The 140,315-nt window shown below is 42.5% G+C and overlaps 2 protein-coding genes and 2 pseudogenes across 5 annotated transcripts in view; 2 read left to right on the top strand and 2 right to left on the bottom strand.

Annotated features, from left to right (window-relative positions):
* Positions 1-27,485: 27,485 nt before the first annotated feature.
* On the bottom strand, positions 27,486-33,379 carry LOC112399003 (eukaryotic translation initiation factor 4B-like; annotated as a pseudogene).
* A 2,718-nt stretch (positions 33,380-36,097) lies between these two features.
* EIF2AK3 (eukaryotic translation initiation factor 2 alpha kinase 3) lies at positions 36,098-103,228 on the top strand. 4 transcript variants are annotated; one of them, XM_024743760.1, is made up of 17 exons: positions 36,098-36,635; positions 50,894-51,023; positions 69,611-69,805; positions 71,807-71,940; positions 73,581-73,815; positions 74,399-74,561; positions 75,547-75,687; positions 76,655-76,777; positions 78,026-78,246; positions 78,627-78,739; positions 82,075-82,197; positions 84,818-84,967; positions 86,630-87,407; positions 89,665-89,832; positions 93,749-93,850; positions 100,651-100,713; positions 102,016-103,228. In XM_024743760.1, exons 1-17 carry the CDS (start codon positions 36,289-36,291, stop codon positions 102,214-102,216), a joined length of 3,387 nt encoding a protein of 1,128 aa, XP_024599528.1. In that variant the 5' UTR covers positions 36,098-36,288; the 3' UTR covers positions 102,217-103,228. The 4 variants fall into 4 exon arrangements, with proteins under 4 accessions (XP_024599528.1, XP_024599529.1, XP_024599532.1 ...); XM_024743764.1 differs by lacking the exons at positions 36,098-36,635; positions 50,894-51,023 and adding an exon at positions 57,338-57,401; XM_024743763.1 differs by lacking the exons at positions 36,098-36,635; positions 50,894-51,023 and adding an exon at positions 68,789-69,029.
* Positions 103,229-131,071: 27,843 nt separating this feature from the next.
* On the bottom strand, positions 131,072-131,323 carry LOC112398878 (40S ribosomal protein S21 pseudogene; annotated as a pseudogene).
* Positions 131,324-134,206: 2,883 nt separating this feature from the next.
* FOXI3 (forkhead box I3) overlaps positions 134,207-140,315 on the top strand; it is a 45,386-nt gene continuing 39,277 nt past the window's right edge. The window contains exon 1 of the mRNA XM_024743952.1: positions 134,207-134,227. Within this exon, the coding sequence (XP_024599720.1) occupies positions 134,207-134,227 (21 nt within the window). The remainder of the gene's footprint in view (positions 134,228-140,315) is intronic.

Below are 140,315 nucleotides of genomic sequence, written 5' to 3'. Positions count from 1 at the left end.
CTGGAGCTCCTTTAAGCAGCGCTCTGAATCCCCTCTCCTCGTGCACCAGGAAACAAAGGGGGAAGAAAAAGTCTCTTGCCTATTCGGCAGCTCCACACTTTTCCCCGGACTCCCTCCCGGCTAGCCGTGGTGCACTAACCCCTTCAGGCTGTGTTCACGCCGCCAACCCCAGTCCTCTCCCTGCGCTCCAACCGAAGCCCGAGCCTCAGCTCCCAGCCCCACCCGCCCCAGCGGGTGAGCAGACAAGCCTCTCGGGCTGGTGAGTGCCAGTCGGCACCGATCGTCTGTGCAGGAATCTCTTCGCTTTGTCCTACGCACCCCTGTGGCTGCACTCTCCTCCGCGGCTCTGGAGCTTCCCCCTCCGCCACCCGCAGTCTCTGCCTGCGAAGGGGCATCCTAGTGTGTGGAAACCTTTCCTCCTTCACAGCTCCCTCCCACTCCCTCCCGTCCCTATCCTTTTGTCTCTGTTTATTCCTTTTCCTTTTGCCCTACCCAGGTACGTGGGGAGTTTCTTGCCTTTTGGGAGGTCTGAGGTCTTTTGCCAGTGTTCAGTAGGTGTTCTGTAGATGTTCCACGTGTAAATGTAGTTCTGGTGTATCTGTGGGGAGGAAGGTGATCTCCGCGTCTTACTCTTCCGCAATCCTACCCCTAAATCTCCCAGATCCAGGTTTGATTCTTTCTTGCAAAACAACTTCTTGGGGAGTGTTATGTGCTTTCCTTAGGGGGCACATAGTCTTCTTCTCATGCTGGAATGTTATCGGTCATTGATGATCATTGCTAGAGCCCTAAAATCATGCAGGGTTGAAAAGAGGGATATCCTATCACTTTCTTCATTTGTTATCTATACCAATATATATTGCTATAAAATATACACACACACATTCTATAGAGAAATTTTCCTTCATCAACAAGTTGTTTACCCAGAAATACAGTTCATGTAGAGAAAGCAGAACAAATGCTTTGCTTTTTTCCCCAAATTTCAAAGTAACAAGTTGATTTCTTGGCATCCTCTAAGCTGACCAATGAATTTTATTTTAATATCATTATGAACTCATGCATTTAAACATACCTGATGTGTTTCAAACCATTCCAGTTGTTATCTTCATTGATGCTTAAATCGTATCAACTCTCCAGTGAGAACCAATCCACATTGACTCTTGGATCCTGTTGAGTTGTCTTTCATAGTTGCCAAGATGTTCCAGGCTCATCTTGTACATTTCCTGCCCCAGAGCTGAAATCACCCATTTCTTCAAGGAGCCTTAGTTCCTTTTAGTAGGAAATGGTATATAGAGATCACAATCCAGGCATTACTAGTTTGGTCATTATTTCTAGGTCTTTTCAGTAAACAAAGCTAGGAGATTCTGTTGTTAATTGTTTTATAGCTTTATTTAAGATAAAGTAACTTATGAGCTCATACTGACACTTCCAAGTCAAGCCCAGGATTTACTTAACTTTATCAGTCTTACACCTGTAGTTCCTACACGATGACCCCAAACCTGTGGGACACAGCAAAAGCAGTTCTAAGAGGGAAGTTTATAGCAATTCAGTCTCACCTCAAGAAACAAGAAAAATCTCAATCTAACCTTATGCCCAAAGCAACTAGAAAAAGACAACAAAGAAAACCCAGTTAGTAGAAGGAAACAGACCATAAAGATCAGAGCAGAAACAAATGAAATAGGAATGTAGCAAACCATAGCAAAGATCAATAAAACTAAAAGTTGGTGCTTTGAGAAGATTAAAAAAATTGATAAACCTTTAGCCAGACTCAGCAAGAAAAAAAGGGAGAGGACTCAAACCAATAAAATTAGAAATGAAAAAGAAGTTACAACAGACACCACAGAAATACAAAGGATCATAAGAAACTATTACAAGCAACTCTATGCCAATAAAATGGGCAACCTGGAAGAAATGGACAAACTCTTGGAAAGGTACAACTTTCCAAGACTGAACTAGGAAGAATTAGAAAACACAAACTGATCAATCACAGGTGATGAAATTGAAACTGTGATTAAAAATTTTCCAACAAACAAAAGTCCGGGACCAGATGGCAACACATGAAAAGATGCTCAACATCAGTAATCATTAGAGAAATGCAAATCAAAACTACAATGAGATATCATCTCACACCAGTCAGAATGGCCATCATCAAAAAATCTAGAAATAATAAATGCTGGAGAGGGTGTGAAGAAAAGGGACCCCTCTTGCACTGTTGATGGGACTGTGAATTGATACAGCCACTGTGAAGAAAAGTCTGGAGGTTCCTTAAAAAACGAAAAATAGAACTACCGTATGACCCAGCAATTCTACTACTGGGCATATACCCTGAGAAAACCACAATGCAAAAAGGCACATGTAACCCAATGTTCATTGTAGCACTATTTGTAAATAGCCAGGACATGGAAGCAACCTAAATGTGCATGGACAGATGAACGGATAAAGGTGTGGTACATATATACTATGGAATATTACTCAGCCATAAAAAGGAACAAAATTGGGTCACTTGTAGAGGTGTGGATGGACCTAGAGTCTGTCATACGGAGTGAAGTAAGTCAGAGAAAAACAGATACCGTATACTAACGCGTGCATGTGGAATCATAGATGAACCTATTTCCAGGGCAGGAATAGAGACACAGATGTAGAGAATGGACGTGTGGACATGTTGGCAGGGGGAAGGGGAGGATGGAATGAATTGGGAAATTAGGTTTGACATAAATACACTACCATGTGTAAAATAGCTAGCTCACGAGACCCTGCTATATACAGAGCTCAGCTCCTTGCTCTGTGTTGACGTAGATGGGTGGGATGGGGGTTGGGAGGTCCAAGAGTGAGGGGTATATGTATGCATATAGCTGATTCACTTCATTGCATAGCAGAAACTAACACAACATTGTAAAGCAATTATACTCCAATTTAAAAAAAGAAAAGAAAAAAAGGCCCCACATCTGCTACTGGTAGCAGAACTTTTGCAAACACTTGTTTCCATGTATGGAAGACATGTATGTCTTCAGTGTGGGAATGTTTAAATTGTTATAGGTATACATCCCCACATTTCTTTTTAATTCTAAAAGGCCAGGACAGAGTATTTAAACATTTAAATTCAGTTCACTTTAGTAAATATATATATTGAGAAAGTAAGTGAAAAGTTTCAAGGCTTTATTCCAATTCTAGGCATTAAGAAAATAAAGTTTTATTGTTGTGTGCTATGTTTAGTGTTGTCTAGCATTTTTATTAGTTATGAGATGTTTAATGCCTACATTAGATCAGCTAATACTCCTACATGTTCACACATTTAAAGGCATTTGAAAGATGGTTATGATTTTATCTTCAGACTAGCTCTGTAGGAAATTAAGTATATATGTGTATATATGCATATATATGTATATATCCTTTTTGTCTCTCTCTTAAAGGAAAGAAGGCATCGGTGGATTTTACAAAGGAATTGCCCCCAATTTGATTAGAGTGACTCCAGCCTGCTGTATTACCTTTGTGGTATATGAAAATATCTCACATTTTTTACTTGGCCTTAGAGAAAAGGAAAAGTAAACTAAAAGAGGATAATTCCAGTACATCTGCCCAAGGCAGCCATGTGCTCCTTTGTATTTGAGACATGAAACTCAGAAGAATACTGCACAGCAACATGGCTCATAATTGAACTCGGTCTGTAATCATTAGAAGTCACAGAACTGCTAAGCCTTCACGATGTTTTTCTGCTTTTGCTTTCCCCATACGTATGGGACTTGGCTTCCTCTACCTGAGATGGTTGCCAGCAACACAACAGTAAAACTGACACCAAATGGAGAGTTTCACAGATTTTCTCCATTTCATTGTCCAAGTAGAAGCTGATTTGCAGCATTTGCTGAATGGATTTGAAGACCGCTCCTTTTTCTGAACTCGTTTGTCTGTATTGGCTTTAAAATCAACCTCTGTGCAATAGCAAAAAAAGCGGCTTCTTAAAAGATGTCATTGCTGTTTCAAGTGTTTGCTGGGAAAGGTGTTGCCCAAATCCTGACCATTTTTGAGACGGGAAAGTTTGGTGGGGAAAAAACTCCACTGTAAATGTGCTTTTGTTTTAATTCATTTGGAATGCAGTTAGGTACTTCTCTTAATTTGAGAAGTACCTGACATCTGTTGTCATTCCATCACTAATTTTTTTTCCCAGAAGCTCTTTCATAATTTAAAATGTAATCCTGGATCACATTATTATTTTTTGGCATAGGTAGTTAGTGTCTTTTTATAAAATCTGAACGAGGATCCAGCTGTGTCAGCCCTTACTTAGCATATTTGCCTATAAATCACTTTACTGGTGTTGCTAATAGATCACCTTATACAGATACTAGAATGACTGGGGTACGTTTGTTGACAAACTGTATGGAAATGAGAAGCTTTAGCTTTCTACTTCAGATTTCAGATATGTGGGTCCAGATCCCAAATAAGTTACCAATCTACACTGGTTGCTCAAATTCAGGTTTAAATACAAATTACACTAAAGGCCATTATTGATTTTACTTTTGAGTTACGGTAATTTTTCTATAAATATAAAGGCCTGCCTCAAAAGGGTGCCAGAATGATACTAACATTTTTATTTACGTAAACTTCTATGAATGCTTTTTGCAGTACCATCTATTTGTTATAAATAAAATACTGTGGCTCTCAAAGGCATATTTAAATGGTTCTTTGAAAAGAGGTCTATTTTTTTATATTTGGAAGATGGCTTTGTTTTAAAAATAAAGTTAAGTACCTAATTGTATTTACTGTACCTCGTTACATGCAGAGGAATGCATTATAAATTAAATGTGATGTATTTTCCTCCTTCTGAATAATACTATTATTCATATGAAATCCTGATAGTAGTCCCTGTATGGAAAGACAAGTTTTACAGTTGATATTTGGAGTTTTAGAGGTAGTGCCATTATTTGAATGCCTCCTGTGTACCCCTAAATTAATAAGCCATAATTCCTGTCCTCTGAGAGCATACAGGCTTGTGGGATGAATAAGCATTAAATAACTACAGTTCTAGATTAAGAACACGCAAGAAGATTTCTACAAGCCCTGCACGAGTTCTGAGAAGAGAATTCATTCCACTCGATCAACCGTTACAGTACTCCTTCCTGCGCTGTGCCATGTATGTTACCAAGCATTGAGGATACGGCAGTAAATGAGCTACAAAACATTCCTGCCCTCAGGGAATTTTCATTTTAGTGTGAAGTGACAAAACATAAATATGCATAATATAATTTCAAATATTAAATGCTAGAAGTAAAACTAAGGAGTTGGGAATAGTGTTGCTATGCTAGGTAGGACAGCTGGGGTCAGGAAAGGTCTCTGAGGAGGTAGTATTTGAAACATTTTGACATAAGTGAGGAAGCAAGCCACTATGAGATGTTGACAAAAATCAGTCATCCTAAGGAATGGAAACTGTTATTCGAGCCAAATCTGGATATTACAACCCAGGAAGAGCATCTCAGAAAGCTCTGAGAAGTGAAGTAAAGGCACAGTTATAGAATTTTGTTGAGACAGAAGGCTATACATTTAGATGACATGTTGTTGACAGTTTACACAATCCAAGTCTAAGCATCATCTTGGCCCCTTACAAGATCAAGAAGGAATACTATCTTTTAAGGAGTTGTCTTTCTGATGCTAGGAGAATGTTGCTCTCTATGGTTGAGCAGGTATTTCTGCCAATGGGGAAGGTTTGGCCGATGCATAATGCAGACACACTATGCATAGTAGTGGGGAGAGAGGCCACCAAAGGGCAGAGAAAAGTTTAAGTTTTTCTTGTCTTGCCATAAAATACGAACTTTAATGATCAATGGGGGGAAACTGTGAAATAATCTTTCAGTAGAAAGTGTTAGGTGATCAAATATTTGGTCCCTCAAAACCAGGGTGGCTGCTTGCCTGTCCCTTGATGCTCGGTCTTAATGGTCTGATTCTCTCCTTTCGGGGGAGTTGTACTAGCAGGATGTTTGGCAAGGACTGACATTCAATTCTAAGTTGTCCAGTAAGACTTAAGCCAATTTTCCTCACATGTGTGTGGGGTATGTCCATTATTTTATATAGAACTACAGATGTGATCTATAGTTTCAAGTCATTTAGACATTATCTTAGTACGAGTAGGTGACACAGCATGAAAGGCAGGAAAGTATCAACTTATAAGTTCCACAAACTAAACTGGTAGTAGTAGCAATATCATTAGCAAAGATTTAAGCCAAAATCCTCCTGAACAAAACCATTTTCCTAGTATTTCCCCTAAACTAGGAAGAGGATTGTTCAGAGCAGAAATCTGACACTTCATGGGTCATAAGATGAGTAAACAAATATCATGGATAAATGTTCATGCCATTTGGAAAACTGATAGTAACCAGAGTACTCACATTACAGATTGACAGGGGCTGATTCCACGGCAGCCATAGGTGACCTTGAGCCCAAGGGAAACCAGTTTTTTATCTTCTTAACCAACCTGGGGAGAGCCAAGGTCATAAACTTGTTCAGTAAATCCATTGGGTCCTGTTAGGAGCTACCCAATATTCAACATCTAATAAAAAAGGAGTATTATGGCCAGGTTCAGAACATGCACCATTAATTGGCCAGGTAAGAGGGTATCACTTAGTGATATTGGTGGCAATGTTAGCTTGCATGGTGCTAGAGTTTCGTTTGAAATAAAATTTCTAAGAACCATCCAGTTAGAGCTTTGGAGAGGAGAAATCCACCAAGGCAACCTGGGACTACTGGTAATTGGCCACAAACCCAGCAATTGGATTGATTATTTTTTTGAAACTTGCATGGGATTGAGCCCAAGAAATACATTTGGTTCATTAGCAAAAGTGTGAGCGATTGTCAAAGTAATCAGTATACAGACCTGCTCTGGCATCTTGGGTCAGCTGTCTACTTCTGATGTAATATTCTCATCCTGGTCTGGTAGTGCTGGTCTTAGTCTAAGTCAGGTGTCAGAAATTGGAGTTGCAGTTCATTCAGTTGTAGAGGTCTGATAAGGTCCCTTCCGAAGTGGCCCAAAAGAGTCCTTTATCTGATGTCTTTTCCCATACGCATAACCTGGTTGCAGGTCATCATGCATCTTGATCTTCTTCCAAAGTTAGATTACTGTGATAAACTTCAGAAACAGTGTCTTTTTAATGACTAAACTTAACAAGGACTTATCTGGGAAGTGAGTCTTCGCCAGTAAATACAGACATCAGTTAACAAAACTAGAATTCTGTATTCACTGAAACAATCTTTTTCTCTCTAAAATACCCTCATTTCTACCAAATATAGCCAAATTAAGACTTATTTGTTTGCAAAATAAGTCTGGGTAATTGACCACATAGACTTTTAAATTGGCTGTGCTGGAACTTTTCATAAAGAATCTGAGATTGTACTTTAAAAACCTCAGGGCTAGGAAACCCCTACCAAAGGTATGTCATAGATTCAACCTGTGATCTCTATAGATTTGGGTGATGGATTTAGGTGAATTCCTCTCTTCTCGAGGTCCCCAAAATACAGTGAGGTTCCTGTACCTTTTAGGAGGTGGCCTTCCTTACAGGCCTGATAAAGCTACTGGGAGCCTAAGTGGTTCCAAATTCTGGAGGCATCTGGTAGAGAGAAAAGATAAGGTTTCAGTTCTACTTACAGAGGTATATTTTAAAGGTTTCCTTATATCTGGAAAACAGATTAAAACCCAGTAATATTTCAGACAAAAACCAAAAATTATAACCATAGTCTGTTCACCCACTCCTATGTGACTAGTTCTTGATCTTACTCTTCTGGTAACAGTTACACGAAGCCATCCAGTTTATCAGAATTCTAATTTCTTACCCAGTTCAGCAGTATGATGTGAAAATTATCAGAAATCTGTTCACGGCAAAAAGTACTTTCTGTGGATCTTCTTGAAGATGAAGCATTTTGCAAAAAGAGTACAATAATAACTGCCTATAAACGTCAAAAGACTTAAAAAGTCAAGGTTAAAGACCTGATTATAATGCAATTGGAAAACTTGGTTACTGCTGTGACACACAACAATTTAAGATAATTACTAAAATTATGACTGATATAATTTTTACCAGGACCTACCAGAATTTTAGGAGTTCCATATAATTTCTAGAATATGTATGTTGGTAACATTTACCCATAGGGTACAATCTAAGAAGTTTCATCACCACCTATTTGACAATGCTTCCCATGTAATTTAACATACCAAAGAAGCCTAAGTAGTCTAATATTCCTCTCTCTGAGATGGAGAGAAAACAAATATTTTGAGGTATTCTAGGGACCCTTTGGAAAACTTCAAAATTAGCTAGAGGTCAAATGAGCGTCATTTAGGATTTTATCTTTGGGAGGTTTGTCAAAAACATCAAGAAGTTTTACAACACTTGGTCAAATAGAATCACAGGTCACTGTGAAACAATACCCATTCACTTAACTAAAGTGACAACAGAAGATCTCACTGGCAAATACAGATCACTTAAACACAAAGAAACTCACAATCTATATCAAAAACAGTTCAATATTTTAAGAAAACTTTGTCTTTTCAGAGAACCAAATTCAGGTTTTGTACCACTTTACTTTTAAAATTCACTTTCTTAATTAAGTTCAATCTTATCTCATTTAGGCCAATCCTGATCATGTACAAAACTCTGTGTTCCCTTTCCACAAACATTTGACAACTTTATGCATCCATTTAGAAACAACCAGCTCTAGGACAAAATGACCTTTTTTTTAACAAAATGTATTTTCATTCCTCTTTTTTTGGCTGAAAACACACATCCTACTTTCCTTGCATACTGAAATGTTTCCCTTATAATTCTTAACCTTAGAATCTTAATCTCTAGCAAAAACCAAGAAGCAAGTAATTATAAACTGTCATACCAGCATTTCCTGATTGACAATTATGAGCGTATTTTATAACCTTTAGAAACATACACCTTCTTAAAGAATTTCTTTCTTCAATGTGATACAAGACATGTATCTAATAAACATCTTCAGTTTCTCATAAGACAAAAGTAGGTAAGCTTAAGCCTGCCCAGCAATTAATGTTCTAGTATTTTATCCTACTCGTAATGACCCAGATAGTGAAGAAATTCTCGTAGTTTAACTTAGTTTTGTTTCAGGTTACCAAAATCTGGAGATATTATCCTTAAAGTAGACATTCCCAAAACAGTTATTCCTAAAGAGTTTACCTAAAGCTCTTATCTCATTTACCTCTATTTTATTTACTTAAAACGTTTTCATACCATTATTTTTCTTGCTGACAAACTTTAACAGTAATAAGGTCTTATTTGATTTCTAGTAAAACTAGGTACAGTAAAAGTATTATATTTAATATTGATGACTCAGGCAGGAAAGGGGCAGGGCACAACCTTTAAAAGAATTGTAAGGCCAACTGGCCCGAGGCAGGGGAACGCAATCAGACTCACAGGTTGCATCAGACCGAAACTTTCCAGACCACCCAGTTCCAGAAACTGACCTGGAGACTTTCCACCCGGCCCAGCCTTCCGGCCTTTCGAGGGGCGGGACTAACGGTCCCCCACGAAGAGACCACCAAATAAGGAATACCCTGCGCTTTCTCCTTCCCAGATCTTGGTCATGGGTATTGATGGCAAACCGTCCTTCCGACTCCAGACCGGCCCCCTCTCATGTTACATCGAGAGGCTCCCTTTCACTCATTCTTTCTTAGTCATACCGTCCTGCCGGGTTCCTCTGCTAGGTCGTGATGTTCTCTTCCAATTAGGGGCCTCTCTCCAACTGGCCAGGCTTGATCCTAAGGCCCCCTCCTCTCAACACCTGCTCCCCCTCCTCGGTCTGGTAGCGGAACCCTCTCCCTCCTCCCATCTCCCCCAACCTGATAGACCCCCAGGCCTGGGATACATCAAAGCCCATAATAGCAACACACCATTCCCCCGTCCTCATCCGCCTAAAGGACCCCTCCAAGTTTCCATCAAGGCCCCAATTTCCCATCTCTGAGACTCACCTTAGGGGCCTACAACCTATTATCACCAGACTCCTAAACCAGGGACTCCTTATCCCCACTGACTCTCCCTGCAACACCCCCATCCTACCTGTCCGCAAGGCCTCTGGGGATTATCGCCTGGTCCAGGACCTGCGACTAATCAATGAGGCCATAATTCCTCTCCACCCAGTCATACCAAACCCATACACCTTGCTCTCCCATATCCCCCCATCCACAACCCACTTTATGGTTCTGGATCTCAAAGATGCCTTTTTCACTATCCCCCTCCATCCCCACTCCTATTTCCTCTTCGCCTTTACCTGGACGGATCCTGATACTCATACTTCCAGTCAGCTCACCTGGACAGTTCTTCCCCAGGGCTTCCGCGACAGTCCTCACCTCTTCAGTCAGGCGCTGGCACGGGACCTCACTTCCTGCTCCCTTACCCCCAGCACACTCCTTCAATAGGTAGATGACCTCCTCCTCTGTAGCCCATCTCTCAGCCTCTCAAGACAACATACTGCAGATCTCCTCAATTACCTTGGCTCTCGCGGTTATCAGGTCTCCCCAGCCAAGGCTCAGTTATCTGTATCTTCTGTAACCTACCTGGGGCTCCACCTTACCCCTACCACAAAAGGTCTAACAGCCGATCGCACCCGGATTATCTGTGAACTCCAGCCTCCGGAAACAGCGGAATAAATTCTCTCCTTTTTGGGCCTTATAGGATTTTTCCAACACTGGATCCCTAACTTTGCTCTCCTCACTAAACCCTTATATCTAGCCTCTAAAGAAACCCCTCAAGGACCCCTCACCTCTCCTTCCGCCATTCGACAGACCTTTCTCACCCTCCGTAAGGGATATACATCACAATCTGATACTTCTATTTGAGTTCTACAGGAACTCGGCCCCCACCTAGGTGGAGGATGGAATGATGATATTGACCTTTTCTGACCCTCATGACTTCAATCAACTAAAGTTTGGACACTGTCATCCTTTGCCCCAGTTCTGTGCTGAATTCTCTCCTGCTCAAGCCCCTTCATGAAGCTTAAAACTTCCCCGATTTTGCTGTTTGAGGAGACAGTGAAACTGAGCAGGACCCTGTGGGGCTCCTGTGCCCAGGAGTCTTTCTGTTCAGCTTCCTTGACCTTCCCTGAGTCCCAAAGGGCAGGTTCAAACAGTTGCTAATTAGGGAAGGGAGGGGATGCAGAGACAAGGGGAGGATCAGCTAAGAAACAATAGTGCAGCCTTGGAGGAGGGTCCTGGTTCCACCTCAAGGGGTACACATAGCAATATCTTTGAGCTCTTTACAGAACGAAAACCCCCAACAAATGGAAGATGGAACCGCTGGATGAAGCATTCTTCAGAGAAGATCAGGAGACCACCTGAGGCCCTGCACACACCCTGATCCATATCAGCAGCACCATCCTTGAACCATTGCTATCAAACTCCTCACCAAACTCCCCTGGGTTGGGACACTCTCGCTTTTTTTTGTTTGTTTTTTGCGGTACATAGGCCTCTCACTGTTGTGGCCCCTCCCGTTGTGGAGCACAGGCTCCGGACGCACAGGCTCAGCGGCCGTGGCTCACAGGCCCAGCCGCTCCGCAGCATGTGGGATCTTCCCGGACCGGGACACAAACCCTGCATCGGCAGGCGGACTCTCAACCACTGTGCCACCAGGGAAGCCCACCTTCTCTCGCTTTTTATCTTGATTGTGTCTTTTGGCTTGACACAGGTAACGACCATATTGAGATATCACTTCACACTTATTAAAACAGCTAAAATAAAAATGGGTGACAATACCAAATGATGGCAAGGATTTGGAGAAAGTGAATCTCTCTTACATTGCTGGTGGGAATGTAAAATGGTATACCCTCTGGAAAGCAGCTTGGCAAACTTACTTTAGTTAAAAAAACTGAACATGCAACTAAAATATGACCCAGCAATTGCACTCCTGGACATTTAGTTCAGAAAAATGGAAACCCACGATCACACAAAAACCTATGTATGACTGTGCATCAAAGCTTTATTTGTAATACTAAAAACCGGAAACTAAACTAAAATACTAAAAACTGGAAACAACTAAAACGTCCTTCAGTGGGTGACTGGTTAAACAAATGTGGCACATCGTTTCCATGGAACTTCACTCGTCAATAAAAAAGAATGAACTATTGATGCATACGACAACATGGATGGACCTCAGAGCATTACACTGAGTGAAAAAAAGCCAATCTCAAAAGGTCACATACTGTATGATTCCGATTAAATAACATTGTCAAATGACATCATAGAGATGGAGAGCAGATTAACGGTTGCCAAGGTGTAGGAGTGGTGGGAGGGAGAGTTGTGGGTGCGTGTAGTGTAAGTAACTGACAATTATACAGCTTTTTTGATTGTAAAATGTATGTGTCTGACATTAAGCTTCCGATTGCTGCGGCATCTACTTCAAAGTCATTCATCTTGAGCAAAACACACTGCTTATTACACAAGCAGTTAAGGAGCCAGGCTGCCCCAACCATGAAGTTCCCCTTTTGGAAAGCCCTGGCTGACCTCAACAACTGACCATTTGAGTGAGCGACCCCGTTTTCCCTTCCCACACTTTTAATTCCGAAAAGAGTAAACCTGAGAAACCCTAGGCAACCCATCCTCGAGCCCAGTAAAGGCAGAACCCCAGGTCCGTACTCTCTTTTTCTCTCTCTCTCTCTCTCTCTCCCTGTGACCTTGCTGTGTGGCCCCAGACATGCTGTGTACCTTCCAGGACTTGTGGGTAATAAACCTTGTTTTTACAAAGTTCCCTGATGGTTGTTGACAAGGTGTGTCTTGTAATCGTAATAAGAACCACAAGGGCCGGTCCAGCCACAACACTGGTTCCAAAAGGGGAAGCGTCTGAGGGGGCTTGTCAAGAACATTATAGCCTTGGCATTTCTAGCCCACAGCATCACTACCTGTAGGCTGAGAGGTACACAAAACGGCATGATTTTCAGGGGTATTTGTGGTGAGGGAACAGTTCTGTCTCTTGATTGCAGTAGTGCTTACGTGAATTTTTACGTGAGAAAATAAAAAGTGCACACACATGTCCTGTAGCAATATCAATTTCCTGGCTTTGCTACTGTTCCTGTAGTTAGGTAAGGTATAAAATGTTCGCAACTTCCGTGAGTCTATAAGTATCACAACATAAAATGTTAAACAGATATAATTATGTTGTATGTAAACTACACTACAATAAAGTTAATTTTTAAGTGATCTTTTAATTGTTTGGCAAAATGCAGTGTAACAGCCTGAATTCATGCTTTGGAGCCAGGAAGAATTGTGCTGTACCCATTATTTTCTTGTTTAATCTCGGAGTAATGTCTTAACCTCTCTGAGGATCCATTCCATCACGTGTAAAATACATATAATACTATCCATATTACAAGGCTGTGAGGTGAAGAAATTTATATAGAATGTTCAGTTCACGCTCAGTATTCCACAGATTTTAGTTTTCTTTATCTTTTCCTTTATCCCATTATGAGGTTTATTACGTAAAAGAATTCAAAAATCATTAAAACATCTGTCAGGTTTCTCTATTTTAGCGGTTAGAAATATAGTCATAGCATTGGGACTCGCCCAGCCCTTACCTTTCCTTCAGGAATTCTATGCCCAATAAATTCACCCAACACAGGAATTGTGGTTTACCAGGGAACAATGCTAAGAGTTACCACCAGGTGGCAGACCATCCTCTCTACTGAAAGATCAATTTGGTCACCAGAGGTGATGGTAACTCACTATATTTCCACTATGAAGTCTTGTTGTATTTACTGCTGTGAAGAATTTCTGGAACAGCCCAGTTTCTCCAGATTTTCTGGCCCTGAGATTTTGAATATGATCCAACCCTGTACTCAGTTAAACTTGGTTCAACAGTATATCAAATATTTATCAAGCTCATATGACAGATAACTGTGCGAAGGGCTGAGGGACCAGAGCCGTAGGCTGTATGGCACTGTTGCTTTTATACTATGTGTGTGTGTGTGTGTGTGTGTGTGTGTGTGTGTGTTTATTGCAAGGTGGTTTTCCATCAAATCCTCCTATATAAATCACACAAGGTATTGCAAAAAGCATTTATTCTACTTTGCACCCAAACTGCTATGGCCTGGGCCAAGCTAGAAAGAATAAGACCAAGTGGGCAAAAGTGATTCAGTTGGATTTCAAACCAACTACTGTACCTTCTCAAAATATCTGGGGTCGTAGGGTAAACAATCTGTCCCAGTTTTCCCAGGACTTTCCCAGCTTTAGATCTGAAAATCCCACATCCCGTGAAAGCCCTCAGTTCCAGGCAAAATGGAATGGGGTAGACAAGTGCGCGCAGCCTGTACCTCAGTAATGGATACGCTGCAGTGACTGTGACGGGTTTTCAAGGGAAACAAGGCTCAGGGCTCTGTGGACAATTGCCTCTGTGGCTAGTGTGTTTGATCTCGCAGGGAACCAGAGCCGGAGCAGACGGGCATCCCATGATAATGACTCATAGCACCTGAGAACGGCAGCACCTGGGGAGGGCGGGCAGCAACCATCCAGCCACCCTCAGGAGAACCTAAGTCTAGTCTGGGTGAATCGTGAGGCACTGTCACCAGCGTCATCCCCTCCTCCAACCTCAGTGGGATGCAGTCATTTCCTGTGTCATCCCCTCCTCCAACCTCAGTGGGATGCAGTCATTTCCTGTGTCATACTTAGGCTCTGATAGAACAAATACAGATGTTTATAAAGATAAGTCTTCCTTTGTCTACTCTTTGGTTAGCCTGAAGTAACGTTTGTATATGAAATGAAAGATAAATGACTGAATCTTTCTCTTTTTTTATAGGTCACTGTCACTTTCAACATGGTCCTAATTGACAATGCCCCATCCTGATACTTTTACCCTTGTATTTTGTCACCAATATATTTGCATTTCTCCCTCACTCAACTGCAAGCTTCCTGGGGGTAAGAGTGGTATCAATCATCCCCAGAGATTCTAGTTCTCTACCTGCCATATAATTGATAGCCAAGACTGTTTGTTGAATGAGTGAATGACTGTATTCTAGCCCAGGATTTTGTCTGTGTTTTTACCTTTATGCTGCTACCTCAGATACCTTCCAAGCGGGACTTCTCTCGTACTTCTCTGACCTTGAATTAGAGACAGGATGGAGCTGCCTTCTTTTTTTTTTAAAGATCCGTTTTTTTAAGCATTTTTAAAAAATTTATTTATTTTTGGCTATGTTGCTGCACGCAGGCTTTCTCTAGTTGTGGCAAGTGGGGGCTACTCTTCATTGTGGTGCGCGGGCTTCTCATTGCGGTGGCTTCTCTTGTTGCAGAGCACAGGCTCTAGGCCTGCAAGCTTCAGTAGTCGGCTCGCGGGCTCTAGAGCACAGGCTCAGTAGTTGTGGTACACGGGCTTAGTTGCTCTGTGGCATGTGGGATCTTCCTGGACCAGGGATCGAACCCATGTCCCCTGCATTGGCAGGAGGATTCCTAACCACTGCACCACCAGGGAAGCCCTGGAGCCTTCTTAATAAAACCAAAACCCAGGTTCCAAACTGGATATAGACCAAGAATCTCCATGTGAAGTGCAGGCAGCTGGGCCCTGAGGTTGCACCCTTGTTCAGACTCCTTGGTCTTTTTCCTCGCTTGCCCAGCTGTGAACAATCTCTTCCTATTAGACCTTCTGAAACAGCTGTGAGCAAACAATCCCTACTTCAAGAAGGAGTGGGCAATGATATTAATACTTAAGTATGAGGGCTCTTTTTTTTAACTTATGTAAAAAAAAAAAAGCTTGTAGATCTCTACTAGTTAGCAGTTGTTTTTTCCAGTATTTGTGAACCAAATGAAACTCACAATGAAATATCTGCTATAAATTTTTCAGTGATTTTAAGTATCTTTGAATTTTATTAAAGATGCCATTTCTACATTTATTGGATTGTCATATATGTGTGTGATACATTGTTTATTCTACCTACAGCCAAAGGCTTGGTGATTGCATGGGTTTTCAGAAGTCTGCAGTAATTCCTTGGTTCCTAAGGTTGGGATCAACATGAAGAAAGAGGAGGTAGCTTGGATCCAAGTTACAGCTTGACCCCAAACTCAAGAGACTCCCCCATTCACATAGGATCCTGGGAAAATAAGGGAGTTTCCCCTTCTTAATCTCTTAATGCTTCCTTCATTGATACCAGTTATGAGTCTCCCTGCCCTTCTAGAAAGATGTTCCTTCAGGATCCCCCAAAGAAACATTTGATACATCCAGGAGTTCTTAAGGGCTAGATGCCAGTTCAAAGGTCTTTGACTTTGAAAAACAAGCAACAAAAGGTGGGGGACTTTCACATATAGGGGAAGTCCATGTCCTTACAAGGATCCTGGAAACCATCAGGCCTGTCCATGGACGTTCTATGGCTCCACCACTCGTCTCCTTGTAAGCTACATCTGTTTTGACCCCACTTTGCCTGTGTTCCAGATGTTATCCTTGGCTCATCCAGTGTTACTGGTTTGCTATCTCTTATTATAATTTTGATACCTGGTGTTTGGGTCAAGGTGTACACTCAGAGAACAGAACTGGCTTATGCAAAAAGGATTTAATTTGGAATATTTTAAAGCCTACAGCATTGTTACAAGTCTTGAAGGCACAGGGTCTAGAAGGTTGGACTTTCAGGAACAGCTCCCAAATCCATGCTGAGGAAATGGACCACCAGAGACTCTGCCGCTTTGGTAGCCTTCCTCACCCCCCGGCTCTAGAACACTTGCTACCAACCACAGAGCAAGATGGGTGCCTCTTATCTTGTCACCTCTCCCACTTAACTCAGTCCTGAGTTCAAATGTCACCTGAGTACTTAGGATCAGAGGAATGGGAATCAGATTCAGAGCCATAGATGCAATGGGAAATGTGGTTTTTAGGTTTCTTGTCTCTACCATACAGGAAGGCACCCTAGAAGAGGCTGGAACTGTTGGGGAGGGACACAATTCACAGTACCCCCTGCACCTGGCCACACTTCATCTTGGCTTTTACCCCCATTGGAAATCTGATATCCCACCCAGATTCTCTGGGACCTTGTTTTATTTGTTTATTTATTTGGTTGTGCCGGGTCTTAGTTGCAGCAGGTGGGCTTCTTACTTGCTATTCGCTGGCTCCTTAGTTGCAGCATGCAGGCTCCTTAGTTGTGGCATGTGAACTCTTGGTTGCAGCATGCAGGTGGGATCTAGTTCCCTGACCACGGATCGAACCCAGGCCCCCTGCACTGGGAGCACAGAGTCTTATCCACTGAGCCAGCAGGGAAGTCCCTGGGACCTTGTTAATCTAATGTGAACTATGGACCAACATAATCAGCACCACCCGTGAGCTTTTAGAAATGCAGACTCTCAGGTCTCACCCCTACTTCATTAGAATCTACATGTTAACAAGGTCCGTAGGTGGTTTGTATGAATATTAGAGCTTGAGAAGGACTGGTCAGACACCGGTTCTCAAATTTGACTTCATGTTGGAATTACGGAGGGAGATTTAAAAACTACCAGTGCCTGGGGTGGGGGAGGGATTCATTGGGAATTTGGGATTAGCAGTTGCAAACTATTATATACAGAATGGATAAACAACAGGTCCTACTGTCTAGCACAGGGAACCATATTCAATATCCTGTGATAAATCATAATGGAAGAGTACAAAAAAGAATGTGTGTGTGAATATATATATATATATATATAATGTGTGTACATATGTGTATAGAATGTGTATGTGTATAGAATGTGTAAATATATACATATATAACTGCTGTACGTTACATATGAATGTTGCTAAGAGAGTAAACCCTAAATTCTCATCACAAGGAAAAGGACGTGTTTTCTACTTCTTTAATTTTGTCTCTGTATGAGATGATGGATGTTCACTAAACTTACTGCGATCATCATTTCAAAATGTATGTAAGTCAAATCATGATGCTGTATGCCTAAACTTTCACAGTGCTATCTGTGAAAAGTGGTGTTCCGGGTTACAGGGTACATACATCAATACAGTGTCTTCTCCAGAAATATTTGTACAACTGGTATTTCATTCAGAGCTGGACAGATCCCACCTGAAAAGACTTGAAGATGAGCCACATAAGTGAACAATGTTCATTTCCCAAAGTGTATCTACACCGCCCCTCCCCCACCTCTCTGGCATGAACCTCACCGTGACCTTCTTTAGCCTGTAGTGAGACCATTTTAGGTTAGATCAGATTTAAGTGGTCCCACCCTCCTTAATCCCCTGTATCTACACTGTTAGCAACCAGAATTAGAAAAGTTAACATTTCACAATGGATCTATGATGCCTGAGATGCCTGATGTGTAAAATAAACAAGCAATTATCAAAATCAGTTTGTGTGACTAGTCACCAGGCACTATTTAGTGACAGAGGCCTGGCTTCCAAAAAAGTTCTAACATTGGCATCTCTAAAGAGGAAAGACTGAAAGAAAAAAAAAATGCAAGAAAAAAAAAAGAAAGAAAAGGGGAAGATTTTAGAATGGGAAGCGAGAAGTGAAATTTAGAGAATATTTAGTAGATGAAATCATAAAATCTCACCCCCAAAAATAGTTTGAACGGGGCTTCCCTGGTGGCGCAGTGGTTGAGAGTCCGCCTTCCAATGCAGGGGACACGGGTTCGTGCCCCGGTCTGGGAAGATTCCACATGCGGTGGAGCGGCTGGGCCCGTGAGCCATGGCCGCTGGGCCGGTGCTCCGCAATGGGAGAGGCCACAACAGTGAGAGGCCCGCGTATCGCAAAAAAAAAAAGCGGGGGGGGGGGGGGGGGAGGAAACTATGACCTGGGCACTCTGCAGTTCTCTTAGGAGCAATCCCTCTGAAATGAGATTCCCTGCTGGCCAGAAAGGAGACAAATATGACCAAGAGTCATCTATAAGGTCTCGTGAATGAGGGCAGGCAGCCTGCAGAGCGGGACCATGTGAGTTGGGCGTGGGTCTGAGCATGGTCCCTCAAGCCCTTTTGTTCTCCTAAAAGAGAGGAAAAGGAGCTTAACTAGAATCACAAACTGGCCAAGCCTAGAGAGCTCTGGGACTATACCTGTAAGCATCCCAGGAATATTTGCATGGGAGAATCTCCAGAAACCCAAGATTTCTCTTAAGAGGTGCTGAGCATTGAATTTTTAAAATATTACCATCATGGAACTTTATTTTGAGGTCACTTGCTGTAGGGTTTGAACATGTGAGTTATATTTGCCTGATACCAAATTGATTGGACAATATTCTGGTACAGATATAAAAGCCACCTATAGATTCATTGCTGTGAGATGGACTCGAAAAATTGAATCAGTTTCTCATCAATATACTCCCCCTTTTTTTTCTCTCCCCCTGGATTAAGCAGAATACGATCAGTTTCTTGTGACATCTCAGAGACTTTAAAACAAATGTGCTTAATGAACCTCCAGGAGATTCCAGGGCTAGAGTGGACTGGCTTTTGGAAACTTATTTATCTTTGTGACCCTTTTTTTCAAGAAGCATTTCTTGAGATTAGTGTTTCATGGGACACATGAAATAACTGTAAAGTAATCTTCTATAAAAGACGCTTTTCCTATTAATCCCCAGTTTTCTGTTCTTTTTGCTTGCAGAACAAAGCTCTCAGTCTGACATGAGAGGCCCTTCACACTCTGTCCCCTGCTCTATAGCTGCATCTCCCACAATTTCTGTTCAGTGATGCAGCCAAATTCACCACTCCTGGAACCCATCAAGTCCATGTCCATCTTTTGTTCACGGAAGAAGGATTTATTTGGTTTGTATGACAAGAAAGGCGTATGTACAAAGTCCTATCTTCGTATGTGTGCACAAAGGGCCTTTTGCATTTAAAAAAGAAATAAGTAAGGCTACCAGTTCTGTGAGGCCCTTACAGCTCTGGGAAACATAATATGAACTAAGAACCAGTCATAAGAGCTGGGGTTTACATTCAAAGGGCTTTTCTGAAAGCTTCTGTCTTCGTGGTTTTGGTTATTTATATGCTTTGGTTTTGCAGAGGACCAATTAGAGTTTCCTCCTTTAACCATCACAGACAAGCAGAAGGAAAAAAACAAAGTCTCTGGTGTTACCACAAGCTAAGAAATGCACCCAAATGCCTGCAGAGTGATACCATACCGTAGTCAAGGCTGGACCTGAGTTGAGCGGGCACCTGTAGACGCCCTTCCATGGCAAAAGTTTGCTGTGCTTGAAAAGTTTCCCTTCGGAGAGAAGATTCGCTCTCTCACCCTGAAAGAACCTTTAGTTGGGGGTTATCTCTGCTCCCCGCTGAACTGCTCATGGCTGGCTACCTGGTACACATTCAAGTTCATGACGTGCTTGGCCTTTTGACTTAGGAAAACAATTCTGAGGAAATGTGGGAGGCCTGAGCTCTGTGTGGAAACCACCCTTCCTGCCTTCTTTTCAGAACTAAGATCAAGAACTTAGTCCCCCCCTTTCTTATGAAAGGGGGACTTCCCTTAACCTTCCCAGTGGTTAAGACTCCGTGCTTCCACTGCAGGGGGCATGGGTGAAGGTTTCGGGGAACTGAGATCCCACATGCCTCTCAGCCAAAAAAAAAAAAAAAAAAAAAAAAGGTTTTTTTATGAAAAGGCAGTTTTCCCCCAATTTAGCAAAGAGGGAGATGGTCAACGGAGAGGTGGTCAAAGGGATAAGGTGGAGGACAGCCTTCCACCTTACAGCCTCTCTCTGATCTCCACTTTTTAGCTTCTGCCAATTCTACCAAAATAAACTGGTAAAGGAAGCACAGATCTTCCGCGCCCCACCCACTGGCAGCCTGGCCACAGCCCCATCTGCCTTGGGGTTTCAGAAAAACAGATCCATATCTGAGTCACTGTTGGCCTCTCTGAGTGAAACAGGGGCTGGCCTCCAGGGTCAGGTGATTGTCACACTACTGAAAACGTAATCACCAAGCCAATAGGAGGAGTTTATTATAAGCACACATTCCCTGCTTCTGGAATTCAAGAGCTGCAAGGAAGCTGCTTTCAAATTGAAAGGAGGATTCCAGGATGCTGCAGGCTGCTGGGAAAGGACGAATATGGGAACATCTCCTTACCTCAAAGCACAGCTGCGAGAGAGGAAGCCTGAGTTTCTACAGGCTTACCAGAAGAGCAGGCGTAGCGGGCTGACAACCATCCACTTCGCTCAGCCGTGCTTGATCATTTCTCTCAGAATGTGGTAGTGAGAGGAAGGCTGTAAGGTGCAGGGTAGTATTGGCTATGACTCCTGTTCCTGGAGGGGGTCTCTGAACCCAGCACTAAGGGAAGGGTGGAGGCCCCCACGGTCTCAATTCCAGAACAAGTTCAGGAAAACACCACTCTTTCTAGTCATTCATTTAATCATTGGTCATTTCACAAATATTTATCATTTATTTATTTATTATAAATTTATTTATTATTTTTGGCCGCGTTGGGTCTTCGTTGCTGCGCACAGGCTTTCTCTGGTTGCGGCGAGCAGGGGCTACTCTTTGTTGTGGTGTGCGGGCTTCTCATCGCAGCAGCTTCTCTTGTGGAGCACGGGCTCTAGGCACGTGGGCTCAGTAGTTGTGTCACACAGGCTGAGTAGTTGTGGCGCGTGGGTTCGTTGCTCCGCGGCATGTGAGATCTTCCCTGACCGGGGCTCGAACCCATGTCCCCCGCATAGGCAGGCGGATTCTTAACCACTGCACCACCAGGGAAGCCCAGCCAAATAAATTTTTAAAAATTAAAAAAAACCTGATGAATAAAGATAACAGCCACCCATCCTTCAAATCTCAGCATCCAAGCTTTAGAATGTGAAAGCCAAGAATTACACAACATGTTAAAGAGGCATCAAAATTATAATTGAAAGACACATTCTAGTTTCTATTTTTACTTTTTGGCTCTTGAGAGAATAAAAAGCCTTAGGACTGGAGGCACCCAGAAAAGACATCTTGAAGTTGATCTTTAGCTGCAAATTTATTGTATATTTACCGATATCTAAGGAAGAAAATTTCATTGCTTCCTGGATGAATCACTCTGGCGTTGTCTCTTGAGTTTATCTAAGACGCTCTGGTTTGGTGATCAGAAGTGTTATTATTCTACATTTTCACAATTCAACATCACCGTGCAACAACCCTCAACAAGCCGTATAAGCCTCTCAAACAGGGGGATTTATGTGAGTCTGTGGGCTCAGGTGAACTGGGGGGACTGAAAACACAACCCTCGTCCACTGGGCCAATGGATGGAACCTTCTTTGTCGTGAGCAGGTAGCAGAGCTCTCGCCTTGAGCTACCATGAGTCACTGCATGTCTTCCTGCACAGGAATCTTTCGTGTTGTTTCTTCTCTGTTTTTGCTTTGAAATCTGTTTTTTAACGTCCAGGTAGTTATTTATTTATTTATTTTAATTGAAGTACAATTGATTTACAATGTTGTGTTAGTTTTGAAATGGAGCAGGACCCTGTGGTCTTTGCCCCCCATGTCCTCAGTCTGCCTTTTGTCTATGGAAAAACTTTAGCCAAAGAATAAGTTTAGTCAGAGAAGTGAGAAAATGCAGAAGCAAAGAAAAGCAGTCGAACAGGACAAAATAATACTAGGTTAGTCAGTAAGCAAAGTCAAGGCCCTTTAGTTCCTTCTTAAGGGCTATAGATAATATTCTGAGCCATATGCTCTGAGCTGTCTTACAGATACTAAAACCCCCATCAGGTGGAAGAAGTTAACTACATGATGACCAGACTGTAGCCATGACACAAGCTGCCGCAATTCTGAGAACTGGCCTCAAGGAAATGGGGATAAACCGGCCCTGGAACTGAAGAATAACCGTACTTAAAACAATCAAGAGAGGGCTTCCCTGGTGGCGCAGTGGTTGAGAGTCTGCCTGCCGATGCAGGGGACACGGGTTCGTGCCCCGGTCCGGGAAGATCCCACATGCTGCAGAGTGGCTGGGCCCGTGAGCCATGGACGCTGAGCCTGCGCATCTGGAGCCTGTGCTCCGCAACGGGAGAGGCCACAGCAGTGAGAGGCCCGCGTACCGCAAAAAAAAAATAACAAAAAAACCCCAAAAAACCATCAAGAGGATGCTGATCAGACCACCGCATGGCCAATTTCAAGATGACTGTCAGAGCCGACTGTGCTGTTTCTGCCTGTAGCCCCCTCCCTCCATCTATAAAAGCTCTTGCCCCCTGATTGTTGGGTGGGGGGAGGAGTTGGCCTTTGGACAGGAGTCCGCCCTCCCCACCCGCTTCCCATGTTGCCAGCGTCTAAAATAAAGCAAACCTTCCTTTCCACCAACCTTGCCTCTCTATTGGCTTTTGAGCAGTGAGCAGCCAGACCAAAATTTTGGTTACAGTTTCTGCTGTACAGCAAAGTAATTCAGTTACACACACACACACACACACACACACACACACACACATATATATATTCTTTTTCAGATTCTTTTCCATTATGGTGTATTATAGGATACTGAACATAGTTCCCTTTGTTATACAGTAGTACTCTGTTGTTTATTTTATATATAGCAGTAGTTTGTATCTGCTAATCCCAAGCTCCTAATTATCTCCCCGCTTCCTCTTTGGTAACCGTAAGTTTGTTTTTCATGTCTGTGAGTCTGTTTCTGCTTTGTAAGTAAGTTCATTTGTATCATATTTTAGATTCTACATATAAGAGGTATCATATGCGATTTGTCTTTCTCTTTCTGATTTACTTAACTTAGTGTGGTAACTTTTAGGTCCGTCCATGTTGCTGCAAATGGCAGTATTTAATTCTTTTTTATGACTGAGTAGTATTCCGTTTTGTGTGTGTGTGTGTGTGTGTGTGTGTGTGTGTACACCACATCTTTTTTTTATATAAATTTATTTAATTTTTGGCAGCATTCGGTCTTCGTTGCCATGCACAGGCTTTCTCTAGTTGCAGCAAGCAGGGGCTACGCTTCGTTGCGGTGCGTGGGCTTCTCACTGCAGTGGCTTCTCTTTGCTGCAGAGCACGCGCTCTAGGCACGCAGGCTGAGTAGCTGTGGCTCACGGGCTCTAGAGCACAGGCTCAGTAGTTGTGGTGCACGGGCTTAGTTGCTCCACGGCATGTGGGATCTTCCCAGACTAGGGCTCGAATCCATGTCCCCTGCGTTGGCAGGCGGATTCTTAACCACTACACCACCAGGGAAGTCCCTATACTGCATCTTTTTTAATCCATTCATCTGTACATGGAATGTCCAGGTAGTTTTAAAACCTCCATTGAACAGGAAGAGGCAGGACAGTCATGAGGCCTCTATTTCTCTAGTGCAGCTCTTGTTTCTCAGACTTCACCAATGAAGAGAAAATCCAGGGCCCAAGTCATAGCCCCAGAGACTGATCCTCTAAGGCCCACTAAGTCTTCCTGGAACTCTAGCTCCACAGTTGGCCATGCTAAGGCCCCACCCTAGAGTTCTTCCTTTCCTCAGTACTAGACATTTGTTGTTTTTGTCTGCCCAGCCTCCATCGCCTCCTTGGCTGATAGAGGAACACTGATTTCCTGTAGGATCATTCCCTTCCCCAAATTACCATATGATCTAGCAATCCCGCTTCTGGGTCCATACACAAAAGCACTGAAAGCACCCATCTTCATAGCAGCATTATTTACAATTGTTAAAATGTGGAAGCAACCCAGGTGCCCATAAATGGATGAATGGATAAGCAAAATATGTTATATACATACAATGGAATATTACTTGGCTTAAAAAGGAAGGAAATTGTGACATATGCTACAACATGGTTGAACCTTGAGGATACTATGCTAGGTGAAATAAACCAGACCCAAAAAGACAATATTGTATGAGTCCACTTATATGACTTACTTAGAATAGTCAAAATCTTGGAGACAGAAAGTAGAATGGCGGTTGCCAAGGTTATTGTTTAATGAGTATAGGGTTTCAGTTTTACAAAATGAAAAGAAGTCTGGACATGAATGGTGGTGATGGCCACACAACATTATGAATGTGTTTAATAACATTGAACTTCATCCTTAAAAATGGTTAGAACAGTAAATTTTATGTTATGTGTATTTTACCATAATAAAAAAAAATTGGAAAAAAAATCTCTTGGGAGCTTTTAACCAGTCTGATGCCCAGGCTGCATCTCTGACTCATTAATTACATTAGATTCTCTGAGGGTGGGATCCAGGCAGCTATATATATATTTATAAAGCTCCCTTGGTAACCCCAAAGCGGTTAAAGCAGTATCCTAGTACACTAAAGGTAAAGTATATGTCACTTCTCCCTTCTCAAACTTTTCTGGAACAACACTGAGTGAAATATTCATTAGGACCACCTGTACATTAATAAAATATAAAAACCTATATTATTTACAGGGTTATTTCTCTTGTATCATCTTTCTCCACCCCCTCCCACTCTTACTTCTTTCCCTCACCTTCTCTTCCTTTCTGCCAAGTATAATTTGTGTAAATTCAGTGTTTATATGATGCTCTGTTCCTCCTCTATCAATTTGGCTTCCAAAACAGAGATTCACGCTTTCACTGCCTTTCCACCTCCAGTCTGTATCTTGTCTCAAGTTCTAGGTCTAGTTCCTAACTTCCTGCCCCCCTCTCCTTTACCTTTCATTCCGGAGGAATATAGCTCTCGTCCAAATAATATGCCTGAGGACCTCCCTTGATTTCCAGTATTCCTGAGATGGCCATGCCCACCAAGTCCTTCTGGAATCCTCATTTTCTCATATTTATGGCATAGCGTCGGGTACTCAGGGCTTAGTAAAACACGTCCATATGTAGGAGGCAAGTTCCCTGGGGATATGAGGGGGAAGACCTCTACACCAGGGCCTGGATCTTTTGAGGAGTTCCCCTCCATCCTCTCATTGTTGGCAACAGAGTTTACTCAACCAGTTGACAGCAGGGAAGAAGTCTTCTTTGGGCTCTCTGTAAATGTGTGTGGGGTTAGTTGTTGCCTGTGTTGGGTGGGTGTTAAAGGCAGGACTATTAAGGGGGGTAGAAATGGGAAAGCTCCTTCTGTGCACCAGGCCCCATTAGAGGCCCTAGGGATCCAGTTTTGAAAGGCACAGTACCTGCTCTAAGGAAATCACAGTCTAAGGGGCAGGCAGGTAATTAGGTGATTAAAATACCTTATGGTAAGTGCTGTGCCTGAAGTGAGCATGGGTATTATGGAAACTAATAGGGTTTTAAGGGTACCAAACCTACCATGGGGAAATGAGGGAGTAGTCAAGGAAGGCTTCCTGTAGGAGGCACCATGAGGATGGTGTTTTATTTTTAACTTTAAAAATATAGAGGTAACATAGGTTCACTGTAGAAAATTAGAGTGAATTAAGAAAGGACACTGAAGATAAACATAAGCATCTTTTTAAAAATGTTCTAACTTGGGCAAAGTTGAAGGGAGTTATGAGACTAAACTTGAGATCACACATCCTGTCCTGGAATGCCATGCTTGGTGACAGGTGCCTGAAAATGCTGATAGAATGCTGTGCTGAAATCAGTGCTCTGCAAAGAGGCAAGTTCCCTGGGGAGACGAGAGGGGAGAGATCTGGATCCCAGGCTGTGGTCTTTTGAGGAGTCCCCCTCCATCCTCTGACAACAAAAGTTACCAACCAGTGAAGTAACTTTTGGAGGTTGACTCCTCCAACCTGAGGAGTCCTTTGGCCTGAAGTGTGCCTTATGCCTTATTTTATTTTATTTTTATTTTTTAACCAAGAAATGGAAAATTTTACTCAAGCCAGCCTGAGGATTATAATCTGGGAGACAGTCTTTCAGAAAGCTCCGAGGACTGTTCCTGGGCACCTACTTCAAAAGATACAAAAGGATACACATTTTAAATTCTCCTTCCTGGTCGCACAACTCTGTCAATATATTCAACCATTGAATGCTACACTTTAAATAGGTGAATTGTATGTTATGTGAATTACATCTCAATAAAGCTGCTAAAAGAGGCAAACAGTCTTCCTCCTATCCTCCCACCCTGGTGCCTTGGCCAACCTCTGGCCAACCTCCAGAAGCAACCTTGGGACCTGTTTTCTTCTTCCAGAGAGATACAGATATAGATAGGTATAGAAATATATATTTATTTAAATAGAAATACATTTATATATATAGAATGAATATATCTAGATAGATAGATAGATAGATATCTTTTTAATACAAAATCCTAGGGCAGAGTCCTAAAAGAATTAGGGGCCATAGCCTAGGAGAGAGATTGGGTCCGACTACCGGGACAGAGAGTAACAGTCGCTGTGGTCACAGAAAGGAGGCGCAGGCAGGCAGCAGAGCTGTAAATTGGGTTATCAGACAGTGAGTGGAGTTGGGGCCGTGTTGAAAGGTGGGAAATACAGCAAAACGGAGACTACAACGAAGCCTAGGGCTTATCTGTGACACACAGGATCCCTGGTCTCTTGCTGCCATAAAAGGGGACCAATATACCCTAGTTTGCCCAGAACTTTACCTGTTTTAAAACAGAAGATCCCAAGTCCCGGAAAATCCCTCAATCACAGAACTGTTCAATCATCCTAGCGGGTTGATCCTCCCCCGCTCCCCACCAGGAGATGGTGAGTTTTATTTTATCTTGCCAGAATAGAGGTTTGATTTGCTCTCGAATGTTCCAGGGCAGAGAGAGACTAGGAGAATGCAGAGGATGTAGAGGTCCATTCGTTGTAATCATCGCCCTCATTTTCATGTTCGCTATCAAAGGAGAGAGTAGCATGACTGCTTGCAGAACTGAACCTGAAGCCTGGATTTTCTTCAGGTTTCTTTGGCTCAGATGCAGATCAGGAGTCCTGATCCTTTTTTACCATCCTTCCCACCTTACTCCTCTGGTCGTCTTTGTTCCCTCCCTGTACTGAATTAGGGCTGGAGTTGCCACGCTGACCTCTTGGGACGTTCACCCATCTATTTTCTTTTCACCTTTCCTGCGGGTCCTTCCTCAGATGGCTGAGCCGGAACTACTGTTGTTGCTCTATGTCTGAGCTCTGAGATCAGCCTCCCCCAAGCATTCTTCTTTGGTGGAGGGGCTGGCATTTCCTTTGGAGGCTGCTCAGGTATGGGAGGTTTGGAAGTTGGAGAGCGACAATCTTCCTCCTTATTGAATGTTTCCTTTTCTAAAGACGTCTTTCTCTTTTCTTCGTGCGTTTCTGCCAGATGTGGCTGAGGTCCGTCTGTGATGACTTACTTCCTCTCCTCAACCCTTCCCTTTCCTGAGTTTCTTTACTTGGGCAGCTTTTGTGTCTCTCCCGAGGTTGAAGTTCTAGTTTGGGGGAAGGCGTCTAGCGACTGTGTCAGTTAGGCTTTGCCCCTCTACAGACAGAGGCTGCCCTTCTGGACTGCAAGGTGCTAGCAGAGGAATCATCTTCCTTGGGAGTACCCTGAGGCTTTACATTCACGTTGGGTCTGTGGGTGGGAGGACCTCTATCATCATGCCTGTTTTCATCTCGGGAGCTCCAGGACCGGTCATCTCGTCTGTCATATCTGTCTTCATGGTGGTCCCCTCTTTCTCTGTAGTTATCATCCCTATAGTGCATGACCAAATGGTCTTCCTGCCACTGCCTGTCCTGTAATCATGGCCTCTGTCATAGTCTCTACTGCCTCAGTCATCATAGCAATCTCAGCCCCCATATCAATCCATATCCCAGCGCTACTCATCCTGACACCCATCATGGTATCAGTGGGAATCACAATGATCTCAACATTTGCGTCCAAAGCTATCATCACTTCTTCTGGGCAGGTAGTCATCAAAGCTGTCTGCAGCAGAATGGGCCCTACGGTGTATACATGTTTTGTCAGAATACCGATTTCTATCTTGGCCAAAAGAACGATCCTTCCTGTATTCATCCTGTACTTGATCAGCAACGTCCATTCGAAACCCCCTGTTCCCTAGAAACACGTCACTGATGCTCAGCATACTGAGCAAGGCATCCAAGCTCAGGTCCTCAAACTCAGTATAACCAGAACCTTTCAACCTCCTTGCTGGGTTCGCGGGGTAAATGCATTGGACTTGGGGCGATAATGATGAATCAATGCAGGTTCGTTGATTGTAGCAAATGTACCACTCTGGGAGGGTGCGGATTTTGATAGAGGGGGTGGCTGTGGGTATGTGGGGAGAGGAGGTATTTGGGAACTCTGTACTTTCTGCTCACTTTTGCTGTAAACCTAGAACTGCTCTTAAAAAGTACTAAAGTCTACTTTTTAAAAAATTTAAGTCATTTTAAAAATGAGCTTTTCCAGATATAATTATGATTACATCAGCTTTCTTTTTGCTACTGTTTGCATGTACAAGTCTTGCGTGTACACCTTACAGGTAAGGTGTGTCTCTTACCGTTTATCTAGTCTGATAAGCTTTGTGCTATAGCAGGAGGACTTATTCCGTACATGTTTAATGTGGATACTGATACACTGGCATTTATAATTACCACTTACAGTTTTTTTTTCTCTACCTGTCCCACCTGTTTCTTGTCCTCTTTTTCCTATTTTCCTTCCCACTTTGGATAAATCACATATTTTTATTATTCCATTTCCTCTCTCTGTTAGTTATACAACCTTTATTATTCTTTGAGTGATAACCCTAAGATTGTAACATGCATCCTTGACCTAATACAGTATAACATAAATTAGTACTTTACTTTCCCAGACAATGCAAAGGTCTTTGACTACATCAACTGCATTTGCCTACTCCCACATTTTGTGCTATTGTTAAGTATTTTATTTTATTTATTTTTTTAAATTTATTTATTTTACTTATTTTTATTTTTGGCTGTGTTGTGTCTTCGTTGCTGTGCACGGGGCTTTCTCTAGTAGCAGCAAGCGGGGGCTGCTCTTTGTTGTGGTGCGTGGGACTCTCATTGCGGTGGCTTCTCTTGTTGCAGAGCACGGGCTCTAGGTGCACAGGCTTCGGTAGTTGTGGCATGAAGGCTCAGTAGCTGTGGCTCACGGGCTCTAGAGCACAGGCTCAGTAGTTGTGGCACACGGGCTTGGTTGCTCTGTGGCATGTGGGATCCTCCGGGACCAGAGCTCAAACCCATGTCCCCTGCATTGGCAGGCACATTCTTAACCACTGTGCCACCAGGGAAGCCCATGTATTTTAATATTATGTACATTTAAATTCTATGTAATACTTAAAGCTCCAAAAGGCATTAGCATTATTCTACAAAACAATAATTTTCATTTATATTTATCCCCAAATTTACCCTTTTCAATAATCATTAGTTCTTGTGCCCTTCATTTTCAGATTTCCATCTTGGATCATTTTCTCTCTATCTGAAAAACTCCCTTCAGTATTTATTTTACTCTAAGTTTGCTGACAGCCAGGTTCTTTTATTGTTTTTAAAGTTTTTGTATTGCTTTCATTTTTAAAAAGACGTTTTCACTGAGTACAGTATTATAAGTTGTCAGTTCATTTCTTACACCACTTTAACATTGTCATGTCTTCGTCTAAGTAATCTGTCAATCTTACTATTGTTCCTTTGAAGGCAATGTGTATTTTTTCCTTGCGGCATGTGGGATCTTCCCGGACCGGGGCACGAACCCGTGTCCCCTGTGTTGGCAGGCAGAATCTCAAACACTGCACCACCAGGGAAGCCCCCCAGTTGTTTATTTTTGTTTTTATTTCCATTATTCTGGGAGACAGATTGAAGAAGATATTGCTGAGATTTATGTCAGAGAGTGTTCTGCCTATGTTTTTTAGTGTCTGGAGTTTTTTAGTGTCTGGTCTCACATTTAGGTCTTTAATCCATTTTGAGCTTATTTTTGTGTATGGTGTTAAAGAATGATCTAATTTCACTTTTTTTCTTTTTTTTTTTGTTGGTCCAGTTTGCCCAACACCATTTGTTGAAGAGACTGTCCTTCCACCATTGTGTAGTCTTGCCTCCTTTGTCATAGATTAATTGACCACAAGTGTGTGGGTTTATCTCTGGGCTTTCTATCCTGTTCCATTGATCTATATTTCTATTTTTGTGCCAGTACCATACTGTTTTGATGACTATAGCTTTGTAGTATAGTCTGAAGTCAGGGATCCTGCTTCCTCCAGCTCTGTTTTTTCTTTCTCAAGATTGTTTTGGCTATTCAGGGTCTTTTGTGTCTCCATACAAATTTTAAGATATTTTTGTTCTAGTTCTGTGAAAAATGACATTGGTAATTTGATAGGGGTTGCATTCAACCTGTAGATTGCCTTGGGTACTATAGTCATTTTGACGATATTGATTCTCCCAATCCACGAACATGGTATATTGTTCCATATGTTTGTATCTTCTTCAATTTTTTTCATCAGCATCTTATAGTTTTTGGAGTATATGTCTTTTGTCTCCTTAGGTAGGTTTATTCCTGGGTTTTTTATTCTTTTTGATGCGGTGGTAAATGGGATTGTTTCTTGAATTTCTCCTTCTGATCTTTCATTGTTAGTGTATAGAATTGTGACAGATTTCTGTGTATTAATTTTGTAAACTGCAACTTTACCAGATTCACTGATGAGCTCTAGTAGTTTTCTGGTAGCATCTTCTATGTATAGTATCATGTCATCTGCAAACAGTGACAGTTTAACTTCTTCTTTTCCAATTTGGATTCCTTTTATTTCTTTTTCAGTACTCTGGTTCTGACTCTAGCCTGTAAGTTTCCACTCATCTTTTTTTGTGTTTCTGCCATTGCCATAAGAATAAAGTGTTTCGGCTACATGATTCAATCCTCAGGCACAGGGTGTGAAAGCATAATTTTTTTTAAAGCCACTTCATTTTTGGGATGGCTCCTTTTATTATTATTATGGCAATAGCCCACGGACACAGCATATTTCACTGTATGGCAAACTCTGCTGGGTGCCTACCTATATAAATTCTTTCGTTTATAAATGCTTTGAACAGATATTTCACAAAAGAAGATATATAAATGTCCAATAAGTACATTAAAAGATGTTCAAAATCATTAGTTATCAGGGAAATGCAAACCAAAACCACAATGAGATGCCATTGCATATCCACTAGAATAGCAGATATCAAAAGACCGACAATATCAAGTGTTGGTGAGGATTTGGAACAACTTGAACTCTCACACATGGCTAGTGGAGTGTAAAATGGTACGACCACTTTGGAAAACTATTTGGCAAATTGTCATATAGTTAAAAATACATCAATCACATGAACCAGTAAGTTTACTTCTAGGTATTTACTCAAGGGTTATAAAAACCTATGTTTCCACAAAAGAGTTGTACATGAAAGTTCATAGCAGCTTTATTTATTTATTTTTAATAATATTTATTTATCTGGCTGTGCCGGGTCTTAGTTGCGGCACACGGGATCTTCTAGTGGCAGCATGCAGGTTCTTAGTTGCACCATGTGGGATCTAGTTCCCTGACCAGGGATTGAACACGGGCCCCCTGTGTTGGGAGCGCAGAGCCTTAACCACTGGACCACCAGGGAAGTCCCAGTAGCTTTATTTGGAAATAATTGGAAATATCCCGATGTACACCACTAGGTGAATGGATAAACAAACGTGGCCTAGATACAATAGAACACTCCTTGGCAGTAAAAATGAACAAAGTATGGCTACATGCAACAACATGCATGAATTTAAAAGTAGAAGGAGTGAGAGAAGCCAGACACAAAAGAGTCTAAACTGTATGATGACATTTATTAAAAATTCTAGAAAATCCATTGTGTGTAGAAAATCCATTGTGACTGAAAACAGATCAGTGATTACCTGGGGGCTGGGGAGTGAAAGGAGGGACTAACTGCAGAGGGATGTGAGGATGCCCTTGGGGGTGATGAAATATTCTGTTATCTTGACTGTGGTGTATGCATTTGTCGAAACTTTTCCAAGCATGCGCTTTCAATAGGAAGACTTTATCGTACATGTACTATACTTCGATAAAGCAGATTACAAATTCCCTCCTCATTGTCACTAGCAGAACCCCAGTTTTGTTCAGAATGGCAGTATGCTATCCTAGCAGACTATGGGACATAGTCTTGACCTTTGAATTGTAAGTGGAAGTCCTCTACTTGGGGCTTCCAGGTAAGTTCTTTAAAAGAGGGCAAATTCAGGTGGTAAATGTCTTCTGTTGTTCCTCTTTTCCTACCCATAGTAAAGAAATGATGCTGGGCATGCCATCCTGAAATCATGAGATGACAAGCACGAGGAACAAAAGTCATACACGAAGAGTGGAAAAACAGAAGAAGCGTAAGACTAAATAAACCAATTGTGGAACGGCCGTGTCACTAAGAAAAATAAATCCCTTCCTTGTTTCAGCCATTATGTGGCCATTCTTTTTTTTAATTACAACCAGATACAATCTCAACAGATACAGACATTCTCTGTTCATGGACTGAGCTTATGATACTAAAGCTCTAACCTGTTTTCCTGACCTTCTTGACCAAGCTGTTTTAGAATCTTAATTGTTCTGGGCAGCCCTAGCTCAGGGACGGAAACACCAGCTTCTTTTCCTGGCTCAGACTCATTGATCAGCATCACGCCTGGTCCCAACTTTTCATACACTTCCCTGAGGTGCTCAGACTCACTTTCCAGAGCTCCCATGCAGTCACTGTGGCTCTGCACGCTGTTCTAAAACTCGCAGATTCTCTTTCCCCTCCCAGTTATTATTTTCCCACTCAGATGACCATGACTCAGGACTTTCTTCTTTTTCCAAAATGGAAATATTTGCATGTTTTTTTTTTTTTCTGAGTATGAAGCTTGACTCTCCTGACATTTTCCACCACTGCTCTTCTGCCTGTGCCCTTTTCATCATAGCACTTGTCTTGGTTTTAATAATATATTATTAGTGTCTGTCTCCCTAACTAGATAGGTATTAAGCTTCAGAAGGGCAAGGACCATGCCTGTTTTGTTCACATCTTTATTCCCATTACATGCAGGTGGCTACATGGTACTCCCTGAATGGTAAGTGAATACATGAATGAACAAAACTTCCACATCATTTACAGGTGGCAAGCAGATCCCTAATTCATTAGCTCAGATTATTGCTCATGACATGATCATTTTTTGAAAAAGTTACAAAACCGTGAGGACTAGGTCCACTAAAATATATATATCAATACTAGCTAATTTCAAATGAGCCATTACAAGTAGTCAACAAATCATTTTTCACCTCAGGTTAATTTTCTGACACATCCCTCTTATAACCTCTTACTTAGGAGATCTTATCTCCTGTTTTGTTGAGTAGATAGTGATCAACTAGTTTGAGCTCTCTCATCTATTTTCTCTTCATTGCAAAGTAATTTATTCTCTAGGGGTATTCTCTAATCTCCACTTTCAACATGGAAGGCATAGCAGTCTCTGTTTTCTCCAGATACTCTGGGATCTTGCTTCCTTAATTGCCCCCTTCTATCTACAGCAACTACAATCTCTTCCATTTATCCCTTTCCCTTCTGTCCTCAGATATTCATCCATTCAACAAATATTTATTAAACACTTACTAAACACTTTGTATTGTTTTTAGGCTCTTTGAATACATCAATGAGTAAATGTTCATGGAATTTATATAGGAGTGGAGAGAGACAGACAGTAAACAAGTATGTAGAGTTTTTAAGATTTAAGGAGAGAAATAAAGCAGGGGAGGAGTTTAGGAAGGGTGGTCCTGAGAGTCTTCACTCGGAAGGTAAGAGAGCCTTGAAAGAAGTGAGGGAACAAGTCTCACGAGTATCTGGGTGTTACGGGCTGAATTGTGTCCCCCCTCAAATTCATATGTTCAAGTCCTTACCCCCAGTACCTCCGAATGTAACCTTATTTGGAGAGAAGCCTTTCAAAGAGGAGATTAAGTTAAAATGGGGGTGGTAATGAGGGTTATGATTTGGCCCACGTGGAAGCAGGAAAACCAGTGAAAAGTGTTTTTATACAGCAAAGACTGATGTGCTGGGTTAACTATAGCTGATAAAATGAAGATGGAGAATTGTCTTTTGAATTTAGCAACGGTGGCCACAGCTAGAGCAGTTTGGTGGAGTTGTGTGCCCCAAAGCCCGATTGTAGTGTGTTTGACAAGGAGAGAAGAGGAATTAAAGACAAAGAGTTCAGAGTTTCGCTGTACTGAGCAACAATGAAATGTGGGAGGTGTTAGGCGAAGTGGGGGGTTTTGCTTCTTTTGCTTTTGGACACAAGAAATTAAGAGCATGTCTGTATGCCGGTATCTTAAAAAAAAAAAATCTTCAGAATTCTGATGGGGTCATAGCCTCCCAGCTATAGCTGCCCAACAAGTCTTCTAATCTTTGATGCTCTTCTTTTGAAAACACTGCTGAAGAATCCACAGCAGTTGGTTGTTCGTAAACCACAACTCTTATCACTTCACTCAAAAATCTTCACGGTGTCCTTAACTGCATGAAAAGTTCTAAAGCCTTAGCCGAACATTCAAATCTTCTCCAGTTTGGCCTTTTGCGGTTTTAACTCTTTCTTTGCTCTATAGTGAGGTACAAAGCATGGCAGACCAGGATCAGAAGGCTTGGATGAAAGTCACGGTTCTGTAAATAACTAGCTATGTGACTTTAGAAAAATGACGTAAGTGCCCCGGGCCAGGGCTCCTTGTCCTTTATAATGACGAAGGGGCGTGTCGGGTAGACTGGATCACGTAGGTCACCCGCATCTCTAACCAGTCGTAATTCTCAACACCGTCGCGGACACACGCAGGATCGTCTCCCCAACTCACGTTACCCCTTCCACTTTCAGGAACTACATGTTTTGTGCGGTCACTCATTTTTCCTGCTCTTCTTTTGCCTATCCAAAAGAACCAGGTTTTACAGCGGTAACCCCTTGAAGGTCAGCCGCCTCCCTGCCACTAGGGATAGCCTCCCACTCTTCCTTTCACTTGGGACTTTCCTCTCCACATTCAGAATCCGCCACGTATTAAGTGCCGCTTCCAACCAATCAAGAAGAAGTTATCTCAGACTTTTGAGGGGCATCCGCTTCCACCAGTGATCTTCAAGTGTTCTCTAGTGCCTCGCTTTGAGGGGCGAGGCCAACCAGCACAATGGCCAATCTGCTCTGGGGAAAGGTATTCTGGGAACTGCGGAGCTCATCAATCAGGTAAGAAGGTTGCCGGGAGGAGCGTTTCTCATTGGTAACCGCGTCCGGAAGAGGGCCGGGCCTCGGGCTAAGGAAATACAATTTGATTGGCAGGCGTGCTGTTGACAACCAGAGAAAGCCCACCTTCTCCAACAGGACTAGCCTGGGAGCCCAGAGTGGCAGAGGCCGCAGCCAATCAAAGAGCAGATGCGCGGAACGTTTGCTCAATGGGCGATGTCCGTGGGAGGCTGTCACTCAGGTGGCAGTGGCTGAGGCCGGGTTAAGACGTGGCCTGAGAAACGCGGCTGGACGTCCTGACCGTCGGGGCGGCGGCTGGGGTCCCTAGCACGTCCTCGCCCTGGTCCGGGGCTCCGAGCGGCTGGAGAGGCGGGCGCCGGCGGCTGCACCTCCATGCCCGCGCGCGGGGCGGGCCGCTGATGGAGCGCGCCGCCCGCCCGGGGTCGCTGGCACGGGCGCTGCTGCTGCTGCTGCTGCTGCTGCCGCTGCCGCTGCTGCCGCTGCTGCCACCGCTGCAGCTGGGGCTCGTGACGGGGACGGTGGCCGCGCGGCGCGCTTCCGACTTCCCCGCGTCGAAAGTGGAGGCGGCGTTCGGCCTGGGGGCCGCGGCCGCTCCAACGTCGGCCGTGCGGGTGCAGGCGGCGGGCGCCGTGACTGCGGCGGAGGTGACTGTGGAGGACGCCGAGGCGCTGCCGGCGGCCGCGGGGGAGCAGGAGCCGCGGGAGCCGGAACCGGACGACGAGGCCGATCTTCGGCCGTGCCGCAGGTGAGGGGCGCGGGCAGAGCACCCGGACCGCTGACCCCGGGAGTCTACTTGTTTATGCGCGTGCGCCGCGGAGGATCTGGTGGCCGCGGTCCCCCCTCGGCCACGGCCTCTCGCGGGCGGAGGACTGCTGCTGACCTGGGGGAGAGCGCGGGGCCGCCTTGCCAGCCCCTGGATCGGAGACTGGCCTCGCTCCGCTCCCCGGCGCCCGATTCTAGCTCCCGGGCGCAAGCAGCATCCTCCAAGGTACCTGGAGGATGCTCGGAGAATGGAGGTCGAGGTGGGAGAGAAACGTCACTTTCCGGATCTTGCATTGCTTTCGAGCTTTACTAGTACCCCAAGGGACTTACAGACCCCATTTTTTTTCTTTCGTGAATTACCTTATGTCTATGCTGGTGTGACAGCTGTTTGGGGAAAGGACTTCACAAAGAGATTTCAACGTTTCCCTTTAAACATATCCCTGTAGTGCCCACGGACCAGGGTTGAGGTCAGTATTTCTGTAATTGAGTTCTGCGGAACACCTGCATCAGAAGCACCTGGGGATGCTGGTTAACTGTACAGTTTTCTAAGTCCGACTCCAGATTTACTGAATTAGACTTTCTCAGGGTAAGAACCTGGAATCTGCAAATTTAACATGCACTCCAGACAATTCTTGAACACACTAAAGTTTAGGAGCTATGGGTGTGTTCTTGAATTTTGGTAGTTCTTCGATATTTATAGGGTTTACTGTATAAACATTTAATATAGGGCTGTCTTGGTTGAGTTGCTTCATCTCCTTAAAAACGTTATTTCAAGATACATGTTTTAAAGCACTTTTCAAAGTCTGGACACAAATGTAAGGCATTTTAATGGTAAAATATTTTGCAGATGGCTAATCTTAGCACACCCAGGGGGAAAGTGATTTAATAAATGGAATGATAACAGGAGCGTTAGATAAATTAATCCCGAATCTGGATTAGAATGTATTGTAAATTTACAATGTGGTAATTACTAGATTATGACAAATTAGGTTTAATTTTTCAGTTAAATATCAGAACCTTGATATTTTGCCTGGAGACTACCATAACTAGGATACGTACTAAAATTCTAGAAGCACCCCTTGAATGTTTATATGTGGATGTTTTTAAAGTGGCAAACGTCTGGCAAAATTTTCATAGGTTTTGCTAATGAGTTAGCTATCCAGAAAGAGTGTTTTTGTTTCTCTTAAAGGAACTTCTGAAGCACTTGCTCAAAGTAAGTTACATGAAGTAGAGAAACATGTTTCATTTTTCTTAAAATACACATCCACTGCAGCAGGTGTTTATTGGCACTTAAGAGGCCCCCAGGATGCCCTGGGGTTACAGAGGTTAGGCAGATAGCCCCTGTCCTCCAAGAGGAAGTGCAGTTCAGCAGTGAGGATTAAATAAGGGGACCCGTAATGACTGTACAGGGCAGAAGCCATGCAAATTACGTGCCATCAGTGTCCCAGGGTTTTTGTAGTGTTCAGTGGGTGGGGTACCCAGGTGAGGTAGAAGAGAAGATGAGAAAATGTTGTGGCAGAATGAGTTGTTTCCTGAAAAGTGGGTAGAACTGTGATGGGCAGAGGCTGGACTTGAGGAGACAGCAAGAGGTGCAAAAGCTGGGAAGTATGTTTAGGGAACATTATTTTGTTTGTATGCATCTCTGTGTGTGTGTGTGTGTGTGAGAGAGAGAGAGAGAGACCTGTGCGTACGAGAGAGATACAGACATATGTGTGCTGGGCAGCGAGGGATAGAAGATAAGGCTAGAAAAATAGGTTGGGGCACATTGTATGTATACAGCCATATGCTAGTAACATTGTCATCACTTGGGAACATGTTAGAGATCCAGAGTCAGGCACCGCCCAGATCCACTGAAAGAGTACCTGCGTTTTAACAAGATCAGCGTCAATTCACATACACACTACAGTTTGAGAAGTCTTGGTGTAGAGTATCTCAAATGCCAGACCTGATTGAAGTTTGTGCTTAAGGAATATTTCTCCAGCAATGCTGTGTACTGAAAACTTGAGGAAAGGATACCAAAAGGAGCGTGTTATAGCGGTGCCGATGAGAGATGTACTGTCCAGTGGATATAGAACAGAAGGGGTAGATTTGAGAGATCGGAAGCAGAACCTTGGTTCCTGGCAAATGAATTGATTCCTCCTCCCTGGGTACCGCCGTCTGAAGATGGAGAACAGGGTGGCTAAAAGGTGAGAGCACAGGTGGGAAAGTGGAAAGATTTAGGGGAGCAGGGAGGAAAAGGTAAGGGGTTTGGTGTTGGACGTGGTGACTTGGAGGTGCTGGCAGGACATCCAGAGGGAGAGATTAGGTAGGAAACAAGCGACTGCAGTTGGAGAGATGTCAGGGTAAATGGTTGAAACTGTGTGAAGAGGAGACTCATGATAAAAATCTCAGGAAATGCCTTATGTTTTAGAGAAGATGAGCCAGCAAAGGAGACAAAGATACAGCTGGCTAGGCTGGAGGCGTAGGGTGAGGACTGAGAAGATGAGAGATTTGGGATGAGCACAATTATAGGAGTTAAAGAGTCATCCTTTTGGGGAATTCCCTGGTGGTCCAGTGGTTAGGACTCTGCGCTTCCACTGCCCAGGGAACTAAGATCCTCCAAGCCACGCTCTGCAGCAGAAAAAAAAAAAAAAAAAAGATTCATCCTTTTTGGCTCCACTTCCTTAGTCCCTCACTGTTAAACCTGATGGGACCTCTGCCTCTGATCTTTATACATTCAGAGGGTGGGAGCCTATACAGACACGTTGAAAAAGAAAGGAATAGAAGAGGAGGCGAAGGTAGTTGGCAAGCAAGAGGACCACTTCTTTCTCAGAAAGAAGAGTGAAAATAGAGGAATTTTGCCTGCCAGAGAGTAAGTGATCTTTGGCAAACAGAATTGGCTGGGAAGAGATAGGCCAGGGTTTAAGGGTCTTCCGGGTAACTTAAGATAGTGTGGAAAGTTTGAGAAATCTTTTTTTTTTTTTTTGCGGTACACGGGCCTCTCACTGCTGTGGCCTCTCCCGTTGCGGAGCACAAGCTCCGGACGCGCAGGCTCAGCGGCCATGGCTCACGGGCCCAGCCGCTCCGCGGCATGTGGGATCTTCCCGGACCGGGGCACGAACCCGTGTCCCCTGCATCGGCAGGCAGACTCTTTCCCTGCACCACCAGGGAAGCCCGAGAAATCTTGAGTAAGTAGATTGGCAGAATCAACAAGAGATAAGTATGCAATGTTTGTAAAACTTTTAAGTGCTCTTCAGAAAAAAGTAAAAAAAAGAGAATATCAGTTCTATAATAATATCCTGTTTATTTAAAGAAGGAAGATTAGGGGAACAAATTTGGATTAACCAAGCCTTTATTGCAAACAGCTCTGAAAAACCATGGTCCTTGCAAAACTTTTTAAAAGAGGGAGATGGGGAATGAAGATCTTTGTTTTTGCATGTTGTCTTTTGATGCCAAGAAGCAGAATGTGTCTCGCTAGTTAATTTTTTTTTATCTTGATGAAATTTTCATTGGTTTCAGTCTAAATGCTTACTCTGCATCTCAAACATGTGAATGAGTGAGTAAACTACTTTTTTCCCCTTTAAAAAGTAGCTAAAGTAAACTTGTTTTTCTGGTAGCAGTCTTGTCAGTGCTTGTCATGTTAAATATTACATTTAGTTGAAATTTAAATGAGACGGTCAGTGCAGAAAATGGGGAAGAAAGTCAAAATCTCACCTCACTGTTTGGTTTTATGCACGCACATTGGCATAAGTTGTGAATTACCAGTTTTCCGACTTCAGCACAAATAACAAGCTGCAAAGTGTCACTTGGGGTTCTTGTGATGGGATGAGCATCTTCATATTGACATCTGACAGCCCCGGAAGTTGTAAAGCACTAGTTTTAACTATGACACTAATTTGTAAAATATGTGTTCCTTTTGCCTCTGAGTTCCCTCTAACAAAAGTATTACTAAGTTTGACATTCATCTAATGGTGCTTCTTTAATTTGTGCATCTGTAAACTGAAATTTTTGGATTTAATGAGTTGTAACCTGAAAATACTTTGCAAATGTAAGATGACTTAATTTTATTTATTTATTTATTTATTTATATATTTTGGAGGGGGTATTACTTCACTCTGTATGACAGTCTCTAGGTCTATCCACGTCTCTACAAATGACCCAGTTTTGTTCCTTTTTATGGCTGAGTAATATTCTATTGTATATATGTACCACATCTTCTTTATCCATTCGTGTGTCGATGGGCATAGAGCTTGCTTCCATGACCTGGCTATTATAAATAGTGCTGCAGCGAACATTGGGGTGCGTGTGTCTTTTTTTTTTTTTTTTTTTTGGCGGGACGCGGGCCTCTCCCTGCTGTGGTCTCTCCCGTTGCGGAGCACAGGCTCCGGACGCGCAGGCCCAGCGGCCACGGCTCACGGGCCCAGCCGCTCCGCAGCATGTGGGATCTTCCCGGACCGGGGCACAAACCCGTGTCCCCTGCATCGGCAGGCGGACTCTCAACCACTGCGCCACCAGTGAAGCGCTGCATGTGTCTTTTTGAACTATGATTTTCTCAGGGTATATGCCCAGTAGTGAGATTGCTGGGTCATATGGTAATTCTATTTTTAGTTTTTTAAGGAACCTCCATACTGTTCTCCATAGAATTCCCTTTTATTTCTTTCTCCTCTCTGTCCTTTTACAAATTGATCTGATCTGAATCAGCGGTACAGAAATCTGTGGTCTTCCTCAGATCTTCAGATTCATAATCAAGTCTTCTTTTTTAAAAACTAAAATGACTATTGAATAATAGAGTCTTAGGATACACTGTTGAAAGGGAACTCAGTTATCTGCTCACTTTTCTGACCCCAGACTTTTAAAGTTGACTACAAATCACACTGAAAAAAGAATTTGTGCATGAGTATCAAGGCAGGCTGTAAGCCAAAATAAACATGCTTTAGGTGAGTAATGGATTAGCCTTCCTGTCTATAATTGTCTTTTTTTTTTAATTTTTTTAAAGTTTTTGGCTGCGTTGGGTCTCCATTGCTGTGCATGGGCTCTTCTCTAGTTGCCGCGAGTGGGGTCTACTCTTTGTTGCGGTGCCGTGGCTTCTCTTGTGGCGGAGCACGGGCTCTAGGTGCACGGGCTTCAGTAGTTGTGGCTTGCGGGCTCTAGAATGCAGGCTCAGTAGTTGTGGCTCACGGGCTCTAGAGCGCAGGTTCAGTAGTTGTGGCACATGAGCTTAGCTGCTCCGCGGCATGTGGGCTTTTCCCGGACCAGGGATCGAACCCATGTCCCCTGCATTGGTAGGCAGATTCTTAACCACTGCGCCACCAGGGAAGCCCCTATAATTGTCTTTTTAGCTTAACTGACACCTGGACTCTGGATATGATATATGACAGGATTGAGGAAACGGTTCTGTATTCACACTCCTGGGCGCAGAAGGCGACCTGTCTTTATCAGCTGCTGTGAGCTGTGACTTCCACATGTTCCTTCATTTCCTAAATACTGCCTGGAAACTCCATCTGCTTTTTTTCCTTTTTTTGTAAGAGAGGAGCTGCCTGTACATTTTTATTACAAAACGTTTTAAAATACAGAAAGGAGAGCTGGTAGGTTTCAGAACTAAATGTGAGAGGGGAGATTAATTTTTTTCACCCTGCTCTGTCACTAATCATTTTATGTAAAAGGTTTTCTAGGATAAAGTAGAAAAAGTGCTTCGAAAAATGTTTTAATCTAACTGGAAAAGGATATCTGCCGCTCTCATGTGGTTTATAACATTGAAAACTTAGATTGTATTTCTTTAAGGTTTAGGTGATATGTCAAAGTTATATAGTTAGTAAGTTTCGGCACTATGTTTGGATTTGGGGCATGGCTAGTCTTGTGACAGGTTTAAATAAAGGAAGTTTGATTCGAAGATTTACTTAGTAGGTGAGGACTAAGAAGTAAAGTCCAATTAGTATGTTTGTTTTTCAACAAGAATATATGCTTCCTTGAGTGACAGCACGCATTTTAGGAAGAGGATTCTTGGTTAATCAAAAGAGCAGATTTAACCCAATCACATTTTTAACTTTGTGACTTCTTCTTCCCCACAACAGGAGATGTACAATTTTAAAATAAGCAGTTGTTACTGTAGAAACCATTTAATTGATACAGTCTTCTACTGTCACCTGCGTCTGTTTCACCTGGGAAATTTATACAGGCATTAAGACCCCTTCAAAGTTACTGTATGAAGGAATTCAGCATTTACTTATCAGACTCAGATAAACTTAATTGTAAATAGCCAGGTATTCTGGATGACAGAAGTCAGAGCAAACAAAATTTTTTTAAAAATTGGGTATTCATTGTGGCCTAAGGTCATTTCTGCTCGGTTAAGGGCAAAATCAAAGCAGTAACAGGATATGTGGCATCTTGATGAGACTTCTGGAAGGAATAAAAGCTGTACATTATAGCACTATAGGAGTTGCCACTTATGCAGACATATAGCTAACAGAACGATAGAGTTAAAAACCCTGAAGTTTATGCTTCAGAATTCTGTCCAAAACCTCTTCTTTTGGTGCCTTTAGGCAAGTACATCTTTTCACATCTTTCTTAGCTTCTTTTTTGTTCTTGTTTTATGTGAATAGTGGTATCTGCCCTAGCAAGAGTTATTCATTCAACCAACATTTATTGCATTTTATTAGGGGCTCTGCACTGTTAGGTGCTGAGGGTAGATAAATGGGCCCCTGGGCTGTCCTTGAGTCCCAGGTCTGAGAGGGAGGTACATGTGTTAAAGACTTAGCTGTACTAGAATGGATGAAAAGTGACATAAGAAGAGTTTGAGAGTGAAGAGAATGGAGACGTCAAGTGAGTGAGTCCTTGAAAGTGAAGTGTCAAGGACAGTCTCGGCTGCAGGGATGACGTGAGCAAGGGCTCAGAGCAGTGGTTTCTGAGCCAGGGCTCCTAGACCCCTATGCACCGGCCTGTGCGGGATCCATGAGATCATCCTTATTTTCCAAATAACCTAATGGAAATTGGACATTCACTGAGGAGAAGGCTAATTAAAAAGTCAAGTTTCTCAGTTTTGAACTGGAATTATACCAAACTTAATTAGTAATTTTAGCTACTTCTTTCCAGAAGCCTTGAATATTTTGATTGGTACTTAAATAGTTCCTCTAAAGATGGGGGGAATTCATTAGAAGTGATGTTTTAGGGGCACATGAAATCGTTGAAGACATGCGACAAAAACCAAATTAACAAGGGAACTTTGTCCAGAAGGTTAGAAACCTAGGTTACGCCAGATTATGTGCTGAACCGAGCAGTGTGGCCTTTATTCACTGGGCACAGGGAACTTCGGATGTTTATCAGATCTCTATTATAGAAACAAAACTGTTGGGAAAAAAACAAACAAACGGTCAGAAGAGCAAGGGGTACGAGACCAGGGGCAGAAAGTCTTTTTTTAAAAAAATTAATTAGTTAATTAATTTATTATTTTTGGCTGCACTGGGTCTTCATTGCTGCACGCGGGCTTTCTCTAGTTGCGGCGAGCGGGGGCTACTCTTTGTTACGTCGTGCAGGCTTCTCATTGTGGTGGCTTCTCTTTGTTGTGGAGCATGGCCTCTTGGTGCACAGGCTTCAGTAGTTGTGCACACGGGCTCAGTAGCTGTGGCTCACAGGCTCTAGAGCGCAGGCTCAGTAGTTGTGGCGCACGGGCTTAGTTGCTCTGCGGCACGTGGGATCTTCCAGGACCAGGGATCGAAACCGTGTCCCCTGCATTGGCAGGCGGATTCCCAACCACTGAGACACCAGGGAAGCCCGGCAGAAAGTCTTTCTGAAGATGTTCTAATGAGACATGTGAATTTGTTGTAGGACAAGGGCAGTGAGACTGAAGAAGAATGAAAAGATTTAAAGGAAGCTATAGAAGTAGAACCCAGAGTACGTGACTGTTGTCTAAATGTAGAGCAAGGGAGGATCTGATTTCTGATTTAGATGTTCAGTGATGGGATGCATGCAGAAAGCTGGGAGAGGGAAGGGAAGTTTTCTGAAGGCTTTGTGGTGATGCCCTGCTGAAAATGCAGAGCTAGTGTTCTTATATGTACATAAGACATACACATATTTTACTGTTGGATTTTTTCTTTGTTTTGAAAATGAAAGTTAGAAGTTTACTGTTCTTCTCTGTATATACCTCTAGCACAAGTTACGACATATTCAGAAAAAATACAGCTTTTGTATTTGGTTATAAGTAGCTGTCAGATTACACATAGAGTAAACAGCGGGCTTTGGATAAAGCTGGAACTCCTCGGCCCGCTTGTTAGAGATTGAGAGCTGTCGGGATGGCAGGTGAGGAGGGGCGAGGACTGGGCCAGAATGGGAGGCAGCCAGTGTCCCAGCTGCCACTGCAGGGATGCCTGACGAGGGGATGAACCTGGCCATCGGATGAGGTCATTGCAAACCTTTCTTGAGAGGATCTTTGAAGAACGGGGTTATGGGTGAGAGAATGGTGCTTGCTGTTGAATCATCAAAACAAATGCCTTTGTAAACCGAAGCAGTGTGTTAAGTGAGAGAAGTTTCAAAAGGGTTTGCTGACAGAGTTGATCAACAGGCCGTCTTCATCCAGGTAATGGATGATTTTTTTTTACTCCTAGGCAATAGCCCTTTGAGATAAATCGCTCTTTGCCAGACTGGCCTTATCCTGAGACTCACCTCAGGTACTTGTTAAGCTGTCGTCTCCCAACCCTGTTCTGGGGAGGGGACCTGTGAACCTTTACTGGTTGTTTTTTTTTTTTTTTTTTGCGGTACGCGGGCCTCTCACTGTTGTGGCCTCTGCCGTTGCGGAGCACAGGCTCCGGACGCGCAGGCTCAGTGGCCATGGCTCATGGGCCCAGCTGCTCCGCGGCATGTGGGATCTTCCCGGACCGGGGCACGAACCCGTGTCCCCTGCATCGGCAGGCGGACTCTCAACCACTGCGCCACCAGGGAAGCCCTACCTTTACTGGTTTTTAACAAGCACTCCAGATTATTTTGATAATCAGGCAAATTTGAGTTACGCTGAGCTGAGTGAAATAGTCCTGTTTTACCCATGAAAAAGCAATTCAAATGGAGCCGTGAGCAGAACAAGAGCAGAGCCATGGGGCTGGGCACACAGGGCTGACTTCAAAGCTCTGATTCTTTCCACAGGAAATGCTGCTTCTGCAGTTCCTTTGATCTTTAAATAAGTTAAGAGTTTTTCATCTTGCTCATAGAAACCTCCAAATAGGGTGAGTGGTGGATCGTGGGGAGATAAAGGGCCTTAGATTCTCCCTGATTTTTGGTGGGGGGCGGTGGCAGGCTCATTATTCAGCTCTCACTGATGTTTGTTCTAAATGCCATATCTTATTGCCACCTCTGACTGTCCTGCATACACCCCAAGGACTTTGTTTTTCAGCAGAGCCTGTCTCCTTGATGCTTCTCTCTCCAAGAATGTGATAAGGTCTGACAGTCTAAATCGTTACATATCTCCTTGGCCGAGTGGTGCTGCCCAGTTCCAGCCACGGCAGAGGGGGAAACTCCCTTCCAGAGACGTGCTTGGGACAGAACCCATAACTTGTAGCAGAGGAGAATGAAGAATTTTTTTTTTGATACCTGACAGGGTTTGTTACGGGAGTTTCTGTTATTCCCATTAAGAGAGGTGAAAAGAATTAAGGATGCGCCATTCAAATCAAAGAGCCAGATTATACTAAATATCAATAGCAGTTAAGAGGGTGATGTACTTAATTGTTCCTGCCCACGTGTTTGTCTTTCTTTCAGTTATTCCTAGAATTCACACATATTCTCTAAATATAGTAGCTCATTATCTGAAATTTTCTTGTTTATTTTAAAAAGCAGAATCTTTGACTCAGTTCAACGCACCTCACATTATAGGTTTTCAGTGATAGTTAGATATTAAACTCCAAATTACTTATTAAAATGTGTTTTATATATACGTAAGACATATGCATACTTTATTGTTGGGTATTTCTTTGTTTTGAAAATGAAAGTTAAAATTTTACCATTTTTCTCTGTATAAACCTCTAGCACAAATAACTACACATTCAGAAAAAGTGTAGCTTTTTCGTTGTTGTTAACAGTGGAATGCCTAGCATGATTAAATGAACAACATTGGTTCTGAATTTTAAAAAAATAGCATCTGAAGTGTTCCAATGGTCTCCTTAATTCTTCATGGGTTACACTTTGTGTATACTAAGTTTTGTCTCAATTAGAGGGTTTTTCATTCTACCATTTATTTATGGTTAATGATTATTGAACAGAAAAGTTGGATCTTTCTGCAGTAGGACTAGGAAAGAGTTGACTTGGCTCCGAACCCTTGATCTCTAACTGAATTAGAGTCTATTGCTTTTATTTGTAAATTGACACATCTAAGGTATGAGGTTTTTCTTTGGAAATTTTATTGAAGTATAGTTGATATACAATGCTATGTTAATTTCTTCTGTATACCAAAATGACTCAGATGTGTGTGTGTACATATATATATGTATATGTACACACACACACGTATATCTTCTTTTCATATTCTTTTCCATTCTGGCTTGTCAGGTATGAATTTTTTTATACCTTCATCATAACATAATTTTTTGGCTCATATTCTCCTCATCCAACTCCCAGTAGATCTCTTGAGAATGCAGGGTAATGCATGGGGAAAGCAGTTGAGTTGTTACTTTTCTTTTGTTGTGTTATGGAAAATTACTAGTTTGTAGTGTGGCAAAAGATCTTTATTTTCACGGTTGAGACTGAGTTACCATTTGAAAAATTCAAAGCGAGAATTAGTGTATAGTTGGGGAACTAAATTGACACTTCTATTCACTTTATAAGTGTATTCATTTGCTAAACAATTAAGTTCTTTGAAAGGTTCCACATTTCACATGAGTGTACTTGAACTGGTTTGTCTTAATCGACTTGTAGCTTTACTTTGAATTTGTATGTATTGTATATGAAGTAGGATAGATAAAAGTTACATTTTATACGCTGAACCAGGAACATAACTGTATGTGCTTGGAATTTGCATGGTCTTTCAGAAGCAGACCGGTATACCTAACAAATTCCTAGGACAATTAGTCAACAAACCCTTTCATTCCACAAATATTTATTGAGAGCTTGTCGTATATCTGGGGTATATGTTCCAGGATGCAAAGGAACAGTAGCTGCAAAGTCCCTGAGGAAAAATCATGCATGATGTGTTTGAGGAATTGGGGGTATCAGTCTGGGAATATTGATTTTGGATACATGCACTTTGAGGAGCCTGTAGGACAATCTGAATCTGGCAGGCAGTGGGACTTCCCTGGTGGCGCAGTGGTTAAGAATCTGCCTGTCAATGCAGGGGACTTGGGTTCGAGCCCTGGTCCGTGAAGATCCCACATGCCGTGGAGCAGCTAAGCCCATGCGCCACAACTACTGAGCCCACGTGCCACAACTACTGAAGCCCGTGTGCCTAGAGCCCGTGCTCCACAACAAGAGAAGCCACCGCAATGCACCGCAGAAGCCTGCGCACTGCAACGAAGAGTAGCCCCCGCTCGCCACCAATAGAGAAAGCCCGAGTGCAGCAACAAAGACCCAACACAGCCAAAAATAAATAAATAAAATAAATAAATTTATTAGAAAAAGAAATCTGACAGGCAGTTACATATGTATGCCCAGAGTTCGGGGAAGGGGCCTGGAACCAGAGATACAAATTTGGAAGTTGCCAGTATATAGATGATATTTTCATCTATGAGACCACCAAAGAAAAGTACGTGTAGGTAGAGAATATTTTCAGAGATAGGAGAGGTGAGGAGGGACCAGGAAATGAAACTGAGACAAGGAAGCATAGAACTAAGAACAAATAATCAGGAGAAGATGGTGCCCTGGAAGCCGCGTGAAGAGTGGTTGATAGAGGATAAACAACAAGGTCCTACCGTAGAGCACAGGGAACTATATTCAGTATCCTGTAATAAACCATATTGGAAAAGAATATGAAAAAGAACATACACAGACACACACGTATGTATAACTGAATCACTTTGGTGTACGCCAGAGACTAACACAACACCGTAAATCAACTGTACTTAAATTAAAAAAAAAAAAAAACTTAGGGGCTTCCCTGGTGGCGCAGTGGTTGAGAGTCCGCCTGCCGATGCAGGGGACGCGGGTTAGTGCCCCAATCCGGGAAGATCCCACATGCCGCGGAGCGGCTGGGCCCGTGGGCCATGGCCGCTGAGCCTGTGCGTCCAGAGCCTGTGCTCCGCAACGGGAGAGGCCACAACAGTGAGAGGCCCGCATACCCCAAAAAAAAAAAAAAAAAAAACTTAAGTGAAAAAACATCAATAAAATAGAAAAAAAAGAGTAGTTGATGGAGAGCAGGAGAAGTAGCTGATCACATGTCACTGGATGGTCAAGTGAATGGGATTTGTCAGTGTGAAGGTCAGTGGTGAGTATCACAGGAGCCTGTCGGTGAAGGGGTGGAGGGAAGAACTTGACTAGAAATAGTTCAGCACAGAAAGGGGGAGAGGATTTGGAGACCCAGACTACATAACAACTCTTTCAAGGAGTTTTGTTCCAAAGGGGGCCAAGAAATGGATTGGAAGCTGGAGCGGGGAGAATGGATCATTGTATTTAATCTGGTTTGGTTTTTAAGTTGGAGGATATAATGGCAGGTTTGAAGGCTGAGAGGAATGCTGTGGTGGAGGGGGAATAATTGATGGGAGAGCAAGAGGAGAGGTTTTTGAGGAGTGAGTCCTTAGGTATGCACAGGGAGATACCTATTGCCTAAGGGGAGTGTTGGTAGTGGATGGAGTCCTGGACAATTCACCTGCAGTGAGAGGAGGGGAGGTAGATTTCATGGGTCCAGGTGCTGTTACATGGAGAGATGGGATGGTGGGATCTCTTTTGATTATTTCTGTTTTCCTTAGTAAACACCTATCTAGGAAGCATAGTCCCTGAGATGCACGAGCTTGGAAGAGCTAGGGTAGGAAGTTTGAGGGCAAAGGCAAAATGAAATAGTTAACCTGGGACAGTGGGAGAGTGGATAGACTAGGGAAACGTGTTGATTGTGGAGCATCATTCGAGCCCTTTAGATGTTGATGGTCATGAGTAGAGTGACACCAGTCAGCATGGTTATATTTTTCTTCAACCGCACATATGCAAGATTGAGCGAAGGCAGAAAGTTTCATTGAACCAGGGTTGGAGTTCTGCTAGTTCAGTGTGAGATGTAAGAGAGCGGTTAGGGAGTTGAGGGCGTGAGCAAGGAAGTGCTTAAAATGAAGGACTATGGGAACTTCCCTGGTGGTCCAGTGGTTAACACTCCAGGTTTCCACTGCAGGGGGCACGAGTTCGATCCCTGGTCGGGGAACTAAGATCCCACATGCTGCACGGTGCAGCCAAAAAGTAAAAAAAAAAAAAGAAGGACTATGGAATTTAAACTGGATAAGAAAGAAGTGAAGGCATAATGGTAGTCAAGTTCAGGGGAACAGTGGTAGGATCAATGGCTGATAGGGTTCTGGTGGGGTCAGAGGTTTTTTGGAGTCAAGGAAGTAGAGGAGGTGAGCTGGAAAAGAGGGGTTGGTGACTGGGGTTGGAATGCTTGAAATTTCAGTGGGACAGGGAAGTTGTGATTGGTAATGACGAGGGCTTAGCGACTGAGGCGAGGTAGACAGATAATGAAAACCCACAGAACATGTTAATAGTGACAGTGAACCAGGAGCCAGAATCCTCAAGGGATGGGGCTAGTGACCCAAGGGTCAGTAGACAATTATTAGGAGGAGTAATGGATGGAATGACCTGAACCTGAGGATTTTTAGAGAGAAGAGAAAGTAAATAGTTCAGAAATGGTAGCGAGGCGCAAGGAGTGTGCCTACACCATCACTGGGCCTGGTAAGGGTTATGGAGAAGAAAATTCTCATAGCTTCTGAAGCAGTGTGCTCAGGGAGAGCCAGGTTTCTGTCAGAGCAAGGAGGTAAGTGAACATTCAGGGGACGCTGTTTCAGGGCGAAGGCTTTAGGAGGTGGGGAAATGGAAGAGGACAGAGCAGGGCATGTCGAATTCCATGTGGGGGATTAGAGTGTGGGAAGGAGGGGTGACCTCGGAGACTGGGGCTTTTCATAAGTGGAACAAACCCATAAAGGGCATAGTGCAGCAGTTGTCTTGGAGGGCTCAAGACAGAGAATGGCGGAAAGGCTGCAAGTGTCGTGAGGGGGTGCTCCCTCCCCCTTACAGATAGAGGCCTGGGGAGAGGCTGGTTCCTTTTGAGTGTATGTCTTCGATATCTTTTCAACTCTGTCCTATTATTTTTTTAATTTACAGATCCTTAGTGATTATCAGCACTTTAGATGGCCGAATTGCTGCCTTGGATCCTGAGAACCATGGTCAAAAGCAGTGGGATTTGGACGTGGGATCCGGTTCCTTGGTGTCATCCAGCCTTAGCAAACCAGAGGTGAGAATTTTCTGTTATATGTTGACCGGAAAACTTAGTTCAAATCATCAATTATTATTAATAGCAGGTATTTGCTCAGAGAGCTGTGGCTCAGGGTCCGATTGCCTAAGTGTAGGGCATGTCTGTCTCTGACAAGCTGTGTCCCCTTGGGGCATTTACTTAGCTTTTCTATTGCTCAGTTTCCCTCCTGTAAAATGAGGTGGGTAACGTCACCTACTTCTTAGGATTGTTTTGGGCATGGAATGAGTTAATTATGTAAATGAGTAATTGAGGATACTATCTGCTCTATCAGTAAATCTCATTATCTGAGCTCTAACATGATCATAATTTCTTCATCTTCCTATTATCATCATCATCATCGTCACAGGGTCCCTAGACATCATAAAACAAATATAAATAACTGTGTTTTAATAGTTAGGAATGCATGCTGCAAAATCCCATAAATTATTCACTACATTTTCCCTCAGTTGTACATCCTAATTGTAGACATAATTCATCTGAAGTTTCCTTGGCGTGTAATTTGAGACAAAATGGATTATTTGCAAAAAGAGAGACCTTGCTTCCAAAACTACTGTGACGTATGACTCCAAAACTTGGGCAGGTGACTCAGCCCCTCAGAGCTTTAGTGTCACCATGAGCAAAGTAAGGACACTGCCCACCTTGATGAGGGGCAGGTTGGGGGGCTGTGTTTATTTATTTATTTTTAATTAATTTATTTATTTATTTTTGGCTGTGTTGGGTCTCCGTTGCTGCGCACAGGCTTTCTCTAGTTGCAGCGAGCGGGGACCACTCTTCGCTGCGGTGCACAGGCTTCTCACTGCAGTGGCCTCTCTTTGTTGTGGAGCACGGGCTCTAGGCACGCGGGCTCCAGAGCCCAGGCTCAGTAGTTGTGGCGCACGGGCTTAGCCGCTCTGCTGCCTGTGGGATCTTCCCGGACCAGGGCTCGAACCCGTGTCCCCTGCATCGGCAGGCAGATTCTTAACCACTGCGCCACCAGGGAAGCCCGGGGCTGTGTTTAAATGAGGGAAGTCTAGACTCCCCTCATTTAAACACAGCCCCCAACCTGACCTTTTGTCTAGACTCTAATAGATTAAATCTCTCTCCTTTTCTGGAGCTTTACCCTCTTGTTTAAATCATTTAAAATAAGTCCCTCTTAAGAGTTACGACTGCTGACGTGGAAGCAGTCACCTGTTTTCCAGAATACCCTCAGCCTTCTACCTTGTCCCTATGGGCTACTCACTAGGGTACTCTTTTTTTCCCCCTTTCATCATCAATCTTTCCCTTTCAAAAAGCTTCTTAGCTGGTATCAAGTTTGGAAAAGACAAAACCTAACATGAGGGGCTTGAGAATGACCTGATTAGTGATGATGGAATTTTCTGATGGGAAAACTGCTCCCAGTGACCCTGCTGCTCTCTGGAAAATCCAGCCTGGATTCCTTTCTAGGGCACCCGGGCAGGTACTTAGGGCGGTGGCACTGCCTAGCCTCCACACTCGCTGTGTGCTAAGCTTTGACTAGACTTTCAGAGTGCCTGTTGCTTACCGGACAGTATACCGGAAACATCTGTTGAGAATTGTGAACTTGTGAATTATTAATATAAATAACACTTTGATTGTAAATTGCCTTAAAAAGTTTGAATTGGATGTCCTAGTCAAATGAATTACTACTCAGACCTGAATATTCATTTATTTGTGTCCTCCTGAGGTTATGCTTGGGTATGCACATTTTGCTTTATTTTCAAACTAGACATGAAAGGTGATGAGCAAAATCAGAAGATTGTAAGCTGTTTACATCTGAGGTAACATTATCGTGTGTTGTAGTGGTGCAAAGCATGTGTGTTTCTATAAACTAAAGTATGCACACTCACAAAAACATAAACTGCATGATATGACAAATAGTCGTAATAACCTGAGTGCCATTGAGCGTGTTTAAATTATAAGCAGCTAGTCGAGCTTGAAGATTTTCTTACAATAGCAGTTATATTAGCTGCTTTTTAAACTACAGTTGAATATTCTCACCATCCCCAGTCCTTACCGTTTTCTGTGGTTTTTTAGGGCTCTCTTGTTTTAAGTATCCTTCTTCCCACTCACCCCCAACCCTTGATCCTTTGGGTAGAATGCTTTGAAATGTTGAATTGCGAGCATATTTTAAAAGTTTGTGTCACCTTTACACAATAAATGCAAAGCTCACTGCCCACTTTCCATTTCAGGGAAAGAATTCTGAGACCTCTTTGCATTATCTAGGTTTTAATTTCCTACTTTACACACAAAAAATTTTACTAGGTCACTACTGCCCTAAGTTCTTGGGACCATTTCTTGAGACTGTGTGTTTACTGTGTAGATATACTAACGACAGCATTGTTCCCAGAGCTGTAATATACACACAATGTACTTTACACACCGTGTAATCCTCACAGCCATCCTCCTGAGGTTGATATGCTGGTGTCATTTTACAGAAGAGGAATATGAAGCTCAGAGAAGTTATTTGCTTTAAGTCACAGACTGACTACGTGGTAGAGCTGGGATTAAACCAGGCTTGCCTGACTGTACTCCACTCCACCTGCTCTGGAGCTCTTTCTACATCTTGTATGTTCCTCCCCTTTACAACTCAGGCTGTTCACATTCGATATGTTGCATTGTTGTTTTGGTTGAACTGTATGAAGAATAAAATCCGTATGTAGGGGGAGAAAGGGAGTATTTTAGTAGCCTTTTCAGTTGATTGTGATCATTCTTTTTTGGTTCTACACGAGAACAAGTGGAAGTTTCTGAAAGGTGAGTTGCACCGTGGAATCTGAAACCATATCATTGAACCATTGTACTCTGTACCAGTAACATCCATTGGTCTGTCTTGCCTTTTACTCTTGCATGATTTTCTAACATCATTTGGAAAATATTGATTCACTGAGTTACACAGATCTTCCAAATGTTGACATATTTCCTTATAGAATATTTTGTAAACTCACATTTTTTACTGTCACCACTGATCTCATCAGAAAAGTCTTCCAGAACTGGGAAGCTGTCAAGCTCATATGGGTAGATACAGCTATTCCAAAATTCTAATTTTCGCTTGAAAACTTGGATTTTATCATTAACACAGTCAGTTGTTTTCCTTGAAGTGAGAGGTTCACTTTATTTTTGAGAAAACGTCTGCCAAATACCCAAGGCTCATCACTGTTGCTTTTCTCTCAGTTTTTCAAGTGCAAATGGAGCTTTGTGAGCAGTGCCACTAGTTTCAGCTCAAAACTCAGTCACACAGGTGCTTTTCCTCAAAACATACTTCAATTTGTGGCAGAAGTCCTTAATGTACACCTCCTGGTTAGTCGGGCAGAATAGTAAAAATATATGTACTCAGGTCACAGTTTAATGAAATTAACTTTTATTGTTTCATCAGAACATTCTCGAGTGAAACTTTTTTCTTTTTTTTTTGCTGCGAGTGTGTGACAGTGAAGATGCCAGGACTATGAGTTTGGTACCTTATTCATGCTTTAGTCACCGTCGCTTTTATACCATCAAAGCAAATAGCACCCCAGGGAAAGGCAAATAGCACCTTCTTATGAAAACCATTTGGCCCTCTGCACCTCAAACAGAATCCACAGACCACATTTTGAGAACGACTGATCTAGTATATAATAGAAATATCACCATTATGAGAGTATTTGTAAGGTTATAAACATTAGCAAGGAGAGAGGACTGTGTTTCGAGCTTGGGTCACCTGTTATTCAGCAAGGTGTGCATCGCTCAGTATCTAGAAGTTATGTTCAGAAGCTGGACAAAACACCATCAAAAGAGGAACAGAAACTGCTATCTGAAATGCCCCAGATTGGATGCAGTACCCTTCTAAATGCATCTGATAGACAATTTTATGATGGTCCCTAACTTTCTGGGAGAAATAGTTAATTTTCTCTGTCTGAAGCTCAGCGTTTGCTAGGATAGGTAGTGTGCAGAGGAGAGCTGGGTACAGCAGGCAGGAACTGGTGGGGAGATGTAGCAGGAACCACCCAGGTGACAATTGGAGGCTCCGTTTGGAGACTCCTCTATTAGAATGTCAGTTTCTCCACCCTTTCATCAAGAGTGGTACAAAGATGAAACCAATTAAACTCAGAAGGCCAGGGAAGATGTATTCTCTGTGCGTTGATCCTTAAAGTGACTTATCTAATGAGAAGCTGAAGGCTAAAGGATTTGATAGACTGTATAATAATTTTTAAGTTATTAATGATAGAGGAATTGGTTATGGATCACATGTACTTTTGCTAGAATAATAAAGTAAAAGCATCACAGGAACTTTGTAGGCCGTGTGGTGTGGAGGAGGCACTGGGATTCAGAGGCTTCAGTTCTAGTATTGATGCTGCTGTTAACTGGCTCTGTGACCCGGCTAATTATTTCAGTAGAGCTTTAATTTCCTTCTCTGTAAAATTATGGATTGGGCTAAATTTCTTTTTCTTGTTTTTTAAAATTTTTTGGCTGCGCTGTGCAGCATGTGGGATCTTAGTTCCTTGACCAGGGATCGAACCCACGCCCCCTACAGCGGAAGCGCAGAGTTTTAATCACTGGACCACCAGGGACTAAATTTCGAAAGATTGTCCTAACTTCAGGACTCAGGTACCATCAAACACATGAAACACCCATATAAATTATCTAGAGGAATTTTTTAACTTCCCCTTTTACTACATTTAAGGATTCTTTTAAAAATGGCACAAATCCATTACCGTTAGGTACATATCTCATTGCCTGTCAGCCTGCTTTCATGATGTCCTTAACCTTTTCTGATCAAAAAGCATATAAAATAGTTTATTATTTTGCTTTAGTCATGTTTTGATTATGTTAAGGAAAAAATAAGTTCCCAAAGGATAAGAGAGATTGACAGTTCCATTATGCATTGCATGCTGCAGGAAGGTTGCCATGGGACACAGATCTGACTTGCCGCTCTTTCCTCTTGACTAGGTATTTATAAGCTTCCTCAAAAGAATACTGAACAAACCAAGCTAAAACTGTGTGTGTGTGTGTGTTAGAATAAATGATGAACCTAAGGTTTACTCTGTTACCTTTAACATGTGCCCCTAGGTTCTACATCTAATACTTTTGATCATAGCTAAGAATTTTGTTTTTAATTTTCAGAAGGACCACCTGAGGTAAAATCTGATTTGCTTTCCACTGTTAATTTATATGCAGATTCAACCTTGAAAAAGCACTAAGGAGATTTGGCAGTGGTTCCTCATTGATTGTCTTAAAATTCTGTTTTGTGACATATTAGCATAGTTTTTCTTTGGGGTCTCTGGGTGGCATTTGTTTGTTTGTTTGTTTGTTTTGTTTTTGCGGTACGCGGGCCTCTCACTGTCGTGGCCTCTCCCGTTGCGGAGCACAGGCTCCGGACGCGCAGGCTCAGCGGCCATGGCTCACGGGCCCAGCCGCTCCGCGGCATGTGGGATCTCCCCGGACCGGGGCACGAACCCGTGTCCCCTGCATCGGCAGGCGGACTCTCAACCACTGCACCACCAGGGAAGCCCTCTGGGTGGCATTTGGATCACAGTTCACCAAATCTAAGTAGACATAATATCCTTGAACTGTCTGCTTCTCTGTGTTTTGGAACACATTTATAAATACAAAGACCTTCTTCCTTATCTGTATTTAGAATGCATATTATAATTGTGTATGTATAACTAGTCTGTCCTTAGAGAATACCTTTACCTTTTCCTTATTTAGAGATACCATATTTGTTTTTTGCTTCAGTTTTCTGTTAAAATGTCCTTTTTTTTTTTTTTTTTCCTCTTAAAAAGAACAAACAACTCTCTTTTAAGTCTATAGTTAGAGTTTGGGGTTTTGTTTTATTTTATTTTAGGCATGTTTCTCCCCAAGGGACACACCGCCTTTCTGTTTCAGACAGGTGCAGAAACAGACAGCTATGATGCTGAAGCTTTCCCGCCTGCGCACTGTAGAGTCAGACTGCAGTCATGAAGAAGGGCCTTCATAGGTTGGGGGGGGATCTTTTGAAAAGAGTACGTTTTTAATGGCTACTTGATTTGCTCACCAAGGGTCCATTAGTAGACCGTTTTGAGTATTGCTTTATTCAAAAAGGATCTGTAATCTGTTTTAAAAATAGTCTATACTGAAAGATGTCTGGTCATTTGGCAGTCTTTCATCTGTACATAAACTAGCACAATTTGAGCCTTAGATGAGCACCATCTAAGATGGTGGTTTATTTGGAAAAGTCACGGTCAATCACGGAGCAAGCCAATATTTAAATAATTGCTTAGGTTAATTGCTTTTCTTTTAATTATAGAAATGAAACCGTTTTTTGATTTAATTTTGTTTTATTAATCCCCTAGCATGGCTGAAAACAGTGCTGTGAACTAGATCGATTTATTCCAGCACACATGTTGCCAGGTGAGACATCGATTTGACTCTGTTTTGTAGGAAACTGACTTCTTGTGCACATTATTTATCTCCTTTATGAACGAATAGTAATCTAAGTGAAGGCAAAGATAGGTACTTAAATCTGTATTTTTCACCGTGAATGCAAAAAGTATACTTCAAAAATTAACCTGGTTGTTTTCCTGGAGGTATTTTGTTTTGTAGGTTGACTATAGGTTAAGGAAAGAAAGAATGAAATAATAACTATCTACTTGGTATCTCACTGCTCTTGGTCAATAATTCACAATCTTTGATGATCATAAATACCAACTCACTTCAGGATTTCTTTTTTCTTCTGCATTTTCTTTCTTTTTTTTTTTTTTTAACCTACATTTCCTTTTAAGCATGTCACATGGGATGCCTTCTTCGACTAATATCCAGATCTACTGAAAGATCTCATAATCCCTCACGTTTAGATCACGTAACTAGTTGTAAACCATGATGCCTCCTCCTTAGTCTTTGAGGTATGATTCCTGGGAACACTTTACTTTCAGCAGATAAGCTTCCTTTACTTTCCCCATCATGGTAATTTCAGTGTTTTCCTTGAAATCTAGGGAAATGTTTAAAAAATTGTTTCCTCAACACAACAATGTTGGAACATCTTTTTTTTTTCTCTCATAAAGTCACAAATAGTCAATTTTGTCAACTAGTAGTCTGGTCAGTTGCTCATTTTACTTTAAGAGTTACTATTTTGTGTTCGATATATAGCGCAACATTTTTGAAGAACTAAAATACATAAAAATATGCCTGTTAACTTCTCTTTAATATTGTTTATCTTTTTGGCCAACAAAGTACTTTATGAACCTTCAGAACTTCTATATTCAAAGGAGAATTTTAGGGCTGATAGAGATTTCTGGTGAGTCAAAGACTGGTCACAGTTTGATGTATTTAATTCTTATATCAAACTCATCTTTATATAGTTTTAAGACTTTGTTTTTAGATGGGTGTTGTGAATTCAGGATTGGGAAAGAGATACAGTTGGCTCTTGTACAACTTTGGGATGGGGCGCCAACCCTTCATGCAGTGGAAGATCCTACATAACTTCTCCGTGGGCCTCTGTATCCACAGTTCCATGTTCGCAAATTCAACCGTGGATCGTGGAGTACTGGAGTATGTACTTAGTGACAAAAATTCACTTGTAAGTGGATTCATGCAGTGCAAACGCACATTCAAGGGCCAACTGTTACTGACATGGCATAATGAAGCTTTCTGCTCTCTCTTGAATTTACTCTTGGAGTGACTATTTGAATTCTAAAAGCTTTTTTGCAATGTGTGAAATTCAGTGTTAATGAACCACAGTCATTTCTGAAGTTTCCTTATTGAGAATAAAAGAAGGCTTATGATGAATCTATAGATAGTCAGATTAAGAGTTTGTATTTTCGTTTTTAACTTTTTTCTTTAACAAGTGTATGTATATATGCACTCACACACGAATTACCTTAGAGGTTCAAAATAGCAGCCCTGGATCATTACATCTACTTGACAAGTATTGCTTGACTAGCACTTTATAGTTTGCAAAGTGACATCAAATCCATTCTTATTTATTCCTTAACATAGCCTTATAAAATACTCTTATTAACCCCCATCTTCCAGATGAGAAAATTGGGGCTCAAAATGGTTCAGAGGTTTGTCTGATGTAGTAAAACGGAGACTCAACCCTAGATCCTTGTGCTTATTTCTTGCCCCCTTTCCGATATTTCATGCCTTTTGAAATGCCTCAATACTTACCAATGTGTTTGCATTTTCTGCTCTAATCATTATAATTCTTAATGTGCTTTATCAGGAATAATCACTCAAAGACCTCATACAGAGAGCAGACTTTAGCATGGCGCTCAGCACATTGTGAGCACTTAACTGCTTCTTAACCCTAGTGAGAGACTCAAAGGTACTTGAACTTACCACATCCAAAACTGAACTGGTGTTTAAGGGGACAGGGAATCCTGCAGGGCTGTGCGCTGGGGTACAGCAATGCCCAAGACAGATGAGATCCTTGCCATCATGGAATTTACATGACACTCTGTGGAGCCGGATATGAAATGATTATAATGTCAGTATCATAATTGAGTTGCGGTAACTGTCACAAGGACAGGTGGAACTAAGAGAGACTTAGCAAGGATACCTGACCTCCCAGCTGGGAAGTCAGAGAAGTCAGAGAAAGCTTCTCAGAAGAAATTATGTTTACGACTGAGATCCTCTGAGGAGAAAGAGCTGCAAGAAATGGGTAGAGAGGCTGGGAAGGACTGCTCTGGGAGAGGAAACAGCTGGCATCAAGGCCTTGCAGCAGGAATGATCAATCTGGGAGAAAGCAGGTGAACCCCTAAAATCCTTCTAGAATCAATCTCTCCTGTAGTCTACTGACTACTGACCACTTATATAGTCAGTCTCTGCTGACCGTAGAGAATGGACTGGAAGAGGAAGAAGAGCAGAAGTGGGGAGACTAGTTAAGAGACCAGGTCTGGTACAGATGGGGATGATAAGGTGACCGGGGAAGTGAGGGGAGTGAAGTGATGGATTGAAGAGAAGTTTAAGGAGGGACGTCTTTATGAAATGAAAAGACCAAAGGAGAAATTAGTAGTAAATTAAGAACAGGTGGGGGAATTCTCTGGCAATCCAGTGGTTAGGACTCCATGCTTTCACTGCCGAGGGCCCCGGCTTCAATCCCTGGTCAGGCAACTAAGATCCCACAAGCCGCTGGTGCGGCTAAAAAAATATAAGTAAATAAAAATAAAAGTGTCCTCCGAGACTGCTCCCCGGCCCCTTTAAAAAAAAGGAAAAAGAAAAGGAACAGGTGTAGAGGGGGAGAAAATAAATTTGTTTAGATGTGGTGAGTGCCGAGTGACCTTGACCTTGAGTGACCTTAACAGAGATGTTAAGAAAGCCTGTGCATACGTGGGTCTGGTGCTCTCAGAGGAAAAGTCTGGGCTGAAGAGAAAATTTAGAAGTGTTCGTGTCCTGGGAGCTGAGAGGAGCAATCACCTGGAAGGAGAGTAGGGTGAGAAGATGACCTCCAACCAAATTTTCAGAATCCCTAACATTTAAAAAAAATTTTTTAAAGGATATTTATCTATCTGTCTATTTATTTATTTATGGCTGCGTTGGTTCTTGGTTGCCGCGCGGGCTTTCTCTAGTTGTGGCGAGCGGGGCTACTCTTCGTTGTGGTGCGCGGGCTTCTCATTGTGGTGGCTTCTCTTGTTGCAGAGCACGGGCTCTAGGCGCGCGGGCTTCAGTAGTTGTGGCGCACGGGCTTAGTTGCTCCGCAGCATGTGGGATCTTCCCAGATCAGGGCTTGAACCCAGGTCTCCTGCATTGGCAGGCGGATTCTTGACCACTGCACCACCAGGGACGTCCCTCCCTAACATTTTAAAATTCAGGTAGAGAGTGATGAGTCAGAGAGAAGAAAGGGTTTCCAGGAGAGATTGGCTTTAGTAGGATTTTAGGGATTTTCCTTCTTTCTTCCACATTTCCCCAATGGTTAGTTGGTGTGAATTCTTTATAAATATTTTCTAAATATAGATAATTAACAATGCAGATGCCTCATTAAGAGAACCCTGTGATTCATCAAAGTCTCATTGAAAGTCTTACAGCAAAAGAAAATGTTAAAAACCCTTTCTGTTTTGACTCTGGAAGAATTGAGGGGGACAGGGGAAGGAGTGAGAAAAGCAGGAGGCCTATGGATCCCCAGAGTGGTAGAAACAGTCATTGGTAGTTTAGGGATCAGAAGACATACCTTTTCAAAAAGCTGTGGAGAGTGCTTTTGAGGATCCAGTGCAGTAAGTTAATTTGAGGCATTTTGTAAAAGAGTAGTGTGTTAGTTTTTGTCCAAGGTCACATTAGTGAGTGGCTGGTGGAGTCAGGGACCCAGGGATGGGGCTGGATGAGCCGCAGCCACCTCCCCGTGGACACGTTTCCATTTCATACTTTGGGTGCCTGCTGTTGCCTCGCCCTACCTCGGTTTCCAAAACAGCTAGCGTGGCAAGGAAAGTAATTGTTCTGGGCAAAGGGGATTTCCGGGTATCAAAAAAAAGTCAACAATTTAACACTTTCAATGAAATGTTTTTCATGTATTTTACATCTTCCCAATCTTGGTGACTTTTATCTTTTAACTAAGCCCTGAGCTCATCATTGGAAGCATCATTTGTTGTATTATACCAGGGGTGCTTGGAGTTCCTGAGGTAGGAGGGAGAAAGGGTGTCCCTTTCATGAATATCCTAGAGTAGTTGGGTTTTTTCCATCCTTTTCCCAGATAGTCTATCTCCATTTTTCCTTATCTCTGTCTCATGAATCTGCATCTCTCCACGTGCTTTTTCACTGTTTCTTCCCCCTTCCTCCCTTTTAACTCTTACTGCTGCTGAGCTCGTATTTGGGACTTGGATTTTCTAACCGTCAGGGCCAGTGTGATCGTTTTCCCTCTTTCTTGGTTAGGGTACACACTGGATACAACTTTGTGGATTTGAAAGTGTTTCATTTGAGTCACTACTTGAGAAAATGCTAGTGTATACAAATCCAGCTTCCACAGCCGAATGAGGAAAGTTCTTCTACATAGAAAAATTCTAGCTAATAAATGTGGAAAGAATGATAGAATTAGAAGTCATTATTTTATTATTTTACTGAAGTAGTAGATCATCAATTGATACTAAAATGGTGAAAAGTTGGTGGGACACTTTAAAATGGAGGGGTCAGGCTGACTCCCTTAAATCCACTGATTAATAGTAACAAACACGACAACTCAGGGGTTAGCAAACTTTTTCTGTAAAGGGCTAGATAGTAAATATCTTGGGCTTTGCGGGCCATATGGTCTCTGTAGTTGTAGTGGGAAAGCAGTCATAGACGATACAGAAATGAATGAGCGTGCCTGTGTTCCAATAAAACTTTGCTTACAGAAACACGCACTGGGTCAGATTTGGCCCGAGAGCTGTCGTTTGCTGACCTCTGTTATAATAGGAAGTATATAGCACCACCTGTGAAGTAGTCTTGTCCAAAAAAATCAAACCTGCATCAGATCAGAGCTCCAGTCCTAATTACACTTTTTTAGAAAATACAGGGAATAAAGGAACAAGTTAAGTGACATGCAAAATCCAAACTGTGGGACATTCTGTAGGGTGAATAATCTGGTTTCTCAAGTAAATCAATGCACGGAAAAATGAGTGAAAGGGGCCCTTATAGGGGGAAAAAAAGAATCAAATATAATATGTGGAGTTGAAGTTCCTTGTTGAAGCAAACCAATTCTATAGTATGTCTTGCAATATCAGGGAAATTTGAATATTAGATCATTTTAAGGAATTACTCTTATTTCTGTTAGATGTAACATTGGCATGGTAGTTGCTTCTCAGCAATGAATACTGAAGTATGTATAGGTGAAATGACATGATGCCTGTGATTGCCTTTAAAATACTCTCATTAACAAATATATGTAGTGGATGGGTGGAGAGTAGCAAAATGTCGATGATTGTTGAAACTGGGTGACAAGATACATGGGGGTTTATTATATTCATCTCTTTACATTTTATGTTTCAAAACTTTCATATTAAGTTACAATAAAGTTGAATATACCCCCAAAAGTGTATGTGTTGATGGTGGGAGGTTGCAGATGGGTGGGTGGGGAGGTAGTTGCATAGAAAAAGAAGGAAGAACTGAATGAAAATATATTTTTGCATATTAGAAGAATTTTTGTTTTTATTGCTGGTTATATTCATTTTAGTAGTAGTACTTCCTTTATTTTCTCAGTTGAAGTTCCTTCTGCCACTTAAAATAGAGTTCTTATCTCACATTCTGATTTCAAATAGAGTCCTTGATTACATGTGCCACTGGTATTCATTATGCCAGTTAGAGATTGTTCAGAAACGGTAATTGAATTACTTTGCTAAACTGCTTTGTGATTGCGTGGTTAAAGACCTTGATTGGATCTTAGGTACCGAGTTTGCCAGCTGATTTGACAAACCTTTTATTTTGAAATTATTAACAGGGAAAAACAAATAGAGGGAAAAACCCCAAATAACAAGCATTTGTATTTTTAAAAATGACTGAAGTGGGAAGCAAGTCACATAATTAGTTTGAGATGCAGAGCAGCGAATCAGAACAAATAGCAGCTTCCAGAGGCAAATCAGTGGAATGGGAAAATGCATCACCATAACCTACATTTTTTTATACCAAGAGATTTGCAGTTGACTCTCCGGGTGACTCATTCCTATGCTGGGAGGGTGAGGTAATGCTCTTCTGAGGGATGATGTCATCTCTCTACCTGAACTGCAGGCATATATCTCTTCTTGTGGCTCTCAAGGAAAACACACCATCTGCTTTCACAGATGCAGCCTGAAAGACTTCACAGCGATTGGTGCAGAGGTTAGCAGCCGTGGGTATGAGTCATGAGCAGCCAATTAGTGAAGAGCAGCTATTTAAAAGTGAACTTTAAAATCACAGTCCAGGAATATGACATGATTGAGTATTGAATCATAATGCTTTTTTGTTTTGGGTTTTGCACTCTTCTTTTAAAATAAGGCAGTTTTTCTCAACATGGTCAATCACGTGAAATCTTCTAGGTTGTTTAAGCCATATTTTTAATTGCAAATAAGTTTGCTTTCTTTTACATTTGGAAGCAATGATGAATTTTAGCTCCTATTTGTTTGATGGATTTTCTGGTTTGTTTTTTTGTTGGGGGGATTGGGGGCGGTTGCACTTAGAAGCCATTGTGTTCCCTAAGGACCTGCTACTTCTTTAGGGGAAAAGAAGTTGTTTAATGGAAAAGGAAACAAGTAAAAATAAATGTTATTTGTTTACTAGAGACCCACTAACCCCTCTTCCTCTTTCTTGTAGTGAGGCACACCTGCTCTCCCTATTTGTACTCAACCCGTAGTACTGTTGACATTACCAGACAATACCTACTTTTTAATTTTATCACAATTTGAATTTATTGTTCTAGTAAATGGAATAGAGAATACCTAACATAATATGGGAGGTAGAGAACAGTAAACACTTGATTTTCTAACTGATATGTAACTTAAAATGAGAGATCACATTGGCTAAATACTACAATACTGTTACTGTCGGGTATATAAACTATGACCTAAATCTGTTCTTATTGACAGCCTCAAGTTGGACATTCTACAGAAGATAAAAATAAAAAGTTTTAATTTTTGAAAATATAATCTTTTATTTGTTGTTATCAAGAAATATAAGAAAGCAAAGAATAAAATAGTAATGTTAAAATTCTAAGATAATATGAGGTGGTATACATATGTATGTATGGTATACATACATACTGATGTCATTTGAGAGCTTACTAAAAATCAAATGTTTTTTTAATAAGAGTAGTAGTTGGAGATCTTTAAATATCCAGAATTATGATGAGCCTTCAGTTTAATGGTCTAGCCTTCCGAGTTTAGTTACAGAGCCCCTTCAAGGCTCTTGAGTGTCTTTCTTTTCTTTTTAACCTCTTATTTGGAAATAATTTCACACTACAAAAAGTTGCACTCTTTTTGGTATGAAAAAAACCCAACCCTTATATACCCGGATTTATCTGCTAAGAACGTGTTTGCTTTATCATTTGAGTTGTGTCTCTCTCTCTCTTATCTCCACATCCCCCACACATACTCTTTTTTTCTTGAAACATCTAAAGATAAATATCCATTGTAGCCCTTTACTCCTAAATGCTTCAGTGTGCATTTCCTAATAGAAATAGGAAATTTCTCTATTCTCTTACATAATCACAGTACAGTTATCAACTTCATAAATTTATATGGACACTTTACCGTCCATATTCCAGTTTCATCAGTTGACCTAAATAACGTCTTTTATAGCGTTCTCCACTCCCAGTACAGCATCTAGTCTAGGGTCAGGTAATACATTTACTTGTTACATTAACCTCTTTTAATCTGGATTTTTTTTCCCCACAGACTTTATCTTGTATGACGACATTTTTTTAAACATCTTTATTGGAGTATAATTGCTTTACAATGCTGTGTTAGTTTCTGCTGTATAACAAAGTGAATCAGCTATATGTATATATATATATCCCCATATCCCCTCCCTCTTGAGCCTCCCTCCCACCCTCCCTGTCCCACCCCTCTAGATCGTCACAAAGCACCGAGCTGATATCCCTGTGCTATGTGGCTGCTTCCCACTAGCTATCTATTTTACATTTGGTAGTGTATATAGGGACATTGACATTTTTGAAGAATATAGTCTCTCTTATCTTTTACTGATATTTAAAAAAAATAGAACTTTCCTCATTTTGTGCTTGTCTGATGTTTCCTGGTGATTAGGTCCAGGCTGTGTATGCTTGGCACAGAACGCTGCATGGCTGGTGTTGCATCCTTTCTCAGGGTATCATGTCTGTCACTCATTTGATCATCCAGTCAAGGTATTGTCTGAATTCTCCACTATATAAGGACTGTTTCTGTTTTGTTTTTCTTTTGCTGTACGCGGGCCTCTCACTGTCGTGGCCTCTCCCGTTGCGGAGCACAGGCTCCGGACGTGCAGGCTCAGCGGCCATGGCTCACAGGCCCAGCCGCTCCGCGGCATGTGGGATCTTCCCGGACCGGGGCACGAAGCTGCGTCCCCTGCATCGGCAGGCGGACTCTCAACCACTGCGCCACCAGGGAAGCCCTGTGGGAAGATACTTTAAGACAGTGCAAATATCCTGCTCCTCATCCAAATTTTCACCTAGATTTAACACCATGGCTGATTTTTGCCTGTTGCAGTCTTTGCTATGATGTCTGCAAGATGCTAATTTTTCCAACTCCAATCCTCCCTTCATATTTACCAGTAGACATTTGGCATTTCATTGCAGTAAAAGCCCTCTCTTCTCCCCCATATGTTGTTTATTTTATCTATTTGTTATCAGTGCGGATGCATAAATTCCTTATTTTTTTCCAATGTTTTATAATTCAGTACTTAATCATTCTGGTGCTTAAATTCCAGATGTGGTCAGTGACATGTTTCCGTCTTTTTTTGTGCATATCTTTACTTTTTAGACTAATAAGATGTTAAAGGCTCATCTTGTACCTGCCCTGCCCCAGCCCTGGAGGCAGCCGTTTCTCTCAGGAGCATTTGTTCTTTCGGTGGGGAATGGAATTAGATAACAAAATCTGGGCACTAGGTTTGAGTGCATTACTTTTACAGCCACTGAATAAGCATAAATGTATACATGTTAGTATACCTGATAAATATTTGTTAGAGGTACAATAAACAATTTTTGAGACTGTAATGGTGTCTCAGTTTACAGTTACAGCAAAAAGTGCAGTATTAAGGCTTTTGTCAGCGAACTTACGCTGCTACAATTTTCTTGGATTTCACAGCAAAAACATAAGTGATGCTAGCTTGAAGGCCAGATAGGGTTTCAGAGGGCAGGGTTGGTACAGGAGGATGTTCCAGGGAGAAGAAATGACATTGACAATGACGTAGCTGAACAATAACAGTAAAAACATTAAACATCCTGCTTAAGTAATGGCACCTGATTTCCACCCACGTGGGGAAAAGTGAAAGACAGCAAGGAAAAGGTTGTTTGAGGTCACGTTTAGAGGACTTTGAATGTATGTCAGAGTTAGGAATTGGGGTCTTTAGTAAGAAGATAATGGAGAGCTGTCGAGGATTTTTGAATAGTGTCATAACAAGCTTAACTTTGATTCAGGGATTAATCTAGAAGATATGCAGAGATTAGATTGAGGGAATTTCCAGTTAAGAGCTGTAAAGAGGCTGTTATAATAGTTCAGGCAGGAGATAGAGGATTTGAACTACAAAATGAAGGAAAGAAGTGGATTAGAGTCGTGTTTTTCAACCTGTCTTCTAGAACCCCAGGGGTGTGGGGCACAGCAGGGGTGGGTGGGGGGGGATATATTAGCTGAGCATCAACGGAGAACACTTTGTGACTGAAAAGGATCTCTTTAAAATATCCCCGTAAGTATCCCTTTAAAGAAAGGAATTCTGCTGCTTAAGGAACAAAGAAGTCCATAGAGAAATTTTGTTTAAAAAAGCAAATCGACATTTGCCTGGAGGTTTTCTGGTTTTTAAACTCATGCTTCTTTCATAGTCTCTTTTTCCAGATTTTTGAGCCTTGATGATCAGGAAAATAATCGTGTCATTAGCTGAAATAAGTCAAGTTGTGTCTGTTTTGTTTTTTTGTGTGTTTTTGGTGCGCTGTGCGGCTTGCGGGATCTTAGTTCCTCGACCAGGGATTGAACCCGGGCCACCGCAGTGACAGTGCCGAGCCCTAACCACTGAATCACTAGGGAATTCCCGAGTTGTGTCTATTTTGAAATGCCAGAAGGCCAGTGTCACAAAGTCATGTACTAATTTAACTCTTTCTCAAGAAACAAGATTTTCTTGGCCAAAATCTTTAGAGTCATCCTGAGCGCTTTTCTTCCGCTCATTCCGTACAGGGAATCCACCATGAAATCCTGTTGGCTTTACCTTCCAGTTATATCCCAAATCTAACCGCAGGCAACAGCTGCACTGTAGCCCACCACCAGCACCACCATTATCATCTCCGGCCTTCTGCTTCTCTCCCCACCTCCATCCTTGCCTCTACAACCTGTTCCCTTTCCTCCTCACAGTGCACTTCCCCCTTAAGGCCTTTGCAAAGGCTGTTCCGCAGGTATCAGCAGGGTTAACGCTTATGTTTAGATTTTGCTCAAATATTACTTTCTCAATGGGACCTACCCTGAACTTAACCATTACTGACAAGTCCTGTCCCCTCCCATGCACACATTTATCCGTTCCCCCTTTACCTTGTTCTAGTTTTTTCACTATGGCATTTAACACCTAACATACTCTGTAATTATTTATTACGTTGTTTATCTCCCGATACCAGAGTTTGAGCTCCACAATGGCAATGTTTTGTTTTTTTAATTTGTTTTGCTCCCTGGTGTATCCTAAGCAACAGAATAGTCCCTAGCATGTAGTAGGTCCTCAGTTAACATTGATAGACGAAGGAAGGACAGCTAAGAGCATTAAATCAGTAAGCTTGGTTACCAGGCTTCTAGCTCATAGCAGATCTGAGAAAGTGAATAAAAGAAAGAATGGGATGCTGCGTAAATCAACCTGTGTTCCTTGGATCTGAACCTATGATGGTAATTGGCCTGGACAAAATAGACTTGGAAAGTGCTGCATAAACTATCCCTTTACTAGAAAATCATATTATACGTTAACATAGTAATCACTATAAGAACTCCCACAGTAACCTCTTCTTTTTTTTTTTTTTTTGGTACACGGGCCTCTCACTATTGTGGCCTCTCCCATTGCGGAGCACAGGCTCCGGACGCGCAGGCTCAGTGGCCATGGCTCACGGGCCCAGCTGCTCCGCGGCATGTGGGATCCTCCCGGACCGGGGCACGAACCCGTGTCCCCTGCATCGGCAGGCGGACTCTCAACCACTGCGCCACCAGGGAAGCCCAGTAACCTCTTCTTGAACTCACTTGGTCACAGAACTCTCCTCAGTAATTCCCTTATTGTTATGGAACACGCTTGGCTCGTGGCAAACAGAGTTTGAGGAAAACCAGACTGGAGTGTACCTGTGGGTCCCAGGAGAGATGGGTGGTTCTTTTAAGTTGCTTTTGGTGGATGAACTGTGCCGTTTCGTATGCTGCTCAGGAGGCCTGAGTACCTCCGGTGAGAGACTACGGCTTTTAGTTCCTACTCTTAACAGTTCAGGTCCTTTTATTAATTTATTTTTTAAGATTTATTTTATTGAAGTATAGTTGATTTACAATGTTGTGTTAATTTCTCCTATACAGCCAAGTGATTCAGTTATACATATATATATTCTTTTTCATATTCTCTTCCACTGTGGTTTATCACAGGGTATTGAATATAGTTCCCTGTGTTATACAGTGGGACCTTGTTGTTTATCCATCCTATATATACTAGTTTGCATTTGCTAATTCCAAACTCCCAAAAACATTCCTCCCCACCCACTCTCCCCCTTGGCAACCACAAGTCTATTCTCTATGTCTGTGAGTCTGTTTCTGTTTCGTAGATAAGTTCATTTGTGTCGTGTTTTCGATTCCACATATAAGCGATATTATATGATATTTGTCTTTCTCTTTCTGTCTTACTTTGCTTAGTATGATAATCTCTAGTATGGCAGTATTTCATTCTTTTTATGGCTGAGTAGTATTCTGCTGTTTACATGACCCACATCTTTTTTATCCATTCATAAAATCCTTTTAAAAGTTAGCTTTTTATTTTAGGTATTTGGGAATAAGATGATCATTCCTTCCCTGGATGGAGACCTCTTCCAGTGGGACCGGGACCGTGAGAGCATGGAAACAGTTCCGTTTACAGTTGAATCGCTTCTTGAATCTTCTTATAAATTTGGAGATGATGTTGTCTTGGTTGGAGGAAAGTCTCTCACTACATATGGACTCAGTGCATATAGCGGAAAGGTGAGTAAAAATGTTCAGTTTGGGGAGAAATCAAAATAAATAGGAATAGAAGAGATAATTTCTTAAACTGTACTATTACTGGTTGAGCTTTGTAATAATTTTCCCCTGAGGATATCATTTCTTTTGATAAAAGAACTGTGAAGTAGAAAGGGGGAATATTATTAAGAGAAACTAAATTTATCCAAGATAACAGAATGAACAGCAGAGCCAGGAATAGCAGGGGGAAGAGAATGGATAACGGTGGTCTACTGTATGTCAGGTGCCTTCTTCACGCCTTATTTTGAAATCATCACAATATTTCTGATGGTTACATTTTACAGTTTTCATTTGGATAGATGAGGAACCCTCCAAAGAAGAATAATAATCCTGATGATAAGAATAATTGCTACTACTTATTTCTCTAGTTTGAGCCTATCGTAAGAGGATGCAAGAGGCAAGTTTGTACTCATTTTACAGATGAGAAAACCAAGACTTTCAAAGGTTCAGAAACTGCCAAGGTCAGATTTGACTTAGATCTGTGTGAAGAAAAAGTCATACTGTTAGTGACCTAGACTTTCTCCATTATTAGCTCTTAGGAGATGGTCTGCTTCTAAGATTGGGTCTTAAAACTCCATTATGGGGAATAACTAATTAGCTTTTTGGAAAGGTAAAAATCTCTTTTTAACCCCTTAATACGTTGATACTTGAATATTTGTATATAGACTTAAGACGAAAATAAGGAAGAATAGAAAAAAGATCTTTGGCCCTCAAGTTTTTCAAACTTTAAGGATCCCTTGTCTGAGTGTTAGGCCCATAGGCCCTTTGCAGGCTTCTCTGCCCTCTCCAGCCACCTGCATGTGTATTGTATTGAGGCGGCCTTGTGATCCTTTGTTTCCTTCAGTATTCTCATCAGTAAAACAATGGGATTGAACCCCGTCACCTGGGTCTCTGATTTGATGTGCTGCTCCAAAATTCTGGTATTCTAGCAGGTATGCTTCTTTCTGTGAGGATTTGGTCACATCATTCCAAAGAATCTTCCTTTTCCTTTGAGTGAAGTTTTCAAAGAAGTACTTGAAAATACGGCAGCTGTTAGAAAAGGTTCAGATTTTTAAAAACTAAATATTTCCGTCATATGGAAATTCTGAGGTGTTTTTTTTAAATGCACCTAGAATTTTATTAATGATATTATTACTAAGAGATCACAACTAGTTATTCATTTCTTCCATGGAAATGCTCAAAGTAAGACTTATTCTCAGAGATAAATATTCATTGGTACTTTTATGGTTCTAAATGTTTCATTTTAGGAGTTGGTGGTAATCTAGCTGTTGCTTTTTTTTCTTTTTCAGGTTATTTATTTTAAAAAATTTCATTGCAGTACAGTTGACTTACAATGTTTTGTTAGTTTCTGGTGTACAGCAAAGTGAATCAGTGATACATACACATATATCCACTCTTTTTTAGATTCTTTTCCCACATAGGCCATTACAGAGTATTGAGTGGCGTTCCCTGTGCTATATAGTATAGCTGTTGCTTCCTTTTGTTTTTTTTAACGGAAACTGTGTATTTTTAATTTTATTTATTTATATTTGGCTGCATTGGGTCTTTGTTGCTTGCTGCACGCGGGCTTTCTCTAGTTGCAGCGAGCGGGGACTGCTCTTTGTTGCAGTGCACGGGCTTCTCATTGCGGTGGCTTCTCTTGTTGTGGAGCACGGGCTCTAGGCACGTGGGCTTCAGTAGTTGCAGCACGCAGGCTCAGTAGTTGTGGCTCACGGGCTTAGTTGCTCTGCGGCAAGTGGGATCTTCCCGGACCAGGGCTCCAACCCGTGTCCCCTGCATTGGCAGGTGGATTCTTAACCACTGAGCCACCAGGGAAGCCCCCTAGCTGTTGCTTCTTAATGCTTGGCTACTTTTTACACATTTCCTCAATTTCCTTTTACTTTCTATAAAACTGTTGAGAGTCTTTTACTGTCTCTGATCTCCTGTAACTTGTTCTCTTTACTAATTTTACATCTGTCTTTTCAGGTGAGGTACATCTGTTCAGCTTTGGGTTGTCGCCAATGGGATAATGATGAAATGGAACAAGAAGAAGATATCCTGCTTCTGCAGCGCACCCAGAAAACCGTTAGAGCCGTCGGCCCTCGTAGTGGCAGTGAGAAGTGTGTATTCAGATAATGTTGCTGTTGGGGTTTAGAAGTACGACAAGACCAGAATTCATCAGCTTTTTCTTTGTGGAGATTTTCTGAACTATTTTGTTTCCCCAAAAGCATACTACTCTTTTAAGAGAAATGAAGCCCCTAAATTTAAAACAGCTTCATGATTTTTAACAGATCCTGAAGTGAACTTCTCACCATGTGCTTTAGGATATGGTAATGAAGAGGAGTCCCATACAGTGACTATATATTAGCTTAGTCTTAGGTTAATGATATGTTTCATAGCAATCTCACTGATCCAAGTTCTTTGCAGAATGCAGAAAACTCTTAAGACAAAGCTGATGTGCTTTGTTTCACTTGGGTCTGTTTGACCCTGCAGTTCTCTCTAGTAGGTAGTTTCATGGTTTGTGTGACCACCACCTCAATTATAAAATAATATTTTAGTGTATTTTCTTAAAGTGTTAAAGCCTAATTTATTTGGTCAAATACTGTTTTGTTTCCTTTTTCAAATAATGTAAATTTTTACATTTAAAGTAATGTGATTGAATTAGATATGCTGGTGGTAAATCACATGCTCGACTTTTCAAAACCTAATATTTAAATTTTAAATTGCTGCGCAGTAAAAAGAATTTGAGATCCCATCTTTATCTTTTGAAAGTGAAGCAGACTTTCAGATGTTGTCTAATCTGATGCAGTATCATTCAGTTTCCTTTCCTGAAAACTGTTTTCTCAAATTCAGTGAAGAATGTATTCTTTCTACATTCCCTGGACTTTGCATCTGCTGGCAACCCAACCTTCTTTATCCTGATGGGATTTTGTTTCCTTAAGTGTTTGAGTGCTTGCTGGGTGCTCAGCTACCATAGGAGCAGATGTTCAACTTCACGGAATTTGAGTTATCAGAATGGGAAGAGTCTGGCATCTAAGATCCATATTCCTTAAGTATCTGTTTTTCAACAGATGTCGGAATTCTAGGGCCATTTTATATCTTAGTGTCAAGACCATTATAGTGTCAACAGATAAGTGATTTTCCTATGTATTAGTTATAGAGGAGACATTGCTAATACCACTTTATGGATATGGACACTGAAACTCAAAAAAGGTTAAATGACTGGCCAGATCTTTGAGATTGAAGCTGAGGTGGTATGACCTTCAGGCTTGGTATACTGGGTCGCATTGCCTCTCGAGGCTGTATTTTCATAAAAATCTAAAATCAGTAGCTTTCGTCTTGCCTTTTGCATTGGTTTATTGGGATGTGTTAATTTCTCTGCACTTGAACAAAATGTGTCAGGCTTTAATTAAGAAGTAAGGCAGACTGCAAGCTACCTTATTTTAGGGTGACTGATGTGTTTTGAGAAAATTATCCTGATTTGGAAATGTGAACATTTGTTAATTTCAAGAGAAAAATCTGTCCTGTAGCCGTTGTCAGGTCACAACTCTCAGAACCACTGTTTCTAAAGGGTCAGGACCAAGTTACGCCCTCTTGTGGCATAAATCAGCAAGCATGCTCCCTTCCAGAAGATTGTGTTGAGTTGTTCCCTTTCTCGTCACAAAGTTTTAGTGTTTGCTTCTTCACTCTAGAAGAGTTCTTAATTATTTGGTCCTTTATTTAAGTGTAAATTTCTAAAACACACCTTTGTAAATTTAAGGTGGAATTTCAGTGTTGGCCACTTTGAACTTCGGTATATTCCAGACATGGAAACTAGAGCCGGATTTATTGAAAGCACCTTAAAGCCCAGTGGAAACAAAGAACAGTCTAAAATTATTTCAGACGTGGAAGAACAGGAAGCTGCCGTGATGGACACAGTGATAAAGGTCTCCGTTGCTGATTGGAAAGTTATGGCCTTTAGTAAGAAAGGAGGACGTCTGGAGTGGGAATACCAGGTACCTAGAACCACTGAGGATTTATAAATATGTTCCTTTCCTTCTCAGTTTGACCAAACATGTTGGGTAGAAGGAAGTGACTGCCATTTTGGATTTTCAGCTTGTTCTCTGTGCTCTAAGAAATTTGTGATTTTACATCTGTTAGAATGACTATTAAGAAAAAGTCAAAAAGTTGGTGAAGATGTTGGTGAACAGTGTACAACAGTGTATCTTCGTGCAGTGTTGGCGAGAATGTAAATTGGCATAGATGTTACGGAAAACATCATGGAGTTTCCTCAGAATATTAAACAGAAATGAAGAGAATAGATCTTAAATGTTCTTAAAACACATACATACAAAATAACTGTGAGATGGTGGATATATGAATTCGCTTGATTGTGCTAATTATTTCACAATTATACATATATCAAAATATCACACTGTACACCATAAACACATTTTTTATTCGTCAATTATACCTCAGTAAAGCTGGAAAAGTGAAAATTTGTAAAGAAATATGTGGTTTTAAAGGGTATTTCAGGAGTTGGGATACATAGAAATACTGCTTGAAATTGTTTAAAATTTCCTTTCCGTTTTTGTTTAGTTTTGTACTCCCATTGCATCTGCCTGGTTGGTTAAGGACGGCAAAGTCATTCCCATCAGTCTTTTTGATGATACAAGTTACACCACTAATGACGGAGTTTTAGAGGATGAAGAAGACATCGTAGAAGCCGCCCGAGGAGCCACAGAAAACAGTGTTTACTTGGGTGAGTGGATATCTCTTATCTAGCAATAGTACATGTTGACATCTAGATTTTATTCCTACATTGTCTCTCCCTACTTCAGGTGTGCCTGTAGTAGTTTCAATTCCTAAGTACACTCTCTGGCCTTAAGATTTGTACTTTGATTTCTATTCCTGCAATTTTCTTTCATTTATCCAATTCTGAAACTTTTAATTACTCTAGCGGGTTCTTTTTCTCTGAGACCTATATTTAAAAGGCTTAAAAATGTTGCCATTACATAGCATGATTTCACAGTACTTATGTATCTTCAGAGTCTAAAACTTTCTACATTTGTATTTGCATCTGTATCAGTTTGCTCCCCCTTAAAGGTATGTTTATTTTTTTCTATGCATCTACACAACTTATCTGAAAAATTAAAACAAAATTCTGGTGTGCTGCTTGGCGGTTGAAAGCCGTCAATGTTCTACATTTTGAAAACCCTCAAATCTAATTATTTGAACTAGTTTTGTGGTCAGATACACATAAAATTCTTTAAGCTCTGTCAATGTGCTACCCGCCCCTCAATCTCAGTGAAATGCAAGAATTTGAAATAACATATCACATGTGTTATGATAGTATTTAATTGAATTGTTAGCAGTATCTCTTGAATGATAGGTGTTTAGGTTTTCTTAAGGAAAAGGTTACCTCATCTAAGCTGTTACTTTCATAAGAGTACAACGATTTCTTTTGTTTGAATTTTCCTACTGGAAGAGTTTTTCAGTAATTACCAAAAATTATATAGTGAGAAACATTGTAACTTGTGTGTAACTTTCCTCCCCTGTTGTTGTTGAATAACCTTTGGGTCAAATTTGAGTGCTTCAGGTGTGATTCTTTGAAAAGAGCTATGTAGCACATGAATAAATAACTGGAATTCATCTAATTTTATTAAATCAAAGTGAACCTTTTTTAAAAAAAAAAAATCATCAGTGCTTGATTCTAAACCTAACTGACAGTGTTCTGGTTGATTCAGGAATGTACAGAGGCCAGCTGTATCTGCAGTCATCAGTCAGAATTTCAGAAAAGTTTCCTACGAGTCCCAAGGCCTTGGAATCTGTCAACAGTGAAAATGCAATTATTCCTTTGCCAACAATCAAATGGAAACCCTTAATTCGTAAGTGAATTATGAACTTTTATAAATGTTATTAAGATGTTCAGAGGCCTAATCATGGGCTTTGCCCTAGTTTTGAATATCACAGAGATCACAGCTATTATATACTCTATACTTTCTGATAAACTGGGAAGGTATTTCAGACGTTAATGAATTTTAATTATCCTTTAGAACATGATTTCATTGAAACAGCAGCTACTTCTATAGAAATCAATGTCAATAAAGTATTTCTCTGGACAGCTTAGAAAAACTCTTTAACCATTCTCTGACCACGCCTTGATATCATTTAGCTCTTAACATATTTATATTAAGAATATTTATGGAACTTCCCTGATGGCGCAGTGGTTAAGAATCTGCCTGCCAATTCAGGGGACACAGGTTTGAGCCCTGGTCCGGGAAGATCCCACATGCCACGGAGCAACTAAGCCCATGAGCCACAACTACTGAGCCCACGTGCCACAACTATTGAAGCCTGCGCGCCTCGAGTCCATGCTCAGTAACAAGAGAAGCCACCACAATGAGAAGCTCGTGCACTGCAGTGAAGAGTAGCCCCCTGCTCACTGCAACTGGAGAAAGCCTGCGCGCGGCAATGGAGACCAAAAGCAGCCTAAAATAAATAAATTTATTTAAAAAAAAAAAGAATATTTATGAAACATCTGGTTATCACATCATGTTCTTTGAGACACTCAAATTGAGTTGAATTCAAATACTAAACCATCTCTTTCCTTCAGCTATCTTTCTGTACCTTGTATATGTTTTTTATCACATATATCACATCCTATTTTAATTACTCGTTTAAATGACTCATCTCTCTATAAGACTGCTTTTCAAGAGAAAGAACGTTGGGCCATTTGTTTGGCTTACATATTTGAACTGAGCTGTGCTATTTGAATATCTGTTTTTTGGATGAATGAGGCACACACATTTTCATTAAAGTCCTAACAGTTAAGATTTTACCATTTTCTTTTAGATTCTCCTTCCAGAACTCCTGTCTTGGTGGGGTCTGATGAATTTGACAAATGTCTTAGTAACGATAAGTTTTCTCACGAAGAGTATAGTAACGGTGTGCTTTCAATCTTGCAGTATCCATATGGTGAGTGTGATTCCACTTGGATTGAAAATGCTGTTTTTATTTTTCTGTTTATTTTAATTTATCAATTTGAAATTAGTTAATAGAATTCAAATGCAAAGTAGCCAGTTGGAGGGTAGAAAATAAATATCTTGGGGGGCAGATATTGTGAATGGTGGCCAAGGGTACAAGGCTTCAAAAGACGGATTGCCAGGGTTTTGCCACATGCTAGGCTGGGCACACCTAACTTACCTGTGTCTCAGTTTCTTCATCTGTAAAACAAAAGTATAGTAATCCTAATATCTATTTATTGGGTTGTGGTAAGGTCTAAATGAGATAATGCACAGTCTTAATTAGCACCATGCCTGGCAAATAATTGTGTTCAATAAGCATTAGTTCTTGTTATTAGCTCTTACTTAATTATGAGCTTATATAATATAGTCTATATAATATCAGTCTGTATAATGAAGAAGATTGGTGTTTCCCATAGAGCTATGTGAAAATGCTATAAAATGGGGTTATTTTAATTTTGTTTTCAGACAAGGAAAATTAGTACAAAGTCAAGAATAGGTGACATTTGACGTGAAACACATTCCTGTGTATTTAAAGTTAGGATATATTCAGATATGAAAGTTTTTTGAACAGTTGGATATAAAAAAGAAAATTGCTTAGATCTGCATTAGGCAAAAACATAGACTCCTCATCATTTACCCTAGATGATAAACCTGGGAAATTATTGTAGAATTTAAATTGATTTAACAAAAATCAGAGAGCTCTGAACTACAGACAGCTGTCTATCTGATATTGATCAAAATGCAAGGTAAAAGAGAATTGTGTAATCTGCCCGTGTGGTATAAAATAGAAGGTAAAAAGGACAGGCTGCTTTCTAGGACAAATTCATTTTGACAGCCTGAAAGGAACCAGAGAGCATGTGGAGATGTTCTCCTCGTCATGGTAAAATTTGATATTTTATTGATGCTAAATGAAAGTGAAGTTTCAAATCCGCAAAGGAGGTTTGAGTACTGTCTAATTTTTTTTCTTTTTTGCATTTAAAGGATTGAATTATTAATGAGATAATGAATGGAGTAGGCCTTAAGGGTTGTTTTTAGTCTTATTATTCAATAGAAAGATGTACTAAAGAGGAGATGAAACTTTAGAAAAAGGAATTAGTGTTAAAAGTCGTAGGAAATTGGATAATTTTTAGCAATTAAAGGTGGAACTATATTGGTTTATCTTTTTAAAAAAAAACACTTTTAATGTTTGTTGTTGAAGATAATGGTTATTACCTGCCATACTACAAGAGGGAAAGGAACAAACGGAGCACACAGATCACAGTCCGATTTCTCGACAACCCGAATTACAGCAGGAGTATCCGCAGAAAGGATCCCGTTCTCCTCTTACACTGGTGGAAGGAAATAGCTGGAACCATTCTGTTTTGTATCGTAGCAACAACTTTCATTGTGCGCAGACTCTTCCATCCTCATCCTCACAGAGTAAGACATTGTTTAGAATCTCATCTTTTTCAAAGTGTTGGGACTATAGAAAACTTGGGGGGGGTGTGTGCGCGTGTGCGTGTGTGCATGTGAGGAGCAAGGCGTCCATTTCCTTAAGTTTTACCCTAAAATCATTGTTGCCCATACTCTTGCCTCCACGTCCTTGTCCCCTTCGCTCCTCAACCCATTGCAGTCTGGCTTCACCCTGATCATTCCCTTTCCCTTTGACAAAGGAAATGCTGTTGTTTTATGTTCTTATAATGCATTTATTTTTCTCAATATTATTTATTCTTCAGTGTTATTTTATAGCCTAATATTGTTAGCTAACCTCAATTCAGCTTTGTACTGAGAGGGATTTTTTTTCTCCCCCACCTTATCAGCAAAGGAAAGAATCTGAAACTCAGTGTCAAACTGAAAATAAATATGAGTCTGTCAGTGGAGAAGCTAATGACAGTAGCTGGAATGACATAAAAAATTCTGGATATGTATCACGGTATGAGTCTTTTCATAAAATGTATGTGTGCTGTAGCTTCTGGTGCTAACTGTTCAAATCCAGGAAGAAATGGCCTTAGATACAGAGAACGAATGGGTGGTTCAGAAGGGAGAGGGGGAGTGGTGGGTGAAATAGATGAAGAATAGAATAGTTGTTCATTCAACATCTGCTTCTAAACCTCCAGTTATATGATAAATCACAGAGATTGTAATATACAACATAAGGAATATGGTTAATAATATTGCAGTAACTTTTGTGGGGACAGATGATTACTAGACTTGTCGTGGTGATCATTTCGTAACGTATACAAATGTCAAATCATTATGTAGTACACCTGAAACTTACATAATATTGTATGCCGACTGTATTTCACTTAAGAAAGAAAAACAACCTCTAAACTAAGATATTGTTTAATTTTTTTCAAAAAAATGTATGACTAGGTAAATAAAACAGACATATCCCTCAAGTTACTTAAACTGATACAAGGTGGTATAGAAGAGGGATAGAAATAGAGTGTTATAAAAGTTTAGAATTATAGCCACCATGTATGTCAATTATTTCTCAATAAAACTGGAAGGAAAAGAAAAAAAAGAATTACAGCCACCGAATTGAGTTGTTATTCAGATGACATAGTTATTGAGGGTCTACCATGTACTGGGCTTGGCATTAATACCAAACAATAATTTTTATGTTATTGGAATATGGCATAAATCTCCTATGTTACTTAATCCTCAGTTATTTATTTCATCCTTATTCTGTCTAAAATAAGAAGCAGAAAACTGGGGAGAAATACACCAATAGAATAGATCATTTTTAAAAACAGAAGAGGGAGTTGGGTTACTTAAAAAGCGGCCAATTCAGATAATTTGAAAGTAAAATAAAAGTAGAAAATCTGTAAGCAGATCTGTCAGGTGTACGGATTTTGACGCTTTGTGGGACAAGAAATGGTGCTGCAGTTCAATTTTCTTACATGGATTATTGCTACTTTTCCCCTTCGTTTTGATATCATGCTTAGCACTTTCGTGATACAGGGACAAGGAGAAGCTCTATATGAAACTTACTGCTTAATAAATATCTAGGGAAATGGCTTTTTGACAGAAAAGATGGAAAATTACAGCTAAAATGTGGGTTATTTTGATTATCTATGGACTTAATCTAAGCTGCATTAATACCATCTTCTCAAAAGTTAAGAATTAGCTGTAATCCGTATGTTTAGCAAAACGTACTAGGTGACTAGCAAGTGGTAAGGGCTTTAATACCCTTGCTAATAAAAATGCTGACTTATAGTGAGGGAGAGGAGAGGGGCCCGTCAACTCCATGGGCAGTTCAGTACCCAAGCCATTCATTGTTCATTCAGCATCTTTCTGAACGACTGTGTGCAGTACCTCAGGCTTTGGGAGAAATAAAAAGACTGGTCCTATCCCCTGGAGGAGCTTCAAGTCTACCGGGGAAGGTGATACTAGAGAAAACATAAACATATAAGGAAAAAAGCCATGAGCTATAAGTAACTAACTCTGGCTGTGATGATTCAAGAGGGCGTCATAATAAGTCACGAGTAAGAGACAGGTGGAGAAGGGAGGGTGAGTGGGGTATGGTGATTAAGCATATATTTGTAAGGCTGTTGTGAAGAGAATTGGAATAATGTACTCTAAAATTGAATTAGACTCAATTTTCCTTCCATTTTATTCACTATGAAGAGAACAGCTGATTGTTTTTAAAAATACAGGATCTCTGTGTAATACCTGATGTCTATTGAGTGCCTACTATGTTCTAGGCATTATTAAGAACATGAGCTGTGGATTCAGTCATGAATTTAAGTCCTAAGTTGGGACCTGAGGCAAGATGATACTTATATTTATAAAAGCTGTAATCATATATAAGATGTTTCTCCTTTCAAAAGATATATCCATTTTCATATGAGTGTTTTCTTTAATGTAGGAAGATAATTCAGTTGGCTCTCCAGGAGTAGGACAAGAACTTCATGGGCTTTTGCAGTTGGGGAGATGGATTTGTACTCAAGTACCTTGCCTAGCTATTCTTAGGGATACAGATCATTACTCTTCATTCTCTGTGAAGGTAATTGGCCCATGGAGGGTTGGGATCTATTGTCTCTCCTCCTTAACACCATGCTCTAAAGCTGAGCCAACCGCTAAAATAATATGAGTGTGCAAGTCATAAAGTAATAAAGTTAGCCTTATAAGGGACACCAAAGATCATCTAATTCAACTCCCCCTCACACGGCTGGAAGAATGTCTTCCACAGCACGCATGCGTGCATTCATTCATTTATTAATTCATGCATTATTCGATAGATATTTGTTAGACCTTCTATTTGCCAGGTGAGCCCAGGCTTCGGAAATACAAAGAGAAAAAAGAATTCTCTCCTGCAGTCAAGGTCCCTACAATTCAGTAGTAGTGGAGAGAGAAAGCTGCTTATAAATAACTGCAAAATATTGAGACTAAGTTTAAACAGTTGCAAGTAGTATGTGCAAAGTGCTATAAGAACACTATTAAGACAGGGGTCTAGGAAGGCCTTACAGAGGTGGTGAGATGAGCAGAATGAAAGAAAAATAGAGGTTTTTTATTAAGTCCAAAGAAGTAGGGCATCCCCCTGGAGCAAATAGCAGAAGCAAAAGCTCTGAAGTTGTGAGAGAGCCTGGTGCAAGTTGGCTGGAATATACAGAGCAGATCAGAGAGGTCAACAGGGGAAATGGGCTACAAAGTGGAGGTCCATCTGTAAGTGCCAGATGGTGAGTTCGCTTCTGTCCAAATACCCTTGGTGATGAGCACACTGACTCCTGAGGCACCCCAGCGAATTTCAGTTAGCTTTGGTTCCTAGAGAAGGTTTCTGGCTAAAAACGTACATAAATGTAATGGGACTGATTCAATCTTTTCCATAAAATACACAGGCACTGGCATAAGATTAAAATACATTTTCTACTTGAATACAGAATGCCACAAGAGGTAAAAGGTTAGAGAATTAAGGATAAACTGTTTTGATGGATGATGGAAAGTATTGGATAGGACAGAACAGTACTAAAATTGCTGTAAGAATAAGTGATTAACAAGTGATTCCCCATTAAGCAGAAGTTTTAAAATTTTTAATAAAATTCCCAGGGGCAAAATTAAAATGTGTTTGCTTCATTTATACAGACAGAAAAGCAAAGAATGCTATTAGAATTTAAACTGCGCTCTATTAAAATAAGTTCTAGGAAACTTAGTTTATACATTTTTACATATCATAAAATAAGATTGAACTATCAGTACAAAATTTAAAACTATTACAAACTTTTTTTTTTTTTCAAACTTTTTAAAATTTACTTTTTTTTTTTTAAGCTATCTAACAGATTTTGAACCGATTCAGTGCATGGGTCGTGGAGGGTTTGGAGTTGTCTTTGAAGCTAGAAACAAAGTTGATGACTGCAATTATGCCATCAAGAGAATCCGTCTCCCCAACAGGTAATGGATGGTACTTTTAGTAAACTTGGAGTTAGGACTGTATTATCTAATCTCATAGGCAATATGTCCTTACTATACTCCATAGAGACTATAGAAAACAGAGTTTCTGACCTTCTGAATCTTATGTTCTCAATACTACCCGGTAACTAGCTATCTTTTAAAAGTGTCATCTACTTTGACCGCTTTGTATCTACTTAAAAAATATGCCCTTGTTTTTGATTCTTAACAACTCAGGGCATTCCCATAGTGAATTTTAATAACTATAGACTTTAATACATAGCACCATTTAAAAATAATCTATATTTATTGTGGAAAATAAGGAATAGTATTAAAACAAAAAACGATCCATGTGTACTCTACCTAGTAATAAACACCTTTAACATTTTAGGGTATTTTCTTTTGATTTTTTTTTTTCTGTCATAAATTTACCTAGTTCGTAGCACAGATATCAATACAATACAGTTTTATCGGTTGCTTCCTTCGTTGTATTCTCAGTGTTTTCCTTGCTATTAAGAGTATGTCATTGAAATGCTAAAATATACTGAAAGTGTTTTATGACTGGAAAATAGTCCAGTTAATACTTGTGCCATGTCTCATTTAACCATTTCTTATTTTTAAATATTTAGGTTTCTAACTTGTTGCAATTAAAAATAACTTTGGGGACTTCCCTGGCAGTCCATTAGTTAGGACTCCGTGCTTCCACTGCAGGGGGCGTGGGTTTGATCCCTGGTCAGGGAACTAAGATCCCGCATGCCTCTCGGCACGGCCAAAAAAAAAAACACAGCTTGGCATTGTTCATCTTTTATATAAAATTTTGATCACGTCTGTTTCCTTAGGATAGATTCCTAGAAGTAGAATTTGGGGCTCAGAACAGTGTGATGCTTAAGATGATGGGCTTTCAGTTACGCCGTCCTTTTCATCTATTGTGGAAGCCTCCTCTGGATTCTTGATTGAATGTGCACTAATTTCTGGGCTGTCTTCCTAATTAGCAGTTAAACATGCTGTCCAACAGATAGGGACATAGGAATGGGACAGCCTGAGTACTATGGGACTAATTCTTTTCTTTGGTGTATAAGTTTTGAGTAGTTGAAATATTCACATGTACAGAGTACCACATAGGATATAAAATTAAGAAAGGCTTCTGCCCTCAAGAATCTATAACTATTTGAGACCTTTGTATATATACTCAAATAACTGCAAAGCCAGGAAGATTGTGACTTGTGATTTAATTTAGTAAACAGCATCTCATGAAGAAAGTGCAGAGGTAGCCGAAAGGCAGTCAAGGAAGGCAAGCCTCGTGGTGGTAGTGTTGTCTGCGCCGTGTTCAGGGGTAACCTGTCCCTTGGCGGACACACATGTAGGGGAGGGATGGCCAAGTACATGAAATGGCCTGAGCATAGGCTCTAGGCAAACATTTGCAGGGGATGTAGAGGTTAGTTGAGGATTCTGGCACAAGTGGAGCAAGGGTAAGAATGGAGGGGAGGGACTTCCCTGGAGGTCTGCCCTTCCAACACAGCGGGCATGGGTTCAGTCCCTGGTTGGGGAGCTAAGATCCCACAAGCCACACTGTGCAGCCCAAAAAAAAAAAAAAAAGAGAGAGAATGAAGGGGAGTATGGAAGAAAGATGGCAAAGATGGGTTCCAGCACCTTAAATGTCAAGCAGAGGAGTTTAGATTTTATTCCATAGACAGTTGTGCCTTTGAGCAGAAAAATGACGTGATCAAAGTGGAGGTGGTATGTAGTAAGAGACAAGCATGTTCATTAGGAGATTTTTTTTTTTTTTTTTTTGCAGAAGTTCAGTCCTAAGATACAGAGCATTAGTGCAGCAGAAGTGGAGATGGATGAGGAAGGAATGAGTATCAGGAATTAAAAAGGAGAAACTGTAGGATTTGGTCACTGAATATGGAAAATCCAGAAACCTACCAGGATTCTCAGGGTGGGACCATTAACAGTAATGAAACACAGAGAGAAAAGTGGGAGTAGCTGTCTCTTGGGGACGGAAGAGGATATAACTTATATTTATTATGTTGTTTCAGGTGATGGTGGGATCCCTAGAATGTGAGCTTAGATCCATCAGAAAAGCTGTCAAAGCAGAAGATCAAATCCAGATGCTTTTCTGGTTAAACATCACTGCCTATGATATTCAGTAGTTGAGGCTTTAAACAGACAAAGGTGCTCGTACAAGCCTTTTGGATTGTTGTATGTACCTTGTCGGGCTGGTCCTTCTCCATCCTCCGGAGCTGCCAGGCTGAGCTCTCTTTTCTGAATACTTCACTTCCACCTATTCATCCCCCTATTAATTAACAAGCATTAAGCAATTATCTTCAAGGGTCTTTAGTCATTCATTTTTAGTCAGCTAAGAACTCTTTATTTGAATGGATAGATGTACTTGTAAGCATTTATTTCTGGAAGAAAAAAGAAATACTAGAAATACATATTTTTTTCTAATAAAGACTTATTTACTCTTTGGCTTCTTAGAATTATGCCGCTAGGCTGACTCGTCTGTTCCCCATTTTAGAACAAGGGAGAATTTTATTTTATTGTTTTGTACTGTCTTTGGATATGATTGCTTCTTCAGATCAGAGCAACCTTCAGTGTCTTCATTGTTTCTCTGTTTCAGGGAATTAGCTCGGGAAAAGGTCATGCGAGAAGTTAAAGCCTTAGCCAAGCTTGAACACCCAGGAATTGTTAGATATTTCAATGCTTGGTTGGAAGCACCACCAGAGAAGTGGCAAGAGAAAATGGATGAAATTTGGCTGAAAGATGAAAGGTAACTTGGTTAGACATAGACTTAAAAACTAGTATTATTTCAGGCTAGTTTTTGGCTTACATGAACAAAATATCCTTTCTATAACTTTAGAGATGATTTTTTTTAAAGAAAAATAACAGCAGATTACTGTTTCTGTCATCATGTTTTGGAACATTCTCTAGTCACTTGTTAAGTGAAAGGTTGATTTAGTTTTTAGAACATGAATTCTTTTTTCTTTTCTGTCCAGAACATGAATTTCTAAAATCATTGGTAGATAGAGCTCTATGACTTATAATTCACTGCAGGATTTACAGCAGTCTTTCTCAATAAGAGATATTGTCTGCTTTTGTCTCCATTTTTGTTGTTGTTGTTGCGGTACGTGGGCCTCTCACTGCCGTGGCCTCTCCCGTTGCGGAGCACAGGCCCCGGACGCGCAGGCTCAGCGGCCATGGCTCACGGGCCCAGCCACTCTGCGGCATGTGGGATCTTCCCGGACCGGGGCACGAACCCGTGTCCCCTGCATCAGCAGGCGGACTCTCAACCAGTGCGCCACCAGGGAAGCCCTCCATTTTTTATTTTAAATCTTCATTTACTTTCTTAGTAGCTAGCAATTTCCAACTCCTTTCTAAAGCAGTTTTAAACTATTTGCAGTTAAAACTACAAGAACTTGGGACTTCCCTGGTGGTCCAGTGGTTAAGACTTTGCCTTCCAATGCAGGAGGTGTGGGTTCAATCCCTGGTCCGGGAGCTAAGATTCCACATGCCTCGCAGTCAAAAAAAAAACCCAAAAAAACATAAAACAGCAGCAATATTGTAACAAATTCAATAAAGACTTTAAAAAATGGTCCACATCAAAAAAAAAAAAAGAAATAAATGAACTTATGGGAATTCCCTGGTGGTCCAGTGGTTAGGACTCCTCACTTTCACTGCCAAGGGCGCAGGTTCGATCCCTGGTCGGGAAACTAAGATCTCGCAAGCCGCACGGCGAGGCCAAAAACCAAAAAGCAAACAAAACCATGAACTTGGGCAACCTGATGATAATTCCCACGTTAAATATGCTGTTCTCTAGGAAGGAAGGCGCTTTTAAAAACTACTCGATGAGAACAAAAAGGGAGCAGGCTACAAATAGACTATTTAGTAAAGAGCTGGAGTAAAATTCCTGCCTAAAAGTACCAAACACAGCCCTAGATCCACATGAGGTACCTAGTTACAGTGACACTTATATACACAGCCAGTAGCCAAACCACAGAAGGACCAGGTGAAGCGACCCTGCGTCTCAAGTCCTAATTGGGATGGGGGCTTCCGAATCACAGCCACCAAGGGGTTCTGGCCTTGGTCTTCCTCTGTGCTTTGTGTTTTGCACATAGGCCTTGGCTGTTCTGAGCATGACAGTCCCAGATAACTGTTTCCAGTTTAAAACCTAGATTTCCAATTCAGGAATGGATGGGCTGTGATGCTCTTTGTCTCGTGTGGCATGTTTCCATTGAATTTCCATGTTGTCACTTGGTAACTGGCTTTATTATAGTTGAAGCTTTGGAGACAAAGCATGTAGTTACAACACTGTAAGTCAACTGTACTTCATTAAAAATACATCAGTCAATAAATAAGCAAACAAAGGATGTAGTTCACATAATTTAATCAACACGTATTCACTCTCATCCCTTTGTACTTCTCCCACTCTTAGCACAGACTGGCCGCTCACCTCTCCTAGTCCCGCGGATGCGCCATCCGTTAAAATATGCAGAATGGATCCTTTCTCTACAAAGGAACGCATTGAAATCATAGCCCCTTCTCCAAGAAGCAGTAGGTCTTATTCGGTCGGGATTTCCTGTGGCCAGACAGGTTCATCCCAGAGCCAGTTCTCTCCACTGGAATTTTCCGGAATGGACCACAGAGACACGAGTGAGTCGGTGGACGCGGTGTGCAACCTCCAGGACAGCTGCATTACAGACTGCGAGGGGGAAGACGGTACTAGGGATGGCAGTGATGAGGGACACTCTTTTGAACTTTGTCCTTCTGAAGCTTCCCCTTATGTAAGGTCAAGGGAGCGAACCTCCTCTTCTATAGTATTTGAAGATTCCGGCTGTGATAACGCATCCAGCAAAGAGCCCAAAACGAACCGACCGCCTGTGGGCAACCATTGTGTTGATAAACTAACTGCAGTCCAGCATTCCAGTAGCAAGTCTTCCTCGGAACCTACTTTGTCTATTTCTCCTTCAAGACCAACCACTTTAAGTTTAGATCTCACTAAAAACTCTGTGGAAAAACTCCAACCCAGTTCACCAAAGGTGTATCTTTACATCCAGATGCAGCTGTGCAGAAAGGAAAACCTCAAAGACTGGCTGAACAGCCGCTGCACCATTGAGGAAAGAGAGAGGAACGTATGTCTGCACATCTTCCTGCAGATCGCGGAGGCGGTGGAGTTTCTGCACGGCAAAGGGCTCATGCACAGGGACCTCAAGGTCTGTTTTTGTGGAACATCACCCAAGGGTTTCAATGTGGTTTTTTTTTCTATTAAAGTCATTTATTTTATTTATTTACTTATTTTTTATTGAAGTACAGTTGATTTACAATGTGGTGTTAGTTTCAGGTGAACAGCGAAGTGACTGAGTTCTTTACATATATACATATTCCCAGTTGAAAAGCTATGTATTGTGCTCATTCTGACCTATCATTGAGCCTAATGTTAAACCTTCTAGGCCCTCTAACCTTTTTGTATTTTGGTCACGTGTTTGTCACGTAGCAGTCTCAACACAGCTGCCAGAAGTTCTCAGGGCTCCATGTTTTAAGTCTTTTGGAGGTGTTGGGGAGAAAAGTATCACTTTCCCCTGCTATTGATCAGAAGTCCTGGGTTTTCTTTTTTTTTTTTTCATTTAAATGAGCTTTTTTTTAAAATTAATTTTTATTGGAGTATAGTTGATTTACCTGGTTTTCTTCTAATCGATAAGCCAGGAACACATATGCGTCCCTAAACCAGTCGCCTGGCCAGAGGCTGGGATTATGCTGATTGGTGGATGCAAGTTCTGGATGCAACCTCCAGATAACATCCCGTATGAGCCATGGACTTGCTGCCCAGAAGAAGAGAGTTCCCGAAGTCACGTCAGGATACTTTTGGTGGAAGCGTAGGGCAATGGAAAGATGCTGGAGAACCAAAAAAAAAAAAAAAAAAAAGTCTGTTAGTGTTGGGTAGATAACAGCTGACAGCAGAGCACGGAGAGGGGAGGAAAGATGAAATTTAAGGCCTGTCTCTCTTACAAGGTTATTTGAGGGAAAGTAGGAGGGTATCACCGTAGATGTTGGTTATATGCAATAACTTCATTGTTTCAAAGTCCATACTGTATGATGGCACTTTGGAGTTTTGCAATAAAATGTTTTTCATCTGGCAGTATTTGAAGCCCAGTGAAAGTCAATTTTGTGAGCTAAATGGCTTCCTTTTCCCTTATTTCAAGGGCTATGAATGGTGGTCATGTGGGCTGAGAGTAGGCTCTAGGGAAAGACGATGTATTTCATGTAGGGGATTTTGGGTTTGAGGAGCCCGTGGTTAGATGTATCTTATGAACAGTTGCATATGAGAGTTTAGAACTCGGGACGGGGGTTGTGGGGTATATGGGAGCCTGTGAGTATTAGAAGAGGCAACACAAGGTTGTAGTTAAGAGCTCTTATTCTCCTTGACAGCCTACATTCCCCTCTCAGACACAAGCCCGAAGATCAGTCTGTTTCGTTCATTCACCAAATAGTAGTGATTAGCTACCGTTGGGCAAGAATTGGACCCATGGCAGTGGAGCAGAAGTCCTTTTCTCACAGAGCCAGACTGCCTGGGTTTGAATCCCTGCTCCACCCCTTACTAGCTGGGTAACCTTGGGCAACTTACTTAACTTCTCTGGGCCTCAGTTTTCACATCTGTGAAATGAGGGACCAATAGGACTAAAAGCATTGTATTACATGAGTTAATAGTAATGAACTACTTAGATCAGCTTCTGGCTCATTGCAAGTGCTATATATGCATTTGCTATTATTATTATTATTATCATGGCTTAGGTCACAAATGTAGAGGAGCTTGCCAAGGGAGAGTATATAGAATAATGAGATTGAGGTTTAAGTACCGTAGACCCTAGGGAATGTGAATCTCTAAGGATTTATTGAAATAGATGTTCAGGGACTTCCCTGGTGGCGCAGTGGTTAAGAATTCACCTGCCAATGCAGGGGACATGGGTTTGAGCCCTGGTCCGGGAAGATCCCACATGCCGTGGAGCAGCTAAGCCCGTGCGCCACAACTACTGAGCCTGCGCTCTAGATCCCACGAGCCACAGCTACTGAAGTCCTTGTGCCTAGAGCCTAGAGCCGCAACGAGAGAAGCCACCGCAGTGAGAAGCCCGGCACCACTACAAAGAGTAGCCCATGCTCACCACAGCTAGAGAATGCCCGTGCACAGCAACAAAGACCCAACACAGCCAAAAAATTAATAAATAAAATTTAAATAAATAAATAGATGTTCAATAAATATTCACTCCCTTTGCTACCCTTGTGTCTTCTTTACTCACAGTACTTGTCTAGCATTGAAGGATTGTTTTTATTTTCATATTAGCCCATTGTAAAGAGAAACATGCTTGAGAATATCTAGTGTCTTGTATTTATTTTCTGTAGTCATTTAAATAATTCTCTTCACTTTCCTTCTCCATACACACCCACCACGCTTCTGTCTGTTTCATTTTTTTCCAGCCTTCCAACATATTCTTTACAATGGATGATGTGGTCAAGGTTGGAGACTTTGGATTGGTGACTGCAATGGACCAGGATGAAGAAGACCAGCTGGTTCTGACCCCAATGCCAGGGTACGCCAGACACACAGGACAAGTGGGGACCAAGCTGTATATGAGCCCAGAACAGGTGAGCCTTTCGATTTCTTTCTGAGGAATAAAGAGATTTTTAATTAGGGTGGCAGCAAGCTAGATGTGCGCCATGAATCTCCATCCGTGCTGTGTTTAAAATACCCAATAAAATAAAAGCTGAAAATGATGAAAACTGGCAGAAGTGTTCCACAGGCAACACAGCTAGGGTACAGTTCCACAACGTGAATTGGCGTGTGGAGGAAGAAAAATACTAAAAATGCATGAAATGTGCTCACCCTCTGAACCGGAACCTGACAGCAACCAGAAACTTAGAATGAGATTTTGAATGTCCTCCTCCCAAACTTAATTGTCATTCACCCTGTGTGAACTATGCAGGAACTGTTTTCAGAGCCAGCTGGAGGTAGTGTTCTAAGCTATTCTCTGCAATAATCCACAGGCAGCTTCCAGAACGTACCATGGCAGGAAATAAAGGTGGACAGGCTGACCTATGTTGCCTTGTGGGATGCTTAGTCTTCCAAGGAAAAGCTCCATAAACTGAACAGAGACTGGAAGAGTGGTGGGAGCAAGGCATCCTGGGAGCTTCAGCACAGCATCCCTGGCCACCACTACACTGATGGTATTCACAAGCTTACATATGCTTAGATCGGCGGTTCTCAGACTTTCTGATCAATGCCTGTTCATACCTGTAAACGTGATAGAGAGCTCAAGAATTTTTCTTAAGGAATTTTATCCATCAGTATTTGCCATATTAGAGATTAAAACAGAAATTTGTAAACTTTTTAATCCAGTTAAAAATGACAGTATTAAATCAATCACATCTTCAAGATATTTTCTGAAAAATAAATATTTTCCGAAAGAAAACTAGTGAGAAGAGTGGCATTTACTTACATTTTTGTAAAGCTCTTTACTGTCTGACTTAAAAGAGATTTCATATCTGCTTTTCCATTTAATCCCTTGCACTATGTTATTTTGGTTGAAGTATATGAAGAAAATCTGACTTCGCATAGATAGGCAGTTGGAAAAGGAGGAATATTTTAATACCATTTTCAGGTAGTTGTGGGCATTCTTCTTTGACAGCATATCAAAATACAATAAGCAAAAGTTTCTGAAGAGTCATTTGCCCTGAATCTAAAACCATAGCAGTGAACATTTTGTATTCTGTTACTTTAACATCCGTTGGTCCACTTTGCACATTGAATGGACCTTTGACCCACGCATGATTTTATAAAATTGTGCGTTGGTCATTTGGAAACTATTGGTTCCCTAAGTTATGCATCTTTTCCAAAAGTTGTCACAATTCACTATACAGTATTAAAAAAATCACTCTGGTTAATATCACCACCAGTCTCACCAGAAAAGGCTTTAAGTATTAGGAAGCTGTCAGGTTCCCAGTGATGGACACAAATTTTCCAAAATTCTGACATTCATTTCCAAGCTCAACTTTTATTTTGGGCAACAAATGCTGTCAGTCTTCCTTGAAGTTCCATTCTCACTTTGTTCATCTTTAAGAAAATATCTGTCAGGTATCCAAGTATGAATAACCACAGTTTGTCTACCAGTTGTTCTTTCAAGTCAAAATGGAGCTCTATGAAAAGAGCATCTGGTTCATATAGTAACTCAAACAATTGCACAAATGCTTTCTCTTGAGACAACCATTGTACTTCGGTGTGGAGCAGAAATGCTTTATGAATACTGCCCATTTTGTCACACAGAATATTTAAAAAATGCATACCTAAGGGGGAAGATATAATAAAATTAATTTTACTGCTTCAGCAAGGACATTTTAAGTGAAACTGTCTTCCTTCCTCCCTTCCCTTTTCCCTTCCTTCCTGCCTCCCTCCCTCCCTCCCTTTCTTCCTTCCTTTCATTGAGGAACATAATTACTACTAGTACGGTTTAGTGCTGCTGCCTTGGTTCATGCTAAGGTTTAGCAGTGCAAATGTCAACACAGTGAAAAGACAAATCATGTCTCAGAATTATTATGAAAACAGTCTTGACTTTGTAGACCTCCTGAAATGGTGTTGGAGTCCCCAGGGATCCATAGACCACACTTTGAGAACTGATGGATTAGTTTATCTTTGGAAGGTCATATCAGAGACCAGTCATAGGAACTGGCCTTTATTTTACTGTTGTACAGTATCCTTTTAGACTTCTTGAGTTGTTTGCATCATTCAAGTGTTTTCTTTTTTATGTGTAAATTTTATTTTTTTATTTAATTAAAGAAATGTTTTAATAGAACCCTGTACTTAGACATCTTGAATTTCAAGATAAGGGAAAAATAGTGTAAGTATTTAGGTACGATAAAGAAGCACATTACAGCTTAAAGAGCTTGTTTTCTGTAACACTCAACCCTGGAGGACAATAAGTCAACATTTACAGTTTGGATGAAAAATAGCTGTGACCCACAAATCATGTTTCTGGCCATAAAGTTATTCATATAAAAGAAATGAGGCATTTTTAGATAGGTAAGAGTTAATAAAGAATCTCCTAAGTGAAAAAAGCCAGGGGCAGAAATGTGTGTATAGTGTGTAAAGGGGGGAAAGATAGCTATAGATTTGCTTATGTTTATATAAAGAGCTCTGGAAGGATGTACAGGAAACAAATAGTTTTGGGGGTGGTAGGTAGAGGGGAAGTGACTGGTGGGAACTGGGCAGATAAGGGATGGACAGGAGGGAAGCTTGACTGTATACTTCTTTTTGAATCATGTGAATGTGTTACCTATTAAAAGTGAGTTTAAGAAGGGAAACGTTTGTTTTGGATGTTTTAGTGACTTAGACATTTTGCTGTTAGGAATATCACTGTGATAACCATCCCTGTGTACAAATCTCTGTCTGCATTTCCATCTACCCTGGGGTGGATGAAATTTAAATAGAACCATTAAGTGGTAGTAACCACTTATTGCCAGGTTGCTTTCATGAAGGTGTGTTAATTAATATTCTCCAGATAGTGTATGAGGTGTCCTTTTCACTGTAACCCTGTAAACTCTGTTTTGAACATATTTTCTTTGAATACTTCCCAGACCCCAGTAACAGCTAAGGGAAGGGAGGAAGATGGTGTAGCCTGTTGCAGTCACTGGAACTTCCCACCTGATAGTCTATAAGCAGAAAGGCAGGCTGGGTCTCAGAAGGAACCAGGGAGACAGGTATCAAGTGTAGTTTAGAGAGGAGGTTGTAAAGGGTTCCTCATCCCTGACAAATACCTTGTGATCCCCCAAAGGGAGGGCTTCCTTGGCCTTTGCCAAGTGTCGTTCTGTGCCTAGAGTCATTTTCCCAAATAAAAGTGTTCTTCTGAGTCCACAGGAGGTCACTTTTAATTTGAATGAGGCTTTGTTTAATAAGAGTAGTTGGGTTGTAATTCATTTGTTCATTTTAACAAGTAAGTATTTATTGAGGGCCTTCTCTGTACTTAGCCCAGTGCTTGATGGTGAGAATTCAAAAGAAGCGGTTCCCTTCCCTCCAGGACTTTATAATCTAGTTGTGAAGAATAAGAAACAACACACATGAAAAGTAAAACCAAGAATGCAGTGAAGTCCATAATTAAGTGCCGTAATGAGGGCTAACCACGGTTGATTAGTGGTTTGGAGTAATGAAGATTTTCTCATAAAAATAGGTGAGGACTAAGTTGGTTAGAAATGAGAGATTTGCTTTAGATAGTGCTGGCTTTGAAAAACTTCACCCCAGGGGTGGGGGGAGCAGCTTTTCCGGGCTCCTGGCTCCAGGTTTCCGCTGGGCCTATTTTACTGATGCATATCTCAGAGCTATACCTGGGCTTCCTTCTGTAATGCTGAGTACTTTAATTACTCTTGCTGTGGTGAGTTGAAGAAAAGAGGCTGGAGAGATGATTAACTCTTTGCTAACATTTCTACGTACACTTAGATGCACTGATGCCGTATTATCCGTTGTACTATCTCCGTGAATGTTTTCCTAATATTTCTTCTTTATTTGGGATTTCAGATTCATGGCAACAACTACTCTCATAAAGTGGACATCTTTTCTTTAGGCCTCATTCTATTTGAATTGCTGTACCCATTCGGCACTCATATGGAGAGGGTCAGGGTAAGTGTTCCCCCCTCAAGAAAGGTAGAAAAAGAAAATATTAAATCTTAAATTCACAGAAGAAAGAGTTTTAGAAGAAGAGTAACTTACTCCTAATACCAGCAGACTGGTTGACGTAGAAGAGGTCACGTGAGTGACGCAGAAAGGATTTGTAGACTATTTGCGTCCACAGAAAGCTCAGTCTTCAAAAATTGTTGAGTCGAGTTGTCTGTTCCTTAAATGTGTAATAAGTGCAACGCACAGGGTAAGGGAGTGAGGGTGACGGTGTTGGTTGGTCAGAGAAGAATTTTCCAGAGGACAAGTGGCCATACACTCACATACTTAAAAGGTGGCAAACTAAAGCATGATTAGGTTTTTTTTTTTCCCCTCTCAAAATAAACCAAGGTGATGGCCTTTAAGGAAAACAGTACTGAAAGTCTTTTAAAAGTAGACCTCTGTCGCATTCTTCCCCGAAATTCATAAGTGGTTACCCTCCACTTTTCCAGCTGTTGTCCCTGTACTTACTTCCGTATTTCCAAAGTTTATGTCCTTATCACCATTTCTTAATTTATCAGTGTTAGACCTTATCTGTTGACTCCTGGCCACGGTAGAATAGGTTGTAGTTCTCACATAGAACCAAAAGGACCTACCAAGTGTTCTATACAATAAATAGGAAAAAAAATAATTTAAAAATCAAAGTGGCTAAATTTCAGAATACCAGAGGTAGAGGCACTAAAAGCTTCCAGAAGGGAAAATAAAACAGGCCCAACGTATGTTAAAGGATCAGGAATCATATGGCATCAAAATTTAAGTAGTTATGGGGAATTCCCTGGTGGTCCAGTGGTTAGGACTCCGCGCTTCCACTGTAGGGGACACGGGTTCGATTTCGATCCCTGGTCAGGGAACTGAGATCCCACATGCCTCACGGTGTGGCCCAAAATAAATTAATTAAAATAAATTTTAAAAAACAAAGTATTTTTTAAAAAATGTGTGTAGTTATAAGGACATCAAAAGACACTATCAAGAAAGTGAAAATAGGACTGCCCTGGTGGTGCAGTGGTTAAGAATCCGCCTGCCAATGCAGGGGACATGGGTTCGAGCCCTGCTCTGGGAAGATCCCACATGCCACGGAGCAACTAAGCCCATGTACCACAACTACTGAGCCTGCACTCTAGAGCCCGCGAGCCACAACTACTGAAGCCTGTGCGCCTAGAGCCCATGCTCCGCAACAAGAGAAACCACTGCAATGAGAAGCCCGCACACCGGAACAAAGAGTAGCCCCCGCTCGCCACAACTAGAGAAAGACCTCGCTCAGCAGCGAAGACCCAACGCAGCCAAAAATAAATAATTAAAATAAATACATTTATTTTAAAAAAGAAAGTGAAAATACAACCCACAGAAAATATTTGTGAATCATGTATCTGATAAGGTTCTAGTATCCAGAGTATATACAGAACTGTTGCAGTTCAACAACAAAAAGACAACCCCATTAAAAAATGGGCAAAGGACTTGAACAGACATTTCTCTGCAGAAGATTACAAATGACCAATAAGCACAACACCATTATTCGTCAGGGAAATGCCAATCAAAATCACAGTGAGATACCATTCACACCATCTAGGATGGCTAGAGTAAAACAAAACAAAACAAAAACAGAAAAGAAGTGTTGGCGAGGAGATGGATAAATTAGAACCCTCATGCATTGCTGGTAAGAATGTAAAATGATGCAGCCACTGTGGAAAACAGTTTGACAGTTCCTCAAAAAGCTAAACATGGAATTACCATATGACCCAGCAGTTCTACTCCTAGGTATATACCCAAGAGAAATGAAAACACAGGTCCACACAAAAACTTGTACACAAATGTTCATAGTAGCATTTTCATAATAGCCAGAAAGTAGAAACAACCCAAATGTCAATCAGCTGATGAATGGCAAAGCAAATGTGGTTGACCCATACAGTGAAATATTATTCAGCCATGAAAAAGGAATGAAATACTGATACATACTACAGCACAGGTGAACCTTGGAAACATCACACTAAGTGAAAGAAGCGGACATAAAAGACCACATACTGTATGGTTCCATTTATGCAAAATGTCCGGAATAGGCAAATCCATAGAGACAAGGTAGATTAGTAGTTGCCAGGAGCTGGGGGTAGAAGGGGATGGAGAGTGATTGCTTAATAAGTACAAGGTTTTTCTTTGGGTGATGAAAATGTTCCGGAATTAGAGAGTGGTGATGGTTGTACAACATTTTGAATAGAATAAAAATCACAGACTCATACACTTTAAAATGTTTAAAATGGTGAGTTTTATTTATGTGAATTTTATTTCAATAAACACATTTTCGAAAATATGTAGTTATGTAAAAATTTTTTAGTTAAACTAAGCCATGCACATATTGTTCTATGCTAGACCAAATAATGTACCCTGACTTTCTTTTCTTTCTGATACAATCCTTTTTTTCAGAATTGCCTTTTCCCAATTGCTTAGTTTTCTGTGAACCTTTGCCGTAATTTTTAACAAATGTGCAAAAGTCTGTCACATATCAAACAATATTTTCTCTGTGCTTCAGTATAGCTTATCTAGATAGATAGATAGATAGATAGATAGATAGATAGATAGATAGATAGATTTAATTTGTTTTCCCCTGGAGTCTTTCTTCTCAAAGCTTTGTTCTCTGGTCTGAACCAGTTGCCCCCTAGACCTTCTGTAAGCTGTCATCCAAGGATGCACTTCCCTACTCTCCTGGCTTGGATCCCTTGTTTCCTAGCTTCCGTGTTTTGCTTTGTTTTATTTTCTTGCACTATTCTTTTATTTTGCTGGAGCACATTCTGCAGTAAATTCCTCAGAAACAATGTATGAGAAAGAAATTTTTAGAGTCCTCAGGTATCTGAAAAAGTACCTTTTTTTCCATTTTCATACGTAACTGATAAATTGGCCAGGTTCTGATTCTAGATGGAAGATAACTTTCCTTCAGAACCTTGAGAGCATTGCCCCATTTCCTTACAGCTTCCAGCGCTGCTGTTGAAAAGCAGATACCATTCTGATGCCTGATTTTTTAATATTGGGTATCTTGGACCTGTTACATTTTCGTTTCTGGAATCTTTAGGGCTTTAGTTTTATCAGCGCTCGGTAGTTGTGGCTCACGGGCTCTAGAGCGCAGGCTCAGTAGTTGTGGCGCACGGGCTTAGTTGCTCCGTGGCATGTGGGATCTTCCCGGACCAGGGCTTGAACCCGTGTCCCCTGCATTGGCAGGTGGATTCTTAATCACTGCGCCCCCAAGGAAACCCTGTACTATTTTTTTGCAGGAGTTCCTTAACTTGTTATTCTGACTTTCCTAAGCCCTTTATTTTGACAGTCCAATTTTTAGTGTCCGAGATTGTACCGTTTTTATAGTATTTCGCTCTGTTTACATGAAGTCAGTATCTTCACATTGCTGAGAATCTCCAATACATGTATGTATATATTTTAAGTTTTCTTCCCCCTATATTGTCTCTTTCCTCTGGGTATTTTTTTTTTAACTTTCTGTTTTGAAATTATTATAGATCCACGGGAAGTTGCAAAGACAGAGAGGTACCCTCCACCCACTTTCTGCTGACAGTTACATTTGACATAATTACGGTACAACAAAAACTTGACATCGGTACCGTGTATGTATGTAGTTCCGTGTTGTTTTATTTCAGTACAGGTTTGTGTAACCACCACTGCAATCCAGGTACAGAACTGTCACGTCAACACAGAAAACTCCGTCTTGCTACCCCCTCATAGTCACACTTACTTCCCTCCCTACCAGCTTCTCTGAGTCTTTTAATGATTCGTGTGTGTGTGTTTCTCATGCTTATAATCCTTAGCTGTCCATTCATATTTAAGAATAGGGCTCTTGGAGAATTCCCTCGTGGTCCAGTGGTTAGGACTCGGCGCTTTCCCTCCCGGGTCCCGGGTTCGATCCCTGGTCGGGGAACCAAGATTCCTGCAAGCCGTGCAGCACAGCCAAAAAGAACAGGAAAAAAAAAAAAAAAAATGGAAGAAGAATAGGGCTCTAAAATGGTGACTAGAAGTGGACATCACTGTAGGGGTTACAATCCAGTTCTTACTTTGGGGTGGGGGGCGCCGAACTCCCACATGTCAGCATCTATAGGCCTTTCCTCATTTTCTCCAGAGAAGAAGCTCTCATTCTCCTGCCTGAGAAAGAGTCGGGATGGGGTGTGGAGAGTTCTTACTGTTCCACATGCAGATCTTCACTGCGTCCTTCTGTGTTCCATGCCCACCCCCGACTCATCCTCGTTCTGTCAACCCTAAGTCTGGAATGCCTGGGTTCCGTTTCTCCAGAGAGCAAACCTTATGTGTTATCTGGGGATATATCACTCCATCCATATACAGACCTTTCGACGGCTCTCCTGCTGCCATCCTTGAGCCTCACCCCCATGCCCAGCAGGTTCTGCTCAGCTAATCAGTTCCCTCTTTGTTGGCTTTATCCCTCACAGGCAGCCTGGTTTACCTTCCTCTGTTCTGCTAAAGAAGCTGCTATGCTTCCACTGCTTTCTCTCTTTCAAAAATGTAATCTGTTCTTCCATTGCAGTCATCCTTATAGACTTACAGTACATCTTACCTTCCTTGGCACTTGTTTTAGTGAAAATGCTTACTAGAAATATAGTAGAAAATCTGCCATGTGTAGCCAGGACCCCTCTGAAATTCCATTAGTAAATGTAAAAGAGACTATTCAATGATTTGACCGAGATCTTTTTTTTAAATTAATTTTATTGAGACATAATTTACATACATACAACATACCCACTTTGTACATTTTTATGAGTTTTGACACATTTATACATCCACATAATCACCACTACATTCAAAATATAGAACATTTGTAGCACCCCAGAAAGTTGCCTTTTGCTCCTTCCCAGTCAGTCCCCTGTCTTTCCAGGCTCCACCTGGATCCCAGGCAACTGCTGATCTGTGTTCTGTCTTTTCTAAAGTTTCGTATAAATTGAATCATACATGTCTATTCTCTTTTGTGTCTGCCTTCTTTGACTCACTATAAAGTCAGTAGTTCCTTCCTTTTTATTAATATTCCATGGTATATACACCACAGTTCATGTGTCCAGTTACCTGTTGAGAAACATTTACGACTAAAGTTGCTGTGAACACTTGTGAACAAGTCTCTTTGTAGACACACATATGTATCCTTAGTCTCGGGTAATTACGAGGTAGGATTGATAAGCTCTGTGGTAAGTGGTTTAACTTTATAAGAAAGTGTCATTTTATATCCTCACCGGCAGTGTAGGAGAGACCTAGGTCCTCCACATACTCAACACTTATGTTTCAGTCTTTACATTTTTAGACATTCTAATAGGGGTATGATGGAGTCATACTGTGGTTTAAGTTTGCATTTCTCTGATAACTAATGACCTTGACAGTCTTTTCAAGTCCTTTGCCAAGTATATGTATTGTGACTAATTTATTCCAGTCTGTGGCTTGCCATTTCATTTTCTTAATGGTGTCTTTCACAGGGTAGCAGATTTTAATTTTAAAGTTCCACCTACCATTCTTTTCTTTTATGCTTATGCTTTTTGTTGAAAAGACTCTCTGTTTCCCCATTGAGTTATGGCCAAGGTCTCTTTTAAATTCTAAGTTATAAAATAAAAACTTTAAGAATGTTATGGGATTAAAAATTAATTCCAAGAGTCCAGACTCAAGCATTTATCTGCACTTAGTTTGGTACGACCTACCTATTAGCAGGTGAAACCCTCCGTTCTAGGGCCTGCAGCACAGATTCTTCTAGTGAAGTATCTGTTTCCCTTTAGTGGGAAGTGACAAATGCCAACCCAGTTCATATTTTTGTTCAAGTACACTCCAGCTTATTTCTCAAGAAATATGAAGACATATTTAATTTATTTCATTTCTCAAAACTGGTTTTTATCATCATTACAAAACGAACATCAGGCACTGTGCTAAGTAGTTTGCCTGAATTACCTCATTTAAGTCTCAGAGCAGTCACACACGGCCCTGTTATCCTGTTTGTATGAAAATTTCCCAAATAACTAGTTTAATTTTATATTCAGAATTTAGCATAATTGACTTGGTTTTCTTCACTCAAAAAAAAAGAAAAAGAGGGCTTCCCTGGTGGCACAGTGGTTGAGAGTCCGCCTGCCGATGCAGGGGACACGGGTTCATGCCCCGGTCCGGGAAGATCCCACATGCCGCGGAGCGGCTGGGCCCGTGAGCCATGGCCACTGAGCCTGCGCGCCCAGAGCCTGTGCTCCGCAATGGGAGAGGCCACAACAGTGAGAGGCCAGCATACCACACAAAAAAAAAAAATCTATGTCTTTTTATATCAAATACAAGAGGTTAGTGACTAGTAGAAAAAGTTACCCACTTAAGAACACAAATGTGGGCTTCCCTGGTGGCGCAGTGGTTAAGAATCCACCCGCCAGTGCAGGGGACCCGGGCTTGAGCCCTGGTCCAGGAAGATCCCACATGCCACGTAGCAACTAAGCCCGTGCACCACAACTACTGAGCCTGCACTCTAGAGCCCGTGAGCCACATCTACTGAGCCCGCGTGCCACAACTACTGAAGCCCACGTGCCTAGAGCCCACGCTCCACAACAAGAGAAGCCACTGCAGTGAGAAGCCCGCACACCGCAACGAAGAGTAGCCCCCGCTCACAACTAGAGAAAGCCCGTGCACAGCAACTAAGACCCAACGCAGCCAAAAATAAATAAAATAAATAAATTTTAAAAAAATCTCTCTATGTTTAAAGAGATCCACATATCAAAATAGATTTAAAGATAAGTAACACTTTTCTTTCTTTTCAGATCTTAACTGATGTAAGAGATCTCAAATTTCCACCACTATTTACTCAGAAATGTCCTCGTGAGGTTGGTATGAACTCTCATCTTTTATTTTCTTTAGAATCTTACTTAGAACCTGAAGCGTCCTCAGCAGTCAGCTCGTCAGTTTCCCCGTTTTACAGATGAGGAAGCCTAAGGTCTAGAGAGGAAAGGGACCTGATCCCAAGAACACACACCTTGTTAAAACCAAAGGCTGTGACTCGGTCCCAGGTCCTGGGCCCAGTGCCCTGTGCTCCAAGCTGCATGACACCCCATCTGGGAACTGCAGCAACCTTGCGTTTCGATAAGGCTGAACTCCTAGCTCACCCTCACAGCCGTAGAGTTGCCATTATGATCATGCCATTAATTTCTTTATCTTAGTGAATTTGGGAGAGATCTTAAAAACTGGCTTCTTTTTTAAAAAATGTCGCTAATTTCCACTGATTTCTGTGTGTTGGAGTTATGCCCCTCAGAGTGACATAGTCCAGAAGAGTGGGAAGGGAAAATTAAGCTGGTCTTGATGGTGAGAACTGTGTGTAATGAATTTTTGAAGTTTCTTTTTGCAGCTTTTGTTTATTTCATTATATGTCCACAGACATATCACTTTAAAATTTATGTGTTGATAAATCTTGAATTTTCTTAGTAACTTACGTTTAGGTAAATTAGACTGTGTGGCTAGTCATCAAGTTGGAAAAAGTCTAATTGATCTTTCAGTATTATAACGAAGGGTTGCGTTAAAAATGAACTTTATAACAATATAGAGATATGCCGGCCTAAAGTGAAATATATTTTACAAAAACTATTCTGTTATGTATTTTGCAAAGTCGATGATTCAATCCCTGGGGGCGCTCATCAGAATCTGTGTTACATTAAAGGGGTTCAAAAAATCAGTAAAAAGGGCTAGGTACTGATCACTGGCATGGTTATTTTTTAATTGAAATCTTTGAGATAATTGTACATTCACATACAATTGTAAGATGAATTTATTTTAAAAGTCAGAGTATGCCTGCGTTTCAAAGATGTGACTGAAGACCTTTTATTATATGTTAGAAAACAACCAATTACCCCAAAATGGTCCATGTATATTTGGGGCAGGGGTTGGGCAAACTATGACCCACAGACCAAATCCAGCCTGCTGCCTATTTTGGTAATAAAGTTTTATGGGAACACAGCCAGGCCCACCTGTTTATATAGGGTCTGTGGCTGCTTTTGTATTTCAGTAGCTGAGTGGAGAAGTTGTGTCAGAAACTGGCTCGCAAACTTAGTATAGCTATAGAAACATTTGGCTGACTTCTCAATTAGGCAGCTGGTTAGTGGCCCTTTTATTACAAAACAGTTTTTATCTTTCAGTATGTAATGGTGCAAGACATGCTCTCCCCATCCCCTACGGACCGGCCTGAAGCTGCAAACATTATTGAAAATGCTATATTCGAGGACTTGGAGTTTCCAGGAAAAACAGTTCTCAGACAGAGGTCTCGCTCCATGAGCTCATCAGGAACAAAACAGTCAAGACACTCCAGCAGCTCCCACAGCCCTTTGCCAAGCAATTAGCCTTAAGCTCTGCTCGCCTCCCTAACAGGTGACACGGAATAGCCCACTTCGAAGGAATGTTGATTTTTCCAAAATCGTGACCTTGAAAATTTCGTTCTTTGCTGGATTTCATTTTGGACTACTTTTCGTAAATCAAAGTTAAACTGGATATTGGAGCTCAGACCTTTGAGCCAACTCTTGATTTTTGCTCTGCTCAAGGAGAGGGCTGTCACTGAATCACACGTGGTCCTTTTCCTTCGTTGATCTCTTGAAATCGGCCGGCCAAGCATCGTAGCCCTCACGTTTTGTCTAAGGAGGTGGAAGCAACCCCTAAAATGTATAGAGAGAATTATAAAATGGAAATATTTTTGTAGTACAGAAAAATGAAAGTCCCTACATGTAGTAACTATACTGTTCTAGAAATACACTTTCTAGAGAGAACAGTGGTGATTTTGAAACTGATTTCCAAAAAAGCTGACTCCATTTTTGTCCCTGGTGGGTAAAAGGAATCTGCATTATTTTGGAGGACAAGTGGCACAAATTGTATAGTGGTTTATTCCATAGCTAGTTTTCTAGTGACGTTTGTAGCATTAAATAGCTTTATTCCTTAGATGGTTCTAGGGAGCGTTTAAGAGGTTTTTGTACTTTTACCTCCGGTAAAGGGAAAATGAAGCTTTTTGTGTAAATTGGTCAAAAGTTCTGGTTTGGGGAGGAAAAAAGCCGTAGTAAGAAATGAATCCTATATTACAACTAACTTCTTCAATTATGGACTTTTAAAATCTAACGAAATCTTAAGTGTCTTAAATATAATACTGTAGGTTGGTTTTTTTCCCCAAAACTGACTGTAGATAACAGTTTAATCATCTAACTTGCTAACATGTTTTTATTTTCCACTGTAAATATGTTTATTTTTTATTTATAAAAATTCTGAACTCAATCCATTTGGGTTGGTGGTGTATAGAACGCACTTAAGTGTGTTAACTATTGTGACTTCTTTCAAGTCTAAATGATTTAATAAAACTTTAAAAAATGATTTATGGTTGATTGTTATTTTGGGGGGAACTAGCCCTGAAATGATAGTTTTTCAAATTTATAAAATGGGATCATAGGTCTAAGAACAGTCATAACCCTGCTCTCAAGAAAGCTTACTCCTAACCTGTTCTAAACAGGCATCTTCGCGTCATTTCCCAAGGACTTGACAGGACCAAGTCCTTTTCACAGTTCACTGGACTCATAATCCAGAGACATTAGCTCAGTTCCTACTCGGTGGCAGGGACATAAAGAACACCCTGCCCTAAAGGGAGACCTCGAAGAGCAAAGGCTCCGGCGATGCCAGTTGTGTTGGGATCACAGTATGTCTGACGTGTACCGTGGGGAGGCGTGTGGCATGAGGGCACAAACCAGCTAGACACAACTTTTAAGGGTCAAATGCATGATTATTTCCATCTTACAGATACGTAATGTCTGACCCACAAAGTTTGAGCAGTTTTTAAGCTGGACACGCATGTCGCAGATCTTTGTGTGCTCCGTCCTCACTCTCACTTCGCAGTGAGTCTCTAACTTTGTCTTTCTTCCTCATCCTGCTTGGCTCCTGGCCAGCCCATCTCTCTTCTTCATCTCTTGGTCGGCCTGCTTCAGTTACCTTTTTCCTCTTCACCCCAGCGAGGGATCCTGTTGATTTCTTCCCAGTCTGCCCACTCAGTCCCAGCTGTGGACCCTTTGACCCTCACGACCACCCTGAGAGCTAGCTATGAAAGTGTTATAATAACGCCGTGATGGGTGTTATTATTGCCATTCTTCTTATGGTGAAACTCGGGTCCAGAAAGGTGTAATTTGCCCAAGATCACAAAGCCAATCAGAGCAGAACTGGGATCAGATCCCAAGAATTCCAGTTCCTAGTCAGGGTTTTGTCTATTCCCTTGCACCAAGTTGTCTAAAGGTTTGCAAATATCTTACATGATATAATCAGGCTTTCTTTCATTTTAATTCTGCCTGTGCCTTTGCTGGCCACTAGGATGAAAGCAGCCATGGGAAGTTAAGGGGCTGGGCTAGCAGGACCTAGGAACTCCTCAGTGGTAGCCGGAATGGAGTCTCCTGCGTTCTCACCCAGAACCCTTTCTCCCGACTCCAAACCCTACCTTCCTTCAAGTTGTTGCTTTTCTGGCATCTTTCCAAGTCCCCTCCCTCCACACTTGCCTCTTCCTTTAACACTTTGTACTTAATAACACTTAACCATTGTCAGTCCGCAGATGCGCCTGTAACTGGTGCAAATCAATCTGCTAAATAGCTGAGGTCCCAGAGGGTAGGGACACACCTTCTTGTAAGCCCAGTAACATCTATCATAATGTCTGGTACTTGATTACGTATTTGTCGAATTGAATTTGGAAAACATAACGTGTAACTCACGTAGCTGCAGCCCTCAGGAAATAGCCAAATAAGGAGGAAAAGAAATGCGCCGGTCGCTGCAATAAATATTTGGCAAAGTGAAGGAGAAAAGATGGCTGAACGATCCTGATGTTAAAAACAGATAAATTATTATGAACTTTCATCAGACCTTTAACCGTGGCCGCTTTTAAGTCTTTTGTCATTTACAGACAGTTCTGGGTGTACTCTGATGCTTTTGCAAAAACGTTCCTGTAAAAGGGTTTCATCTTCAAGGAATTCATGGAAAAGACTCTGACGAGCACAGGTTTCTGGTAACTGACTACACTGCTGAACTGAATGAAGAAGCATTTTCAGAACTCTAATGGAAAACTGATGAACTCATAAAAGTGCCAACAAAAGATCGAGATAAAAAAAATTAATTACATGGGACTGAGTGAACTGATGAGGATGATTATAATTTTTGTGACTTTGAATTTAAAAAAAAATTTTTTAAAAACATAAAAATCTCAAATCCTGGAAGTTTTCTAAAGGAACGGGACCTTAGGGTTTAATTTAAATGAGAGGAGAAGTGGGCTGGGACACTCAGCATCCATGTGGCTCTGTCTGATGCTGTCTGCTTTAGCCTACCTCCCTCTCCATCTTTTACTGGAGTGCGTTATTTCCCCGGCCGCCAGCCTGGCCTGCAGGGGAGAGATCCCGATGGGGGAGCCACGCAAGCCCGCAGGGCTTCTAGTTTCCAGGTTCCCTCATTCAGGAAGGCAGCAGCACGGGAGTGCTGGTCCGGAGGTCAGGAACCAAGCCTGCCCCTTGCCTCCTAGGAGAACAGCAGATATTTAGGATGTTCGGACAGTTTTCTTTTTCCAGATTGTTTCTCAGTGATACTTTGGATGCATTTACACCGAAAGTGATTCTATTTCTCCGAGTAAATGGGGACAGAACAAGCTTTCAATCCAACCACCGGCCATAGAGCGACCCAGTCTTACTCCTGGAGTAAGTCAAGGGCGAAGCAGGAACTCTGGACGTTTTCTGGCTTATGTCTGGTGACGTCTACTCATTCTAGAACTAGATTCGCACGGGACTGCTTAAGGAGACTTACCCGCTTCAGGTTCTAGCCCTGCAACTACTGCAGCTGCCACCAGGGGGCTCATTTTCACCTTTTCCCCTAGAAGTAAATACGGAAGTTCCCCACCTATGATTTTCCGAATTTACAGTGGTGCAAAAGTGATACACGTTTGGTAGAAACTGTACGTCGAATTTTAAATTTTGATCTTTTCCAGGGCGAGTGGTAGATAAACTATCATGATGCTGGACAGCTGAAGTCAGCCAGCCAATCAGGAAGGGAAACGATGATACCCTTACAACAGTGCTGTACCCAGACAGCCATCCTGCTTTTCACTTCAGGACTGTATTCAATAAATTACATGTGGGACTTACCTGGTGGCGCAGTGGTTGAGAGTCCGCCTGCCGATGCAGGGGACACGGGTTCGTGCCCCGGTCCGGGAAGATCCCACATGCCGCGGAGCAGCTGGGCCCGTGAGCCATGGCCGCTGAGCCTGCGCGTCCGGAGCCTGTGCTCTGCAACTGGAGAGGCCACGACAGTGAGAGGCCCGCGTACTGCAAAAAACAAAACAAAAAAAACAAAAAAACCCAATAAACCTAGGGCATTATGCGCCTGGCTACTTCCAACAGCCTTAGCATCCCTCATCCCTGGCTCAGCGCCGCTTCTTAGAGCAGCAGAGTAGCTTCCTTCTCTGATTCCCCTGCACGGGCTGGTTCGCTAAGAAAAGATGGACTTGTAAACCCTTTGGAGGTCATGAGGATATTTTCATCAACCACATCGTAATCTCTAGTGGAATAAAATAAGACTGTTTTTGTTCTTCTCTGCAATTTCCTGCAGTTAAATTAATTGGATCCATGTGTTTCTGTAATAACAAAGATTAAGGCGTTGACAGCATGAACCAAAAGTAGTTCTATAGATGTATGTCTTGCTATTTACTGTCAGACAATATGGCTCAACATTCATCTGGTGAAAAAATAAAATTATCTTCGACAGACAAAAAAAGACAAAGATGGGAAAGACAGTGGGAACAGCCCTAGCGAAGGCTTGGTGGGGAAGGGTAGGAATGAGAAAGAGAGCTGTCGGTAGTGGGAGGGGAGAGAATTAGAGCAACCTGAGAAGTATTTTTGAGGCAGGAGGGCCAGGACACTGGAATTAAGTGAATAATAGGTAAAGGAGATAGCTCTTGAATTTCTGGTGTGGAAACTTCCATAGAATCTAGAAGAAGGAGGGTGTGGTTTGGGGACAGATGTTACCCTTCAAAAATGATGAATTTCCTAGGTCTCTGTGGTTAAAAAACTGGGGCTTTAGTCGGGAGAAAATGGGAAGCCATTGAAAGTTTCTGAGCCGAGGAAGGATGTGATGAGATTTTAGGATCTCTGCAGCAAGTAAGGCAGAGGTGGCTGGAGATAGAGAGGCCTTCACCCAGCAGAGGGGCAGAGGGCCTGAGCCTGGTCAGTGGGGGCCAGAAAACATCCCCTGTCCAGCGACTAAAGCTGTGCTGGTCCCCAGGAGCCCAAGGGAGGCTCCTCTGTCACCACTCTTCAGTGTTGAGTTCGGAAGGATTTCTTCAGGGGCTGCTGCAGTGCGAGCCTCCCCGTCTCCTACCTCCTGAAAAGACGGGAGGGAGCTTTTAGAGCTCGCCTAGAGAGCACGTCAGGAAAGATGACAGTGACGTTGGGATCAGCCCATCGCTTGCTAGCAGCCAGAATGTGGGCAAGGAAGAGGAACCCAGACAATGCAGAGTTCGCTGGCCCAGAGTTCAGACGCCTCCAGTAAGAGCCTGAGGGAATTTGCCCTTCCCAGAAAGGTCACAAATGTGTCCAGAGGCAGGGAAAGGCTTTGATACTGAGAAGTAATGAAGGGGAAAGGGTGTTCTCTCTCCAAAAGGAGCTTTTGAAGAAATACAGTAATGGCTGAATAGATAAATGGCTGGATATTATGCAAATGAGTCCGCAGCCTCATGGAATGATTCAAATGTCTATTCAGCAGATAAATGACAAATTTGCAAGTTGCAGAGGAGTAGGGATAGTATGATTGCAAACAAATATAATGGCTTCTATATCTGTTTATTTTTATTTTTTGCTGCACCCCACACCTTGAGGGATCTTAGTTCCCCGATCAGGGATTGAACCCACACCCTCGGCAGTAAAAGCACAAAGTCCTAACCACAGGACAGCCAGGGAATTCCCTGTATCTGTTTAAATATTTTCATGGGCATACAGTTTAGGAATATCCACACCGGTTACCTTAGGAGAGAGGAGTGGGAGAGGAGGGCTGAGGGAGATTTTTTTTTTTTCCCATAAATTATTTATTTTTGGCTGCGTTGGGTCTCCATTGCTGCATGCGGGCTTTCTCTAGTTGCGGCGAGCGGGGGCTACTCTTTGTTGTGGTGCGCGGGCTTCTCATTGCGGTGGCTTCTCTTGTTGCGGAGCATGGGCTCTAGGCGCATGGGCTTCAGTAGTTGTGGCTCGCAGGCTCAGTAGTTGTGGCTCACGGGCTCTAGAGCGCAGGCTCAGTAGTTGGGGCGCATGGGCTTAGTTGCTCTGAAGCATGTGGGATCTTCCCGGACCAGAGCTCGACCCCGTGTCCCCTGCGTTGGTAGGCAGATTCTTAATCACTGTGCCACCAGGGAAGCCCAAGGGAGATTATTAACTCCAACCTGCATCTCACTATGGTTTGACCTCTTCCAACTAGTGATACACTACTCTCAGGATTAATAATATTGAATTAATAAAACAAGAAAAAGGAAACCAATAAACCATATTTACAACATTTTAATTGATCTCATCTTTGTATCCTGCTCTATAGTTTAGAAGGCTGTAATGTGGTCTGCAACTTGGATATTTTCATATCTGTAATATCTGCTGTTTTATCGGTAAGCAAACAACACAATTATTAAAATAACACAGTAACATAACAGGAAGCTCGTAATAATCCACCTGTCATCCCACCACCATTTTAACATAACAATTTCACTTCTCTGAATTCCCTTCAATCCAGAGGGCATTTTGAGGAGTGATGTGTGACAAGACACTGCGCTTTGGAATCACAGTCAGCTGTATTACTATTTACTTGTTTATAATTTTCCTTGAGCCCTCTAATCTGTTTCCTCAACTGCAAGTAACACGTTGTGAAGATTAAGGGATAATAACATTTAGCGTAGAATCCCGTAAGTAGTAAGCATTCAATAAACAGAGGCTTAAAATGAAATCATAACCTCAGTTTCCTCAACTCTAATATGGGCATAATTTGTCGCAGAGTCCTTGTGAGGATTGGCGGACATAATTTGGGTTAAAGAGTCATACAAATATGTGCATATATGCAAATCTACGATTACACGATGGGGGGGGTGGGGAGGTATAGAAAGAACCCCTGGCTGTTACTGTCCTCAGGGAGTAGAAAGGAAGGAAACAGTAGGTGAAGGAAGAAGGAAAGATCACATAGCAAAATATGTAGCTTATAAAACTTTATAATGTTTCGGCAAAAATACATACATTGAATACGCACGTGACAAGGACCAGAGGCTGACAGTTGATTATATGAGGGTAACGTGTTAGGTTAAGACGAAAGTATGATTATTATTAAAGCAATCAAGAGACGTCTTTTGTTAGCTGAGGGGTGTAGTGTAGGGCCGGGCAGGTGGGGGTGATGCTGAGAATTCCCTTTCTTTCAGGACTTTGACGCTAAGCTGCGGGTCAACAGGGTAGCTTGCGAGTCTCCCCCCCCCCCCCCCCCCTTTTTCCCCCCCCCCCCCCCGCCCCTCCCCGTTTGACTCCGCGGGGAGCCGGGGCGCAGGGTGGCCAGAGGGTTTGGAGATCAAAGATATGTGGATGAGACATCATTCTCTGGCCCGGGGCCGGATGTCTGGCTCGGGCGAAGCCGGGAGCGGCGCCAGGAATTATTGATGCAAAGACCGGTCTGGGAGAAAGAAGAGCTCCGACTGGCCACGTGGGGGCGACAAGACACCGAGGGAAGGCGGGGGGCTCCAAGGGCCTTGGGGTTTGCCTGGGCGTCGTCGAGAGGGTCCAGTGGCCCGTCCCATAATGGGGCAGATGCAGGAGGACGGACTGGGCAGCGGGCACCTCGGCTGCGCGGGTGTGATGCGGCCCGGATGCTGCGCGCGGAGAGCCGGGCCACCACCCGCTGTGAATTACCAGGCACCGCCCGCCCACCTTCCCTGGGGTTAAATGGACCCGCCTTGGCAAGTTTCAAAGGCAAACATTTCTGGAACGCCTGCTGTATACCAAGTCCTCTCCTAGGCACTGTATATTCGTGAAATCTCATCTAATCTTCACAACCACCTTGGGGGATATTATCGCCTCCATTTTATAGAGGAGGAAACTGAAACTTACTAAGTCGGAGGATTTAGCCCTAATAGGTATAATCAGGCAAGCAAGGAGATCTGTAAATCTTTTCATTTATTTATTTTACTTATTTTATTTTTGTCTGCACGTGGGCTTTCTCTAGCTGTGGCGAGCAGGAGCTACCCTTTGTTGCGGTGCGTGGGCTTCCCATTGCAGTGGCTTCACTTGTTTCGGAGCACGGGCTCCAGACGCGGAGTCTTCAGTAGTTGTGTCACGTTGGCTTCAGTAGTTGTGGCTCGCGGGCTCTAGAGCGCAGGGTCAGTAATTGTGGCGCAAGGGCTTAGTCGCTCCGCGGCATGTGGGATCTTCCTGGACCGGGGCTCGAACCAGTGAACCCTGCATTGGCAGGCGGGTTCTTAACCACTGCGCCACCAGGGAAGCCCTGTAAATATTTTAAAGTAAATATATGAATGAAAAGAACTCAACCTCGCTGCTCATCAGGGAAATGCAAATGAGAGCAACAACGGGGATCCCATTTTTTCACTACTAGATGGCAAGAATTTGAAAGATTTACCTGTGTGGGTGCAAGTGTAATAAAAAAGAATTCTCCTCTACACAGTTAGGAATGCAAAGAGGAATGCATTTCAGTGAATGTTTGGTATCTGTCAAAATTTGCAAGCAAATTCCTCCTGATACAGAAATCCCCCTTGTGGAATCTATTTTACAGAAATAACCACACAAGTACATTAATCTTAGTGGGAAAGGCAAATAAAGCTTTTTTGTTTGTTTTGTTTTTTTTAAGTGATTTACCTGCTATTATGCAGCTATTGACTGAGCCTGGGGGTCCAATCCCAGCTATCTGATTCTGATAATCTCTGCCTTTGGGCAACGTCGGAGGGGGGGTGAGGGGAGGGTTCCAGTTTGAGCATTGTTCACCGGCAACGGAATCTCTAGGGAAATGCACATTTCTTTGGAGGCCTTTTCCCAGATTTAAAGAAACAAAAGCTTTAGGAGTGGTTATCCTAGAACCTACATTTAAAAAAAAAAACCAACTCCCTGGGTGATTTTGAAAGCTCTGCTTTCTCCGTCTTTGCAGCGGGTTAGAATACTGGGACCTTTAAAAATACCAATATCCAGGCCACACTCTAGCCCTATAAAACCACACCCTCTGTCTGTGAGGCCCAGGCATCAGGATTTTTTTTAAAGCTCCCAGGTAATTCCCAGATGCAGCCAAGGCAGAGAACAACAGGCCTTGCCACTCATAGTATAGCTGCTGGCCCAGGAGTATTGGCAGAACTGCAGAATCTCAGATTCAACACCTCAGGCCGGCTGGATCAGAATCCACATTTTAACAGGAGCCCCCAGCGATTCATATGCAAATTAATGTTTGAGGTAGATGTGGGTGAGTGTTTTTCTTTTTAATTAATTTTTATTGGAGTATGGTTGCTTTAGGGTGAGGTTTTAGATTTATTTCAACATTCCTCCTGTAGCCTGACCTCATTCTGATAGCTTGGAGAGCAGATTGGAACTCTGGGCTGTCACCTACGAGATCAAAAGCAGCCGGGCCATGGTTAATTCTGCCAACATCTCCTGATCAGCTCCTCAGGGGAAAGGCAGTTCTGGAGGGAGCTATACCTCTTTGTCCAGATCCCTAAAATCTGGACAAGCATAGGCTGAGGGAGGACTGGCCTGGAAGCAGTGTAAGTGCAGACAATCCGAACTCCAGGTGGATTAAAAGCATAAAGTAAATCAACCGTGTGAGGCATCTAGCGAAACTTCAGATTCAAGTCTCCGTCATTCACTGGTCTCCATCACCTCTCACCAGATCCCCAGATTGGTCTCCCCACCTCCAATCTTGAACCAATTCACGATGACACGACAGAGAATGTTTTACAGCACAAATCTGGCTGTGCTATTTATTCCCTGCTTACCATCCTTGACAGGTTTCGGGTATCCTCACATTAAAAGTCAAACACATGATCTTGGCATTCTAAGCCCTCCACCCACTGACCCAGCTAAGCCTCAACTCTGGAGAACCGCCATGTACCAACTCTGTTCAGGAATAGTGACTGAACCACTGGGCTTCCCTCAGGCTGCTGTGTCCCCAGCTTCTGTATCAGTCACGCCCCCCGACTCCCTTCACCCACACTGCCCTCAGCCCCTGGGAAGTCTTCCTCCCAGATTAAGTCTCAGGATTTCAGTCTATGACTCTTCTCCTAATCAGTCCTCATCCCAGCGAAGAGCTGAACGTGACGTCATTAGGAGGAATGCCACCTGATTTCGGATTTGAAGGCCTGTCCAGTGAGAGCGGTGGGACCGTCTTACAGGCACAGCTTTTAAGAGCCAACCCTCCTTGGACATATCAGCATAGAGGTTCAGGTGTGTGTCACACAAACCCAGATCAACATAAAACAAGGGTTCTCAACTTTGGCTGGGGAGCTTTTTGAAATATCGAAAGCTCAGGGTACATCCCAGACCAATTACATCAGAAACTGAGGAAGAGGGGGCAGTCATCAGTATTTTTATAAAGCCCAACCAAGGTGGAGAACCGTTGGTGATTTATTTCTCTCCCGTGAGACATTCCAGAGCTGGTGTGACTGCTGTGTACCACTCAGGAAATCCAGCCTCCTCATCCCACCCACGTGGTCCAACTGGCTCACAGTTTGTCCAGACTACAGGGTGGAGGAGGGGAAGATGCACACATCACTTCTGGGTATGGCCCATTGGCTGGATGTAGTCAGAGGGCCACGTTTTATCCAAGGGAAGCTGGGAAATGTAGTCTTTATTCTAGGTGGCTGTGGCCCAGCTAGAAAACTTGGGGGCTCTGTTAATACAGAGGAGAAAATGGCTATTGGAGGAAATCAACCCAAGGAAGGATTTCCTAAAGAACAGAACGGTTGTGTAATGGAAGAGGCAGTGTGCTCCCTGCCACCTGAAGAAGGAATCACACCAGTGGAAAAGCGCTGCTCTAAAGTGACCAGATACTCCATCTGTCCTTTGATTATTCATTCTCAGCCACCACAGTCACACTGGCCTTCCTGTTCCACGAGTGCACCCATCTGTCTTCCCCATCAGACGGCCTTGAGTTTGCCATGCGTCTTTCCTGTCCTTTGAGTCTCAGAGGGGTCCACTCTGAGCACCAGACCCAGAGGTGTGCTCCCACTACCCCCGCCCCTGTCAGTCCACATACTTTCTATTTCATCATGTTTATAACCTTAAGAGTTAGACTGCTGGGTTTAGTCCCAGCTCAGCCCCTCACTGGCTGTGTGACTTTTCTGTGTCTCTGTTTTCTCACCTATAAAATGGGGATAAGAATAGTGCCTAGGGCCTCCCTGGTGGCGCAGTGGTTGAGAATCTGCCTGCCAATGCAGGGGACACAGGTTCGAGCCCTGGTCCGGGAAGATCCCACATGCCCTGGAGCAACTAGGCCCGTGAGCCACAACTACTGAGCCTGCGCGTCTGGAGCCTGTGCTCCAACAAAGAGAGGCCGTGATAGTGAGAGGCCCGCGCACCGCGATGGAGAGTGGCCCCCGCTTGCCACAACTAGAGAAAGCCCTCGCACAGAAACGAAGACCCAACACAGCCAAAAATAAATATAAATAAATTTTTAAAGAAAAGGACCTAAAGAATAGTGCCTATCATTATAAGGTTGTTAAGCGCATAAGTTATTTCTGTAAAATAGTTAATATTAGCTATTGTATCACTGTATCAGGTGTCTCTTCTTACGGGCAGGGAAGCCCCCTGAGATCCTTTTGCCTTCTTGCCTGTCTGTTCACTGTGGGGAAAACAGCCCCCAGAACAGTGCTTGACACGTGTAAGGCCCTCAGTTTCTTCAGGGAATTGTACACGGTGGTGGGTCCACTACCCACTGCATTCTCCTGCCTGTGTTTCAGAACAGCCTGAGGGGTGTAACCCAGATCCCCAGATACTGACTCTGCACGTCAGTTCTGCGTCTTAACAAGCCCCTAGGTGATCTGGATACAGCCCAGCCATGGATGGGGGTGGGGGAACAGGGGGAGGGGGACCCACTGAGGTAGACGACCTGAAAGCCCCTTCCAAATCTACCTGATGTGACCCCACTGTGTACGTTTTTATTTTAAATTTAATTCTTAAGGCAGTACCTGTGGGTGGTTAAAATTTCCAGCAGTGCAAAAGGATAAGAAGGCCTTATGGATGGGAGGAGATGATACGCGCTCACTTTCCTGTTTCCTAGTCCGTTGCAGCTTGTGTCCCATAGATGACCAGCTGGTGGACATTTGGATTTCTTCCAGGGTTTTGCTATTATAATGATGCTGTGATTACACCTGTACATAATCACTGAGCATCCACGTGACTCTGTCCATTGGGACAAATTCCTAGGAGCAGAATTACTGGGTTGAAGTCTAAGTTTACTGAACAGAAAGGCTGTACTAATACCAGGTCCTAACAGCGATGGGTGACAGTTGGCTTCTCTGGGTTTCCACAGTATAGTATCAATTTTTAATCTCTCCTGATCTGATAGATGTAAAAATAATCCCCCCCCCCACCGTTGTTTATTTTTTGCCATGTGGCTTGCGGGATCTTAGTTCCCCAAGCAGGAATCAAACCCAGGCCCTCGGCAGTGAAAGTGCCACTGGACCACCAGGGAATTCCCTCTGTTGTTTGATTATGAAGTTCAGTATCTTTCCATTGTTTAAAAGCCATGCATATTTCTTTTTCTGTGAACTTTCCATGTCTTTGCCCATCTCCCCCCACCCCCATTTCTTCTGCCTCATTCCCTCTTGCCCACCCTCTCTTCTCCCCCATTCACGCCCAGGCTCCTTGCCAGGTCACCATAACCTTGTGACTGCGCCCAGAGTTTCGTCCTCAGGCCTCATGCTTCCAGGCCCAGCGGCGGCATCTTGCCCAGCCGGTCCACTGAGAGCTCCCTCCTCCCTGACACCTCTCTTCTTGGGGTTTCCAGAACGCCCACTCCCCTGGTTTTCCTCCCACCTCCCAATGCCTCCCCATCTCCGTGACTTCTCAGCCTGGACCTAGACCTCAGTCCCTGGGCTACTTCCATGTCTTGCCAATGGGGTCAGGTGCCCTGGTTTGCAGTACCATCCGTAGGCTCTTAACTGCCACCTTTCTGTCTCCAGCCGCCCCTGACCTCTGTGCCGACCTCTCCCCCAGCGTAGCCAACCACCTCCTCAAATCCACAATCGGATGTCCTCCTGGAGTTTCAAACTTAACATTTCCAAAGCCAAACTGGTCTTCCCTCCCAACCCATTCTGACTGTTGTCCTCTCCAACTCAATGAGCAGCCACTCAACTTTCCAGTTTGCACAAACCCAAGACCGGAGACCCCACTGCTGCCTCTCCTGCTCTCACACGCCCTCCGCACCCCCGATCTGTTGGAAATCCCGTTGGCTGGACCTTCACACGCCCCCAAGACCCACCTCTTCCCACCAACCCCACCTTGCAACTGCCACTCTGGTCCAAGTCGCCACCAACTCTTGTCTGGATTATCCTAATCGACTTCTCGGCTTCTGCCTTTGCCCAACCCAGGGTTTTCCCAACCCAGCGGCCGAAGTCATCCTTTTATTTTTTATTATTATTGTTATTTTTTTGGCCGCTCTGTGCCGGCTTGCGGGATGCGGGATCTTAGTTCCCCGACCGGGGATCGAACCGTGCCCCTTGCATCGGCAGTGCGGAGTCTTAACCACCGGACCATCAGGGAAAGCCCTAAACTCATCCTTTTAAAACAGAAGTCGGGTTATGTCATCCCTTTGCTTGTTACTTCCCTGTGGTCCCCGGCTCGTTTGGAATAAGGCTCGGAGCCTTTGCAACGGCTCAGCGGTCTGTGGACAGTCCTACGTGTCTTCTCTGACCTCATTCTGCTGCCTTGACTGGCCTCCCAGGCCCGTCCCCCTCAGGGCCTTGGCCTGGTCAGTAGGTCCCACTCATCCCGTGAGAAGGTCTCTGTCCTCTTTCCTGCTTTGCTCAAAAGTTGCCTTCTCAGTGAGCTCTGCTCTGACGAACCTATTTAGGCTGTGCCCAGGTCGCAGCCCTCCTACCCTCTGTTCTTGCTTTACTTTTCTCCAGGTCACTTGTTACTTTCCAACATATTATATACTTCCCTTATTTAGTTTATTGTCATTTTTCCCATCTGGTATGGAATCTCTTTGTCTTATTATTATTTTTATTGTTGCTGTATTCCCAGCATTTAGACGTGTGCCTAGCATATACTGTTAAAAAATATTTGTTAAATGAGTAAATCTTTGATTTCAAAAATAATTTTTCTCCAAATATCATATATTAACGCATACATGTGGAACCTAGAAAAATGGTACAGATGAACTGGTCTGCAGGGCAGAAATTGAGACACAGATGTAGAGAACATGCATATGGACACCAAGGGGGGAAAGCCACGGGGTGTGTGTGTGGAATGAATTGGGAGATTGGGATTGACATGTAGACACTAATATGTATAAAATGGATAACTCATAAGAACCTGCTGTATAAAAAATAAATTAATAATAATAATTTTGCTGCTGCATTGTTGGCCTTTTTCTTCTTGGTGTGTAAGGGACTTGGATGCTTTTGTCATTTGTGTTACAAATATTTTCCCAGTTTGTTCTTTGCCTTTTGATTTTGTTTATGGTATTTTTCCCATGCAGAAATCTGAATTATTATGTAGGCAATGTGCTAATTTTTTAAATTTATAGTTTCCAGGTTTTATGTCACAGCTTCCCTTTCATATATATTGAGATATATATATATATATATAGTGTGTGTGTGTGTGTGTGTGAGATGAAATATACACATAACATAAAATTTACCATTTCACCCACTTTTAAGTGTATAGTTCAGTAGCATTAAGTATATTCACATTTTGTGCAACCATCACCTCCATCCATCTCTCGAACTTTTTTTTTTTTTCTCGTGGTACGCGGGCTTCTCACTGTTGTGGCCTCTCCCGTTGCGGAGCACAGGCTCCGGACGCGCAGGCTCAGCGGCCATGGCTCACGGGCCCAGCCGCCCCGCGGCATGTGGGATTTTCTCGGACCGGGGCGCGAACCCGTGTCCCCTGCATCGGCAGGCGGACTCCCAACCACTGCGCCACCAGGGAAGGCCCAATCTCTCGAACTTTTTCATCATCACCTTCCCCCCTTCTCCCAGCCCTGGGCAACCACCATACTGCTTTCTGTCTCTATGAGTCTAACTACACTAAGTACTTCTTATAAGTGAAATATACATATTTTTTGATGTTTGGAAATTAATGCACAGTTTCTGGATTGTTACTTAGCCAAGACACTCTTGAGATATTTAAATAGGTGCTGGACTTCCGTGGCAGTCCAGTGGTTAGGACTTGGCGTTTTCACTGCCAAGGGCCTGGGTTCAATCCCTGGTGGCGGAACAAAGATCCCACAAGCCTGGCAGCGCAGCCAAAAAACATAGGTGTTGCTCTGATCCACCCCCACCCCCTCCATGCCAACCCCTGCACACCCACTTCGTAATTTATCTCCAGCAAAGATTTACTACTGTCTGCCACTGAGACCTCCAGGAACTCTGCAGCCTCTTCTGCTGCTTCTCAGAGCACCAGTGACCCAAGCTCCAGGTGAACTGGATAAAAAAGCAGATGCTTGGAGTTTGCTCCAGACCTAGTGACTCTCCATCCACACCTGGTGGGGCTGAGGAATCAGCATTTTATCAAGGTGCTCAGGTGTGATCGCCTGCTAGGCACGTCTTCAGAGGTCATGGTCAGCGGTGGGTGGCCACTTGATCCAGAAGAGGGCACACATGGCAGTCTAAGCCTGGGCTCTGCATCCCCACCTGGCCTTAGTTACTTATCCTTCTGTGAAATGGGGGTAAGAACTCCTGGAGATGAAATGAGCATCGCAGGAGAGAGCATCTGCGGCTGTGTTTTGTAAACTCTGAAGAATATACACATGTAAGGGCTGTTAGCATTATCTCCGGAGCCTCCCAGTCCTGCTTCTGCAGCCTCATCATCAGGGCCCCTCCCCAGGCCAAGGAATGACAAAAACATCCCATCAGGTTGACATCATGGTGGGGATGGGGGACACAGTGCCGGGCAGTGGCAAGTCTTCAAGCAAGTGCAGCAAAACGCTTTATTAACTTTTACCAAAAAATTTTAAAAGTCCATTCATGTACATTCTTTTTTTTTTCTCTTAAGTACACCTGCTTATTTATTTATTTTTTTGCGGTAGGCAGGCCTCTCACTGTTGTGGCCTCTCCCATTGCGGAGCACAGGCTCCGGACGCACAGGCTCAGCGGCCATGGCTCACGGGCCCAGCCGCTCCGTGGCATGTGGGATCCTCCCGGACCAGGGCACGAACCCGTGTCCCCTGCATCGGCAGGCAGACTCTCAACCACTGCGCCGCCAGGGAAGCCCTATTTTTTTTAAAAATTGAGATATAGCTGACTTACAATGTTGTGTTAGTTTCAGGTGTACAGAAAAGTGATTCAGTTATACATACATATATATATTCTTTTTCAGATTCTTTTCCCTTATAAATTATAGCAAGACATTGAGTATAGTTCCGTGCGCTATCATGTACATTCTTATTTGTATCTTGTCAGATGGGTGTAATTATCCTCATTTTACTGATGAGAAAACTGAAGGTTTTCATGGAAGTGAGAGTTCATGGAAGAAAGAAGCCAAGCTTGAAGTCCTGGGACATTTGGCAAAATCACCTGATCCCTCAGTTTCCTCGTCTATAAAGTGGGGTCACAGCTGGATTATCTCAATGGTTATGATGGGTATTTGGTAAGATAGGGCATGTGCCTGGCTTGACACTGGGTGCACCTCCACAGCCCCTGCTCCAGGTTCTGTGCTCTACCCTTATGCTCAGGGACCTCAGGGAGCTCTAAAAACACAGATGGATGAAGACAGATGGGGTGGCTGTTGGCATCCAGGCATGTTCTGCCCCAGGAATAACTTGGCAAGGAGCTAAGAGTCTTCTGCTGAGAATATTGAAATATCTGTTGACCCGTAGCAGGCTTCTCCTGGGTCCATTGGTCAGACAGTCCAGGCTAGCTTCAGGACTGGGAAGGCACGGGGCGGGGGCGGAGGGGGGCACCAAACCCAGTCTGGAGTTCCCACCATCTGCTCTTCCCAAAGATGACTCTGATTGGTAGAGAGTAGAATTCAGTGGGCAAAGTTGTGGGCCATCCTTGGGAACGTCTGCTCAGGTAACTTCACCCGACATGGCCAGGGGCAGAGAGCTTCCCTGGCTGAAGGTGGATGCACAAGCTCGCCTGGAGCCTGATGTTGCTGGAGGCCAGAGGTTGGTGAGCAACTGCTGAAATGCCCGGAGGTCAGGCCCGGGGCCACCTCACTCCTGTGCCTCCCCTTGGAAAGCCCCATCTCCACCATTCATCCCTTCAATGTTTATCGAGCACCTGCTATGTGCCAGGTGCCAGGAGCCACCAAGATAAATAAAATACTCTTGGGGATAAATAAGACAGTAACAATTCTAAAGAGAATAAAAATGAAAAATATCTTACAATTACTGAGACTTCGCTGTTTGCCAGGCTCTAGGAGTTCACTCATGTAATCCTCACAGCACTTCTCTAAGGGATGGAGGAATGAAGGGACTTGGGAACCCAAACTGATGGGGACAGCAGATTATCAAGACAGGCTTTTTGGAAGAGACAGAAATGCAGCTGGGGGAAACAGAAGGGCTTTCTAGCAGACAGACAGCAAATGCAAAGGCACAGAGGTGGGAAGTGTGTATGTGTGTGTGTGTGTGTGTGTGTGTGTGTGTGTGTGTGTGTGTGTGTTGGAAAGGTTGATGCCACATACAAAGGGCCTTTGCAGTGGCAACCCCGTAGGGACGGTTATGCAGGGAGATGAGAAATAATCTGTCGTGTGTTTTGATTCCTCTGGGGGGAATACCGGGAGGACCTGCAGGGGGCGCTCCTGGGTGCTAGCTGGATGCTTCTACAGTGGCCTCTGGACAGAGGGCCAATTCAGAGATTTATGAGGCAGGATCTTGGGACCCTAGTGGCTGTTGCCGAGACAGAGAACAGTTTATCAGCCTTTGGGCCTCTCTGTGGGAAGATGGGGCAAGCACCTCAAATGCAGCCTGTTGGGGTCTCATCCTCGTCTCTTGAGCAGATCCCTCCTGGGCTCCCCTCCACTGTCCTCTCCTGCTCCAAGGGACCCAGGGCCCAGCTAACCTTCTTGCCCTCTCCACTCCCATGGTGCTGTCCAGGCATGTCTGGGTGATCCATTTTCTATCTTAAGCACGGCCACTCACACCCCTTGTAAGGCTGAGATAAAGGCTATGACCTCCTGAACACCTCGGATTAAGAGCTCCTGAAAGACCACTCGCATTGGCCCATCTTATTGGTCCAGGCAGTTATTCATACCAATGGGTGTTTTATCAAAGAAATTTGGACATAAAGGAGCAAAACAACGATGGTATTAAGGGGCTTTCCATCATTTATTCAGAAAAAAGAGAATGACACGTGACATTCCCAAAATGAAACCTTGGGGTTGGACTCAGATAAATCTGGGATTCACATTCTAGCTTTGCCATTGTGGCCTTGGGCCGGGCACTTAACCTACTTCCCTGAACCTTTATTTCTTTATTTGTGTGTGAGGATGAAATAATGCCCGTGATGTGTACAGCACAGAGCCTGGCGTATGATAAGTGATTGATAAAGGGTAGCTATTGTTATTAATGTTTTTACCTCAACTAAGTCATTTTGTGGAAGTAACTATGTTTCAAAATGGTCAGCTGATCTACCTGACTCAACACTGGAAATAAAATATTATTTATTAATAAGTATTGAGAAGTAGTGAAGTTTCATTCGCAGATACTTTTTTTCTGGACATCTTGGAAGGCACCATGGATAAAAGAGATTCACTAAGGGACCTCTCTGGTGACACAGTGGTAAGAATCCGCCTGCCAATGCAGGGGACAGGGGTTTGAGCTCTGGTCCAGGAAGATCCCACATGCTGTGGAGCAACGAAGCCCGTGCGTCACAACTACTGAGCCTGTGCTCTGGAGCCCGCAAGCCACAACTACTGAGCCCGCATGCCACAGCTACTGAAGCCCAGGCACCTAGAGCCTGTGCTCCACAACAAGAGAAGCCACCAGAATGAGAAGTCCGCACACTGCAACGAAGAGTAATCCCCACTCACCACAACTAGAGAAAGCCCGTGCAGAGCAATGAAGATACATCACAGCCAAAAAAATTTAAAATATAAATAAATAAATTTATTTAAAAAAATAGCATAATTTAAAAAAAAAAGGAGATCCACTAAGGATTGTAACAGATAAAGGAGATGGGAACACACAGGCAAGAAAGCATTTTACAACTGATGAAGAGATAGATAAAGATCTGTGAGTCTGTTTTCTTATATTCATGCATTTGTATATTTTTTAGATTCCACATATAAGTGATAACATACGGTATTTGTTTTTCTCTGTCTGACTTATTTCACTAAGCATAATACCCTCCAGGTCCATCCATATTGTTGCAAGTGGCAAATTTCATTCTTTTTTACAGCTGAGTAATATTCCATTGTATCCATATACACACACACACCACACAGACATAGGGAACAAACTAGTGGCTACCCGTGGGGAGAGGAAGGGGGGAGTGGCAAGAGGCAGAAGTAAGGGATTAAGAGGTACAAACTGTTATGTATAAAATAAATGAGCTACAAGGATGTAATGTACAGCACAAGGAGTATAGCCAACGTTGTATAATAACTTTAAATGGAGCCTAATCTATAAAAATATTGAATCACTATGCTGTACACCTGAAATCAGCTATAATATTGTAGATCAATTGTACTTCAATAAAGAGATAAAGATCATTTGCAAAACTGTTCAACCTCACCATAGGTCAAAAAGGCTATACTATCAAACTAACAGACTTTTTTCTCATTCTTTCTTTCAGTCTTCCTCTCTCTTTCCTTCCTCCCTTCCTTCTTTTCTTTCCCTTTCTTCCTTCCTCTTTCTTTTTTCTCTCTTTTATTCTTTCTTTCGTTCTTTTTTTCATTCTTTCTTTTTCTTTCTTAATGAGGTTAGCGAGGATGACAAGAATATTATGAATTAGACACACTTATAAATGGCTAAGGGTAGTCAAAAGGAGTGCATCCCTCTTTTTTCCTTCTTTCCTTTCTTTTCTTCCTTTTCCTCCACCTTCCCTCCCTTCCTTTCTGATCTAAATGGAAAATTTCAAACATACACAAAAGTAGAGAGAGTAGGATAATGAACTTCCACACACCCATCACCCAGGTCAACTTTTATTTTGTCACTAAAATTGTCTCACTGATTATCCTTCATCCTACTAATGCTGTTTCTTTTGCTAGAGCATTTTAAAGTAAATTTTAGATATCATCTCTCCTGTAAATATTTCACAATGAAGTATCTTTCACGTAATCAAAATGCCATGATCACACCTAACAAAATTAGTAATGATCCCTTAATATTAAAAATACACCTTTTTAGACATAGAGAACAAACTTGTGGTTGTCAAGAGGTTGGGGGAGTGGGGAGGGATGGATTGGGAGTTTGGGATTAGCAGTGCAAACTATTATATATAGGATGGATAAACAACAAGGTCCTACTGTAGAGCACAGGGAACTATATTCAATATCCTGTGATAAACCATAATGGAAAAGAATATGAAAAAAGATGTATATATATGTATAATGGAATCACTTTGCTGTACAGCAGAAATTAACACAACATTGTAATCAACTATACTTCAATAAAATTTCAAAAATACACCTGTTTAGAAAGCGGTTCGGTAATGTGTATCAAGAACCTATTCATACACTTTGACCCAGTAGATCTATCTCTCTTTTTCTACCTAATTGGAGAAAAAAAGTTTATTCTGCAGCCTTATTTGTAAGAGAAAATACATCATTGGAAACTCAGATGTTGAACAACAGTATGTTGTTTATACTCTTCATTCAATAACACTTACAAGGTTTTAAGGTTGAGTAGCACTGTTTATAGTTAATGCAACAATTACGTATTCAGTGTGTGATTTGTAAATATGCATATAAATAAGTAAAATATACATATAAAAGATCTCACAGAGCACGAACTATATCATAGGCGCTGTGTTCACTCAAAGATATGACCATTATTAATACTTCTTACAGATGAGGAAAATTGCTGTTCAGAGAGATGAAATAACTTTCTAGAATACCCCTCACCTGGTAAGTTGTAAATGTGGGTGTGGGTGGAACTCCAGTTTTGTCTGGCTCCACAGCCCAAGGATTTAACTGTTACCCTGCCACCCTGGGCATCAAAATGTCAACAGAAGTTGTCACTGACTGAGCAGTGTGATTATATGCAGTTTCTTTTTCTTCTTCAAACCTTTCTTCACGTTACGACATTTTCTAATGCGAGTATTATGAATTTTATATTAGAGAAAAATACATTCAGGTTACACATTTAAATGTTTATATTTAAAACTCGAGAGAGGACGTATTTGAAGCATGTGCTAGATAAAGGGTTATTGTGGTCAATGTGCAGAAAGCTCCTGTAAATTGATGGGAAAAAAGATAACTCAAGGGAGAAAGATCCGATAGCTAATGATATAAAAAAGATCCTTCACCTCACTAGTAGCCAAATTAAAACCATGATGAGATACCACTTTCCATCTTATCAAATTGGCAAAAATTTTAAAGATCCATATGCTGGTGAGGAGATGGGAAAAGAGGCACTCATACTCACTGCTGATAGGAAGGGAGCTGTTCTGGTGGTATCTATTAACACTACATACCATATGGTTTGACCCAGAAATCCCACTTGTATGATTCTGCCTTACAGAAATCAAAGCATCATTTGTAAAGATACATGTTCATGAATAGTTATCGCAGCATTATTTGTTGGGAGGACATTGGAAAAGCATGACTATCCACCAATAAGAAAATAGTTTAATAACTATAATCCATCAATCCAATGGAATATCAGGCAGTCATTAAAAATAATTAGATCTATAAGTAATGATGTGTGGAAAGGAAGATGCAGAGTATTGCGTATGGCGTCATTCCTCAAGCGTGAACTATCTCCTAGCAGCACTGGCTTCACCTGGGAGCTTGCTGGAAACGCAGGTCTCCTCCCCATCCTTGACTCAACCCGAGTCTGCATTGTAACATGACTCCCTATGGAAGCACTGGTGTTTAGCGTGATCCTATAAAGGGAAAGCCTTCTCATGTGTCGTGGCAAAAATGGTAATCATCGGGTTTCCCTGGTGGCGCAGTGGTTGAGAGTCTGCCTGCCGATGCAGGGGACGCGGGTTCGTGTCCCGGTCCGGGAAGATCCCACATGCCGCGGAGCGGCTGAGCCCGTGAGCCATGGCCGCTGAGCCTGCACGTCCGGAGCCTGTGCTCCGCAAGGGGAGAGGCCACAACAGTGAGAGGCCCGCGTACCGCAAAAAAAAAAAAAAAAAAGCACACACAAATAGATTATCTGGACAGGATTCAATAAATAGTGCATACAAAGCACAGGGCACACCAAAGGCTCTCAAAAAATCCTTGCCTCCTTCCTCCGTGAGGATATTCACCTCTACATCTTTATTTCCCTTTCTTTCTTTTTTTTTTCCTGAAGTATAGTTGATTTACAATATTTCAGGTGTACAGCAAAGTGATTCAGTTATACACACACACACATATTCTTTTTCAGATTCTTTTCCATTTCAGGTTATCACAAGATATTGAATATAGTTCCCTGTGCTCTACAGCAGGTCCTTGTTGTTTATTATATATGTATTTAGTAGAGTGTATCTGTTAATCCCAAATTCCCAATTCATCCCCCCACCCTTTCCCTTGGGTAACCACGAATTGTTTTCTGTGTCTGTGAGTCTATTTCTGTTCTGTAAAGTTCATTTGTATCTTTTCTTTTTTTCGATTCCACATATAAGTGATATCATATGATATTCGTCTTTCTCCGACTTACTTCACTTAGTATGACAATCTCTAGGTCCATCCATGTTGCTGCAAGTCATCTTTATTTCCTTACTGATAAAATACATATTCACAGACTGGATGGGAAACTAAAGGAGAAAGACGCCCCAATGCTCTGGTATGTTGTAGGAGCTTAATTATTGCAACCTTCATTCATCTGAGAGAAACTCCTCTTGGCTTTCTCTGAAGGGAAAGCTGGGCCCCAAGTTTCTGTCTATGCAAATTCTGCATGTTAATATTGTTAAATCACAGGAGGAAATTCTTCTCCCAAACCAGAAGCCCTCGAGTTCCTCCAGGCTGATATTAAAGGGATTACAATCCATTTCCTTCCTAATTCGGCTAATGCGCTCTGGGAAGCCCTCAGGCCGAGGATTAAAGAATTTACGCCTTTAATTAGGAGCAAACCTTCCCCGAGAGCCTGAAGCACAAACAGCAAGTCGACACTACAAAGGCCTCCTCCTAGAGCGGTGGGGATATCGATCCCCCTCCGGGAGCCAGGAGCCTTGGAGGGCTTAGCAAACGCTGCTTTTCCCAAACCGGGTATCTGAGCCGGGAAGGCCCTCAGCAGAAATAGAAACCCCTTCGCGCAAAGAACAAACAAACAAAAGCAGATCCGCGGAGTCCATCGGAATCGGAAGCATCTTTGGGAGGTTGGGGGGGACGCTGGAGGCTCCCACCGCCTGGCTCTTCTAGATTTTCCCTGTGGGCTCACAACCGGGTCATTAGCTTTCAAGTGGACGGCTCTGAAAATGAAGTCGTGTTTGTGCATCAGAGAGGCCTGTCCCCACATGGATGCCTTCACCAGGCCTCAAAACAGGGTCTCCAAGGGCAGTGCCGTGACTGTCTGCTTCAGAGTCCCCTGGGATGCGCATTAAAACCCAGATTTCTGCTGCCACCTTGTGTGTCAGAATCTCTGGGAGAGGGAGCTAACCTGGGAATCTACCTTTTAGCAAAGCTTCATGGGTAATTCTTAGGAGCCTCCTGCTCCTCTGGAAGGAAATCCTGGCTGGGCTGCCCCCCAGCTCTTCGTAGAGGAGAGAGCTGAGGCCCAGAGGCTTCCAGGGGCTTGTACAAGGGCAGACGACCAATCGGCTGGCCTGGGACTGGTACACAGTGGTGGGTGTGCCCAGTACCTGAGTAAAGAAACCAAAAGAGCCAGGGAAATTGTTAACCTGGGATAAGAATGCAGGACCTTTGGCTTCATACACGACTGCCTTAGGTGAGCGAGGCAGGTGTTAGACGCTGTGTGTGTGTGTGTCTGTTGTGTGTATAGTAATAGGAAGGGTGTGTTGTTGGAGTGATGATAAAAGATGACAAACGCAAGGTTCCTGTCGTCTAGCACTTTATAACCTGGTCAGGGGAGGAAGGAGGAAGAATGAACCAGCACGTGTAGGGGTTCAGAGGCAGGACCAACTGGTACAGAGCGGGGCCTGAAGACATGGCAGAGATGTGGCCATGGGACCAAGTCTTAAATGAAGAGCCTCCTTTTGCCCAAATCTGGCTCTTCTCTGAAGATTCAGCCACTCTCTGACCTCTGGTGGGAACCACTTCCGGTCTGCCCGTGCTTGCCCACATCCCTTTTCTCTGAACGTTTATGACATTCCAGCAGACACCTGTCACTTAATTGATACCTTTGGCCATGGCTCACGGGCCCAGCCGCTCTGCGGCATGTGGGATCTTCCCGGACCGGGGCACGAACCCGCATCCCCTGCATCGGCAGGCAGACTCTCAACCACTGCATCACCAGGGAAGCCCAGTTATGCATTTTTCACTTCCTCAAAAGGTTTGAACTGTCTTTTGCCTCTCGACGTTCTCTCAGCCTTCCAGACTAGACCTGTGGATGCTGGATCCTCCACAACGCTCTTTGGTTGTTTGGGGGATTTTTCAAGGTCAAGCTGGAAGAGCAGGCTGGGGCAGGACACTGAAGGCCTACAACGCTAAAGAGTGTGGACTTTCAGACGGGAGGCCAAGTGCAAAGGGTTTAAAGGTCAGATGATTTCGCGTTTGATCCCAGCTCTACCACTTACCAACCTTGTGTCCTTGGGTAAGTTCCTTATATTCTCAAGTGGTCAGCTAGGGGTTGAAAATGCCTGGCTGGCAGGAGAAAGGAGTAAAATGCTGTGCTGGTCCTGTTCAACGCGATGCCTGACACATAGTACAAACAGGGAGGTACTCAATGAATGAGAGTGAGTGTGGAACACGCCACTCAACAGTAACACCATGAGAGGGACTTTTTAAGGAGACCAGCGTGGACGTGTGCGCAGCCCAGACAGGGAATGGGACACAGCACTAGAAATGACAACAGCTGGAGGCTCTACAGTCAGCCAGGCTGGACAGAGAATTGGCTGGACAGTTAGGGATGCTGGTAACAACAGAGCACGTCCTCTGTGCTGGTTACTGTCCTGACAGCATCACCATAACCCTACAACACAGATCCTTCTTATTCCCCGTCCCCATTCTGTAAATGAGGAAAATGAGGCACAGAAGGGTTAAGTGACTTGCTTAGGGTCTCACGTGGCTAATAAGTGGCAGAGGCAGGATTCCAGCCCCAGCTGCCTGGGGCCAGAGTCCACGTTCTCCATTACAGGGCCGTATGGCCTCTCCACACCTGAAGAGAAAGAGACGGGATTCTAAAGAGGGCAACCTATATGCTGCGGTTCAGGAGATGGTATTCTTTTCAATGTCCTGAAATTGCCTGAGAAAGTGAAAAGCAGCCCCTGGTCTGGAGGCTGGCACCCACGGCTGGGCTGTTGTGTCCTCCTGTTAGACGTGAATAGTTTCACACAGCACACACATCGGACAAGACTCCTGTGACCACAATGGATCAAGACAGAAACAAGACCACTCTGTCATTATGTTTCAACACAGACAAAGCAAGAACACTGTCCAGGACACAAAACTGACCAAACACCTCCATCCTGGCTAATGAGTGACTCCTGTTTTTTAGTCTCAACTTAATCCTCCTGCCTGATAGAAAAGAATTATCAAGATACCCAATCATAGAGTTACACCTGCTTCCTGACAGTGTCCAATCTGGAGCAAAGCTCCGCTTCCTTGGACCCTCCCTCAAATCACCTAACACAAGCCCAAATTCTATGATCAATACTTCCCGACACCCCATTCTGACAACTCCCCCTTGTGTGTCTTCTCTCTCTTTGCGACTGGACACGAACCCAATTTGTCCAATCCCAAGAGGGTTCCTGATGGTCTTTGGATGGAAGTCACTGACAAGTCATTGGAAATCCCAGTGTTTCAGTATCCAAGCTGTTTCCCAGACTGCCTCTCCCAGTCAGAAGCGGGATCTTGGTCAGGCTGTACCATGGTTGGGATTCTCAGAAAGAATCACTATAATCATCTTTGTGTTTCCCTAATCTCGGTAGAAAAGGGAAAGAATTCTCCATTAAAGTGAGGGTGAAATGTTCAGATCAACATCAATGAATTGTCAGGAAGCATCAATTCTAGAACATACAGCAATGTCTAGCATGGTGACTAGCAGAAAGAGCTCAGACTGCAATTCTTAATTTGTTTAATTGATTGTTATCTCAGCAGTGCTCAAAGCATTGAAAAAAATTCATCCAGATTATTGGCTTCTATTCTATTAAAATAAGACTCAAATTATGGGATATAGGTGAAAAATGAGGTATTCAGTGCCCTCATATCATACATTTTCCCCAGCAATGAAGCTTACTATTCTAAGAATTAAATATTATGAAAATCAACCTGTGTAATATTTTTAAATGTTTTCTTATGTCTAACACAGGATTAGGCATTTCTCAGAATACAAATACACAAATGACTAATAAACACATCACTGCAAATCAAAGGAGTGCAAATAAACATGAAGTTTTCTACCTATCAGAGTGCCAGAAAAAGTTTTAAGTATAATCTCCAGCAGTGGCATGAGGAAACAGGCACTTCTTCATACACTATCGTCATGAGTATAAACTATCATAACTTTTTCGAAGACTATTAGAGGTACCTACCAAAGGTTTAAATGGCCATACCCTTTGACCTAGCAATGACACTTCTAGATGTGCCAAGATAGGCATGGCTTGGTTCATTATGGAATTGCTTGAAATGGCAGAAACCTGCAGCAAATGAAATCTACATGGGCAGGGACTGATTAAGTAAATATGGATAAATCCACATTGAAGTACTAGTACATCTTTAAAGGAAGTACGACAGACCTTCAGATGAACTGAAATGGAAGGACGTTCATGTCTATGAGAAGGAGATATCATTTCTGTGCAGATGCTAAAGAATAATTTTGATACCCTTAGAGATGGCTCGATAAAATCCTTTTGCCCAGAGGCCTGGAAATGCAATGGAAAATTATACCTCTCAGGGTCTCTTTCCCATGATAAATCTAAGACGTAATCTAAGACGTATCTTACGAGGGCTCAGCAACTATTAATTATTGTGATGGTTGATGATGATGGTGAAGATAGAAATGGGGACGATTCTATGCCTCCAAAGAATTAGAAGACTATCATCCCTAAAAGATCTTACTTTGCCTAACAGTTACTTCTGTTAGGCAACAAATTAGCAGTGCTTATTTTGCTTCCTTGTACCTCTGTCAACTTTCCTAAATTCCTTCCAATGCTTTTTGGGCCACGGGTCTGGGGTCAGTGGTGGGTCGGGCCATTAGATGTTGAAAGGGCAAGGTGATCAGTAAGTCACACTCCCATCTCCTCCCTGCCTGACCTGGCACTGGCGGTGTAATCTGTGAGAGGATCTGCCTTTGTGCCATCACGTTGGAATGAGGTGCCGAGCAGAGCATCTTCCCGAAGAATTGTGTTGACAGATCGGTCAGTCACCTTGAGGTCAGCCCCCTCATACTTCATAACGCAAACCTGGCAGCGAGAGGTTGGGGAAAAGACTGACTTTTTTGATCACAGACACTTTCAAGATAAGTTGGTGCATCTTAAAGTGTGGTCCTTGGACCGTCACAAGTAATTGCTGAGAATACAGTCTCAAGACCCCATTCCCTACCTCCAAATCAGAATTTGATGGGGGAAGCTGGAGTCAGGCATGGGAGCCAGCATGTTAAACAAGCGCTCAAGAAGATTCCTTTGTGCCCTGAAGCTTGGGGACAACTGAGGAAGACCTTGGTAATATTTTGCCCACAGGCAAGTCTTTCAGGGTCCCATGATGACTGATTATATCTTTGCATGAAGCATTTTTGCCACGTCAAGTAAACTTATGTCTCCATGACTCTGGTGTAGAGAATAATTGGAAATAAATGAAGCTTTCTTCTGGCGACATCAGACAGAAGACAACTCCAAAAACAACATTAGGAAGAGAAATAAGAAAATTTCAAGGCGTGGTGTGTAGATACATGCCATTTACTGATAGTTGGCAAACATTTATTAAACAGCTCAGATATATAGATATATATATATAAGAATTTATCCAAAAAAATTTTAAAACTTGAAAAAAATTACCCTTAGTTCGGAGATTTCCTCTCTATTTATATTTATTTGTAACATATCATAGACACAGGCTCCAAGCCCTCAGTGATGACTTTTCATTCCTCCAGGCTTCACGTACCGGAAAGCCCCAGGCAGGGAAGGCCTTCTCCCAGCTCCACGATAGCGTGTCTGAAGCATCCGTCGACTGCCCATGTAGACGGCCCCTGCTCATTGAGGTCAGTAGCACCTGGCGCTACCTCTCAAAGCCCCAATGTGCCTGAGACACCTGCCCAGCTCCTGACTTCCATCAGACTTGAGCACAGGTTTTCCTCTCTGTCCCTCTCCATCCAAGTCAGGCATGATTCTAGGTCCCTGCAAGGTCCACCCCACAGCCCAGCCTTAGCGTTGCACCAGCCCTTCCACCGTGACGTCCTCCTCTCCTCCGCGTCAGCTTCAAGGTTCCATCTGTCTTCTCTCACCCCTTCGAAACCTTAAACACCAGTACCGCACCCCAACCATGAACTCAATGCCTTCAGGCTTTCTCCTCCTTTGAAAACCACTGCACTTTCCGTCAATTCCACGGCAGTCCTCACGCATGTCATTTTCAGCCTCCTCCTGCTTCTGTCTCTCCGCTCCCGGCCTCACCCCCATGGCCCATCACTACAGCCACTCTCTTATGCTCAAACTCCCTCACCACGGTCACCTATTGCAATGGCTCAACAAAATCCAATTATATTTATTTATTTATTACTATTTATTTATGACAAACATTCCACATCCGCGATCCTCTTCAGTCAGAAGTTCTTTGAGAGGATGCCTTTGGCCTTGGCCAGTAAAGAATGGAGTCATCTGACTTCCGCCACCCTGTGAACGCCCACGCAGATAGTGTAGGTTTTAAACTGGCTGTTGAACCTGCGTGTCACCTTGTCAACCTCGGCCACGTTCACCTGGATGGACGCTTGGTCCTTGGCGCCGATGATTCAGTTGCTGGCAGAGCATTTTCACTGCACGTACAGATCCACAAACTCGCCGGTGTCATTCTGCATGCTGACGGCGCGTCTGGTGGCACCATGAGGACCGTGAGGGCAGAAACCAAAATCCAATTTTTAGATCTTCTTCACACCCCCATCCAAGATTTCCGGGCGTCTCTGTTAGGATGTCCGGCAGACGCCCCCAACTCAGCGTATCCACACCGAGAGTACTTCTCCCTCAGCGATCCCCACCATAGCTAGTGCCACTCTGGTATTAACAGCGGTAGTGATGACAACGAAATTCATAGCTAAACGTATCTTGGATGCTACAACAGGCATTGTAACCCTATTAATGGCACTTTCACCCTTGCAATAAGCCCTCTCTTATAGATGAAGTGACTGATTCTCAGAGAATTTGTGAAATTTATCCAGACCTAAGTGGGTGACTCAAACCTAGACTCATCTGATCTCTACAAAGTCTTCACCGGTCCCCTAAACCAGAAACCTGAGAGTTGGTTCAGTGCCTCCTCCTGCCTCTTCCCGCATCACTAGGTCCTACTGTTTCTACCTCATTCCTTCCTGCCCACCCCTCCATCTGCCCGTCCCTCTCCATCCTCATAATACTTCTTGGTCCTCATCATTAGCTCTTTACGTCTGGATTGCTGAAGAAACCTCTAGTTTCGATCTCTCAATCTACCCTCCGCTCCGCTGTCCCAGGACATTTCCTGAAGCCTAAATCTGTGCACTTTCCAACAGGCTTCTTGGCAAAGAGAAATCATGACAGGGCCAGCTCAGAGCTATGACACTCCAAGACACATTGTCCACGTATAACCCCCCATACACATTTACTTATTTATTATCAGTCGATGACTTGACACATAGAGATGAAGAGACTATAAAGAGTCCAGCAGAACCTGAGAATAAAACAGAGATGAAGACACAGTCCTGGGGAACTTCACAGAAATTCTGCTGCCTGGGCATCACTCACCCCCAGAGAATTTGATTCAGGGAGACTGGAGAAGGGCCAGGGGACTTGCACTTTGAACACTATTCTGTTGCAGGGGCTTCCCGAACTGCATTTAGTGAAACAGTGACACTGAAGAGGCATCTTCCAGAGGCAATGACAATGAGGGGAAATAAGGCCAGCACAGGGCCCTTCGGGAACCCAGAGGAGGGACTGAGAACTCAGAATAAGTGTGCGATGGGGATGGCGATGGTGACAAAGTCTTCCTGGAGGAGCTGAGCCCTAGGATGGCGGGTGGGGTGTGGGAGCAGAAAGGGTCTCCCCTTCACACACACACACACACATACACACCTCAGCAGGTAAGCTAGTCTTTGCTGAATCATCGCCCTTATTTGAGGCTGTCTTTGGTGTTCATCTGAGTCGAATTGAACTGATAAGGAAAAGTTGCGGGGTCTACGTGGGGCCTATGGCTGGCCAAGGCTGAACCTAGAATAGCTTAGCTTCTGACACTTGATGACAGGGGTGGATGCTGTGGAAGGGAAGTGGGCCAACCATCCACACACTTGTTTTCTTGGCCCGGTTGCCACTGACTAGCTGTGTCACTCTGGGCAGCTCATTTAATCTTTCAGAGGGCAGGAGAGAGGTAGAAGCAACAGGACCTAGTGATGAGAGAGGGAGAGAGAGAGACATCATTGGTACCTGGGACCTGTTTCCCCCATGACACAGACTTCTAGAAGGCAAGAAGCCCTCATCCTTATACTTTCCATTATATCCCTAGGGTCAGACTATACTAGGTTTCCCCCCGCCCAAAAAAAAGCAAAAAAACTAACATCAAAATAATAATATTAGGGCTTCCCTGGTGGCGCAGTGGTTGAGAGTCCGCCTGCCGATGCAGGGGACACGGGTTCGTGCCCCGGTCCGGGAAGGTCCCACGTGCCGCGGAGCGGCTGGGCCCGTGAGCCATGGCCGCTGAGCCTGCGCGTCCGGAGCCTGTGCTCCGCAACGGGAGAGGCCACAACAGTGAGAGGCCCGCGTACCGCAAAAAAATAATAATAATAAAATAAAATAAAAATAATATTAGGACCCGTGGTAAATTTCTCCCTCAATCCTCAGAATCAGGAATAACTTTCTTCAGGAAAACAAGCCAGACTTGTTTTATTCTTATTATTTTTTAATTTATGTTATTGAAGTATAGTCGATTTCCAATGCTGTGTTAATTTCTACTGTACAGTAAAGTGACTCAGTTATGTGTATGTGTATATATATATATATATATATATGTATTCTTTTCCATTACGGTCTATCATAGGATATTGAATATAGCTCCCTGTGCTCTACAGCAGGACCTTACTGTTTATCCAAAACCAGACTTGTTTTAAGTTTCACGGACACTGCAAACCCTGTGGCCACGCTTAACTCTCGTTTTCTTCCTACCCCTTAGCACAACCTGAAATTACCTTTGCTGGAGTATTTATTTATTTGCTGGGCTTGGTGCCCCAGTGCCCGGCTCAGAGATAAGGAGAGACTGTGCCTCTTTTCTTCTCTCACATGTTGCATGGCTGCCAGCTCTGCATCCCATCCACAGGCTGGGGGCCATCTCTACCCTGGCTTCATCATTTCCTATTCTTATTTTCCCTACTTATTATTTTGTATCTTGTTGTGTTGCCTGTGTTTTTGCAAATCACCCTGAATCCTTCTGGAATAAGGCCAGGTACAAACAAGTATATTATTAACGATGAGAATTCTCTCTCAGAGACCAGTGAACTCCTTTATTCAAGTCATCCCTTTGTTAGTGTCTGTTACATACGGCTCACCCTGCTAGGGGGTGGGCGACAGACACTAAACAAGCAAAGAAAGACAATTGTTACAGGTGGAATTAGTGCGAGGGAGGATATAAGCAGGAAAACAGGGAAGGAGAGCAGTGTTTTTACAGGAAGGTGCAGGCAAGGCCTCTGAGGAGGTGACGCTTAAGCAGGGATCTGGAGGACAAGACGATGTCGGGGAGGTCATCCCAGGTGAGCAGCACAGAGAAACAAGCTGTGTGGGTTTTGGGAGGGACAGAAGGATGGTGTGTGAGAGGGAGGGGAAAGTAGCAAGGGAAGGCAGGGGAAAGGCAGCAGGCCGGCCAGGCGGGGAGGGCCTTGCCAGCCAGGAACGCAGATGTTGGTCTCAGTGCAATGGGAAAACCCTGCCTGTACCTGGAAGTGACAGGTTCTGTTTCTAAAAGGTTACATCAATACCATGGAATACCACTCAGAATACAAAGGAACAACTATTCATACACGCAATGACTTGGATGGATCCCAAGGGTATTAGGCTGAGTGAAAAAGGAAAGCTGATCTCGAAGGGTCACATACGGCATGATTCCATTCATAGAACATTAACAAAATGACAACGTGAGAGAGATGGAGTTACAGACAATTACAGAGTGGTTGCCAGGGGTTAGGGGGAGAAGACTGGGTGTGACGATAAAGCATAGCACAAGGAAGATCTTGTGGTGACGGACCTGTTCTATATCTTAATTGTGGTGGTGGTTACATGAATCTACACGTGGTAGAGTTACACCCACCTACCCACTCACACACACATCCCACACTCAAATAAGTGCCGGTCTGGGACTTCCCTGGCGGTCACTTCAGGAGGCCCGGGTTCGATGCCTTGTTGGGGAACTAAGATCCCACATGCCGTGCGGAGCGGCCAAAAATTTAAAAAATAATGATAAAAAAAAACAAAAAACAAAAAACGAATGAGTGCAGGCCAAACTAGTGGAATCTTGATAAACTCCATGGATGACATGCATGTCAATTTCCTGGTATTGATCGCACAATAGGTTACACAAGATGTTAACACTGAGGCAACTGGATGAAGGGTACTCCAGAGAACTCTCTGTACTATTTTTGCAACTTCCTGTGAAGCTACAATCATTTCAGATAAACAGTTTTTTAAAAAAGTTTATGGTCTTTGTGTGGGAAGAAAGAGTGGATGTAAGTGGTCCAGCTATCCCTAAAGACTTGACAGAGGTGGGACAGAGTAGTGACAGGGGAGGTATGGGGCTTGGAGGGAAGGGAGAGAACTTTTGAGGCTGCTGATGGGATGGGTCTAGGGGTGGAGGAAAGGGAGGAAAAGAGAGTCAAGAATAACCCTCAGGTCTTGGACTTCGGTAACTGGATGGATGGTGGTACCAGCAATTACTGAAACGGTGGAAAAGGGAGGAAGCCTCGGCTGTGCGTGTAGCGCAACTTTTTCTTTAGTTCATTGTGAAAAAGTTCACATAAAGAAAAATGCTTAAAATGTACACAGACAATTTAACAAATTATTCTAACATATGTATGTAATCTCTACCCAGATCAAGAAATAGAACCCTGCAAACGACTCACCCCACCAACGTTCTTCCTGATCAGATACCCCTCCCCACAGAGGTAACTGATATCCTGATTTTTAGAGTATTGTCCCCTTGATTTTCTTTCCAGTTTTTCCCCCGCAGTATGTATCAGCCAAGTTCCGTTTGAATTGCCATGAGACAGCCATGTGAATGTCTGAATACAAAGAACTCTAAACTTCTAACGCCTTCGGAGGGCCTTGGAATGTGGTCAAGTCTTCACATCCTTTAAAGCTATTTCCTTTTTGAGGCTGGAAGGAGGAGAGCCATCCATGACAACATCGCGTATGCTTCAAAATTATAAATACTTAAAGAAGATGGTGAGATGGGAGCTCCCTGGTGGTCTAGTGGTTAGGACATGGTGCTTTCACTGCTGTGGCTCCGAGTTCAATCCCTGGTCAGGGAAGTAAGATGCTGCAGGTCGCGCAGCGCGGCCAAAAAAATAAAAATAATAAAGACGGTGAGAGTTTCAGGGCTTGCTGCCACGCTATCTCCTTTGCTACTTGTGAAGTCTTAAATGTCAAGTTAATTTCCAGAAAAATAACATGACTCAATAGATCAGAGGGTGTGCAAAAGATCTGTTTCTGCAGAAGTGTGAGTTCTTTTAGTTCTCAGGACCAGGAGATGTGAACAGCTAAAATTACATGCTCTTCCTCCCCTGACTGCCCTGGGACAGGAGCCTTCTCCCCAGTTCTGACAGCATTGATCTCATTGGAATGACAAGGCCCACCCACGTGGCCAAACGAAGGGCTCTGTCGGGGTAAGGCATTTAAACCGATATTGCCACTAATAACCATAAAATAGGGTTGTTGGGCTGCTGGTGTCACAAAGCCCAGGTCCCCTAGTGTTAACTCAGAGGACACTGTTGGGCCAGAGAGGCAAAGCAGGTTCTCTCTGGCTGCAGAACAGGGTGGGGAATCTAACCTGTAATTCTGTCCACGCCACTCTCTCACTTTGTCCCAGCTTACCCTTCCCCCGCCCCATGACCTGTAATTCTGAGGCAACTCCTTCAAAAGTTCCTTCAGACAGTGGCTTAGGCCAACCATACCCTGAAGTGAGGCCCTTACCTAAATGCTGCAGGTTATCTTTTTCCTCAAAGACTTTCTCACCGCAGCTGCTTAAAGCATCGCTCTTCTCTAGTTTCCTTCAAGCACGCTGCTTCTTGGAAGCCCTTCTGTGTTTATCATCCTTCATCAATGTTACTCTGCAGGATCCAGAGTCCCTTGTATTTATGTCTCACAATCCACAGGCTTGAACCCACGTAGTAATACCAGAGCCCCCCAATAACTAGAAGGCAGACATTGAATAATCTATTACTGTGCTAATGAATCATGACCTATGTGCGCAAATGTTTTTTGAGCACAAATGTCTTGTGTACATGTTTTTATGTGCCCACGCATAGAAGATGCTAAACAAACCTAAGATATCCCTGTTCTGTGTCCATTTTGTACATTTTGTGAGCTCTGAGTAATCTAGGGACAGATTCCTGGGTCAAGGGATTTGCTCTCTCTCTGCTTCCCGCCACGTTAAAAGCAGGGGGACTTGGGGACCCCAAGGCAAGTGGAGGGCACATAGGACTCTTTTGAGCCAACTGGGGCCCGGACTGGGAGTGGAGTGGGCACACTGGGGATGCTCGGAGATGAATCTACCTCTCTCCTTCTCTAGCTGTCTAAACTCGGACAACTTTCTCAAACTTTCTGTGCCCAGATTCCTCATTTTGTAAAATAGCAATATAGTTACTAGCACCTAATTTACAGGTATTTTGTTTTTCTATTTTTTGGCCTTGCCACGCAGCTTGTGGGATCTTCTTTCCCCAACCAGGGATTGAACCTGAGCCGTGGCAGTGAAAGCACCAAGTCCTAACGACTGGACGGCCAGGGAATTCCCTATAGGTACTTTATAAGAGCTAATTCAGATAAAAAATTCAGCACAGGGCCAGACACGCAGTAAGCACTTCTTAACTCATGCCACGTAATATCTATCCTTTACTATGGGGTGCCAGACACTTTGAAAACACCCTGCAAGGCTCACTTCCTTTCGTCCTCACGACAGCCTTGGGAGGGAGCTCCCATTATCAAGCCCATCCTACAGAGGAGGACATTAAGGCTTAACTTGCCCTGGGAATTCTCTGGCTGTCCAGTGGTTAGGACTCTGCATTTTCATCGCGGTGGCCCAGATTCAATCCCTGGTCAGGGAACTAAGATCCCGCAAGCCGCACAGCTCGGCCAAAAAAAAAAAAAAAAAAAAAAAAAAAAGTAAGTTGCACAGCTAGAGAACTGAGGCACTGAGTATCAAACCCAGGCTGACTTTGCCACTCTGCTTCGTGGCCTCCAGCACCACTACTGAATTCAGTTCAGTTACTGGCTTCTGGCAGCTGTTGTCGGTCCCAGCTCTGTGCTGGCCCGGGGCACTGCTCCAGCCCTCAGCTGAGAAAGCCAACAGTGAGACACATTTCCAAGAGTGCCGATGGCAGTGCCCATTCTAGCAAGGACATTTATATTTTACATACCAGTTAGTGAATTTTACCTGTTTTACCTAAAACAACTGGTAAAGACCAGCTCAATAGACCCTGGAGCTCAAGGGCGATATTAATGGGGAAATTCCCGGCTGCTTCTGCACCTGGTTCTTCTCTCTCCTGCCGCACAGAGACCACAGCAGACATCTGTGAGCGTTTTTTTCTGAGCCAGAAACCGTGTTAAGGATTGGGAATTTGGGGAACTTCCCTGGTGGTGCAGTGGTTAAGATTCCATGATCCCAATGCAGGGGGCTTGGGTTCGATCCCTGGTTGGGGAACTAAGATCCTGCATGCCACGTAGCATGGCCAAATAAAAAAAAAAGAAAGATTGGGAGTTTGGGATTAGCAGATGCAAACTCGCAGTTATAGAATGGATCAAAGTCCTGTATAACACAGGGAACTATATTCCATATCCTGTGATAAACCATAATGGAAAAGAATATGGAAAAGATTATATGTATACATATATGTATAACTGAATCACTTTGCTGTACAGCAGAAATTAACACAACGTAAATCAACTATACTTCAATAAAATAAATTAAAAAAAAAACCCAAGAATCCACATGCACTGTCCATTTAATCCTCCCAGTGTTCTCATATGAAAACCAGCTATTATTATCCTAGTAAGGTCAAGCCCTGGTCCAGAATCACACAACAGTAACAGAGGCAGGATCTAAACCCAACTCTCTAGGTTTTGATCAGTGTGCTATAGCATCACCTGAGAAAAGTGAGTTTGTTCCACCTTTTATCACCTTACATGTCAGCAACAACACAAAGCACTTTTATGTTATTTTTTTTCTTTTTTCACTTACAACATGACATCCAATGGGTGGGTCAAAATGTGATATGAAAACACAATTCTTATGATCTGAAAATTTACTGATTTTAAAATTAGGGTGCTCTGATGAACTCTAATACAAGGATGATTAACAGTCAATTTTAACTACATTTCCCCTGAATAGGTAACAAAAACCTATGTGAAATTTTTAAAAAAAATTTATTTATGGCTGTGTTGGGTCTTTGTTGCTGTGTGCGGGCTTTCTCTAGTTGCAGTGGGGGGGGGCTACTCTTCATTGCAGTGCGCGGGCTTCTCATTGCAGTGGTTTCTCTTGTTGTGGAGCATGGGCTGTAGGTGTGCAGCCTTCAGTAGTTGTGGCACGTGGGCTCAGTAGTTGTGGCTCACGGGCACTAGAGTTCAGGCTCAGTAGCTGTGGCGCACGGGTTTAGTTGTTCTGCGGCATGTGGGATCTTCTCAGACCAGGGCTCGAACCTGTGTCCTCTGCATTGGCAGGCAGATTCTTAACCACTGCGCCACCAGGGAAGTCCCTTTAAAAGTTCAATGTTTAATGCAACAGTCAGTGCCTCCACACCTTTTTTTTTTTGTTTTGTTTTTGATAATCTGATGAAAGCCATGGACACTTTCTCCAGAAACGTGTATTTTACATGCCAAAAAAATCGTATCTGTGCCATCAAGGAGTTCTCAGAGCCCCTGAGGCTTATCCATTCACCCCAATGATAAGAGTTGTTCTACGGATTTACAAATGGGGAAATCTTTTGTGAAGCAAATGTTGTTCCTCTGACTTGCATTTTATAACTCTCTCTCTCTTTCTCGCTCTCTCTGTCTCTCCCTCTATACACACACACATCACAGTATATTCACTCGTGAACTGTCGACCATCATGTTTATTTATCATCAGAGTAGTTTTCCCTTTTTTATATTCTGTGTTGCAAACAAATGTTACCATAACAAGCCCTTGAATCTCCCAAAACACGAATTAAACAAAATTTTAGCTACATCGTTTGGCTAAACTGACACCGCAACTAATGTGCAGATCTTTCATTTTCAACCTGATTTTGTCTTTGAATTGGTTTGTAGGTTTCTTGCAAAATGTCAATATGTTCAGTATTGCTATAGTCCCAGAACTATAGAACCAGATCGATTTGAGGGAGCAGTTGGGGGATAGTTTCCACCCTTGCTACAGAAGTAGCCCACTACTTGCAGCGGACTTTGGGTTTAAAAGTGCTTCACACACTTCACTTACAGCATGATACTTGATGGGTGGGTCAAAATTTGATGCGAGAGCTCAACCCTTATGATCTCCAAATTTACCAGACTTGCATTTATAATTATGGTGCTAACTGATGAACTATAATATGGTATAATATGGTGTGACTCTGAGATTATGCTGTGGTTATAACCTTTACC

Source organism: Neophocaena asiaeorientalis, unplaced genomic scaffold (genome assembly GCF_003031525.2).
Source record: "Neophocaena asiaeorientalis asiaeorientalis breed wild unplaced genomic scaffold, Neophocaena_asiaeorientalis_V1.1 scaffold114, whole genome shotgun sequence".
NCBI lineage: Eukaryota > Metazoa > Chordata > Mammalia > Artiodactyla > Phocoenidae > Neophocaena > Neophocaena asiaeorientalis.
This window is presented reverse-complemented; position numbering and strand designations above follow the sequence as displayed.

Coding starts and splice junctions, on each gene's coding strand:
- EIF2AK3 (XM_024743760.1), top strand. CDS start 36,289: ATGGAGCGCGCCGCCCGCCCGGGGTCGCTGGCACGGGCGCTGCTGCTG. Junction 36,636..50,893: donor GATCTTCGGCCGTGCCGCAG/GTGAGGGGCGCG, acceptor TTTAATTTACAG/ATCCTTAGTGATTATCAGCA. Junction 100,714..102,015: donor CTCAGAAATGTCCTCGTGAG/GTTGGTATGAAC, acceptor TTTATCTTTCAG/TATGTAATGGTGCAAGACAT.